Genomic DNA, 115,109 nt, shown 5'->3' with positions numbered 1-115,109 from the left:
GCGACCTAGGTGTGAGAAGGAGCTGCCGGTGGGTGTGGCACGGTCTTCGGCGAACGAAGGCTGGCCGGCGGGGGACGTCGGTGCAGGGGTCCCACATGTCGGCAGAGCTTGTGTGGTGGTGGAGCATCGGTGTGTCAGCCGTGGATTTGCAGGTGGTGATCGGCGGGTGAAAACTCAGTCCGGCCTTGGCCGGACCGACAACGACGGTTCATTCCTCCTCCTGAGGGCATTGTCGTGCTGTCTCACCCCTCAAGAGTGATTGTCGGGCGAAAGCCCGGTCTTGGCTCCTTTGAGTCCCGATGGACGGTGGCGGTTTTTCCGTTGCTTTTCTTCTTGAAGACGTCGTTTTGGCATCCCCTAGGGGAGCGATCTCAGCTGTGTCCCTTTGTTGGTCTAGTGGCGGCCGGTCACGCTTAGCGGCGGCCAGTCCGGTGCTAGCCTTCTCCTGGGCTTGTGTGTTAGCTATGTCGGTGTGTGGGTGGTGGTTTTTTTCCCTTTTTCCTGGTTACGACCCTCCAGGGTTGTAATTTTGTAATTTTTTCTTGCTCTATCAATAGAACTTCACACCGTTTTGTGCGAGTTGTTCAAACTTTTTTTTTCTAATGCTAATGAACTATATATATAGTTCAACCGATCAAAGCCTATAGTTTTCTAGAAATTGGTACTCAGGTCAATACTCTCAATGACTTGAATTTTTGATAGGAAGGGGTATTTCTGTGAAATCAAGGTGTTGATTTAATCTATATAGTGCACATATTGATAAATACACACTTATCACTAATACAGTAAATCAATTATATGATATATGACCAATATACCCTTCAAGGAAGGAAGATGGCTGAAGCAAAGAGGAACGAATGAGAAGGGCGAGGAAGGAAAGTGGATGAGATGAACCAAGATCCTAGTCACTTTACAGCAGAATGCGGATATTAGGGTGCGTGAAATTGTCAACTTGGTCATCCATGATTATTGTCCTTAGACATTCCATTTTCGCAGTCTTCTTTCTTTTCCTTCTCTTTATCAATTATTGACTGTAGAATAATATCCTTAATTTTGTAACTTTATTTGCTCTCGATAAGCTTAGCAGCCCCACATGCTATGGAGTTGACCATTGAATGGTCTCCAAATTATTGATAAGCCAATCCCCAGAGATGGTATTAGGAAAACCGTTTCTCTATTCTATAGGAATCTTTGACTACGAAACAACTGTTCTTTTTTCGACTAATTGCACATGTCCAATATACCTGGTAATCACTAAAAAGAAAAGAAACACTACTGTGACTGAATCACCTTATGAAGTGTCGAAACTATTTGGGAGTAAAATGTTTTAACATATTATATACTTGCCTGAAAAGACTTGTTCCTTCTGTGAATTAAGGATTAGTTTGGAGAAATATGATTGGATGGATGTCATTATAATTCTGAATAGACTGAACCATCGATAGATAGTCTCTTGTTTGTTCCATTCATTTTTCTCTAGAATGCTAATTTGTTATATTTGTGATGACCAGTCAGAGTTGAGCAACTCATGCTAATTCATAGCTCAAGCTCAACTCGAACTAGAAAATTACTCCGATGCAAAAATAACTTAATTTTAATCCAATGGCGTGTTCCCAGGTTGAGTTAGATTATGAGAAGGCATAAACGTGTATGATTAGCCATGGTCACTGATTTTGAAAGGACTGAACTAATGTACTTGCATGACCATATTCTTCAGCGTTGATCGAGTAATTAACAGTCATAAACAGCTCAGGTACGGTTCAGAACTGGAATAAAATAGTGCAACTTCTACTGTATATATATTCTGCCTTAATTATAGAATGCAACTGCAGGCAACAAACCACCTGCACCATGGCTTGAAGCAAACTAGCTTCATCCGTTTTCTAGAGCAATGGGTGGCATCAAAATCATAACCAAAACATTCCTTCTCTTCCTTGCTCTCAGCCATAAGTTCTTCGCTGCTGCTGGAGAAGAGGAGCGATTCCTCTACTCTGGCTTCTCCGGCACCGACATCCTCGTCAACGGTATGGCCATGGTCACCCCAAATAGCCTCCTCCAGCTCACCAATGGCACGGCACAGTCCAAAGGTCATGCGTTCCACCCAACACCGCTGCGCTTCCACGAGCGTGGTTCCAATGGTACGAGGGTGCGATCCTTCTCTGCCTCCTCCGTGTTTGCCATCCGTTCTATCGCCCCCGGAGTGAGCGCGCAGGGCCTCACCTTCTTCGTCTCCCCGACCAAGAACTTCTCAAGAGCCTTCTCCAACCGGTTTCTTGGCCTCCTCAACAAGAAGAACAACGGCAACACAAGCAACCATATCTTTGCCGTTGAGCTTGACACCGTTCTAAACAACGATATGCAAGACATCAACGACAACCATGTTGGCATCGACATCAATGATCTTAGGTCCGTGGATTCCTACAACGCTGGCTATTATGATGACAAGAATGGTACCTTCTGCAACCTAACTCTTGCTTTTTTCGATGCAATGCAAGTATGGGTGGACTACAATGGTGAGAGGAAGTTAATCAGTGTGACCTTGGCCCCTCTTAATATGGCCAAACCAGCAAGGGCATTGCTTACAACCACTTATGACCTATCACAGGTTCTCAAGAATCAATCATATGTTGGTTTTTCATCCTCAACGGGTATTCTTGATACACATCACTACGTGCTTGGTTGTAGTTTTGGTATGAACCAACCAGCTCCGGTCATCGATGTCAAGAAACTACCAAAGCTGCCTCGTTTAGGCCCAAAGCCACAATCCAAGTTATTGATAATCATCCTTCCTGTAGCTACTGCAACATTAGTACTTGCTATTGTTAGTGGCATAGTTGTACTTAGACGACGGCAAATGAGGTATGCTGAGCTGCGGGAAGATTGGGAAGTTGAATTTGGTCCTCACCGGTTCTCTTACAAGGACTTGTTCCATGCTACGGAAGGGTTCAAAGACAAACACTTGCTTGGCATCGGAGGATTTGGGAGAGTGTACAAGGGAGTGCTTACAAAATCAAAGTCGGAAGTTGCAATGAAAAGAGTGTCACATGAATCAAGGCAAGGAATGAGGGAGTTCATTGCTGAGGTTGTTAGTATTGGCCGCCTTCGTTACAAGAATATTGTGCAACTACATGGCTACTGTCGACGTAAAGGAGAGCTTCTATTGGTGTACGATCATATGCCAAATGGAAGCCTTGATAAATACTTGCACAACCATGATAACCAACAAAACCTAGATTGGTCTCAAAGGTTCCACATCATCAAAGGAGTTGCATATGGCCTACTCTATCTCCATGAGGATTGGGAGAAAGTTGTTGTCCACCGAGATATCAAGGCAAGCAACGTGCTTGTTGATGCAGAGATGAATGGTCGGCTAGGCGACTTTGGCCTTGCAAGATTATATGACCATGGCAGTGACCCACAAACTACACATGTGGTTGGCACCATGGGATACATAGCTCCAGAGCTAACACGCATGGGCAGGGCCTCTGTTCTCACCGATGTGTTTGCATTCGGCATGTTCCTTCTTGAGGTGACATGTGGACGAAGACCCATTATTCAAAGTGAAGAGCAAGATTGCCCTATCATGTTGGTTGATTGGGTGCTTCTGCATTGGCGCAATGAATCACTTATTGATGTCGTCGACAAGAGGCTTCAAAATGAATACAATACTGATGAGGCATGCCTAGCACTAAAGCTAGGGCTGCTATGCTCACATTCCTTGCCTAGTGCAAGGCCCAACATGAGGCAAGTCATGCAATTCTTGGATGGCGATATATCATTCCCAGATGAGGTATTGGCACTACTCCTAAGCCATGAAGGGCAGGAGCATATCATCGTGTCTTCTCCGCCACCGTCGACAAGCTTTGGTACAATATCAACTGACCTCTCCGGAGGAAGATAAGCTCTCAATGCAAGTTTGGACAAACTTAACATGGACTTTAGTCAAAATCAACTGAAGCCTCCGTTGGGACAATACGAAGTAGGCTTAGCATAGCCCTCCACTTGATTTTTTTTAGATAATTGGACTTCATATCTTAACATTTTTATAATTTTATAATATAGAATTTACACACATGGGAAATAGGCCTCTCAACATGTGTTTTTCTTTGTTAGTTCTACTCCAGTTGTTATGTGCATAGTTGATAGTTGCTAGAAAAATTGAGCAGCGTTGAGGGAAAATCTAATGTATGCAATATTATATATGTACTTGTGGTTATCTCACTCATATTTTTTTTCTTTTTGTTCACACTAAATGCCTAGTCCGATTAGAGAAATTTTAGCAAGAATTAATTTTGGAGGAACTGAACATTTCCTTTAAAAATCCTGTAAAATTCCTGTGTTCTGATAAAGCCATGAATTCTTCCATCTTCGAGCCGTCGTTCGTCCCCATCTGCCACTATTCATGGGGGTGAACCGATTCTAACGTGAAGGCGATGGCCTCTGGTCAGTCTATCCATATGTCCTCAGTCTCACGGAGGTGAACAGGCAGTCTGTTTTGACTGTGGGAGACCTGTACTCAGAAGATTGATCAGGCAATTGTATCTGAAAGTTCAGGCTGATGTGCATGTTAATTTGGCTTAAAAAAAGCTACCCCAATTTTCAATAACTGAACCATAACTATTACTCCCTCCGTTTCACAATATAAGTCATTCTAGCATTTCCCACATTCATATTGATACTAATGAATCTAGACATATATATCTATCTAGATTCATTAGCATAAATATGAATGTGGAAAATGCTAGAATGACTTACATTGTAAAACGGAGGAAGTACTATTTTAACTTTGATCGATAATTACTCTTAAATGGTTATACTACAACGAATGAGAGCATCTTGGTTATATTTAAGATGAAATACAGTTTGTATCTTTTGTAATATTTGTAATTATTTTTTAAAAAAAGGACGAGGGATCAAAGTCTTTTTTTTTTTTTAGATAATGGATTAGAAAACCCGGCCTCGATGTACACAGCCAAGACTGATCAAAGTTTGAAAATGAATAGTGCCCACTATCTATTATATGAAAACAAAGGTAGTATCTGGGATCTTCTGTCTTTTCCATCTTTTCCCTTTTCTTTTCTTTTTAGCTAAATGGGCTTTGTGTTGTTTAATTGAACATCTGTGGGCTTGTCCCATGTTTTTAGTTCTCACTTCTCATGGAACGGAAGGCCCTAAATTCTGAAATTTCGATGGGCCTTCTATCTAGATTGCGCATATTCGGCTATAAGAATTACATGCTACCACCCAAATATATAGCTGAACCAAACAGGAGGACAGTTTACTCCATTCAATTAAAGAAAAATGTTGTTTCATACTTTTGGGAGTCAATAGAGCATAACTTTGATCATGTAATTCTCTTGTATAAAAAAAGAAATAGTTACATAAATATAATGCTACCAAGCTTTTTCTATTAAAAAAGATTTTGATATACTAAAAATGGAAAATTTTGTAATATTTCAAAAATAAGAATGATAACTAAAGCTAACTTATATTGACTATATATATGGATTTTTGGAACAATGACCAAAACAGCCATCCCTCCAAAGTAACCATGCCATCTACCCCTTCTCATCACCACCCAACACCAAAAGGCTAATCCCTCAATCTCTTTCCGTAGTTTAGACTTTGGATATCGTCGCCACCAAAAAAGGATGCATCTATCGATGGCTCATCGTGAGAAAGTCCGCTATGCTTCTCCCTCTTCCCTCTAGATAATTTAAAGATGATTCCCTGTCCAGCTGAAATTTCTTAAGAGAGTTTCGAGTTCATGTTCAAAACTTGCTCTAAAAACCGTAACTTTGTATTATATTGAATATCTCTTGTAAAAAAAAAATCTTCCGCTCGTATAAAACTGTAACCTACGGCACAAGCACCTGGGAGCTACGGAGAAGAACAGCGTCCACCCCTTGAATAGGCCGGTCCACTGCAAACATTGATGAGGGCGTCACGCTGACACCGACCACCACCGGCAACCCCTTTGTTTTGTTTGTCATTTTCCATTCACTCCTTATTGTGTACATCTCTTGTGGATGTAGAGACTAGGTTTTAATCCATTTTCTAAAAATATATAAATTCTTTTGACTCTTATTTGGTCGGTAGGTGTACCCTACAGTGTGAATTGCATGACAATAATAGTTTTTTATGGTCTGTAAGTTGTGACTGTGACCCGTACTTTTGAGACCTTCAATTCCAACTTGCAATAGTATCCAATTATTTATAGTTACTAATCTTTCAAAATTGAAATGTTCATTTGCATGGATTTTTAAACACCGCTATAAGAGTAGGAGTAGAGAGCATATAGGGGGTTCACGAAGTACCTCATCCGTTCAATTTTTTTGTTGTTTGAAACTTAAAATATCATTAACGATTACCTAAGTAAAATACTGCAAAATAATTTTTTCAGCAAATATCATTTTTGATGTGCCCAAAATGGTCAAACTTATTTTTTAATATAAAAGAAGCTATTACTGAACTCACAATTGCATCAATGTGACAAAACCATACTGAAATTAACTAAGGCTGCGTTCGTCAGATAGGGTTGGGAACCCAACTTCCCCGCACGGAAAACAGAGCGGTCCATCAGTGCATGATTAATTAATTATTTGTTATTTTTTTAAAAAAATGGATCAATATGATTTTTTTAAGCAACTTTCGTATACAAACTTTTTGCAAAAAAACACACCGTTTAGCAGTTTGAAAAGCGTGCGCGTGGAAAATGAGGAGGGAGAGTTGGGAACCATAACATTTGAACAGAGCCTAAGATGCAACCAAAACATTTAACAAAGAGGATTGCTACGGTCCAGCAGATTGTACCGGGCGGTACCGGCACCCCGTAGTACCAAAACACATCTAATCGTTGAATCCGGGATGGGTAGGATCGGGAGAGAAAAGATGAGCAAGGGTGGATACGGCATTCGAGTCGTCGTTCCCGGCGGCGCGAGAGAGAAAAAAGAGAACGACGGTAGTGCGGGAGAGGAACAAGAGAAGGGCCGCGGCATGGGAGAGGAACAAGTCCGGCGGCGGAAGAGGAACAAGTTCGGCGGTGGCGGAAGAGGAATAAGTCCGGCGGCGGCAGAGGAACACGGCGGCAGCGGTGAGGAAGAGGAACATAGCGGCGGCGGCAAAAATCATCTAGCATAGCTAGGGTTCGAGCCGCTTGATCTAGACCCATCTATTGCACACGAAGTTACTCTTTTACCCTTCCAACTCTCTTCTCCATGCGGTACCACCTAAGAGACATTTTTGGTACCGTGCGGTACCATGCAAAACCAGCCATTGGATCAGGCCAGATCCAACGGCCAGCATTTGTTACCACTCTGGTACCGCGCGGTACGTTGGACAGTAAAAAAAACTCTTTAACAAAAGTTCATTACAAAAGGAGAAATCAGGAAAATCTAGGAAGTCCAATTAATCCTCACATTAGATCACTGCCCATATAATTTTGCTGCATGAATTTTGTGTGTGTGTCTGTGTGATTGAAGGGAGCTTACTATTAAACCCTGCATAGGAGATTTTCTATGTTCTCATTTGCGCTACTAATTTGCAGGTGCAGTGTGGAAAAACTGCTAACTGGGACACCCGGTCAATTCAAACTTAGACAAAACAAAGCACAGCTTTAGACTCTGACATGAACTTCTTTTCTTTCTTCGAGAAAGAGAGTGCCCACCTCTCCCATTTCTAGGGTGTGTTTAGTTCCTGAAAAAAGTTGGAAGTTTGAAGAAAGTTGAGAGTTTGGAAAAAAAAGTTGGAAGTTTATGTGTGTAGGAAAATTTTTGATGTGATATGATGTGATGGAAAGTTAGGAATAAGGGGGAAACTAAACACGGCCCTAGTAGCAGACAAGATATTTACCCGTACACACTTGACATGAAGCTATATTGACTGAAGAGCAAGTGCAACCACATAGCAGCACACTGAAACAAATGCAGCTTCCCCCTGTTGGTAAACCTCTTCCCTGAATGATATCTCTCTCAGGTTTTCATAGAGCCATGTCCGGCATGAACCGTTCGAGCTTTCTTCCACTATTTTCCATCATCATCATCATCAAGCTCGGTATCGGTCTTCTTCCATCCTTCACTACAGCTGTCGACGATGGCCAGTTTGTGTTCAACGGCTTCCTCAACAGTAGTCTCACCGTCGATGGAGCAGCCATGGTGCTGCCAGGGGGATTGCTCCAGCTGACCAATGGCACCGGCATGGTGAAAGGCCATGCCTTCCATCCAACTCCTTTCCGCTTTCGCGAATCGCCCGGTACGACGCTGCACTCCTTCTCCGTGTCCATCGTGTTTGGTATCATGTCTGCCTACCGTGAGGTTGGCACGGACGGCATGGCCTTCTTGGTCACCCCGAGCTCTAACTTCTCCGAAGCAAATGCGGCGCAACACCTGGGCCTGTTCGATTACAAAAACAATGGAAATATGAGCAACCATGTTTTTGCTGTCGAGATCGACACCGTACGAAACAACGAGTTTATGGACATCGACAGCAACCACATCGGCATCGACATCAGTGATCTTCGCTCAGTGAATTCTTCTTCGGCAGGATACTATGATGATAACACCGGTGGATTCCAGAACTTGAGTTTGATTAGTGGCGAGGCGATTCAAATTGGATTGATTATGACGCAAGGGCAATGCGGATTGATGTAGCATTGGCTCCATTCAAAATGGCCAAACCTACCAAGCCACTACTGTCAATGTCCTATAACCTCTCAACGGTGCTGGCAGATGTTGCATATGTTGGATTGTCAGCTGCAACTGGGCCACTAGAAACAAGTCACTACATCTTAGGCTGGAGCTTCAGCATGAATGGATCAGCTCCATCTTTCCTCAACGCTCAGCTACCAGACTTGCCTCGTAGAGGTACAACTCAAAAAGTTTCTCGTCGGTCCAAGGTATTGCTGACAATTGTGCCTATAGCAACTGCCACATCTGCCGTTGCGGTGAGCTTGGCCATCTTCCTCTTTGTGCGAAGGCGGTTTAAGTATGCCGAGCTACGTGAAGATTGGGAAATTGATTTTGGACTACATAGGTTCTCATTTAAGGACCTATATTTTACTACCAAAGGGTTTAAGAATAGGCACCTGTTGGGTACAGGAGGGTTTGGAAGGGTGTACAAGGGTCTCTTTTCTGAATCAAAGCTACATATTACTGTGAAGAGGGTGTCACATGAGTCGAGGCAAGGCATAAGAGAATTTGTTGCAGAGATTGTGAGCATCGGCCACCTTCGGCATCAGAACATCGCGCAATTACTTGGTTATTGCCGGCGTAAAGGTGAACTTCTCTTGGTCTACGACTATATGCCAAATGGTAGCCTTGATAAATATTTGCACTGTAATAGTACCCGTCCTAGTTTAGATTGGAATCAACGGTTTCAAATAATCAAGGGTGTTGCATCTGGTTTATGGTACCTTCATGGAGAGTGGGAGCAAGTTGTCATCCACAGAGACATTAAAGCTAGCAATGTGCTTCTTGATGAAGAGATGAATGCACGCTTAGGTGATTTTGGTCTTGCAAGGTTATACGATCATGACACCGACATGCAAACCACACACCTGGTTGGCACCATAGGGTATCTTACCCCTAAGCTAGCAAACACAGGTAAGGCTTCACCCGCCACCGATGTTTTCTCCTTCGGCATATTTGTTCTTGAGGTTACTTGTGGACGAAGGCTCATTGAGCACGGGATGAATAGTGAGTACAAGTTCACGTTGGTAGATTGGGTGATTGATCGTTGGCACGAGGGATCACTTCTTGAGGCAATGGATCCAAAGCTCCAAAATAACTATGATGATGATGAAGCATGCCTTGCTCTAAAACTAGGATTGCTTTGCTCACACCCATCATCTATTGCAAGGCCAACCATGTGGCATGTAATGCAGTATCTTAACCATGACTTGCCATTTCCAGAGTTGATGGCGACGGACATGGTGCGAAACCGATGCGTGGACTCACCTATTTCATATTGCCAATCAGTTGTGAGCGATGGCACCATGTCTGGCCTGTCTGAAGTGAGGTAGCATCTATCTATTGCCATATGTACACTTCTATCAGTTTATTTTTGAGGTGTATTTTCTCCAAGTAAAATGTTATACATGTACTCTCTTCGTCCCAAAATATAAGGGATTTTAGACAGATGAGACATTTCCTAGTACTACAAATCTAGATAAGGGGCATGTTCAGATTTGTAGTATTAGGAAATATTTAATTCGTTCAAAATCCCTTATATTTTAGAACGGAGGGAGTATAATGTAGTACTCTTGTCAGGCCTCTAAAATAAAGAAAAGTTACTACTAAATGCTTGTTTAAGCATTGGTATGTGTAATAAAATATTTATTGTTACATACTTAAATCCAGCTAAAAATGTGTTTCCAGTCTGTACTCTGTACATGTGTTGGGGGGTATATAGCCAGTGCTGTTCTGAAACAACCATGGCCGGATCAGTCAAAAATTTAGATAGTCAGTCAGTGATGTTAAGCATAGTATGCCGGATCAGTAGATCTTGATCTTCTCATGGTAAAAGTTTTCAGAGAAAAATCGGTTTACTAATCATCCATATAGTTTCGATCAGTGATCTGCACAGCTGATTTAATTGTTCCGAGCTTGTCGGCGTTAATGGCTCTGCCTTCCTCCTCGCCGTCGCCGGAGTCGAGGACGACGAACCTCCTCCAGAACCAGTGGCGCGCCCACAGCTTCCCGACCTGCTCGATGGGCAATCCCTTCGTCTCCGGCAAGAGGAGGTAGACGAAGGCGGTCATGGCGATCAGCCACGCCGCGAAGAAGAAGAGATGTCGGCCTTCCGTTGGCAACTTTTTTATGACAAGTTGATAAGTACGATCGCAGCACTTAAAACTTTGCGGTGATTCTAGAGTTGCCAACCACCCTAATCTAGCAATTGCTAAATCAATATGGGTTTTGCTAAACTAAACCAGCTAGCGGAGCCGATCTAGATGAAACTATGGATAACTACCCATCCCGTGAGTAAAATGAAAGGTTTTCAGGACAAACCTACGAAGAGGTGTCACACTCTCGCAGCGGTGGCGGACGATTTAGAGTGCAAATCGAGAAAGATGGACAAACTAAACTAGAACTAAAAGCAATATGAAAAAACGATTCTATTGATTGATTGTATGATTGTGTTTACAATTGAACCAGTCTTGTCCCTTATATAGGATTGGTCTTGCCCTCTACAGGCCCTCCTCCATGTTCAACTCGGGATAGAAACCAACGGAAACCTGAAACATGCCTTCCCAAACAAGGAAAACTCGAGACCCGACAAAATAGTCTTGGGCTCGGACTCTGCCGGTCAGATCGGCTACACACCGCTGGTCTGACCGGCCCACTAGCGGCGGTCTGACCGGCCCACACACGGGCACACGGCGATCAGACTGGCCTTCTCAGAGGAAAACCGGTAGAAACTCCAAACTTTTGGCAATTTCTCTATTTCAATTCTAAGTGCCAAATTTAGGTGTAAACACCTTCATGTGGAAAAAGCATGGCCAAGAACGACTGCGCCACAGCCGTCGTCAGCAGGAAGTTCCACCAGGAAAATATTTGTCAAAAAAAGCCAGGAAAAAATACAAACGTACGAGAGACTACTGTTCACCATGAAAAACATACATACGTACGTACATACGTGCGCACAATCCAAAATGGCATGTGGAACCACATTATATCCTTTTTAATTATACCATTCTCATCTAAATAGAGTTAACAATTAGCACAAATAATTTTGGCAATAAAAATTATTCTTTCATATATTACCCATGAACATGCGTGAATGAATTAGATGTATAATAAAAGAAAAAAAATCAAAACCGACCCATATTAATTTGTATGTTTGTGAAGAATAGTGATAATAAAGTGATTTTTGTTTGAATATAATAGGTATTATCATATACAGTATATAAAGTCTACGGTCTGGTATAAATATTTTTTGTTATAAGGTAATATTTTTATAGTGAATATTGTGAGATATAGCTTTTTTTTAAGTTATGAACAATAAATTGCCTATGCATCTGCGTCGGTTTTCTTTCTGGTAATATAATAATTAAGGTAAAATCTAAACCTCTCGGTTTAGCGTTAACCAGCGACGAACCAATTTATGAGAAGAACTGCTACACGTGCTGATGTGCATGCTTGTTTTTCCTCTTAGACATGCATGTATTTTTCTTTCTTCTTATAAAGTTTTCTCTGAAATTACTTATCTGATCTACAATCCGATTACACCATTGTGTTCGTTACGATTGAATCTTCACAACGAGATCTTACATGATTATATTACGATGAAAAAATATTTATATTCGTAAATTACTTTTATTATATACATAAGTTACTTTTATTATATATATAAGTTACTTTTAGATTTGACTAAGTTACTTCTTATAAATATAAAAGTAAATTCAATAAAGTTTAAAAGTAATTTACATATATTATAAAAGTATCTTAAAACAAAACGGAAATATACTATTGCATTTTTCAAGTTGAAAGAAAACACTAGATGGAGTACAAACCAGCTACCACTAGTTGTATAGTCACATCCAATGAAAAAAAGGCATGCATTAAAGTTACTTTCTTTTTATTATAAGTTACTTCTATAATATATGTAAATTACTTTTAAGCTTTATTGAATTTACTTTTATATGTCGAAGAAGTAATTTAGTGAAAATCTAAAAGTAATTTAGATATATTATAAAAGTAATTTATATTTTTCATCAAAATATAATCTTGTGAGATCTTGTTATAAAGATTTAATTGTTACGTACACAACGGTGTAATCGGATCGTAGATTGGATGAGTAGTTTAAGAGAAAATTTTATTTGAAGTATAGGTGGATAAGGTCTCTCATAGATGGAGTGGTAGCTAATTTAAACAAACCAGCTACCACTAGCTGTGTAGGCACGTTCAATAATTAACACACAAAGAGATGATCATGTGGCTGTCGTCTGGGTTGGTAAGTTCACTGTTTAGGGAGGAGGAAAGCCCAAACAGACTGTCTGGTCGTTATTACAGAGTCCGGTCAATTATGCCAGTACAAAATAGGGCCTTAGGTGTCCCAAAGAGACCGAGACGAATCTAAGTTGATATTCTTCTGTGATTGCAACGAGCGGAAGAAGTATGTAGAGCCTAGTGTAAACCCTGGCCAGTCGATTTTGTATGTTCAACTAAGGACTTGCTTAGTTGGAGAAAATTATTTAACTAAGGCCTTACTTAATTGGGGAAAATTTTTAAATTTGGTTGTCATATCGGATATACGGATATACATTTGAAGTATTAAACATAGTCTAATAACAAAATAAATTATAGATTCCGCTAGAAAACTGCGAGACAAATTTATTAAGCCTAACTGATCCGTCATTAGTAAATGTTTACTGTACCACCACATTGTCAAATCATGGCGCAATTAGGCTTAAAAAATTCATCTCGTAATTTACACGCAAACTGTGTAATTTGTTTCTTTTTCACATTTAATACTCCATGCATGTGTCCAAACATTCGGTATGATAGGTGAAAAGTTTTTGTTTTGGGAACTACACAAGGCCTAATTGACCGGGCATGGCTAATGGGCGATCGATCCCCATGTCCCCATATACACTCCTCTCCCCCCTTCCTCCTCCCCTTCTTCTCTTCCTCCTACACCATAATTTTTTAAAAAAATAAAAAAACAAAATTGGAAAAATTAATGTATAGAAATACTATATATAAAAATATTTGAATTCAAATTCAAATTTGAAATGGTTATGTAAACTTTTGACTTATAAACTTTAGGTCTATAAACTAATATTTGAATTCAAATTCAAATTTGAATCGGGTATGTAAACTTTTGACTTATAAACTTTGCGTCTATAAACTTTAGGTGTATAAACTTTAGATGTATAGAAATAGTATATAAAAAATATTTGAATTCAAATTCAAATTTGAATCAGATATAATTCAAATTCAAATTTGAATCGGCTATGTAAACTTTTGACTTATAAACTTTGGGTCTATAAACTTTAGGTGTATAAAAATACTATATATAAAAAATATTTTGAATTCAAATTCAAATTTGAATCGGATATAATTGAAATTCAAATTTGAATCGGGTATCTAAACTTTTGACTTATAAACTTTGGGTCTTATAAACTTTAGATGTATAGAAATACTATATAGAAAAAATATTTGAATTCAAAATCAAATTTGAATTGGATATATAAAACTTTTGATTTATAAACTTTGGGTCTCTAAACTTTAGATGTGTAAATTTGATGTGTACAAACTTACATAAATTTATTAAAATAGAAAAGTAATACGTTGCAAAAAAAAGAAAATCATGTGGAGGAGGGGGGGTTGGGGGGGGTGGGAGGCGACCCGATTGCCCCTAGCGAGCGATCGCCCTTTAGGAGTTTCGTAATTGACCGGACCAGACGACTGGATCTCATTTCCGCTAGAGATTTACTGAAAGGTGCAGTGTGGAAAATCTGCACACCAAGACTTATCCCGTCGACAATTGACTGAATGGCATATCAATTTTAGACTAGATCAACACGAAGCTTATAAGGACTGAAAAGATAAAGTGCAAGCACATTAGCAGCACACTGCAATAATGCAGCTACCTGCCTATTGTTAAACATTTCATTTCCCTTAGGGGTCCGAAAGAGACGATAAACAACTAAAGTTAACTTATATGACTAGACAAATCCTAAATCAATACCTATAATCTTAACTAATTAAAGATTCATAATTTTTCTTTTGTCGCATCCAATTTTCGTCACTACGCAATCCGATTTGGTTAGCAATAGCGATAAAAAAATTGCAAAAAAAAAAACCCACCCGTGGCCGCTGGCGCCTTCACCGCCGCCGGAGGGAGAAGAGTGGCGGCAAAGGGAGCCGCGGCTGCCGGATCAGTCCGCGGTCACCGCCACCGCCGACGGATCCACCCGCGACGCCGCTGACACCACATCACCGTCGACGCCGCCGTTGGGAGGGCGCCGTCGCCACTGTCTCTACCACACACCGCCATCGCTGTGCCGTGCCGGCGAGAAGGGAGGGGAAGCGGCGCCGGTGGGGGGAGAGACGGCACCGGTGGGGAGAGAAACAGCGTTGGGGGCGGATGTCACATCCTAAAAATCTCAAATATATAAATTGTTGTTTAATTGGAATTATTAGAATTTATTTTAAAAGCCTAGAAGAGAAGGTCTAATTTTAAATAATAAATTCCAATATAAAATGAGGCTAGATAAAATTTCGTTAAATACTTTGCTTAATTCTATAATTCCTAGATTTTTCTAGAATTTATTTGAGCTAAGGAAGTATTTTTAATAAATGGAATTGCATTTCATGAATAATTTAAATTGAAAAAGGTTTTTAAAAGTCTCTTTTGGCTTTGGGCCGAAAGTCGGCCCAAAACCCTCTCTCTCTCCGGCCCAAGCCGGCCCAGTCCGCAGCCGAGCCGCCGCTCGCGCGCGTGTCCGCCGGCTGACAGGTGGGGCCCACCTGTCAGTCTTCGTCTTCCTCGCGCCGCCGCCGCCGCCCGAACCCTAGCGCCGCGCCGCCGCCGTCTCCTTCCAAATCCGGCCGCGCCTTTCCTTCTCCGGTGAAATCAATAGAGGGGAAATGATCTTCGGGACCTCCTCTACCTTTTCCCTTTTGGAAACTTCATCTAAATCGCTTTGGAAATTCGTGGATTCGATCTCGAATCGGATTCATCTCTCTCCTCCAAACCTTAGACTTTCCTTCTCGTCGCCGGTCGCCGTGGGCCTTCGCCGCCGCCTCCTTGCCCCTGTAAAAGGATCCCCGGTGTCTCCGCCACCCGCCGCCACCCTCGCCTTCGCCTCTCGTCGCCGGTAGAGCTCTAGCACCGTGTAGCTTAGCGCCGCCGTCGCCGCCGTCGCTCCAGCCGTGCGCCGCCGTCGCTCCGGTCGTTGCCGTCGCTCGGGAAGACCGCCGTCGTGATCGCCAAGCCGTCGCCGACCTCGTCCGCTCCTCCGTCGTCGCCGTAGACCGCCGGAGCACCGTCGCCGTCGTCAAGCCGAAGGTCGCCGTCGCTTCTTCTTCGCCGCCGTCGCCGTCCGTTGTTCTTCCGCCGCTTCTTTGGTCACCGGTGAGTTCGCCGTGCCGTCCGCTACCCGTAGGTGCCCTCCGTTCGCGTCGTCGTGCCGTCGTTCGCCGGCGAGCTTGCACGCCCGAGCCGCCGCCGGTGGTGACGTCACCGCTGACGTCATCGTCGTCGTTCCCCGTGGCCCAGTCATGGACCGATGGATCTCGACCGTTCGTTTTGGTTGGATAGATCTCGGCCGTCCGTTCCCGTGAACCGTCGCCGTGCACCCGGTCCACCGCAAACCCTAGCCGCTGACGCAATAAATCCTCTTTTCCTTTTCAAAAATAATTCATTATTGCGTCATAATTCAATTAAAATCCATATAAGTGTTTTAATCCGATTTAATCTTTAAAAATTCATAACTAATTCATCTTAGCTCGGATTTAGTTGGTTCAAGTCTCTAAATTTTTCTAAAATTGAGATCTACATTTAAAAATATCCACATGTACTGTTCATGCTTGTTTATGTGCTGTTTGGGTGATTTGCTCTTTTCTCTTTAGATTCCGACGTTTCCGGAGAGTCCGTTTTCGCAGGAGAAGAATTTGAAGAGTTCCAAGGCCAGCAAGGCAAGTCACACAGATCCCAAACAACCCTTTGAGCATGTTGATCCTGTTTAATGCTATTGTTTCTATTCAATTATTGCACTTATTTTCGAATGTCATTGGGTGGAATTAACCTATTGTTTGTTATAGCCCTTTTGTTCTTGATTACTTTATTCCTTGATACCTTGGGTTATTATAAATTGACTAGTTGAGCTTTATATATTGGTTCAGCTAGATATTAGATGCGATTGCTTAGCCATGCTTAGAAACATTAGCACACTATTGGGATAACTTATGACTCACTATTATTTAATGATGGCTTAATGATAACTCATGATGGTTAATCATGATTGGTTAATTAATTAATTTGCCAACTAAAACCTGATAATGGTGGGTTGTGAGCACATGGTTTTGATGGTCGTGCTCATGACAATTAAGGACCGGTTCATGAGTTTCGGTTGTGAAACATTAACCGTGCCAACCACAAGCCAGCGTGGGCAACGGCTTTACCTTTTGTATAGCATGGTTCATTGCGGGGCACTAGACTGAGAAGTGGCGGAGATAAGCCCACGGGGGTCGCTGGGGAGTCCATGCCTTGTTTATAAGGGGGTGATTATGATCCAGGAACGGTGCGCTGTGGTGGATTGTGTTGTGCGAGGGGTACTGTCACAGCTCCTTTCCGAGGTACCGTGGTGGTATCAAGGCGCATGGTGATATGTCGTGGGGCTGTGTCTTGTGGGTACAGTGGTACACCTCTGGCCAGAGTAAAACTATTCGAATAGCCGTGCCCGCGGTTATGGGCGGGTCTAACAATGTCTTTCGTGATTAGTTTCACACTCTCATCATAATGAAAGATGCTATGACTGGTAATAATTTGATTAGCTCCTGGTTTGGAATGGTATATTCCTGGTTTGGAGATAGAACCGTGCAGCCGGGATGGTTGTTCAGAATGGTTGGGCCTATGCAACAGGGTATGTTGTATAGCGTTGGATTAATATTGTTTAATTATTACTTAACTGTTTTATCAAATTCTGAAATGTTTATTAAATGCTGTTTATGCAAATGAAACCCTACTATGCCATCCTTTGTTATCCTGTGCACTTGCATAATTGCTGCGTGGCTTGCTGAGTATGTCATATACTCACCTTGCAATCATTCATCAGAGGAGGAGTTCTACAGTGATGCAGATGGTGTGGAGGATTAGGTGTAGCCCTGGTCAAGATGCCTGTGGAGTGGAGTCGTCTGCGCCGTTTATCTTATTTTCCGCTGCTTAGATCTTTATTGATTGAGAGGAACTATCTACCTCTGTAATGACATTTTATTCGCTTATTAATTAAGAGTAATAATTGTACTCTATTATCAATTTGTTATTATGTGCCTCGGCTGATTCCTGGACGAGGGTTCACACACATGTAAACGTTTCGAATTTTGGATAGAAATTCCGGGCGTGACAGCGGAGGAGGCAGCCGGCTTGGGGGAGGAGGAGAGGCGGCGTCGGTGGCATGGGAGGCGGCCAACTGGGGGGAAGGGGAAGGGTTAGGGTTAGGGTTTTTAACTACTTAGAACTGATCTGAGCAGTCGATCAAAACAAACGGCTCAGATCGATTGAGAGTTTCGGCCGCCAACCGCACGCGGGCCAGCAGTCCAGCAAATGAGAGGAGTATGTGGATATTAAGAAGACTTTTGTGTGCTTGCGGGCTGAAGAAGAAGATGGGTTGATGGCCCATAGACAAAAAGATGATCTTTATTTAGATTTTTATTTAAATAAATGCTGAAATAATATTTGCATTATCAAAATTACCAATTAAGCTCTATAAATTCCAATAAAATTTCAAAGAGTGTAATTAATATAAAAAATTTAATAAAAATTAAATCCAACCATAACATTTTATTTCTCACACTTACTTTACTTGAAAATTAATTTAATTATATACCTACCTACTTAAAAAAATACCCAAATATTCCAGAAAATGTGTATTTCATTTAATTAGAATTTAATATGTTTTAATTCCATTTTCTCTTTTTTTTCTTTCCGTTGCAACGCATAGACACTTTTGCTAAAATTTCAAAGTGTAATTAATATTGCAGAAAATTTGTATTTCATTAAATTAGAATTTAATATGTTTTAATTCAATTTTCTCATTTTTCCGTTGCAACGCACTATTGAATAATAATATATTACGAGCTACTATATTTCTCTCTATCATTTAAGACTTCGGTTAAAAAGAAATATTTTTGGTTTTAATACACCGTAGCGAAGCACGGGTGTTTAGCTAGTTAAAAAAAATAAGTAAAGCTTCCGTATAGTATTTTTGGTCCGTCTTTTTTTTTTCCATTCACGCAGTTTTGTTTTGTCTTTTTTTCGATTCTTTTTTGCCCGGTTTTTCCGTAGCTTTTTTTATCTCGTCTGATCGTTCCGCGCGTGGGCAGCACGCCTCCTGCCGCCGCTGCCTGGTCCCCCAATATGTTTTCTTCCCCAATTGATCGGAAAAATTGTTTCCCCACTCCTCCCTTGTCATCTTTCTCACAATTTCCCCTTTTAATTCAGCTTTAATTCGCTGGATTTAATCTCAGTCCCAGATGATCGCCGGCCCGACCATTCTTACCTAGAGTTTTGCGGATTCATTCCAAAGGTTAAAGACGGCTATGTGAGCTGAACATGTGGCTCCACTTGTGGACTATGTCGAATAGAAGTAGGCCGAGTAAAGAGAGGTAGTGGAATAAGCTGGGCTGAAAAGGAAAGAAAGAATGGGCTTTCGGCTCAAAACCAATGAAAAATTTCATTGATTTTTTTCAATTATAATGTATATAGCAATCCTAATGTTTCAATTTATTTCTCAGCTCCTAATAGCTATTGTATCACGGAAAAAACGTGTTTAACCATTGCAATGCACATACATTTTTTCTAGTTGATATTAAAAAAAAGGATATTTGGAGAGAGAGACGTCCTCCAAATATTTTTTAAAAAGAAATTATGAAGGTGTTGGGATTGAACATGGAACCTCAGGATTAAAACCACACACCCCTTAACAGGGTTTAAAATTTTGTTTCGAAATTTCCGAAATTTCAGTAATTTTGGTGCCCCCTAGCAGGAATAGCAATTTCGAAATTTAAAACCCTGCCCCTTAACACTACACTATCAAATGCATCTCCCTAAATTGATATTCTTCTGTGATTGCAACGAGCGGAAGAAGTCTGTAGAGCACGGCAAAGCCAGTATTTAGGGATAGGGGGTGCTGGCATGAGATATAAGAACTCACCAGCGCCTCCGTAGACAGTGGTGTGGATCTTGGTGGCTCAGATCCTGCAGAGTGGTAGATTGGCCTCACCCAGTTGCCTTTTGTTCGCTCTAATATGCGTAGTCTCCGCTCGTATAATTATATTTTAAATTTTGTGGTTATTTGTCGTTTGCACTAATATATACATAAAATGATTGTTGATATGATTTTAGATATATTTCAACACATTCTTCTATATTCATATATAAAATTGAACTTATTTAGGATGGAGGGTGTATGTCCGAGTCCGGATGTGCTTTAATATAGTATGAGAAGAACCATTTTTAAACTATATCACTAAATAGCACCAACTTTAGTCAATACTTGAATGACACGACATTATTTCTATTCATCCTTCCTAGTTTTGGAGACTTGCAACCAGACCGCTTAGTTACGCTAATTAACTCAGGTAATCACGTAAAGCTAAAACGTATTGGACACAGCTAGATATAGGCTCAACTTGCAACTAATTAATGAGCTAATTGTATAGATTAATCACCCAGGGGTTTGCATGCACTGGCCGCATGGGGATTGGGGGGGGGGGGGGGGGGGTGCCAGGCCCACCCCGGCACCCCCGGTGGCTTCGATTTTGTATAAACCCTGGCCAGTCGATTTTGCATGATCAATTAATTGACAGCCACAGGACCAGACGAATGGATCTCATTTCCGCTAGAAATTTACTGAAAGGTACAATGTGGAAAATCTGCACACCAAAACTTATCCCGTCGACAATTGACTGAATGGCATGACAATTTTGGACTAGATCGACATGAAGCTTATAAGGACTGAAGAGAGAAATAGCAAGCACATTAGCAGCACACTGCAAATCTGCAATAGTGCAGCTTCCTGCCTATTGTTTAACATTTCCCTGCTCTCTCTCTCTCCCCCAGGCTTTCGTTAGAGCCATGCCTGTCGTGAATCGCTGGTGCTTCCTTCCAATACTCCTTTTCATCTCCATACTGCTAGTTATCATTCTGCCATCCTTAGCTACAACCCTAGGAGACGGCCAATTTGTGTACTGCGGCTTCGCTAACAGTAATCTCATCGTCGATGGAGCTGCCACGGTGTTACCAGAGGGCTTGCTCGAGCTGACCAATGGTACGGTCAATCAGAAAGGCCATGCCTTCCACCCGACTCCTTTCCGGCTCCATAAGTCGCCCAACTCCGCGGTGCAGTCCTTCTCCGCCTCCTTGGTGTTTGGCATCGTCTCTCCCTTGTTGCATGCCAGCACAGAGGGCATGGCCTTCTTTCTTGCCCCAAGCTCTAATTTTTCTGATGCGTTACCGGCACAGTACCTAGGACTGTTCAATTACAGTAACAACGGCAATTTGAGCAACCATGTTTTTGCTGTTGAGATCGACACTGCACAAAACAACGAGTTTATGGACATAGATGGCAACCATGTCGGCATCGACATCTGCGATCTTCACTCGGCAACATCTTCTTCTGCAGGCTACTACGATGACATCACTGGTTCCTTCCGAAACTTGAGTCTGATTAGTGGCGAGGCCATGCAAATTTGGATCAACTACGATGGAGAGGCAACATGGATTGATGTGGCTTTAGCTCCATTCAAAATGGCCAGACCCACCAAGACACTCCTGTCAATGTCCTATAACCTCTCAGCCGTGCTCACAGACGTTGCATACGTTGGTTTATCAGCTGCAACAGGTCAAATAGAATCGAGGCACTATATCCTAGGCTGGAGCTTTAGTATGAATGGACCAGCCCCGCCTTTCTTCACAGCTCATCTACCAAATCTACCTAAAGCTCGTGTAGATAGAAAAGCTACTCAGCTCATCTTGCTGCCACTAATTTTTCCTCTAGCAACTCCCACATTTGTCTTTTTGGTGATCTTGGCCATCTTCTTCTTTGTGCGAAGAAGGCTGAGGTATGCTGAGTTGCGAGAAGATTGGGAAATTGAGTTTGGACCACATAGGTTCTCATTTAAGGACCTATATTTAGCCACTGAAGGGTTTAAAAATAGTCATCTCTTAGGCACTGGAGGATTTGGAAGGGTGTACAAGGGTCTTCTTTCCAAGTCTAAGTTACAAATTGCAGTGAAGAGGGTGTCCCATGAGTCGAGACAAGGCATAAGGGAATTTGTTGCTGAGGTTGTTAGCATCGGCCGCCTTCGACACCGGAATATTGTGCAGCTACTTGGCTATTGCCGGCGTAAAGGTGAACTTCTTTTGGTTTACGACTATATGCCAAATGGTAGCCTTGATAATTATTTGTATGGTCATAGTAACCGTTCTATTCTAGACTGGATTCAACGGTTTCGAATAATCAAGGGTGTTGCATCTGGTTTATGGTACCTTCATGGAGAGTGGGAGCAAGTTGTCATCCACAGAGACATCAAAGCCAGTAATGTGCTTCTTGATGAAGAGATAAATGCACGCTTAGGTGATTTTGGCCTTGCAAGATTATATGACCATGGCACTGACATGCAAACAACACGCCTGGTTGGAACTATAGGATATCTTGCCCCTGAGTTGTTACAAAAAGGTAAGGCTTCACCCCTAACTGACGTGTTCGCCTTTGGCATATTTGTTCTTGAGGTTACTTGTGGACGACGACCCATTGAACACAAGATGAATAGTGATCAGCTCAAATTAGTAGACTGGGTGATTGATTGTTGGAACGAGAGATCACTTCTTGAGGCAATGGATCCAAAGCTCCAAAATGAGTATGATGCTGATGAAGCATGCCTAGCTTTGAAACTAGGATTGCTTTGCTCACACCAATCACCTGCTGCAAGGCCAAGCATGTGGCATGTCATGCAGTATCTTAACCATGACTTGCCATTTCCCGAGTTGGCGCCAATGGACATGGTGCAGAACCGTCAGGTGGACTCACCCGTTGCATATTGCCAATCAGTGGTGAGCGATGGCACCATCTCTGGCCTCTCCGAAGGGAGGTAGCATCCACCTACTGCCATATATGTATACTTAAGTTTCAATTTCTTTAATTTTGAGGCATATTTCCTCCTAGTAAAATGTTATACATGTATAATCTAGTATGCTTGTCAGGGCTGTAAAATAAAAAAATGTTACTACTAAATGCTTATTTAAGCCTTGGTATGTGTAATCCAATATGTACTGTTACATACTTAAATCCAGCTAAAAAATGTGTTGCTAGTCTGTACATGTTGCTGGGTATAGTCAGTTCTGTTTTGAAACAACCGTGGCCGGATCAGTCAGACAATCAGATAGTCAGTCAGTGATCTGCACAGCTGATTAATTGTTCAGAGCTTGTCGGCGTCAATGGCTCCGCCTTCCTCCTCGCCGTCTCCGGAGTCGGGGACGACGAACCTCCTCCAGAACCAGTGGCGCGCCCACAGCTTCCCGACCTGCTCGATGGGCAACCCCTTGGTCTCCGGCAAGAGGAGGTAGACGAAGGCGGTCATGGCGACCAGCCACGCCGCGAAGAAGAAGAAGATGCCGGCCTTCATGTGGCAAAGCATGGCCAAGAACGACTGCGCCACCGCCGTCGTCAGCAGGAAGTTCACCGCCACGGCGATGCTCTGCCCCGCCGACCTCACCTCCAGCGGGAAGATCTCGCTCGGCACCAGCCATCCCAGTGGCCCCCACGACCACGCGAAGCCGGCGACGTAGACGGCGACGAGGGTGATCAGCAGCAGCGCGCTCGCCTGGCTCAGCTCGCCGTCGTCGCCGAGCTGCGCCGCCATGATGGCGCCGATGAGTAGCTGGGAGACCACCATCTGGGCGCCGCCGGCGAGGAACAGCGTGCGGCGGCCGAACCGGTCGACGGCGAGCATGGATGCCAGCGTGGCGCCGACGCCGACCACCTGCTTGATGACCACCGCCAGCAGCGCCGCGCTCTCGCCCATCCCGACGGTGCGGAGGAGCACCGGCGCGTAGAACGCGATGGCGTTGATCCCGGTCATCTGCTGGAAGAAGGGGATCATCACCGCCATGACCAGCTGCGGCCGGTAGCGGCGCTGGGTGAGCAACAGCGTCAGCCCGCGCCTCGCCGTCACCTTGCACCTGTCGGCGGCGACGATGTCGTCAAGCTCGTCGTCGACTCCGGCGCCGTCGCTGCCTCGTATCTTGCTCAGGAGAGCTCTCACCTTGCCATGTTCCTCACCTTGCTGGACGAGGCTGTTGGGCGTCTCGGGGAGGAAGACCGCGCCGACGGCGAGGAACGTGGCCGGGACGGCGGCGACGGCGAGCGACACCCGCCACCCCCACCCGCCGGCGATCTTCTCCGCGCCGAAGTTGATCAGCTGCGCCACGAACGCCCCGACGCTGACGCAGAGCTGGAACCCGTTGCTGAACGCGCCGCGCCGCGACGGCGGCGCCATCTCCGACAGGTAGAGCGGCACGGCCTGGTTGCCGAACCCGACGCCGACGCCGAGCAGGACGCGCCCGAGGATCACCGTGGCGAGGCCCGCCGCGGAGGCGCCCACCGTGGCGCCGGCGGCGATGGCCGCCCCCGCCACGAGCATGGACGCGCGCCGCCCGCGCCTGGCGGTGACGTGCGAGGCGAGGAACGTGGTGGCGAGGCCGGCGACGTAGAGCGACGACGTGAAGGCGGTGAGCAGCTGGCTGTCGAAGCGGCAGTAGTTGCTGACGCGCTCGCCGCCGCCGTGCATCCGGCGGTACACCTCCGGGAAGAAGCGCTCCAAGAAGGCGTCCATGGACGTGACGCCGCCTGCACCACCAATTGTAGCGCGTCGTTCATGGCGAGCTCGTCGATGATGAGTGGGAGGGAGGGAGAAGGGTGGGTGGTCTTACCGGAGACGCCGATGTCGTAGCCGAAGATGATGCCGCCGAGGCAGGCGGTGACGCAGGAGAGGACGACGAAGGAGGTGACGCGGCCGTCGTAGGGGTGGTGGATGAGCTCCTGGATCTCGGGAGCGGCGGAGGGCGCCATGGCTGAGGTCGAGCACGCCGGCCGGCGGCCGGCAGCATGGAAGGGTAGTGTAGTCTGCTCACCTTGTTCGGTGCTTGTTTATCCTTTTTTTTTCTTCTTTTTTTTTTGCAGAGTTTGTTCTTGTTTTGGTTGTATTGTGGCACATCTGAATGATTGTGTGTGGGTGAGCAATCAACATCACCATCACCGATAGGTGTCAATTAATGGACTTAGCCCTCTTTGTTTAGGCTTATAAGCCAACTTATAAGCCAAAAAGTCTAAGCCTAAACAAACAATCAGCTTTTCCGTTTGACTTTTTTGAAGCCATAAGCTACTCTTACACTATTAAGCCAAAAACTAGGTTGGAGAAACTTTTTTGGCTTATATGAGATAGATGTATGACTCCACCACTAAATTTAGGACATTAAATTTACTGGCTTATAAATTATATAAGCCAATAAGCTGACTTAAAAGTCTAAGCCAATAAGCCTAAAACTAAACAAAGAGGGCCTTAAACCCAGCCCAAATCGATCTTACTCTTTTCGGACTTGTAGTACCTATCATTTTGGAAAAAATATACAGTTTTCAAAACAATAAAAAAACTTTGATCGTTATTTTTTATATGATACATATAGAAATATCAATAAATATATAATTTTATTGAAACACTTTTAAACACCAATCTATACATATGGTCACCATATTTTTAAGATAAATATTTTAGATGTTATATATAATTAAATTTTTTAAAGTTTAACGACAGATTTATAAAATGAGAAGTATTATTAATTTGAAGGGAGTATTAAACATCACATATTTATGACTAGAAGAGAGCAGTTTCAAAGGTTAATTTGACAAACTTTGATGGTAAATTTTCAAAGGACGATAAACATCACATATATAATTTGACATACCGATAGAATGTTTAATTATGTTTAGTATGCAACATACTTTGATAATTTGACAGCTCTTTCAGTATAAAAAGACAATTAGTGGCCAGTGTTTCAGATATGAAAAGGTACTCTGCAGGTAAATATGTGGAAATATATCCGAAAATACTTAGCCTCGGTCGCCCGGCGCGGGGGGAGCCGGATCGGGCGCTCCCCCCCCCCCACGCCCTCCCTCCACGTGGACCCATCCACTTCTCTCCCCCTTTTTTAATAAAAGATGTTTCACCTAGTGTATTTACAATGTTTCACTATTTATAAATCTAATATTGCAGCGAATTAAAATACTCTTTTACAAAAAAAAAACCCACATATTTTGGAAACCCTCTATTAAGGGAATTTGGTTTATTTTTTGTTCCACCAAAAATGTTTCACTAGTGTACTCACAATGTTTCACTATGTATAGATCTAATGTTGCAGTGAACTGAAATACTCTATTGCAACAAAAAACCCACATATTTTGGAAACCCCTATTAAGACAATTTGGTTTATTTTTTGTTCCACCGAACAATGTTTCACCTAGTGTACTCACAATGTTTCACTATTTATAGATCTAATGTTGTAGTGAACTGAAACATTCTTTCGCTATTTGCTGAAACATTATTTTTATATAAGGTGAAACAACACCTGATTTAAACAAGTGAAACATTTTCGATCTACTTAGTGAAACAATTCCGATATATCTGGTGGAACATCGTGCAACATTTAAAAATAATTCAATAATAAGCTAATTTTTTTTCGTTGAAATATATTCATGTGTGGTCTTTTTGAAGATTTAATTGCAACGAATTTAATGGTGCAATCGGAACATGATTTAGATAAGTAATTTAACAGAAAAATCAGTTTAAAATAGTTTTGCACGTAAATCGGGCGCTAACATCATGCTGACGTCAGCGCCCGATTTTAATCTTCTTCTAATCAGGCGCCTGAGCTGAAGGCGTCTCCAAATATACAGAGGTAATACGAATATTTTCCAGGTCAAATAACTCTGGTCGTGTTTCTTTCCAATCGTGAAGGGTACGGCGGTCCAGCTTACAAGCTATAAAATCACCTTGCCTGCTGCTTAATTACCTTATTGATAGTGCACCTGCACAACGACTGTACTATAGATCCACAAAATACAAGCCAACCAAGCGATGACTAGCACAAAGCTCATCTTGTTCTTCCTACTTCTGTTCCTAATAACCCTTAATCTTTCAGCTTCCAGCACCGGTGGCGACCATGAAAGATTCATGTACGCCGGCTTCACTGGTGCCAATCTCACCATGGACGGCTCAGCAAAAATCATACCAACCGGCCTCCTCGCACTGACGAAAGACATCTACCAAACGAAGAGCCACGCGATTCACCCGGATCCAATCCGCATCTCCCAGTCCAATGGAACGGTGAGATCCTTCTCCGTTTCATTTGTGTTTGGTATTCTCTCTAGATCTTCTGGTAGTAGGAGTAGCCATGGCTTCGCTTTCTTCATTGCTCTGACCAAAAATTTCTCCCCTGCCTTGGCAAGCCAGTACATGGGCCTTCTAAATATCGCAAACAATGGAAATTTGAGCAATCATCTCTTTGCCATCGAATTCGATACCGTCCGAAATTTAGAGTTGAGTGACATCAACGACAACCATGTTGGCATTGACATAAATAGTCTCAACTCTGAGCAATCCTATTATGCTGGATTCTACGATGACAAGAGTGGAACATTCACAAACTTGAGCCTCACCAATGGTGGGCCAATTCAAGTTTGGGTAGAGTACGATAGAAACACCACACAAACTAATGTGACAATAGCTCCTCTTGGTATAGCTAAACCTATGAGGTCACTAGTCTCAGTAACCCATGACCTTTCTACAGTGTTTACAAACCAATCATATCTCGGCTTCTCATCTGCAACAGGAGCTACCACATCACATCATTATATTCTTGGTTGGAGCTTTGGCATGAACAGTCCCGCTCCATTCATTGACTCTACCAAGCTACCCAAGCTACCCGGACCACTAGACAGTGGTCCAAGAACTCGATCCATTCTCTTAATCCTTCCACCAATAGGATCAATTCTATTAGTATCAATTGCTGTCATGGTAGTTGTTCTACTTGCAAGGAGACATCTCAGGTGCAAGGAGGTACGTGAAGATTGGGAGGTTGAGTATGGTCCACGGCGGTTTGCTTACCAAGATCTATATCGTGCAACCAGAGGATTTAAGAACAAGAACTTGGTAGGAATAGGTGGGTTTGGAAAGGTGTACAAAGGGGTTCTTCCAATATCGAAGTTACAAGTTGCTGTTAAGAGGGTATCATATGACTCAAAGCAGGGCATTAAAGAATTTATAGCTGAAGTAGTCAGTATAGGGAACCTCCAACACCGCAATATTGTACAGTTATTTGGATATTGCCGATGCAAGGGTGAACTCCTTTTGGTGTATGACTATATGGAAAATGGAAGTCTTGATAAGCACTTGTACAATTTTGAGGGCCAACCAACTCTGGATTGGGCACAAAGGTTTAAAATTATCAAAGACATTGCCTCGGGCTTGCTCTACCTACATGAGGACTGGGATAAAGTTGTAATCCATCGAGACGTCAAAGCAAGCAATGTGCTTATTGATAAGGAGATGAATGCAAGACTAGGAGATTTTGGTCTCTCACGACTATGTGACCATGGCAGTAACCTACATACTACAAATGTTGTTGGCACAATAGGATACTTAGCTCCAGAGCTAATTCACACAGGCAAAGCAACTACACTTAGCGATGTCTTTGGTTTTGGCATCTTCCTTCTTGAGGTTGCTTGTGGGCAAAAGCCCATCAAGATAAACTCAGAGGGTAGTCATCTCGTCTTGGCCGATTGGGTGGTTGAGAATTGGCATAAGGGATCATTTCTTGATACGATGGATACAAGGCTCCAAGGTAACTACAATATTGATGAGGCATGCATTGTACTAAAACTAGGATTATTATGCTCACACCCATTTCCAAATGCAAGGCCAAACATGCGGCAAGTTCTGCAATACCTCGATGGCAATGTGAAGCTGCCAGAGCTACATCGAGCACACTTCAGCTATGAAATTAATTAATATCCTTGATGCAGAAAGAAGAAACTCTCAATGTTCAGCTGCTTTCTCACATACGGAAGATGACTTGAATGGCTGTATTAACTAAATGTGTTTACTGATGATATTGAATGTGTGCTGATAATCTGGTCCAGATAATTTGGAAGGCCTAAAGGATATAAATTAAAATGTTACATATTTGATATTGATATTTTATTGAGGACTATATATATGTATTGTATTCAAATAAATAAGAGGTGCCTTCTATGTCCAAGTTCCATGTGCTGCAAAAAATCTATTTTATTAAGAAAGAATGAAAAGAAACAACACATTCCAAGAACCTAGAAAATACTATATTAATAGGATAAAAGGATAAAGTAAAGCTCCACACAAAATTGGGAGGATCAGAAATTCTGCTAGTTACAGTTCAATCAACACAAATATTGAGTAAAATTAATCAACATGATAGGTAAACTTTTGTAGATAATATTAAGCTTCCATATATTGCATTTCACTTGTACATTTGAATCAAAATAAGATAAAACTCACGAGTATGTAAAAGATAGGTTGAATTCTAGTTCATCCCCACTATTACAGTTAATGCTATTTCTGTATTCTCTTATTAAGCCACATCACCTTAATTGTTTTTAGCACTTAGATGATTGATCTATGGTTCAAATTATCTCCTTCATTTTATTCTCCTATGAAGTCATATCACCTTAACTTTATTTTGGATAACTAATCTATATTATCTTCCTTCTTTTCCTTTGGTCATTGAGGAACACCGCCTTATTTTTATTTTCAATGACCAATCTATGTATGATTAAATTGTTCTAAACCACATTATCTTAATTTTTTATTGCTTTTTTCCATGGTCGATCAAAGAAAAAAAATACAAACTATATAAAGTTATGTCTTTTAACTATCTTACATATTATTTATACTATTATCATATAGAACTCCTGTAACAATGATGGGGTTTTATATAGTACTCCCTCCATTTCTAAATATTTGACGCCATTAACTTTTTTAAATATGTTTGACCGTTCGTCTTATTAAAAAAATTTAACTATTAATTCTTTTCCTATCATTTGATTCATTGTTAAATATACTTATATGTATACATATATTTTTTATATTTCATAAAAGTTTTTGAATAAGACGAACAGTCAAACATGTGCTAAAAAGTTAACGGTGTCAAATATTTAAAAACGGAGAGAGTATATACTTAAGGGTAACACCATGATTTTTCTCATGGCTCTATCAGCCACGTCCCAAAAAAAGAACTTTCTGTGTCTAGTAAAGCGGTGACGGTAGTGCTAATAAAATCTGGCCGTCGTTCAGTCGCCTGCCCGACATTTCTATTTATTTAATTGGTTGTGATAGTACGTGTTGATAGGCGAGGCCTTTTGTCTTTCGGGAGGAGCCGGTCCAGAGCGTGCCCGTGCGTGCGGCATCACCGGCATGCACCGCAGTGGAGATGAAGAGAAGGGGAGAGGCCTGACTCATCATGGATCTCACGTTGTTTTTCTCTACGCTGGCACGCCACATTGGTAAAGTGGCAAATAGTAAAGAACGTGCCACTTAAGGGCAGGCACTAGCAGCGCGTCATTTGTATTTGCCGTTTCTCGTGTGCTAAGTAGACCAGGAACCACCGGTACCATCTTTTTTACTACTTTTCAACTCTCCCTCTCTCCTCTCTTTTTTTATTCCCACCGGAGGAAAGCCTCCTCTCTCTCCTCCATTTTCTTCCCCCACCGGAGGAACCAAGGCTGCCAGGCGACAGAGCCGGCGGGCGGCACGAGGCGCCAGCGGCGATGGCAGATCGAGGGCGGAACACGGCGCGAGCGGCGCCGGACGGCCCGAGCAGCGATGCCGATGATGGGCAGCCCTAGCGACGATGGCGCCGGCGGTAGATCGAGAGCGGCAGGCCGCGCGAGCGGCGTCGGGTGGCCCGATTGGCGACGATGACGCCGGGCGGCCCTCCTCCCCCTGGCCGACTAGCTCGGCAGTGTGGAGCTTGGGATGCCCTGGTCTCTCTCCTCCCTCTCTCTTCCTTCAACGTGGAGCACGAGCGTGGGTCCCACCTGTGACGCCCGAGGAACCTGTGGCCAAAGTTTGCTCCGCATACCTCGGGAGACCGTGCGGAAAGATGACATGGCAGCAAATATTTCACTTTTGGTGTGGAGGCCGAACGCCAGCTAGGAGGACTGTGAATGGCCTAAGAGGGCAAATTTGTAAACACAAAAAGTAAGAGGGGCACTCTACTATAAAATTCCTAATAGTAGATGCTTTCATATGTGCCGTCAGCAAAAACTGCCATACATGAGGTATTTTTCGCCCTCACAGACCTAGATGAGAATCAAATATTAAAAACCAGCACTTATAATCTCTCGTAAGTGTTGATTTATTAAACAAACCGGTAATAATTATGCTGATTTTTTTAATAAATCGGCACTTACGAGGGACTATAGGTGCTGGTTAAGTCCCACCCTTTTTTTTTAAAAAAAGAAGGGACATTTGAAGCCGACCTGAACAAACCAAGCCGAGCTTATCTACTCGAAGTTCTCTTGAAGTCTCGATCTTATCTCCCCCATCGCTCTTTCCTAGCCTCCTCTGCCGAGTGTGGCTAATGGGCCCCTCCGCCTATACGTTCTCTTCCCCTTCCTCCTCTTCTTCTCTTTCTACTACAGTACACCATAAAATTTAAAAAAATAAAAAACAAAGTTGGAAAAATTTATGTATAGAAATACTATATATAAAGAATATTTGAATTCAAATTCAAATTTGAAACGGGTATGTAAACTTTTGACTTATAAACTTTGGGTCTATAAACTAATATTTGAATTCAAATTCAAATTTGAACGGGTACATAAACTTTTGACTTATAAACTTTCTGTCTATAAACTAATATTTAAATTCAAATTCAAATTTGAACGGGTATGTAAACTTTTGACTTATAAACTTTGGGTCTATAAACTAATATTTGAATTCAAATTCAAATTTGAACGGGTACATAAACTTTTGACTTATAAATTTTGAGTCTATAAACTAATATTTGAATTCAAATTCAAATTTGAAACGGGTATGTAAAACTTTTGACTTATAAACTTTAGGTCTATAAACTAATATTTAAATTCAAATTCAAATTTAAAACGGGTATGTAAACTTTTGACTTATAAACTTTGGGTCTATAAACTTTTAGGTGTATAAACTTTAGATGTATAGAAATACTATATATAAAAAATATTTCAATTCAAATTCAAATTTGAATCGGATATATAAACTTTTGACTTATAAACTTTGGGTCTCTAAACTTTAGATATGTAAACTTGAGATGTACAAACTTTATATGCATAAGTTTACTAAAATAGGAAAGTAATGAGGTGCCAAAAAAGGAAACCACGTAGAGGGAGGGGGGACCTGATCGCTAGGGGCGATCGATCGCCCCTTAGCAATCTCGTCCTCTGCCTCCCAATCTCCTCCTAGCCTTATCCCATTCTTCTTCTCCTCCACTTCCTCTCTCCTCAATGCCTCTCTTCCCTAGCCAACGAGTGGCGTGGCCGGCACGGCCGCCTCCTCCTCTCTCCGCAATGCGAGCAGAACTGCCGCCTCCTCTCTCCACAGCCTATGAGTTGTCGCCTCCTCTCTCTACTGCCCATGAGCAGTGTGGCGGATCTGGTGGCGACGGTGGTTTGCGCGGTGCGGATCCTGCGACGACGAGGTCTCTCACATGGGTGGATCAGGTGTCAACGGGCTCTCTCCTCGGCGATCAACAACGACGCAAGATTCTATGTTTCTTGTTCTTGAATCTTGTGCCTTAGTTCTAGGATGTTGATTGTGCCTTGATTTTGAGATGTGGAGTATGAATGTTTGATTCTAGGATATTTTTTAATCTATTTTTGGTGGTTTTGAAGCATTGGCTTAAATTGAGCCAAGCCTGCTGGCTTTTCTACAAATCGTATTACTCCTCATGAGACCCCTCATCAATGCTGTTTGATGGGTGCTGGTTGCGAATCCGGCACCTAAAGACAATTCGCAACCGGCAACAAAGTCAATTTCTGTAGTAGCGGTATTTGGATAATTGCCAAAATTCAGTAGTGGCAAATAGTTAAATTCCCTAGTTTTGCTTCTAGATTTGTGCACACAGGTGAGTGGACTCGGTGCCGTGACCTCCGCCTCGCAGAAATAGTATGTTATTGCGGGATCTTTAAGAGTTACATATGACTTGTATTTTAGTTACATGCAATATAATGTAATTACATTAATTATAATTGTACTATATTTACATTTAATTTTTTTTGTCGATATAGTTCCAAATGGTCAGCTTTACGAGCGAGTAATTTTCTTTTTATTTTAGATAAACGGACCAGGGCCAGCTTTGAAAAGCAAACATGGCATGATAGTATGGGAATGCCCATTTTACAAAAATCCGGACACAGAAGAGCACCAAAATACCGCCAGTTTTAGGAGTTTCTAGGACAACTCTTCACATAAAGAACTAAGAAACTCAAACACTAACAAACTACCACAAAAAAAAACCCAGTAGCAATTCAAATTCATCTCATCCATCTATCTCATCCAATCACAGCTCTCTGAGTACCCAACGTTGATGTCGCCTTGGCGTTTTCTTCAGTCATCTTATCAATGTTATCAGTATCCTTGGTGCTCAGGACCTTCCACATCTGCAAGTGAGAGATAATTTGAAAAGGAAGGATGAGTAGAGAGTAAACCAACTTTGATCTAAAGATCATATTGTTTCTCGTAGTCCATAACATCCAACAGATAGCAGCTAAAAGAGCAGCAAAAACTCTACAATCAGCATGTTTATGAGAACTAATTATCAAAAAAAAATCGCCAAAATCTCTTGGGTCTATATTCCAGCAGAAAGCATCTCTGCAAATGCACAAAATTAGGGAGGCCATAGGACATTGAAAGAGTATTTGGTTGGTTGATTCAACCTCTCCACAAAGGAGGCAAATTTCTATCCCTCCAGCCTTTCTTCTTTAACTGTTCAATAGATTGGATTCTATCTCTCATTGCCAACCAAACAAAATGTTTATTTTCATTGGGCGGGGGCATTTCCAAATCTCCTGCATTTTTACCTCACTTATCCCCCTAAACAGGATAGCTCTTTAAAGTGATCGTGTAGTGAATGATTTGTTAGCTGTGAGACCCCACTTTAGAACATCTGGTGTAGTGCTTACTACCAAACCCTCAACTAAATCTCTTATTGAGTACCATTCCTCCAATTCAACCTCACCAAAAGATCTTCTAAAAGTTAGATTATGAATACCTCCCATTTCCAACTCTGAAACTAAAATGTTTTGTTGGTTACATATCTCAAATATCCTTGAGTATGCTTTTTTTTTTTACATGACTTGAGTATGTGATTTTCAGGGGACAACATCCACACCACACATCATGTCAAAACCAGATATGATTCCCCTTCCCTAGGAGCCATTCTGATCCCAGCTTGAGCCATTTTGTTTTGACATTCAGAATGCCCTTCCAGAACTCAGAACCTATTTCAGAGTCATATTGGAACACAACACAAAGACTCCTTTCAGGTGATTCAATTTTCATCAGCCACATAGCAAACAGAGCAGTATTTAGCACCCTGGTTTCTGTCAGACCAATACCTCCAAAATATTTTGGGAATACCATATCAACCCATTTCACCATTTGGTATTTCCTACCTTCTTTGTTCCCTTCCTAGTAATATCTCCCTCTAATAGTATCAAACCTCTGGTGTATCCCCTCAGGGAGTTGGTAAAAGCCCATTGCATTAAAAGGGATTGAAGACAGGCACGCCATAGCCATTACAGTTACTAAGTCTCTTTTCCATTTTCAGAGAAAGGAAGGACATATCATGATTCAAAATCTTCTCGGGACCAATGGGCAAACCTAAATATTTCATAGGAAATCTCCCAATTGGGCAATTCAAAATTTGTGCCACCTTTTCTGTTTCTTCCAACTCTAAGCCCACTGCAAAAACCTCACTCTTGTGGTAGTTAATTTTCATCCCTGCCATCTCTTCAAAGCAGTATAGCAAAAAATTGGTAATAACCACCTATTTGTCATCAAAAGGTATAAAAATCATGGTATCATCTGTATATTGAAGGTGAGTGATCCCCTCAGGGAAGATATCTAGCACCAGACCAGTTAGAATACATGCTTTCTTGGCATTATCAAAAATAGCAGCTAGGACATCACTTACCAAATTAAAAAGCAGAGGGAACAGAGGATCCCCTTGGCTAAAACCTCTATAAGTCCTAAAGAACTCACTCCTCTCACCATTTATATTGACACATACTTTGCCTCCTATCACACAGGATTTGATCCAACCTATCCACTTACTAGGAAAACCTTTCCTTTCCAGGACCTCAATTAAGAAATTCCAACTCACTCTATCATAGGCTTTCTCAAAGTCTATTTTCATTATCACTCCTTTGTGATCTCCAACTCTTAGCTAATGTAACACCTCATGCAGGATCAAACATCCTTCTAGGATAAACCTCCATGGGATAAAAGTTGTCTGGGTGGGAGAAATCACTGATTAAGCTATCTCTGTCAGCCTGTGTTAACAACGGAATTTCGCATCAGATTCGGAGAAGAAGGAAGAAGATCGAAACAGATTTGATGTGGAATCGAGTTGAATTTGGAGTCGGACTGCGCATCGGCTGGACACTGTATCGGTTGGAAATAAGGTATGAGTTGATCAAAGTTGATGGAATGATACAATATAACTTGGGCTCGGCATGGGCCTAAATTGAGATAACCGTCATTGCCAATTAGAGATAGAGTTCGAATAAGACAATTGTATATATTAATTAGGATGTTTGAGTCGGTTTGTTAGAGATTTGGCAAGAGACCGCTGCATATGGTCTTATTTGCATTTTATCTTTAGAAAGGATTGAGGCCCTGTTTCTTTCAGCTTGGGATTATTATAATCCAGATTATTGGGAGTAAGCTGAAAGAAACAGACAACTTATTGAAGTAGCTTATTATAATCTGGAGCCCAGCTTATTATAATATGATAAGCTCATTTAGGTGAGCTTTTTTCAGATTATTGGGTGAAAAATTACCCACCATGCCACCCCACTCCCTCTTTAGACTTGCAAACCCAATAATCTACGCTCTAATAATCTAGGAAAGAAACAACTAACCGCTTATTCTACTACAGATTATAACAATCTAGCTTATAGTAATCTGACTCAATAATCTAGATTATAATAATCTTAAGCTGAAAGAAACAGGGCCTGAGTCGTGTCCATAATGGACTAATGTGTACTCAGGGTATAAATATGAACCCCCTAGAATTGTAATACGGGAGACAACCCAATACAACTTCGGCGCATCGCCACCCTTTTCGTTTTTACTTTTCGACGAGTTCGCTTCACAAGAGGTAACTTGTCTCGATGGCCTGTGCTATCATGGCTATTATGTCTTTTTAGATATCTTAATCCTTATATCATGACCATTGCTATCATACTCCCTCTGTCCCAAAAAAATGAATCTAGGACTAGATATGACACATTCTAGTTCAACGAATCTAGACAGAGGTATGTCCCGATTCGTAGTATTAGGATGTGTCACATCCAGTACTAGGTTGGTTTCTATGGGACGGAGGGAGTATGTCTCTATTAATCTAGTCTTAGCAATTCAATTTAGCTCTATCGGTTGCTTCTCGCTTTAGGGTTTCTACCGGTATCAGCTAAATCATCTTGCTAGATTAGATTAGCTTAGACATCTGTCACCCTGAAAAACAACCAACGGCTTGATTGCCTAGATACCATGTTTCTTTTCATACTTAGTGCTACATCAGTACATTCGACCTACTAAGTCGTGTTTAGAACCATGATTTCTAGCCTGCTTCTTGATTGCTAATAGGGGCAGCATCGAGGTTTCAACCTATCTTACCTAATATACATGCTTCTTTATCTGTTTCATGTATATTTGCCATCTATATAGACGGAACACCTAATAGTAATACATCAAGTCTAGGTCATATCGGCTAGGCTATCAATATAGACTATTGACCTCTATTTGGTATATTACTATACATTGATTTGCCTATATAGATCTGTACTAGAGTATTAGCTAGTACAATATCTTTCTTGCTCTAAATATTGTTACATCGGCTATTTTAATAATATTGTCTTAAGCTTCTTTATCGATCTTGATAGACAGTGTTACAGCCGATGATGTATATTTAGGGTTTAATATTCTTTGATATATCCAGTCCATAGCTGATTTTGGTCTAACTCCATCGGCTGAGACCACAAACAATACACTATCGGCCTATCGGCTAATCGGCTATCACCTGACTAACTCTGCTTTTGTCTTTCTTGCTGATTGCAGGATCAAATCAGCTGGCACGCCCTTGATACACTCGAGGCTAGCCTTGGACTAACCTGCATTGGAATTAAGCAGATCTCCCAGGCCACCGTGTTTTCACATCAACAACCTGTTAGTTACCACCTTACTAAGGAATTTAAACAGTCATTTAGAAAACAAATGGGTCTGAATTATTTTATGTTGGTGGGATCATAGCTCTTTGAAATGAGGGATATTAGTCCATAGTTTAAACGTTTTAGGTCTAGAGAATCATTTAACATCATTAGCAGCATATGAAATAAATCATTCCTTACCTCAGGCCAAAAATCTCTATAAAAGTGGACATTAAAGCCATCAGGGCCTAATGTTGTGTTTAATTTGGCTTCTTTCACCACCTTGTCTAACTCCTCTATAGTGAAAGTTCTGATAATATGGGATTTGTGTTCTTCATTCAGACATAGCTCAGAGTGCCATATGTCTTGGGCTAAGTGGATAGAAGAATGTGAATCAGCTCCGAGGAGGGATTTATAGAATTCTACTATGTGATTTTTCAACTCTTCCCTAGAAGATACTCCCTCCATTCCAAAATGATCATCATATTACATAGGTGCACCAAGACCAAGAAAAACTAATAACTCTCTCATACTATATTTACTCCGACAACAAACCCGATGAATGCACCAACCCCACTATTTTCTAGCCAATAGCAAATCAAGATATTGCATGTTGGTTATAAATTCTTATGTGCATGGATGCATGCATCAATGCCCATTTACTCCAATGCACAAATAACGAATAGACTTAATGAATGAACACACATATGATGATCATTTAGGAATAACCTAAAAAAGTTATATGATGATCATTTTGGAATGAAGGGAGTATCTGTCTGCCTTCATCTTCCAATGAGGTTATAGTTCACTTTCTCCTTCTCACATTGGCCATTCTATGAAAGAATTTTGTGTTCCTATCACCTTCATCAACCATTGATCCTGCCATCTTTTGTGCCAAAACAACTCTTCCATTTCATATATGTTTTGTAGGTTAGCTTCCAACTCATATCTTTTGGACCATTCCTCAGTATTCAACTCCCTTGATTCAGCTTGTATATTAACTCTTGGATATCATTATGCAACTCTCTCTTAGCAGGATTCCTATTCCTGTTAAGATTTATGCCCCATCCTTTCAAAAAAAGTCTCAATTCAGCTTGTTTCTTTTTCCAGTAATCCAAAATAGCTCTCATCCCTAGGTATTATTTTTTTGGGACACCATCTCTTTGAATCCTTCATTCACCAACCAAGCAGACTCAAACCTGAAATAGCTGGGGTGGTTCAATCTCTCCTCTCCAATATCCAAAATCAAGGGGGCATGGTCAGAACCTATCAAGAATAGAAGTAGGCTATTTATCCTTCTAGTTAGAACTCACTAGAACTCTATCTAGTACCTCCTGAGTGGGGCAATCTTGCTTATTTATCCAAGTAAACCTAGGGCCACTTCTATAGAAATCTCTCAACTCTAGATCAGCTATGAATGTATTAAATATCTCCATGTCTCTATGATCAAGACTATCATTGGACTTTTACTAGCAAACCTATACAAATTAAAATCACCGCTAACAATGAAGGGATGTTGGATGTCCTGTAAATGCCATCTCAATTCAGCCAGGAAAGCTGGTTTCAAAATATCTATAACTGGACCATATACTACAATTACTTCACAGGACTCACCACTTATCTTATGTTTAATTACACAACTCAAAATAAGCTCCCATATGATTCCTAATCACTTCAACTTTCTCAGTGTTAGCTCCTAGTAGAATACCCCTAGAAGCCCCTCTGGAGGATTTCCAAGCCCAAGTATATGTCTTGGAGTCTTGGAAGGAATTTAACTCTCTGTATGTAAAACTCTCCTTCTTGGTTTCTTGTAAGCAAACAATGTCAATATCTCTCTCTTTAATCACCTCTTTTAATTGTCCTCTTCTAGCTTTGTTACCCAACCCTCCCACATTCCAAAATAAAACTTTCATTTTTTTTCCTAGTTTTCCTGACTCCACCTCTCCTATCAAGCACAGGGCTCTTAACATAGCCATCATTAGCATTATCCACCACCACTTCCTGTCTTTGGGACTGTACTCCCTCTACAGAGCATCTTGTTGATATCTTATCTACATTACTCCCCCTAGGGCAATTTGTCAACCTCTTCATCAGTGTTAGGCTTTTCTTTGTTTCTTGGCCCCCCTCCCCCCGGGACCTTTTTGCTTGATTGGGTTCCTCCTCCTTATCTTTGCCTTTCTCTTTTTCCTGTTTTCATCTCAGCTCTACTGACTTTGCTTGGACCATCTCTTTGGCTTTTATTGTCTCAATGTTATTAGTTACATCTACAACATTACTACCTAGAGATATGTTAGCAGCCATGGCAATATTATCTAACTCCTCAGGATCAATCAATTGGAAAACTGCAAAAGGATTATTATGAGAAGAAGAAGTACCTGATTCCATATTCTTCCTTTCCATCAGTATTTCAGCTCTCTTGGGAATTGGTACAACTGCCATCTCTCCGTTCCTCAAACTCATCCTGGAAGAACAATTGGCTCCACTTTTTTTGCTTTTGCTTTCTTTTTGTATGATACCTCTTTGAAATTATCTTCTTCTTCCAACTCCTCCTCCTCCCTAGTTGCCAGCTTTGGGACCCCATAGATCTTCACCCACACCACAACCACACTTGCCTTGATTGGACAGGTATCAAAATCGAAGCTCTTACATGTTGAGATTTTACTTCTCACCTCTTTAGAAGGGAAATTAATCAGCAACTATTTATCATTCAGTTGCTTAACTTTCCAGTCCCAATTCAGCCCTATAAACAGGTTTAAGCTCATTGATTACTTTCCCCACTGTGGCCTCCCCATGAATCATAGTGAGGATCTGTTAATGCCAAAATTTGGTAAGCCCGAAGTCATCATCGGCCTAGAGTCAGTATCAGCTTCAGAGTCTTGGAATCGGCCGATGGGAGTCGTCAAATCGCCAACAATTGTGTTCTTGGTGGAGTCGGATCAATTAAAGGAGATTTATCCAGAAGTGACCGAGTTCAAGGGGGATGCGGCATGGCAAGTTATCTATTAATTAGGAATAGTTTGTTAGTTTCCTTTTATCTTTAGGAAAGTGTTTTAGTGTCCTATGAGGACTTTATATTTTCCTTTTATCTTTAGGAAAGTTTCTTTCTTATCCTATAAGAACTAGTATCTCCCCATGGGTATAAATATGTACACTCGGGTCATTGTAAATTATCCCACGATCAATACTACTCTTGGCGCATCACCACCCTTTTTCCTGAGGTTTTCACTTATCATCCGGTGAAATTTGGCACCTTACGCGGGGCTGCATCGGTTCAGTTCGATCTTCGGCGAAGGGGTAAGTCCTACGTTCTGCCGGCCCTGGTGAATCTATCAGCTACGTTGGTGTTGTTCAAGGCTGCATCACTTTGATCTCTTGGATCACTCTAGTTTGGTTGATATATTTGCCTACCTGATATCTCAATTCTATCTTTAATTGCATTGTGTTTAGAGACGCATCGGTTTAGTTGGAACTGTCTCGGTTAGGTCTGATCTTCTGTCTTAGCCGATATATCTCTACAATCATAATGCTGTTATAAATAGACTTGTTATATCCATCACATTAGACAAATCTATCGGCTCATCGAGTATTAGATTATCATATATAATCTCGTGCTGCATCGGTTAGATTTGACCTACTAGATTGTTGTTGATAATATAAGTCTTGTTAAGCCGATAGGTTCATGCTAGTGTTTTATCGGGGTGCTAGCCAATAAGTTATCTGGACGTTGCATCGGCTTATAAGGATTGCATATACATATAAGTTGGATTTAGCCGATCGCAACAAAGGTTTCATTGATTTATCTAATCTTTGTGGATTTAATGACATCAGATCTCTAGCCGATGTATGCTTTAACCTTCGGATCAGTACTTATTCTATTATATCATACTGCTAGCCAATTGGTTTATACTGGATTATATTATTGTTATACTATATTATCATCAGCCGATTGCCTTTATATTATTATTTACTCAAGTATCATTATCTACATTGGACATATAGCCGATAGCTCAAAACCCTATCACTATCGGCTGGTATCGGCATCGGCTGGAATCACTCCATCGGCTTGTCAGCCGATTGGCTCATTGATCTTCTATTTGTATATCTTGTCAGTTGCAGGGTCAAACTGACTGGCACGCCTGCATCTCACCAACCTTTGGTCCTGCACTGGAGCTAAGCAGATCTCCCAGGCCAGTGTGTGTTTTTCACGTCAACAGGATCCCTCTCACAGGAATCATGACCGCTTCATTATCGGGGATATCCACATGCAAATTGTAGAAGCCCTGCCCGAGGATCCCAAATCTGCACAGCTTAACACCTCTATTCAACAAACTCATGGTGCAGTGAGCCGAGATATGGCCCATGTTGTGGCAGGAGTAGCACAGCGGGGGGGGGGGGGGGGAGGGGGGGAGGATTGGGGCAAGTCGCCAGGTGATGGCCTTCCTTACCGCATTTGAAGCATTTGATCGCCCGCTTTGAGCCCCTAGCTCCTCGATCTGCATCTCCGCGCTCCTGGAATGGATGATTGAGGTATCGCCCATCCCTCGTCACCATGCCTCGGGTCTGCAACAGCTACTTCCGCAATTCCTCTTCCTCACGCTCCCCCCAATAACCTTCGTCCTGATTTCCCCAATCTCCATTGCCTTGTCTCCCCCAATCTCCACCACCTTGGTCCATCGCCTTGCGCTTGTAGGCTTGCCACTCAGGATTTGGTGGACGCCAATCCATCACCACTTCCGTGAACGAGCGGTGATCACACTTCCGCTCTGGCACTTTCCAGATCCGGCGAGCGGCGCTGCCAAATCACTGGATCTCCTCACCTCTCTCAAGGAACCCTATGTGTGGCGAGTGAGCATCCTCTTCCTCACCTAGATCCACTCGTGGATGCTTATGGTGACACGAGGAAAAGATTCTTGAGCTAATCTCCATATTGACGAGTCCTAGCACCTGGGCTGTGCGATTGCCATGAATTGGCCTTGGGCTTCACTGTAGCAACCGGCTAGTCACCGTGTCACAAGTGTTCAACCCGTCGCACCCTGTTGCGGGCAGCGCACTGTTGTAATGTTCTTGTTGCGGAAATTAAGTCCATGAACCTCGTGAGACTTTGTTTTTTTTTCTCGAAAATGCAGGAGAGCTGCATTTCATTTCATTAAGGGGAAGAAAAACAACACAAAAGCACAAAAAACAAAAGTATGTACAAAAAGGGAGGACCCGAGCCCTCCTACCGAGACCCACACACATGCTTAGTTGCCTAGGCTTGCCGTCCCACAAAGGAGCTTTTGAAGGCCAGAAGCTCCTGCAACACACCAAAGATAACCCTTATTTTCTACCACTTGCAAGACCGTTGCAACTCTAGGATTGGCGCCATTGAAAAAACAGTCGTTGCGGTGCTTCCAAATCTCCTAAGCCACTAGGGTCACCAAAGAGTTAATCCCCCTTCGCAGCTCCTTCGGCTGATTCTTGGTCGCTTGGCTCCACCACCTTAGAAAGTGGTCGGTAGAGGGCTGAGGTGCAACCTCGTCTAACCCCAGCCTCAAGAAGATTGCCGTCCATACTTGGCGAGAAAAGACACCTCGTGAGACTTTGACTTGGAATATATATCATGCTTTAATTTGCTGAAAGGGACATTAACCTAACTAATATAACTAGTCAGATTTCTCATACAGTTTTGTATGCAGCTAAACTGAAGTTTATTTCTTATAAAAGAATAGAGTTTATTCAAAATAGAATTACATATATTTTGTATTGCGCTACGTATTTGATAGTAAATTCTATTTTCAGTGCCTATATATAGTAACATCAAATTTCCTTTTCACATTTGCTGACGGACCTGGACGGTTACTCGTGTCATTGCACCCACGCACACGTTATGGAAAAGACTATATGGAAGACTGACTGACACCACAGAAGTCATCCCTACATAACTAATGATATATCCTTGTCGTCACAAATAAATTGGGTCGACTTGTACCACCAGTTGCACACCACCTCTCATGGTCCATTATATTGCAGTTGCAAGTGTCTTGCCATGGAGCATTTAGCTTGCTTCTTCCTCTTCCTGACCCTAAAGCTCACATCCTTCACCACGGCCAATAGTGGACAGGACCAGTTCATCTACAATAATGGCTTCTCCGGCAGCAACCTTATCCTTAGTGGTACAGCCATGGTTACACCGAATGGAATCCTTGAGCTAACCAATGGCACAAATACTTACAACGCAAGCTACGCATTGTATCCGACGCCATGGCAATTCCGGAAGGTACCTTTTGGGGCAGTGCAGCCCTTCTCAGTAAACTTTGTGCTCAACATGGTTCCTGGTAATATGTGTGCCAACACCATGGCTTTCATGATATTTCCGAGCAAGGATCTCGAGTATGGTCAGAGCAGCAGCAAGCTTGCAATCAATCTTGTAAGTTGCCAAGACAAAAGGTTTCTGGAGAACAACGAGAACGACATCAGCATTTCTATCAACAATAGTTTCAGCAGACCGCCAGAGACCCATCCCGCTGGCTTCTACGATGACAAGAACGGCATTTTCAATGACTTGCCCCTTGTTGGTGGCAAGTCAGTGCAAATATGGGTGGACTATGATGGAGATGCCACAAAGATCAAAGTGACCATAGCCCCCCTCAAGCTAACCAAACCATTGAGACCAATGCTGTCAACAATCATCAACCTCTCAACAATTTTAGATGAAGGTGTATCATACATTGGCTTCTCATCGGGTGCTAATCGTGTCGGTACATTGAATTATATTCTTGGCTGGAGCTTTGGAATGAACAGTCCTGCTCTGACCATAGATATCACCAAGTTACCAAAGTTACCTCGATTTGGCCCAAAAGTCCATTCTAAAACTTTGAAGATAATCCTACCGATAGTCATCACCACAGTCATCCTACTTATGGGAGCAGCAGTCACAGCATTGGTGTGGAGGCGAATGAGGTATGCTGAATTATATGAAGATTGGGAGGTTGAATTTGGGCCATACCACTTCTCATACAAATATTTATTTGACGCAACTGAAGGATTTAGGAATGAGAATATTCTGGGTGTTGGAGGATTTGGGAAGGTGTATAGAGGTGTGCTTCCAAACTCTAAATTGGAGGTTGCTATCAAGAAGGTGTCTCATGAATCGAAGCAAGGGATAAAGGAGTTTATCGCTGAAATTGTCAGTATCGGCCGCATCCGACACCGCAATGTTGTTCAGTTGCTTGGTTATTGTAGAAGGAAAGGTGAACTCTTATTGGTCTATGACCATATGCCAAATGGAAGTCTGGACAAGTATTTACACTATAAAGATGACAAGTCTACACTAGATTGGGGTCAGAGGTTTCATATCATTAGAGGTGTTGCATCTGGACTATTATATCTCCATGAGAAGTGGGAGAAAGTTGTCATCCACCGAGATATCAAAGCAAGCAATGTGCTTCTTGATGCTGAAATGAACGGTCATCTAGGAGACTTTGGCCTTGCAAGACTATATGAGCATGGCAATGACCCACAAACAACACATGTGGCTGGTACCTTTGGATATATAGCACCAGAGATGGCGCGGGCCGGTAAGGCATCCCCTCTAACAGACGTATATGCATTTGGCATTTTTGTTCTTGAGGTAACATGTGGGCGAAGACCTATTAACAATTACACACATGATAGCCCGACAATATTAGTTGATTGGGTTGTTGAGCATTGGCAAAAAGGATCACTGACAAGCACACTGGACGTCAGATTACAAGGAGACCACAGTGCAGATGAGGTAAATCTTGTTTTAAAGCTAGGGCTGTTGTGTGCAAATCCAATTTGTAGCATAAGGCCCAGTATGCATCAAGTCATGCAATACCTCGACAATGAGATGCCACTTCCTGAGTTGATGCCCACAAACTTGAGTTATAGCATGTTGGGATATTTGCAAAACGACGGTTTCGACCAGTACAAATCTGTGCCATCTACAGTTTGCAGTAACAACCTGACATCGAGCCTCACGAATGGAAGATGATACAAATGGACGGGATTCCCGGTAGTGATTGTCTACTTGTATGAACATATTGTAGCTTTATTGTAAGCTGGCGTTCCCAGCCTTGTACTAATGTTGCTTTCTTAACAAAATCAGGACCCAGAAGGTTTTTTTTTTCAAATTTGTGGATGCTCACTGTAAATTATTTATTCTTCTAAGAAACAGGGAAGGAAAAGTAAATATTAGCTAACCAAAAAACGAAATCAACATCCTTGTTCATGCCATATTTCTGTTCTTGTGCTGTTTTAGTTGTCTTGAAGTTTCCTTTCATGCATATTACTTGGCCAGTTCAACCAAAATTATGTTAAATCTGTAACTGTGGCTGAACTGATTTTAGTCGAACGTGGGATGGCCACGTTTGCATGTAATTTTGAATAGAAGGAGAAGAGAATCCCTGAAAGGCTGCAGCGAGATCGCCGAACAGACTGTCTGATTCTCTGTTTTTACTTCGTCAGAGTTATCCATTGTCGGTCCGACAATGTGCAGAGAGCGTGTGAGCTTTAGAATTCAAGCATTTTCAGATTCTATTCCTTATTTATTTCTGACAACTATCAGAGTTGATACTTGATTGTGGTAACTGCAGGCAACCACTCAATAAAGCACAACCTTTGTTAAAAATTAAAAGATATACTTTTTCGAAGAAAAAATATAGGATATTGGCTAGATTACTACAAGCAATATCATAAGAAGCCACATATTTTAGAGTACCCGTCGAGGCAAATACAAGGCAGGTATTGATTGCATTGGCAACTGCCAACCTCTGTCAAGCACACATAAGAAATCTGGCACATAATTTGATAAATAGGATTCTCCAAATGCAGAGTAAAACAACCACAATTAACTTTGATTTCTTAAATTTCTATAACAATTTTTACCTTAGTTTCTTGTCTCACAGTCATGTTTCTTGCATGCTAGGTAGTATTATTTTACATATAAACAGTTGGAGGTAACTCATGGTACTTTTGATAAAATAGTACCTCCAATTTATCAAAATGGAGGGATTTAATTTGGTTTATAATGGAAAATAATCTGTATATGATTTGTTAGTATGATTAATAAAAACCCAATTCAACAAATTCAGTTATTTAGTGTGTCTTAGTTCTTGTTCCAAAGATCTCAATTAGATCCCTCCCTATGACCATCCCAATCTCGATCCAAAATTTTCCATCGAAATGAAAATCACTGGTTTCGAATTATAAAATCGCTGTATCCCTCCTAAGTTGCTCACAGAATTCCTTTGAAATTCTAATTCAAAATCTAGTTCAAATCCCAAAATTTTTCCCTAAACTCGGTTTTCAAATTTGCAAATCAAATTCAAAATTGCCTTTGAAATTTCTTTCCTACCAAAATTGTCTTTCTCCAAAAATCAAAATTCCTGAATTTTCTAAAATCTGAATATCGTCAAAAACTTTAAGACATTCTTTCTGGAATTTACCCTTAGTTCATGGAATTCAAAGTTAAAATTTGAATTCCTAATTCAAATCCTAGCCTGATAGTATCAATATTATTAAGGAGGGTGAGCATATGTCTTGGAGAGTCGAACATGCATGCACTGCAAGCGAGAACGCTGACCACACAGGAGAACACGATGAACTGACGAAGGACGTGATCAATCTGTTAAGAAAATAGATACACAACGGAGACACGAATTTTACGTGAAAAACCCTTACGGGAAAAAACCACGGACGCCGATCGGCAATGATCACTATAGAGGAGATGATTATAAACGTAGGGGAATCACAATGGGAACGTCACCCCTTCCCGTACGGCTTACAAGAGTATATATAGGGGATAATAGAAAGACACCTAATAGGGACTCCTACTAGAAAACTAATCCGAGTATATTGTGGGCCCAAAATTCGGATCGCATATTTAACAATCTCCACCTTGAGACAAATTTCCTCTTGTAGCATAAAAAACATCAAACACCAAAAAATACCTCATGTAGGTAAAATCACCGTGCGTCAAATAGTTTCTAGGATTATACTCTAACACCAATGAAGCTTGAGCAAAGCTCAAACTTAGTAGTAGGAACTGGCTTTGTCATCATATCAGCTGGGTTATAATGAGTACTTATCTTGCATACCTTGACATCACTTTCAGCAATCACACCTCGAATAAAGTGATATCTCACATCAATGTGCTTTGTTCTCTCATGGAATATCTGATCCTTTGTAAGGCATATTGCACTTTGACTATCACAAAATATATTAATGCAAGACGTAACTCCACAAAGCTCAGTGTACAAACCTCTAAGCCAAATAGCTTCCTTACAAGCTTCAGAAATAGCCATATACTCTGCTTCAGTAGTAGACAAGGCAACAGTTGCTTGCAAACTGGCCTTCCAACTAACAGCACATCCTCCAATAGTGAAAACATAACCTGTGAGCGATCTTCTCCTATCCAAATCTCCAGCAAAATCTGAATCCACATAACCAACAAGTTCATCTCTAGATCTCCCAAACTGCAAACAAGCACTAGATGTACCACGTAGATATCTTAAGATCCATTGAACAGCTTTCCAATACTCTTTGCCAGGATTAGCCATGTATCTACTGACAACACTCAATGCATGTGATAAGTCAGGACGAGAACATACCATGGCATACATAAGTGAACCAACTGCACTTGAATAAGGAACTCTAGACATGTACTCAATATCATAATCTGACTGTGGACATAAATCTAAAGATAATCTGAAATGTGCAGCTAAAGGAGTACTCACTGGTTTTGCATCATGCATATTGAAACGACGAAGAACTTTTTCAATATAACCTTTCTGACTAAGATATAACTTGGCAGAATGTCTTTCTCTAGTAATTTCCATACCGAGAATTTTCTTCGCTGCACCCAAATCCTTCATCTCAAATTCACTACTCAATTATACCTTCAACTTTGCTATCTCTGATTTGTCTTTTGTAGCAATCAACATATCAGACATAAAGAAGCAAATATATAGCTAAACCATCAACAACTTTGAGATAAACACAGCTATCATAATTGGATCTTCTAAACTTCTGAGAAAGCATGAAAGAGTCAAATCTCTTATACCACTGTCTAGGTGATTGCTTCAACCCATGAAGAGATTTCTTCAACCTACAAACTAGGTTCTCTTTTCCAGGAACAACAAAACCTTCAGGTTGCTCCATATAAATGTCCTCTTCTAACTCCCCATGTAAAAATGCAGTCTTAACATCCATTTGCTCTAGTTCATAATCATGCATTGCAACAATTCTGAGTAAAGTGCGAATTGAACTATGCTTCACAACAGGGGAAAAGACATCATTGAAATCAATACCTGGAATCTGGCTATAACCTTTAGCAACTAACCTTGCTTTGTATCTTGCCTCGTCACTTGGAGATATACCTTCCTTTCTTTTGAAGATCCACTTGCAACGGATAGGTTTCTTCTCCTTTGGCAACTTCACCAGTTCCCAAGTATGATTCTTTTCAAGTGACTCCATCTCATCATGCATAGCAGTTATCCATCTATTGCAATCATCAGAAACAGTAGCCCCAGAATATGTAGAAGGTTCTGCATTACCTTCAATTTCTTCTGCCACACTCAAAGCATAAGCAACTATGTTCGCTTCTTCGATATATCTTTGAGGAGGTCTAGTATTTCTTTTGGGCTTATCTTTTGCAATAGAACGTTTTGGAGACTGCTGAACGATAGAAGAATCTGAATCTTCAATAACAGGTGCATCTTGGTTAATAGCAATATTTTCTTTTTCTGGTGCATGCCCTGAACTGATCAAGTGCTCCACCTGCACATTTGCTTTTTCCTGACTCTCAACAGGAACATTAGTAGAAGGTTTGTCATGTAACATAACTGATTCATGGAAGACAACATTTCTACTAATCACAACCTTTTTGGTTTCAGGATACCATAACTTATAGCCTTTCACACCAGACGGATAACCAAGAAAAATGCACTTAATAGCTCTAGGCTCCAATTTACCATTATCAACATGAGCATAAGCAGTACAACCAAATACTTTTAAGTCTGAGTAATTTACTGGGGAAGCAGACCATACCTCAATTGGAGTATTCTTATCAATGGCATAACTGGGTGATCGGTTGATAAGATAACAAGCAGTGGAAACGGCTTCCGCCCAAAACTGTTTAGGCAAACCTGCATTAGACAACATACAACGGGCCTTTGATATAATTGTCCTGTTCATACGCTCTGCTACGCCGTTTTGTTGAGGTGTGTGAGGAATGGTGTAGTGACGCACAATGCCTTCAGACTTGCAATATGATTTAAATATCTTAGAACAGAACTCCATCCCATTGTCAGTACGAAAGATTTTCACCTTCCTTTCAGTTTGTCTTTCAACCATAGTTTTCCACTCTTTAAACACATCAAAAGCTTGATATTTGTGCTTCAAGAAATAAGGCCAAACTTTTCGCGAATAATCATCAACGATAGTCATCATGTAACGAGCACCTCCAAAGGATGTCTTATGAGCAGGCCCCCATAAATCAGAATGCACATAATCAAGAATACCTTTAGTAGTATGTGTAGATGTGTTGAACTTTACCCTCTTATGTTTGCCAAAGATGCAATGCTCACAAAATTTGAGCTTCCCGATGCTTTGTCCATCTAGCAATCCTCGCTTGCTCAATTCTGCCAAACCAATTTCACTCATACGCCCAAGACGCATATGCCAAAGATTAGTAGCATCAGAATTAGATAATGAATCTGAAACTGTAGCAACATTACCTAATATAGTTGTACCTCGCAGATGGTACAGGTTGGCAGATTTAATATCAGCTTTCATCACAACAAGAGATCCTTTAGTTACCTTCAAAATTCCGTCTCCACCGGAATATTTGTACCCTTTGCGATCAAGAGTACATAAAGAGATGAGACTTCTCTTCAAATTTGGAATATGCCGCACATTTGACAATGTTCTGATACAACCATCAAACATCTTGATCTGAACTGTTCCAATACCTGCAACCTCGCATGGTTTATCATCACCCATCAAAACAGTACCACCTTGAACGGCTTCATAGGTGGCAAACCAATCCCTATTCGGGCACAAGTGATAGGTGCATGCATTATCAAGAATCCACTGATCACTAGTTTGTGCACAACCAGCATAAGCAACAAGCAATTCTGCATCAGACTTCTCATCAGTAACAACTGCGGCTTTACCTTCCTCTTCTTTCTTACCTTTTGGTATATATTTTCTGGTTCTCTTGTCTTTGTCCTGTAGCTTCCAACACTCAGAGATATCATGTCCATCTCTCTTGCAGTATTTGCATGACTTATACCTGTCTCTGGACTTTGATCTCCCACGGTAGCTACTTGAACTTTTATCTCTTGATTGGTTCTTTGTGTTCTTCTCCTGTTGCCTGCCCCGAACAACCAAGCCTTCTTCTTGTGAATTTGAACCTTCAGAGGGTACCATCTTCTTCATCTTTTCTTTGGCATGCAAAGCATCATAAACTTCTTTCAAAGTTAGAGTATCACGGCTATAAAGAATAGTATCCCTGAAGTTTGCATATGAGCTAGGCAATGAACACAATAGAATAAGGCCTAAATTCTCTTCATCATACTTTACCTCCATAGACTCAAGGTCAGCAACAATTTCCTTGAAAGTGGAGAGATGGTCCATCACGGACTCATCATCTTGCAACTTGTGCAAAAATAACTTTTGCTTCAGGTGCATCTTACTGGTCAGATCCTTGGTCATGCATATCTGTTCCAGCTTCAACCACAGCACAGCGCTGTCTCCTCCTTAAGCACCTCCTGCAAAATATTGTTAGATAGATGAAGATGAATATATGACATAGCCTTACGATCCCTTTTCTTCTCATCGTTGGACCAATCTTGTGTCCTCTTGTCAAATCCAGAAAGCGCATCATCGAGGTCTTGCTGTGCAAGAACGGCTCGCATCTTCACTTGCCAAAGTGAAAATCTTGTGTCTCGGTCCAGGAGCGGTAGATCATACTTCAAACTCGCCATGGGAATTAATCCTGAATTTGCTAGTAAGAAATTAGGGTAAACCTAGCAAAAACGCGAAACCTGGTACACTTCTCGTGTGCAAGTAGCGAAGTATGTAGATCTCCTGGGTACACAAGCTTGGTGCGTATAGCAAATTCGCCTCTGGGAAAATTCAGCCTGTACTGGACAGACCTCTCGGCTGATACTCCTATACTTTTTCTCGGTGCGTGTGCGCTGCAGTAGTACTCCTCTGCTTCCGCTTTTCTCCTGCTTCGCTGGCCAGCTGCTGCTGCTTCGATAGCTTGCGCGGCTTTTCTCCTCTGCGCGAGGACAGGAAACACCGAGTCGGACTGGGAATCAACGAGACGACGGGAGCCGCCGCCGCCACCGATAAGATCGATTTCTTCGATCGGGAAACAATCACCGGTGGCCGGGAATAGTAGATCGATCTCCAATGCTCTGATACCACTTGTTATAAAAATAGATACACAACGGAGACACGAATTTTACGTGGAAAAACCTTGCGGGAAAAAACCACGGGCGCCAACCGGCAATGATCACTATAGAGGAGATGATTACAATCGTAGGGGAATCACAATGGGAATGTCACCCCTTCCCGTACGGCTTACAAGAGTATATATAGGGGATAATAGAAAGACACCTAATAGGGACTCCTACTAGGGAACTAATCCGAATATATTGTGGGCCCAAAATTCGGATCACATATTTAACACAATCCAGGCATGGTATTGTAGGGGTTGGTCCATATATATCGTGCTCATGAGCTTTTGGATTTCATGCCAGGTGCTATAGTACTTGAGCAGTCCGGCCGGCCGTCAGCATGGAAGGATATACTGTACTCTGTTTTGCCTTGTTCGGTGCTTGTTTATCCTTTTTCTTTTCTTTTCTTTTCTTTTCTTTTCCTTTTTTGCAGAGTTGTGCTTGCTTTGGTTGTTTTGTTGTTATTTGAATGATTGTGTAGGTGAGGCATCACCATCAGGCATCAGCGACACGCTCATCACCGTCTCAGCCTCTTGGTGTGTTGCTCTCCTTGCACCTCCACCCAGCTCTGGTCTCCTCTCCTTCGCACTGTTTAGAGTTTTTTTTTTCTCTTTATAATAAATTTGTATCTCGTCACAAATAGAGCTTTCATGAATGCAATATCTAGGCCTTCATGCAAATAGTTAGCATATTCAGAAGGCTGCATATATTCATTTAGTTAGTTCTATGACAACTCAAAGTCAAATTAATATATCACTACTGCAGAATACCCAATGGTTGCCGGTTAGGAACCACACATATGTGTCGGATTTTTCTAACCGGCACTTCTCAGGCTGCACCGATGTGGAGAATCAAAAGTGACGCGGCTCGCATGGGCTCAAATCGAATTGATGCTTCGAGCCAAGAACATGTACCAATCAAACTGGATAAGAAAATTCTCACATATCCAGCAACAAGAATCATCCCAGAAAATTACAACATAATATTCATCACAAAAAGCCGCCACTGCTGCCGCTGTTCATCAGAGGCCGAGGTGTTGCCGCTCACCACCACTGTCACATCCTAGAAGAGTGAAGGGATATTTTGAAGGGGTGGATGGGGAAGGGGAGAAGGGGAGAAGGGGTACCTACCTGTTAGTCCGCTGCCATCATTGCTCAAGGGTAGGCAGGGCCGCCACTCGTTATGGGTGAAAACGGATCGGATAATATCCGATCCGATCCGCTCCGAATCCGTCCGAAATGAGGATATGGTATGGGTTTTTAGAAATCTGGTGAATATGGATGCGGATGCGGATAGTATGACGTGGATGTGGCATATGGTATCTCTAAAATCCGGCAGATGCGGATTATCCGACATTTCTGTCAGATTATACGATAGACCGTTTGTCGGATAATCCGAAATTATCAACACATGTAACCACTCTATTTATTACATATAACATAAGTTGGTCCATCCAATGGCCTAATTCATCAATTAACCTAGATTTCTTAGTTCTGGCTTTCACCGTCTCAAGTTACACTTGCGTAGACATCATGTATTCATGTTGTTTAGCACTTAAGCGTATAATTATTACGATGGGTCATTTATTGATTATTGTATTATCGTTCATTGCATTGCTAACTCAATGTTATAATGATTGCTTATACATGTAACATACAATAAATTTAATCCGTTTCCGAACCGATTTCACACCATTTCCGACATCCGAAACAATCCGCTCCACATCCGCATCCGTACACCATTAGCACCCGCTCCGAATCCGCTTAAAAAATATGGTTTAGGATATGTTATGACCACTATCCGTCCGAATACGCTCCATTTTCACCACTACCACTCGTCGTGGTCTACGCTGGGAAGGGGGGGTGGTGCAGATCGGTAGTCCCCGAGTCGGACCGCTGCTGCCATTGGGCCGGCCAATGGGAGGAGGCAGCTGTCGCTGTTGGAGGGGAGTCAGAGGTGGCGCCATCGATGCACCGCCCTCACCGTTGGAGGAGGGGAGCACAGATCCCGCAGCCCCCGAATCATAGGTAGCTCTATCATTGTTGGATGGAAGGGGGGTGCTTGGCTCTTCGGGGGAAAGAGCGAAGAACAGAGAGAGAGGGAGGGGGAGGAGGATGAGGACATACTCCCTCCATCCCAAAAAAACCAACCTAGGTAAGGATGTGACTCCACCTAGGACAACGAATCTGGACAAGGGTTCACACTCCACCTAGTTTTTTTTTGGGACAGAGGGAGTAAGGCTGAGGCCGAGGAGGAAAAACCCGCAGGCTGGGTGTTCGGCTCGGTTAGCTCCATCCTGAAGTGCTGGTTTTTAATAAAACTGGCATTTTTATCCCATATAAAGGTGCACGTTTATTTAAAAAATCAGCACCTACGAGATGTTATAGGTGCTAGTAGTTTTGGATTTTAGAGCCACGCGAGGGAGGGGAAAGCCTTATATGTGCTAGTTTTAGATGAACTGGCACCTATAGTGCCGTCCTTTTTTTGTGTTTCTGTAGTAGCACATCCTCCATATAATATCATGTAAATCCTATTATAATCATAGGAATTCCTAATAATAAGGATGTTTCATTTCTTACAAAGATTATACAAAACTAACATTATGAGAGTGAAAGAAAAGGACCTTTTGACTTGTAACTACGGTCTATTTCTTCTTCACCTGCAATAATATAGTCTATGCTGGTACCATAGTCTGAAAGTGACATCTTCAATTTTCAAGATGGGAGTGACGCAACTTTTCCAGGAAAATGGCGAACACCTGATGTTGATGTTGTTGGACTTCATGGCAGCCAAGACATGTAAATTACCAACTGCTTCTACCATGTCTTGGCCTGAATCCTAGAATTTTCCATGGTGAGCTGGACATGCTCCAACTGACTAGGTCATAACCTAGCTTTGCAGGATGTGAGTGTGCCCTATATATAAATGGTTGCAATGCAAGCCATCTTTTAATCAACCAATTTGCCACTGCTATGACTAGTAGCATGAAGCACACTTCGCCAGTCATCCTCTTCCTTACCGTAAGCATTAGCCTTTTAGCCATCAGTGCTAGTGGAGATCATGACCAATTCATCTACACCGGCTTCACCGGTAGCAATCTAACTCTAGATGGTGCAGCAAAAATCACGGCCACCGGCCTTCTTGGGCTGACAAACGATTCATTCCGGATCAAAGGCCATGCATCTCACCCAGCTCCGCTACGCTTCCGCAAGTCCCCCAATGGCACGGTGCAATCTTTCTCTGTCTCCTTTGTATTTGGTATCCTCTCTTCATTTGGTGATATAAGAGGCCATGGATTTGCTTTTTTCATTGCCCCAAGCAATGATTTCTCCACTGCCTTTCCAATCCAATTTTTGGGTCTTCTTAATGATATAAACAATGGCAGTTCGACCAATCAGCTCTTTGCAATTGAGCTTGATACCATTAGGAATGATGAGTTTGGGGACATCGACAATAATCATGTCGGGATCGATATCAACAGTCTCAACTCAGTAAGATCCTCTTATGCCGGCTTCTATAATGACAACAATGGCGCGCTCACAAATGTGAGCCTCATTGGAGATAAGCCAATGCAAGTTTGGGTAGAGTATGATGGGAATGCCACACAAATTGACGTGACATTAGCTCCTCTTGGTATTGGAAGACCTAAGAGACCACTACTCTCTGTAGTCCATAACCTCTCAACAGTGCTAACAGATCAAGCATACCTTGGCTTCTCATCCTCAACAGGCTTAAGCACAGGACATCACTATGTTCTTGGTTGGAGTTTTGGGCTGAATATTCCTGCTCCAATCATTGACCCCACAAAGCTACCTAAACTGCCTAATCTTAGTCCAAGACCTCAATCCAAACTGTTAGAGATTGTTCTACCAATAGCATCAGCAATATTCGTACTAGCTATTGGTGTTGCTATTGTTTTACTCGTGAGGAGACATTTAAGGTATAAGGAGGTACGTGAAGATTGGGAGGTTGAGTATGGCCCGCACCGTTTCGCTTACAAAGATTTATTTGATGCCACTAAAGGATTTAAGAACAAAAACTTGGTAGGCACAGGTGGGTTTGGAAGGGTGTACAAAGGGGTGCTTCCTAACTCTAGACTAGAGGTTGCTATAAAGCGGGTTTCGTATGAATCGAAGCAAGGTATAAAAGAATTTGTCGCTGAAGTTGTAAGTATAGGCCATCTTCAACACCGCAATGTTGTGAAATTGCTTGGATATTGTAGGAGAAAAGGTGAACTTCTTCTTGTGTATGACTACATGGCAAATGGAAGTCTAGACAAATACTTGTATCGACAAGAGGGCAAACCAACTTTAAATTGGGGTCAAAGGTTTCAAATTATCAAAGACATTGCATCTGGTTTGCTCTACCTCCATGAAGAATGGGATAAAGTTGTCATTCATCGTGATGTCAAGGCAAGCAATGTGCTTCTCGACAAACAACTGAATGGACGACTGGGAGATTTCGGTCTTGCAAGATTATATGACCACGGCACTGACCCACAAACCACACATGTTGTTGGCACGATAGGATACCTAGCTCCAGAGCTAGTACACAGAGGAAAGGCAACCACTCTTACTGATGTCTTCTCATTTGGCATATTTATTCTTGAGGTTACTTGTGGGCAAAAGCCTATCAAGGAAGACTCACAAGGCAGACAACTTATCTTGGTTGATTGGGTGCTTCAGAACTGTCACAAAGGATCACTTCTTGATACAGTGGATATCAAGATCCAAGGTAACTATGATATAGGAGAAGCATGTCTTGTACTAAAGCTGGGATTGATGTGTTCGCACCCATTTCCTAATGTTAGGCCCAATGTGCGACAAGTTATGCAATATCTCGATGGGGATGTGCCACTACCAGAGCTTAAACCGGAGCACTTCAGCTTTGACATGTTAGCATTGATACAAAAGCAAAATGAAGGTTACGACCCATCTGCTATGTCTTTGTATCCATCTCCAATGATGACAAGCTTTGGCTCAACATCTAGCTTCTCACTAGAAGGAAGATGATGCCCATGGCTTCATTCAATGTTCTTGCTTAATAGCTTTCACTAGCTGTGCACTTGTAGCCTGTATTCTGATGTAAATGTAATGGGTTGCTCTTATCAGTAAAGTGGATAAAATTGTGATACATTTTAAGGGTTCCCTTTACCGTATAGTTTCATCATATCCCTTGTTTCTTGAAATTTTTTCTAATGTTGGTTTTGCGAGTCCTTGGATGCAAGCATGTACATTATACACTTCACAACACACTGCCACTAAAGTAATCCTCTGTGTAGCCTACCCATGTGCCCTCGATAGCAGCTGCTACTGTGATTTGGTTGCAAATAGTGGCTACTACCACTGGTATTTAAGTTCCAGAGTTGTAACTTGTAAGCCAGTGATAAATGCTATAAATATACATAGTGCCCATTGAGCTTATCTCAGGAATCACAAGGGGGATGAAGGAAGGATGTGATCAAATATTGGGAGCATGAGAGAGAGGACGGTGTAACGGAAATAGGCTGAGGACATTAGATCTAGACCATTGGTACTCAATCTAGTTGTTCGGTGCTATTAGATTGAACTCTTATTATCATTTGTAAAGTGAATTCAGGGAGTAATATAAGAGCATTTTCCTCTTATATTTTACAGCATATATCATAATCTATTCCCACCAAAATAAGTAGCATATCCTTCTCCATTTCCCTTAATTAATGAAAATTTATAAGTTTTCATCATTACTATGTGGATTTTGCTATAAATCTTGGCAAACACTGCCAGTCCCGCAACCGCCAGGTGGTTTACTGGTTTTATCAGACGGATATTCAAATTTATTTTCTTAGAGAATACCGACAGGCAACGCCCAGCAGTTTAAATTTTATAAAAATACATCAAAAGGTAAAACAAAACTATTTGAATTTAATTTTTTTTAAAAATGGTTATGGGTGGTAAGTAGTTACAACCCAACACCAGTATGACTTGGATGTTGATCGAGCAAGCTTGGCCTGCCATGGTGACTGTTCAATAATTATGGTTACCAAGCATCAGTTGTCACCAGTTGCATCATGAGAAGAGAATTTCCTTCAATTTCCATAAATTGTCCATGCCTGTCCTATTCAGGTGAATTTTTATTGATGCTTCATCTCCAGGACTGCAAGTTTCTACAACCATTAGATGAGAATAAGAGTTTGATTTTGACTTTGAGCATTAAAAATTTACAGAGTAGTTGAATGGCAATTCTACAGGGTTTTTTTTTTGAAGTGGAAGCGGCAAGAGAATTGCCGAATATATTAGAAGGATAGTAATTCTGCAGATTTTGATTTTGACTGTTAGAATTCTACAACACCAGTAAATATTGCGCATATCCCTGACCACAAGCTATCTGTAACAATTTAAAAAAAATCTATACCTCCCCCCCCCCCCCCCCCCCCCCCAAAAAAAAAAAAACAAAACAAAAAAAGATCCCATCCATACAATATATTCCACATCCACTGTTCTCTTTCCATGTGGACAGGAATTATTGTCCTTCAATTGACAAATGTACCATAGTGAAAACTAAATTGAACGCCAGGTGTACACAAAATTGACCAAATATAACAAACTGAATTTGGCCGGCAGTGACGAAGGAATCTTCTGTACCATAGTGAAAACTAAATTGAACGCCAGGTGTACACAAAATTGACCAAATATAACAAACTGAATTTGGCCGGCAGTGATGAAGTAATCTTCTGAATAGAGCTGAGCTTAATTAAACCACATAATTCTACTGAAGTTTTTCCTACCTTGACTAGAGCTAGGAATAGCTCCATTCAACAAAGGGAATGCCAAAACATAGGAGCAAAACTGACTTGATCAGTTCAAAATGAAAGTGGAGCGATTGAAAAAAAAAATGTATTGTTGACATGTAGAATGTTGTCCGATTCTTAAGTGAACAGTGTTGTATGCATCTTATTTCTTTCTAGAATGCTCTGCTACATAGTAGATTCGAATAGCTAGTTATGATCTTTTCCTTCACTTCTACTAGTAAATGTTCTTTTGGTATTTGATATATCAGTTAGAAATAAGATATGCCAAAGCCAGTCATGTTCTACAAAAAGGAGGGATAATTATTTTCATCTCGAATTTTGTAGCTATAAACTGAGAGATTTGATTTCTAAAGAGTTAACACTTTAAGTTGTTCAGACATACAACATGGGAAATTCAGAAACTTGATAATACTCTGTAAAAGTATTTCTTAAATTAATTTCACATAGATGATTAAACAAATAATTTCTCAGTGCAGACAAATGACTTGGCTTTCATGAAAGGCTCGCAGCCTAGATCATTTGAAGACAATGACAAACTTGAAAAACTACATAGACAATTGACTTGTGCGTCGGAGGCATGACTGGTCAAGAATTGATCATAATACAAATAAATCATGTACTTGAAAGTAGAGTAACAACACAAAGCACCTCTCAAGCCTCAAGGTCTAGGAGAACACCCCATTTCCAATTCTGCTCTTGTTGAGGTTTTACAAGTAGCAAACATACCTCATATGGAGCATCTATCCTTCCTTTTACCCCTCATCGCCCTAGCCCTAAACCTTGCCATCGTCATGAGCGAGGACCAGTTCGTCTATTCGGGCTTCTCTGGCAGAAACCTCACCCTTGATGGTGCAGCAACAGTTACAGATGATGGGGTTCTTGAGCTGACCAATCGCACCGTTCACATCAAAGGCCATGCGTTCTACCCAACTCCATGGCAATTCAGGAAGACGCCCAACGGGACGGTGCAATCCTTCTCAATTAACTTTGTGTTTGGCATGATTCCTGTCTACTCTAATGAAAAATGTACCGATGGCATGACTTTCGTGATCTCTCCAACCAGTGATATGTCAAGCGCTCAGGACTCCCAATACTTGGGTCTACTCAACAAAACATCAGATGGAAAAGCAAGCAACCACATATTTGCAGTTGAGCTTGATAGTAGCCAAAATACCGAGTTCCACGACATTGATGACAACCACATCGGCATCGACATCAACAATCTCACCTCAGTTCAATCTCAGCCAGCTGGTTTCTATAGTGATAACAAGACTATCTTCAACAATTTGTCCCTCTGTAGCTACAAGCTAATGCAAGTATGGGTTGACTACGACGAAGAGACCACACAGATCAAGGTGACAATGGCTCCCATTGAGGTAGGCAAACCATTGAGGCCACTGTTGTCAGAAATTCATAACCTCTCACTTGTGCTAGAAGAACCATCCTATATCGGCTTCTCAGCTTCAACTGGTCCAATCAACACATTATATTGTGTGCTCGGATTGAGCTTGGGTATAAACCGTCCTGCCCCAGCCATTGACATATCCAAATTACCAAAACTACCTCGTGTTAGCCCAAAACCACGGTCTAAACTACTAGAGATCATTCTACCAATAGCCACAGCAGCATTCATTCTCATAATGGGAACCACCATTGTTCTTTTGGTACGGAGGCGAATGAGGTACGCTGAGCTACATGAAGATTGGGAGGCTGAGTTTGGGCCACAACGCTTCTCATATAAGGATCTATTTCATGCTACAGACGGATTTAAGAATAGGAATCTACTTGGTCTAGGAGGATTTGGGAAGGTGTATAAAGGTGTGCTTCCAACTTCTAAGTTGCATGTTGCTGTGAAAAGAGTGTCCCATGATTCAAAGCAAGGAATGAAAGAGTTTATCGCTGAGATTGTTAGTATCGGCCGCCTTCGACATCGCAACCTTGTGCAGTTACTTGGTTATTGCAGGAGAAAAGGTGAACTATTATTGGTATATGAATATATGCCAAATGGTAGTCTTGATAAGTACTTGTACTAAGAAGATAGCAAACCTACGCTTGATTGGGCTCAGAGGTTTCAAATCATCAAAGGTGTTGCATCTGGCTTGTTTTACCTTCATGATAGGTGGGAAAAAATTGTCATCCACCGTGATGTTAAAGCAAGTAATGTGCTCCTTGATGGTGAAATGAACGGTCGTCTAGGTGATTTTGGCCTTGCAAAGTTATATGACCATGGAGCAGACCCACAAACAACGCATGTAGTCGGTACTATGGGATACCTAGCTCCAGAGCTCGCACGTACCGGTAAGGCAACACCTCTAACAGATGTGTATGCTTTTGGCATTTTTATCCTTGAGGTAACATGTGGGAAAAGACCTATTGACAATTATGCAGATGACAATTCACAAATGTTAATTGATTGTGTTGTTGAGCATTGGCACAAAGGATCACTCACAAACATGCTAGACAAGCGGTTACTTGGTGACTATGATGCAGATGAGGTATGTCTTGTGTTAAAGCTGGGTTTATTGTGTGCACATCCATTTTGCAAATCAAGGCCCAGTATGCGGCAAGTCATGCAATACCTTGATGGTGACAAACCACTCCCAGAGTTGATGCCAACAAACTTGAGTTATAGCATGTTGGCTGTAATGCAGAACGAAGGTTTCGAGCAATATACATCATTGCCTTCCATAGCAAGCAGCAGTGACATAACATCTAGCATCTCAAGTGGAAGATAGCATAGTTGGATTCTCCAAGGGCCACGCAAACAACACATATTAATTACATTCACCAATTATTTGTTTTTTTTCTCAGTTCTCTTGTTTCAACACATTTACCTCTTATGCAAGGGTTCTGCTGTTAGATCTTGTAAGTAGTTATAGAGTTCCTACTTGTATATATTTCAAGTTCAAGTACTACTAGGTAAACTGCAAATCTTATATCCTTATGTGCACTGCAGATGCAGATATATGAGATATTGATCAGATATATAATGCTGTGATTCATATTTTCAACTAAATATATACTACTGTAACGTCCCTACTCTCTCTCTCTCTCTCTCTCTCTAGATTATGATAATATTGTTGCTCTCTCTGCCTGCTCCACTGGGGTAAAAAATCAAAGTGTATATTTTCAGCACTCTGAACTCTGAAAATCATCAATCTGGAGAGCTAATGGGTTTCAGTGGGCATGTATGCAGCACAATACTGCATCCCTGATGCCTGCTGATTCAGATATCACTTTGGCATATCAAAGAACTCCCAGCTTGTAGGTGAATTCAGCTCTTTACTTCCTGGATATAACATCTAAAACCATGTCTGTGTAATTCAGAATATTGACATCCTGAAGATATTTCTACATAACTGAATATAGATATATTGGTAAAAAAAAACTGAATATAGACATAGTTTTAGCCTAGCTTAAACTTGTCAAATTTAAACATACAAAATTTACAAAGTGCTTCTCTAAAGATTCATAACTAGACATGCAAGTTTTTTTTTTAAAAAAAAAAGACTATACATGCGGTTACATGTAATTAATAGAAAAAAAACCAAAGATTTAATTGAAAGTCATCAGTCTTTGGGACCAAATGAAAACCCATTGCAGACGCAATGGGCAAACAGACTCAATTAACTTCGATCCTTGGATCCTTCTGCCTTAGGTAATTAAACTTGGGTCAATTCAGTCAAGACTATATGAGCATGATGATGTTACTACAGATTGTTTAAGAGGTCAATATCCCTGTCAAAGATGTTGTCACAATTTAATTTGGTAGCACAGACAACACTTGTTATAACTAGCTTACACATCAGGTTCCTTGAATCCTAGGTAAGCTTCACCAGTCATAATTAAGAAATATTTGTTCATACACTCAACATAGCATTCATTAATCATGTTCTTATTTGGTAGGCCTGAGGTCGCAGAAGCCGTCCACAGCAGCATTAATAATAAATCTTGTATTATTGTTCATTATTTTCCCTTTTTTAAAGAAATGAATGGGAAAATTCTCCTATTTTGAGTTCAGCCCTTTGCTTATTATATCAGCCTTTCTCAATCAAATGGCTCAAAATTAAGAACAGTTTCAAGGAGCTCCCCTGATGCAAGTGCCTAGACTGGTCTGAAAAAGATGCAGAGATGAAAAGGAGAGAGGCAGCTAATTTTAAGTAGTAGAAAGTGTTCCCTTTGCAACAGGTTCTTTAATTCTTTCTTTTATAAGGCACATAACTACTGAAGGAACAATACATCACTGAATGAACACGAACTTGAAAAATAAGAGCAATCATGCAGTACAATTTATTCAGAAAACCCAGTTCGAGAATGGTTAAAAAAAATGTGAGTGACAGGAAACATTTAAGGCGATAACCTGAATTTCCCCTGAAATTATTAGTACTCTATTAATTTTGGACGCCCTGCAACCTGTAGAAAATTATTCTTGATCAGACTTCAGAGTATCCTTTAGGAGAACCTGTCCAAACAAATTTCGTTTTCAGTATACCTAATTACTTGACCCATTCATACTCCCAGATCATAACACCTGCGGGAAAAAGCAGACAACAGATGACTCCCATAAAACCAAACCATACCTACGGCCTAGGCAAATGCAAAATATAAAGTGCCAAATGGAGAGCAAGATTCAGTACTAGTGAAGCTTTTCTTGCATTTTCATTGGGTCACTGAAGTACATGCTGCCATGAATCATGTATCCTATCTTCTACAGTTCTTCTTCTTCCTCTTCATCTCTAATCTTTCAGCTCTCGCCACCGGTGAAGACCAATTCGCATACTCTGGCTTCAATGGTGCTAACCTCACCCTCAACGGCGTGGCTTCGGTAACACCAGATGGCCTGCTTAAGTTGACCAACGGAACCTTACGGCTCCAAGGCCATGCCTTTCACCCAACTCCATTCAGTTTCAAGAAGAAACCCAATGGAACAGTGAATTCCTTTGCTGTCTCCTACATATTTGCCATCTACTGTCTCCGGCCTGTCATCTGTGGCCATGGCATAGCCTTCATTGTTTCCGCGAGCAAAAACTTCTCAACCGCAATGGCAAGCCAGTACCTTGGCCTTATAAATGACCACAACAACGGCGATCCAACAAACCATTTCTTTGCTATCGAGCTCGACACGAACCAAAATGATGAGTTCAAGGATATCAATAACAACCATGTTGGAATCGACATCAACAGTCTTACATCAGTGAACTCCAGCAGCGTGGGATACTACACAGACAGTAAAGGTAACTTCAACAACATTACACTCACTAGTTACAAGATGATGCAAGTGTGGCTAGAATACAATGGGGACAACAGACAGATCAATGTGACCTTAGCTCCAATAAAAATGGCCAAGCCTGTTAAGCCATTACTCTCTACTTACTATGACCTCTCAACAGTGCTCACAGACATGGCATATGTTGGATTCTCATCATCAACAGGCTCATTCGTTGCGCGGCATTATGTGCTTGGCTGGAGTTTTGGCATCAATAAACCTGCACCAGCCATTGATATCAGTAAGTTGCCAAAGCTACCATATGAAGGTGAGAAGACCCATTCCAAGGTCTTGGAAATCACTCTGCCAATAGCCACAGCAACATTTGTTCTTGCAATGATAACTCTCATCATTCTACTCATCCGAAGGAGATTAAGGTATGCTGAGATACGAGAAGATTGGGAAGTTGAATTTGGGCCGCATAGATTCTCATATAAGGATTTGTTTTGTGCTACGGAAGGATTTAAGAACAAGAATCTACTAGGAATAGGAGGGTTTGGAAGGGTATACAAGGGACTACTTCCAACGTCTAAATTGGAGATTGCTGTGAAGAGGATCTCTCATGACTCCAACCAGGGTATGAAGGAATTTATTGCTGAGATAGTCAGTATAGGTCACCTCCAACACCGCAATCTTGTGCAGTTACATGGCTACTGCCGGCGAAAAAGTGAACTTATTTTAGTGTATGATTATATGTCCAATGGAAGTCTTGACAAGCATTTGTATGGTCAAGAGAACAATTCTACTTTGACATGGGCCCAAAGATTCCAAATAATCAAAGGTATTGCATCTGGATTGCTTTATCTCCATGAGGAATGGGAGAAAGTAATACTCCATCGAGACATCAAGCCAAGCAATATACTTCTCGATGACAACATGAATGGACGACTAGGCGATTTTGGCCTAGCAAGGTTATATGACCATGGAACCGACCCTCAAACCACACATGTTGTTGGTACCATAGGATACCTAGCTCCTGAGCTAGCACGAACTAGCAAAGCAACTCCCCTTACCGATGTATTTGCCTTTGGCATGTTTGTTCTTGAAGTCACCTGTGGGCGAAAGCCGATTGACCACACTGCACAAGACAATCAACTGATGTTGGTAGATTGGGTGCTTCATTGTTGGCACCAAGGATTTCTAAATGATGCAGTGGATATCAAACTCCAAGGTGTCTACAATATTGATGAGGCGTGCCTAGCTCTGAAGTTAGGACTGCTGTGTGCACACCCTTTCATCAATAAAAGACCCAGCATGAGGCATGTTACGCAGATTCTCAATAGAGAGATGGAACTACCAGAGCTAACACCAACACACATGAGCTTCAACATGCTCTCCTTGATGCAGAACCAAGGTTTTGATCCAGAGACCATGACAAACCAGTTTCTAATATCAAACAGCACACTATCTGACCTCTCAGAAGTTAGATCTCATACATGGTCTCCCTATGATATTTAATTCATCTCTGTATTTTCGAGTCTTCGTTTTACATTAGCATATGATTTCCTGTCATACATAAATAAAATGGGGTTGTAATTAGATGTGGGATGCCTAGTTACCTCAATGCAATTGCAAGAGCTAACAAGGTCAATGCTGCGGGATTAGATTAACGTGGCCTTGAACCCCCTGGGGCAGCAAGGCTTGCAGCTGGCAGAGTGGTGGCAGTATGTCTTTTTCGGACGAGCTACAGGAAAGTGTTCTTCTCCGAATCTGTGTTTATGCTGGTGTGTTAGCTAGTTTGGAAGGAACACAATCCAAGAGTCTTCGATCAAAAGTTCAAGGTGGTGGAGCACCTTACTACAGATATCAAAGAGGAAATTTCAATTTGGAGATCAGCTGGCATATTTCAATCATGCGAGGAGTAGCCCTTTTAAATATTTTTTTTCTTTTTTCGTCCCTCTATTTCTTTGGGGATCCTCTCCCCAACTTGACAGTCTAATTTCATGATCAACTTTATAACACTCTCCTTAATGAAATTTGGTCAGCTTTTTCTTAGCCGACCCAGCAAAAGAAAAAAAAAAGCTAAACAATAAACCAACCTGTTTCGATTGCATAAGTTGATCTCCATAGTAGTTGTTTTACCAAGGCTTTGCATACTTTCATATTTAATTAGTAGATATGTGCATTATGTTTTTCTTTTTCGTAAGGAACGTCAGTCCAACTTAGAGAAACAAATGTGTTGAAGTTTCGATCAAAGATCTATAATATATGGTAAACAAACTAGCTAATAGCTATGTATTGTATATTATTTTGAATTTTGAACAGTAAGACTGTAAATATTCAGAGAAAGATCTTTTAGATGGTTTCGTCTGAATTTTCTCCATTTGCAGAAGAACATTGTGGATATTGTTTGCCATGTCTTTCGTGGTTGATCAGCGTATTTGTTTGTATCTGATTGCCTTACAAAGAAGGATGTAATCCATCTGTGCATTCACCTTCATAAATGGCAGAGTAAGCAAGATACAAAATCAAAATCAACCCATTTTGCAGCCTATTAATTTGAGCCATATATTATGCATTCAAAATCTCGCTTTAATTTATTTTAAAGAGATTGACTATTTTTTTCCAAATTTGTCAGATATTTCTCATGAGATATATATGATCTATGCAGGCTCAGAATATCAGCTCCAACCATTTTATTATATGTGAATAATCTAGAAAACGGGGCTTGATGAAATTCAAAAAACTTAAAAGAAGTTTCAGAATTCAAAATGAACTCTAGAGCATAGAAACTATTCAGCTCTATTCAAATAGTATCAAGCCTGTTTGATGTGGAGAAATTTGAGGTATTTGGAAAAAGGAGTCAATTTTGAAACAGAGTGGTTATCAGCTAATAACCATTAGATTTTCTGAAACTTGCCCCTGTATGTTTGAATCCTAGAGACGTTTTGGTGTTTTTAGTGAGGTGTTTATATCATTATATATATTTTTAAATGATGTTTAATTCCAAGGTATTTATCTGAATAACAAATACTTCTACGAATGTTTTGATATGAATTTCTTGATTGTCACAGGGGCAAACATCAATGTCATCAAGAAACTGATTGAGTGTAACTTGATTACGGTGACTACAGGTAATCTCCATAAAACACAACATTTTGGTAAAAGTTAAAAGATAGTTGTTAGATTACTACAAACAATATTATAGGAAGGCACATATATACCAGAGTCTTCGTCAAGACAAATAAGAGGTAAGTATTGATTGCACAGGCAACTGGGAACCTATGTCAAGCACATATAAGAAATCTGGCACATGATTTGATACAAACGATTCTCCTAATGCATAGTACAATAAATACTATAAATTTTTCACCTTCTCGTGTCATAATCAAGTTTCTTGCATGGCAGGTAATATTTACATAGAAAAAATTGGAGGTATCTGATGGTAGATATTAATGAAGCCAATCATACACATTTTTTTTCATCATTAAAAATGAATACTTTATTTTTTATATTCCAATATTTGCAACTTAGAACCTCACTTTCTTTACAAAAGAGTAAAGTCCTTTAAATTATATATAAAGGTTGAAAAAACTTACTGACAACCATTCCGTACATAAGATGGTTGTTTTCACATTTATCACACATCTATTTTTTAGGGAAAGCACATATTTTAATCAATACACATAAAAATCACTTTCACAATATAAAGTATCAACTCTTTCAGACAAAGACACTTGTGGAAATAAGAGCAAGGCAACAGGACTTGTCCTAGCTGTAAATTAATATAAATTTCCCAACAGTGTGTTATCTAAAACCACAAAAGGAACATGGCTTATGAAGTGCTCCACCCATGCATCTTCCTTGATCTTTTTCTTCAGGTTAGGCAAACATCTCGCACAAAGTTTTGCTTTCTTTTCTTACTCGTTTCCTTTGGCATCAACTGTGCATCCTTCACCAATACAAGTGGTGATCAACTCTTATACCTTGGGTTCACTGGTGCCAACCTCATCACTGATGATACTACCGTAGTCACGTCAAACGGACTACTTGAGCTTACTAATGGGACAGTTAATCGCAAAGGCCATGCATTCTACCCTTCTCCATTGCACTTCCGCAAGTCACACAACAATAAAGTATGTTCTTTCTCAGTTTCGTTCGTGTTTGCCATCCGCTCTAGCTATCCCAGAATGAGCCTACATGGATTGGCCTTTGTTGTTTCCCCAAGCATAAACTTCTCCAATGCATTGGCTAGCCAATACTTGGGCTTCTTAAATTCTCAAAACAAAGGCAAAGCAAGCAACTATATCTTAGCTATCGAGTTTGACACTGTCTTAAACATCGAGTTTGAAGACATCGACAACAACCATGTAGGCATTGACATCAACGACCTCCATTCGGTAAAATCCCACTCTGCAGGCTACTATGATGATAGAAATAGTATCTTTCATAACATGAGTCTTATTAGTGGTGACCCAATGCAAGCATGGGTGGACTACAATGGAGAAGACAAGAAAATCAATGTGACTATGGCTCCTATTAAAATGGCAAAACCTACAAAGCCACTCATCTCAATATCCTATGACCTATCAACAGTTCTTAAAGAGCCGTCGTATATTGGATTCTCAGCGTCAACCGGTGCATCTGACTCACGACACTACATCCTTGGCTGGAGCTTTGGCATGAATAAATCAGCTCCTATGATTAATATCAACAAACTGCCAAAGCTACCTTATCAAGGCTCAAACCCTCAATCAAAGCTCCTGGCAATCACTCTGCCAATAGCCAGTGCAACATTTGTGATTCTTTTATGCAGTGTATTTATTATAACTGTGCAGAGGCGATTGACGTATGCAGAGCTAAAAGAAGATTGGGAGGCTGAGTTTGGACCACATCGGTTTTCATATAAGGATCTGTTCCACGCTACACATGGATTCGACAATAAGAACTTGCTTGGTGCAGGAGGATTTGGTAAGGTCTACAAAGGAGTACTTCCATCATCTAAACTAGAGGTCGCAGTGAAGAGAGTGTCTCATGAGTCTAGACAAGGGATGAAGGAGTTTGTTGCTGAGGTTGTCAGTATTGGCCGCATTCGTCATCGCAATATTGTTCAATTATTGGGCTATTGTAGGAGAAAAGGTGAACTACTTTTAGTTTATGACTATATGACAAATGGTAGCCTTGATACATATTTATACAATAATGAGCTCAAACCTACATTGAGTTGGGATCAACGCTTTCGGATCATCAAGGGTATTGCATCTGGATTGTTCTATCTCCACGACAAGTGGGAGAAAGTTGTCATCCACCGGGATATCAAGGCAAGCAATGTGTTGCTCGATACTGAAATGAATGGAAGGCTAGGTGACTTTGGCCTTGCAAGACTATATGACCATGGCACTGACCTACAAACAACGCACGTGGTCGGTACAATGGGGTACCTCGCCCCAGAATTGGTATGCACAGGTAAGGCATCCCCTCTCACAGATGTGTTTGCCTTTGGTGCATTCCTTCTTGAGGTCACCTGCGGGCAAAGGCCAGTTAACCACAGTTCACAAGACAGTCCTGGTGTATTAGTTGATTGGGTACTCGAGCATTGGCAAAAAGGATTGCTAACAAATACAGTAGATGCAAGGCTGCAAGGAGACTACAATATTGATGAAGCATGCTTCGTGCTAAAGTTAGGTCTATTATGCTCACATCCATTTACCAACATGAGGCCCAATATGCAGCAAGTCATGCAATTCCTTGATGGTGATGTGCCACTCCCTGAGCTGACACACATGGATATGAGCTTCAGCATCATCTCCATGATGCAAGATGAAGGGTTCAACCCATATACACTATCATCATATCCTCCTCCAGGGACTAGCGTCGGCACAATATCTAACATCTCTGGAGGAAGATGATAAACTTGGTGCTTTCATGTGTACTTGTGTGGCATCAGTGATATTATGTATCGAGTTATGTAATGTTGGGGCAGAACTTAGATTATTACAGGGTCATTTCTTTAATCTTGTTAAATAACAGTGTAGGAGTACTATTTACTTACTGCATGCCAGTTTTACCATTTACTCCTAGCAGCAGCTTTATTTGTATCATGGTAAACATTTACATACTATTATGTACTATTAATTGTTTAGTTGAGCAGTTAAGGTATGAAGCCAATATTGTCTGTTCTACATAAATCAAACAGTATCTGCGTATTATTGTACTGCATATTGCTATATTGACCACCAGAAAATTAAACATGAATGTCCCTAGTGGAGGCAAAAATATAATTGGTTTACCCTAAATAGTTCGCTTTGAAAAAACTAAATGCAAATATTATATATTGCGGTCATGTGTTGTTTAATGAAAAGATAATTGGTGTACCATAAAGTATTCATTTTCTACTGGAGTTAAATGTGAATATTTGTAGAATAAAATGGAAACTAAATTGAAGCAGGCCCAATAACATTGCATCAATCCTTAGGCCCAGTTCTATTCTTCAACCCCAAACTTCAATTTCCTCGTTTTCCGTTAACACGCTTTTTAAATTGTTAAATGGTGTATTTTTTAAAAAAAAAGTTTCTATATAGAAGTTGTTTAAAAAAAGCAAATAAATCCATTTTTTAAATTTATAATAGTTAATACTTAATTAATCATGTGCTAATGAGGTTTCTCGTTTTAGATGCAACAAAAATCCATCTCCATAACAGGAGATCGAACGAGACCTAAGGTGGTGTTTGGGAAGGAGGGACTAAACAAAAATTTTAGTCCCGGGACTAAAATTTTTGTGGACTAAAATTTTTGTGAGAGGGACTAAAGTTTAGTCCCTCATTCCCAAACACCACCTAAGTCTCTGAATTCTAATATGAGGGTGCTATGTTTCCAAGATCTAATCTTTATTCTTTACTAAACTAAATGTAAATAAAGAGATCATGTATTCTCAAAGGCCCAATACAAAAACAGGAGAACTGATCAGTAGAAATAAGGATGCCCAAGCCCAGTTGGCCATACTCCATATTTGTGTAGTTATTCGTGGCATCTTTTTACAAAAGAAAATGGTATTAAAATGGTCCACTATCAGCATTACCCTTTAGCAAAACATGGAGACAGTCACTGTCGGTGGAGACAAGAAACCAACTGTAGAAACGATGACGAACATTGGGTCAAAGCACAGCATTTCACACCAAATCGACTATTATTAGCTAACCATTGTACTCCCTCCGTTTTTTAATAGATGACGTCGTTGATTTTTGGACACACGTTTGATCATTGTCTTATTCAAAAATTTTGTGCAAATGCATAAGATATAAGTTATGCTTAAAGTACTTTTAGTAATAAAACAACTCATAATAAAATAAATGGTAATTAGGTAAATATTTTGAACAAGACAAATGGTCAAACCTGTGTTCAAAAGTTATTGGCATCATCTATTAAAAATTGGGGTTGTATAATCTACTGCCAAATGAACTATTGATCGGTTACATCTTTGAACTTTAGATCATAGACCTTCAACCATATCAAATTGCAGTGTTTGTACCTTTGTATCAGTGCTTCAAATTGCTAATAATATAGTAATATTGCTTATACTATTTTTCTTGCAAGGAAACATTGTAAATATGTACGGTCACAACTTGACATGCTGTATTCTGTCAGATCATGACCCCTCCATATATAAGTCCAAGCATGCTTAGTTACGCATTATTAACTTCTAACGTGAAATAGTGTATAAGCACGTGTTACAAGACTTAGTTATGGATTAAGTCAAGAAAAAGAATAGTTGAACTTGCTAAGGATGGTTAGTTGTATGCAGAAAGTCTCAAGGGGCATTTTCTTCGAACTCATACCAAATCTCTAGATATTGGCTTATTGGCCTCTACCATGATATTATATAATTTCCTTGTCAATTCATATCCCCAGTAGTGATCAACATGTACACCTCATACCATGTGCTTTTTCAACAAGGAATTAGGGTTATGCATGCAGTCCAAATCAAACTATCAATTATATCTGCAATGGACAGGTAAATTTAACAAAATTTGAGCATTTCTTTTAAATGATTTTGGATAGGAGCTAGCTTTAAGGCAACTTTTGGTCTCTGTCTGATCTTTTTTTTTTCCCGCGAATGAGCATAAGGCTTGTGTATGGAAGGAGAAAATCGGTCTGATCATTTTGTTCCCTAGCTAATTGTAAGTCAGCCGGTCCTTATTTTACTGACCACAATTACCTGGTGTCTGCATTTTATCATAAGTTAGAGAAAATTTTGTAAGGAACAAACTTGAGGTCAATTTCAAAGAAAAGTAAAACTTGGGTTAAAATGAGGATAAGCTCTGAGATAGTGATATGTTTGACCGAGCAAACAAAAGAATAACTTGGTAGTTTGCATGTTAGCCTGGCCGTATCACTTTCAGACAAGGACAGGAAAGGAATTGAAGACTATGCAGAAGATTCCTGCAGTTTAGCTTCATATATGATAGAGTGAAACCTGGAATGCTCCCGGTACAGCCAAGTCCTAAACACCTTTGTACCTTTTTGCACCTTAATTCTTTGGTTCTTCCCAAGCTACACATGGAGAATCAGCCTGTGCTCTTCAGTGCTGTTTTTATCCTCTATGTTAGCTTTCTTGGGCCCTTCTGCGCCAGCGCCGGCGAAGAGAGCTTTGTCTACTCCGGCTTTGCCAGCACCGGCGCAGCCAACCTCACCCTCGACGGCTCAGCCATGGTCACCACCACAGGGCTCCTTCAGCTGACAGACAGCATGCCCAATATCCAAGGCCATGCATTCTACCCAACTCCGCTCCGGTTCAAGAAGCAATCGAATGGCATAGTCCAATCCTTCTCCGTGGCCTTCGTGTTCGGCATCATCTCCCCGTACTCCGACGCGAGCACCGACGGCATGGCCTTCGTCGTCGCCCCAAACAAGGGCTTCCCCAATGCCACGGCGGCGCAGTTCTTGGGCCTCCTCAACATCAGCAGCGACAACAGCACAAGCAACCACATGTTCGCCGTGGAAATCGACACCGCCCAGAACACCGAGTTGGACGATATCGATGGCTACCACGTCGGCATCGACATCAACAGCCTCCACTCCAAGAAATCCCAACACATCGGCTTCTACAATGACCAGCATGGTGGGCTCTTGAAGAACCTGACCCTCACGGGCAGCAACTGCAAGCCGGTCCAAGTGTGGGTGGACTACGATGGAGAGACCACACAGATCAATGTCACTTTGGCTCCCATCAAAGTGACCAAACCTACACGGCCACTGCTCTCAGTCCCCTTCAACCTATCCACAGTGCTCACTGACCAAGCATACATTGGCTTCTCGGCAGCAACAGGTCCGCTCACCTCACATTACTACGTGCTTGGATGGAGCTTCGCTATGAATGCTCCTGCTCCACCTATTGAAATCTCCAGGTTGCCGAGGCTCCCTTGCCCTGGAGATAATAGGTTGCAGAAGATCTTGCAGATCCTATTGCCAATTGTCGCTGTAGCATTGATCTTCGTTGTAGTCATGATACTTGTGAGGAGGCAGCAGAGATATGCGGAATTAAGGGAAGATTGGGAGGTCGAGTTCGGGCCACACCGGTTCTCATACAAGGATCTGTTCAATGCCACAGAAGGTTTCAAGAGTAAGCACATACTCGGCGTGGGAGGGTTCGGAAAGGTGTACAAAGGAGTGCTTCAGACATCCAAACTTGAGGTTGCTGTGAAAAAGGTATCGCATGGTTCAAACCAAGGGATGAAAGAGTTTATCTCTGAGGTTGTTAGCATTGGTCACCTTCGGCACCGCAACCTTGTGCAGCTACTTGGTTATTGTCGACGAAAGGGTGAACTCCTACTAGTGTATGACTATATGCCAAATGGTAGCCTTGACAAGTATCTATATGGTGAAGACAACAAACCTGTCTTAGATTGGGCTCAGAGGATGCAAATCATCAAAGATGTGGCCTCTGGCTTATTCTACCTCCATGAGAAGTGGGACAAGGTTGTCATCCACCGTGACATCAAAGCAAGCAACGTGCTCCTGGACAGTGAAATGAATGCCCGGTTAGGCGACTTTGGTCTTGCAAGATTATATGACCATGGCACCAACCCACAGACCACGCACCTGGTTGGAACCATGGGATTCATAGCCCCAGAGCTGGCACGCACAGGAAAGGCATCCCCTCTCACCGATGTGTTCGCCTTCGGCACGTTCCTTCTTGAGGTCACCTGTGGCCGGTGGCCGATCAGCAACAGTGCGCACCACGGCCGAAAGATGCTGGTTGACTGGGTTCTCCAGCACTGGCACCGGGGATCGCTGCCAGACACAGTGGACCCGAAGCTGAACGGCATCTACAACGTCGATGAGGCATGCCTGGTGTTGACACTTGGGCTGATGTGCTCACACCCAATACCCGGAGCAAGGCCTATCATGCGGCAGGTCATGCAATACCTTGATGGAGATGCACCGCTGCCGGAGTTTACACCGGCAACCCTGAACTCCAGCTTGCTGGCAATAATGCACAATGAAGGGTTCGACCCATACGTCGCACAGTACCCGTGGTCAGGGAATAGCTTGGGCACAATGACACCAGACATCTTGTCTGGAAGATGAGACCTGCACATAATGCCCTCTCTCATGTTGTTAGAACTTTCAAGTGCTTGCCTGCTTAGGCAAATGACAGGCAATTATAAAATGTCCTTTGTTGTAGTATCACTAGATTTACCTTACTTGTAGAAGTGCAGTGTATTTTGATTAACTGTAAATCTGTGTAAGTTACTGTGATTGGATTGATTCTATGGTGAATATAGATGGAGGTTTGTGAACTGCAAAGCTATGTGGATCAGTCATCAGTGGGTAGCATGTAAAGTCGTGACTTCCATTGTCAGCAAAAACTGAAATATTTACTTGAGTTGTTACCTGTCACTGCAATTGATGTCTGTCTGGAAAAAAGAAGCCAATTAAAACATTGAAGCAGGCTCAGCCCAGATCGACCGACACTGCTTCTCTCTACACATCCATCATGGACCCAGGTAGTTGCAGATCAGCGATTCCTCAAGACAGATTCAAAGACCAAGGGCCCAGAAGTTTGCCGAATCGACAATGCAGTCTTACACAGCTTCAAGTCTTCAAAGACAGATTCAAGATTCCTCAAGGAATACAGCTACACCAATCCCTGAAAGTTGGAAGGAAAAAAGAACAGGCTGAAAATTTAACACCAACTTCTGTCAATCTAATATCAGAAGTTCAGAACAAAGGTGGAATTCAGAGACTTCATTTTATTTCAGAATGTCCATATGTCATCCTGACACCAGCATGAAACACCAAGCTTGCAGACTTCCACCAGAACAAATGGCATTCTCAACAAGAGGGGAAAACACAGCCCAAGAAGGATAGCTTCGACAGATCACCAGTTGGTCTGTGTGCAAAGAAAATGATGTCACTTTCTGTTTGTCCAGAGAAGACAAGGCAGACCATGCAAAGTCATCAATGCACTGGGAATTTGTCAGACAACATACCTTTACTACTTACATCACTGGGTTGAAACTTGATTCCCAGTCAAGGATGCCGCCTCCAAGTTCAGAAAAATATAGCTTCTGTATTAATATTCAGACTATTGAGATATCCCATTGGCCAATGTTTTGTTCATACCACTTGTTGGCTGCTATACTATGACCAAAGGAGTGGGTTGACTATTAGTAGGCACCAATGAAAAATTACGTGACTGAAAGAAATGTTTAATAAACAAATGATGTGATGTCTGCTAGAATTTTATAGGAGCTTCAATATGGTCAGCGTCAAATTTATTGTCAGATGTAAACAAAGCCAAAATTATGTAGCAAGCTAGCAGTCTAGAACTAACCCTCTGGTCATTCATACATCAAACAAGTACAGATGTATAATCTCATGCACCTTAATTTGTTTCTTAGTGGCCCAGACAAATAAATATATTTTCCATTATTAATTCACATAAGCATGTCATTTTCAGCATTTATTGCTTGATGCATACTTTGGTGTAGGCATGTAGGAAACAAACAGGAAGGAGGCTAGGAAAAGTATGCAGAGGATTTGGACAAGCAAGCCATAACTAATTATAAATAGCCTAGATCCAGATTAAATTGAGAATGCATGTTAGTGTGGCACTGCAAACCACACTGCATGATCCACAATATGCAAGTAGAAGAAAAGCCTAGCATGAAGATTATGCTGTTCGGCCTGCTAGCAGTTCTTGCAGGGTGCAGTGATGCTGTTGACCAATTTGTCTACTCCGGTTTCACCGGCAGCAACCTCACCCTTGATGGTGGAGCCAGAGTCACGCCGAGCGGCCTCCTGGAGCTGACCAACGGCATGGTTCGGCTGAAAGGCCATGCCTTCCATCCGACTCCACTGCATCTCCACGAGTCGCCTAATGGAATGGTGCAGTCCTTCTCCATATCGTTTGTGTTTGCTATCCTCTGTGACTACCCTGATTCATGTGGGCATGGCCTCGCCTTCTTCATTGCTCCAAGCAAGAATTTCTCAAGTGCGTTCTGGACCCAGTATTTGGGCCTTTTCAACAACAAGAACAATGGAGACCCAAACAACCACATCTTTGCTATCGAGCTCGATACTGTCCAAAATGATGACTTACAAGACATCAGTAATAACCACATTGGCATCAATATCAACAGTCTTTACTCCATGAAATCTCGTGATGCTGGCTTTTACGATAATAAGAGTGGTGACTTTAAGAATTTGACACTCATTAGCCAGAAGGCGATGCAAGTTTGGGTAAACTATGATAGAGAAATCACACAGATCAATATGACCATGGCCCCCCTCAATGTGGAAAAACCTGTGAAGCCATTGCTTTCTACTACCTACAATCTATCAACAGTGCTCACTGACTCGGCATATATTGGCTTCTCATCTTCAACAGGAACAGTCAGTGGAAAACACTACGTGCTAGGTTGGAGCTTCAGCATGAACAACCTGGCTCCATCAATTGACATTGCCAAGCTTCCTCGTGTGGGTCAAAAGGCTCGGTCCAAGTTATTGCAGACAATTTTGCCAATAGTAGCTGTGGTGTTCCTCCTTTCTGCAGGCACTACCATTTTTCTGTGCATGCGGAGGAATCTAAGATATGCTGAGCTACGTGAAGATTGGGAAGTCGAGTATGGGCCACGGAGGTTCTGTTACAAGGATTTGTTTGATGCCACAGAAGGATTCAAAGATAAGCACCTACTAGGTACAGGAGGGTTTGGAAGTGTGTATAAGGGGGTGCTCCCTATATCTAGATTGGATATAGCTGTGAAAAGGGTGTCACATGACTCAACCCAAGGCATGAAAGAATTTATTGCAGAGATTGTTAGTATTGGTTGCCTTCAACACCGCAATCTTGTGCAGTTACTGGGATATTGCCGGCGAAAAGGTGAACTTCTCTTAGTGTATGATTATATGCCAAATGGAAGCCTTGACAAATACCTATATGATAAAGAGGGCAAGCCTACATTAGATTGGACTCAAAGATTCCAAATCATCAAAGGTGTAGCATCTGGATTACTCTACCTTCATGAAGAGAGCGAGAAAGTTATCATTCATCGGGACATTAAGGCAAGCAATGTACTCCTCGATAACGACACAAATGCACGGATAGGTGACTTTGGTCTTGCAAGGTTGTATGATCATGGTACTGATCCAGAAACCACACGAGTGGTTGGCACCATAGGATACCTAGCTCCAGAGCTAGCACGCGGTGGCAAGGCGACCCCTCTTACAGATGTATTTGCCTTTGGCATGTTCATTCTTGAGGTCACCTGTGGGCAAAAGCCTGTCATGCAAAACACAGAAGACGACCAATTGGTTCTTATTGATTGGGTGCTTGAACATTGGCATAAAGGCTCACTCGCTGATACAGTAGACATCAAACTTCAAGGAGAATACAACATAGATGAGGCCTGCCTAGCACTAAATATAGGGTTGCTGTGCTCCCACCCTTTAACAAGCGTAAGGCCAAATATGAGGCAAGTCGTGCAATACCTCAACAAGGACATACCACTACCTGAGTCAATGCCAACACATTTAAGCTTCTGCATGATGGCCTTGATACAGAACAAAGGATTCAGTCCATGCATCATAACAGATCCTTCATCAGCAACAAGTTTTGGCACAATATCTAGCACCTCACTCTCAGGAGGAAGATGAATAGATGAGGCATGTGATCTTCAATAGTTTTAGGTGTGCTTGCTTATATGTTTGGAATAATTTTTACCTATCTACAGAATTTTATTCTCATAAAATTTATTTCCATATTTTCATGTGCCGGTTATGTTTAGTTTAATATATTTAACTGGGATTATAAATTTATTTGATGATAAAATCAAGACCTTCTAAATAGAAGATGCAGTGGGTACACAAAGTCACGAACTTGAGCAAAATGAGGCACATGAACAGAAAAGAAGAAAACAGAAAGGGAGAAGACAGACTACTAAAACTAGAATTGGACAATGTCGTCATCTTCTCTAGCAAGGGATGCAGACATATTTCCCTTGCATAAAAAACTGAACAAGAAATGACATAAATTATTGTTCTTCTAAATATTTTTCTTCTAAGTGCCCCATGTACGAGCCAAGGAATTACTATTAGTATTTAACTATAGAAAACACAGCAAGGAATAAAAGAAAATCTGGGGTGTATCAGGTCAGAACAAACATTAGATCCTACAAAACGAAGAACGGATAAGTTACCTTAAGATCTGCTTGCACTTGACGAGATATGAAGAGCTCCAGTCCTCTGCAACAGGACCAATAATAAAATGAGCTCCCCAAAAAATGAAGATTGGTTTCCAATGAGCAAAATTCAATGAAGGTTCTCCACTTGGTACTTGTGAACACAAGATTTATTAAATAACCGTTCGCTGTACTCAAGAAAATAAAATAGTATGGTTAAAAAAAAAAAGTTGTTAGCAACACAAGTTATTTATGTTTATCTAAACGTTTATGTACCCATTAGATATATCATTTGTTTTGATTGAGTCCTTAAAAAAATCTGTATTTCAGAATTAAATTCAAGTTTAACTTCCTCTTGTTTTGGAGATTAAGTTTAGACCATATAACTGGACAAAATTTTATTCAGCTAAACACAAAGTGCACACATCACAGTTGCAAACATGACAACAAGACTAGGGAAACTGACTGCGGTGATGGCAACAGGAACCAACCTGTAGGCGTGTAACACAGGATGCATTTCTTGACATATTCAACAAATGCAAAATTCAGCTATTGGAAATCAGAAAGAAACATTTCATTGGCCAGAATTTGTCATCGGAGATATATCAATAGTTATGGACAGGTCGACAGTATTGTTGGATCTCAATAAGCACTTGGCTGGCAAAATTGAGGTATGAGATTCAGCATCGCTAGCAAATGTTGGATTGTTTTTCTTTATTAAATTTGACTAGTCAATTTTTCCAAGGAAATTTCAAACTGTCTTTAGTTAAAATAAAAGAAGGTGATAAATGTCCCTTTTGTCAAAGTAGTCTCTATCAAAGTAGCAAGGAATCAAAAGAGAAGCTATTCACTTGAGACTAGCACAGAATAAATACATAAAGCAATATACGGAAATCATAATTCATAGCTGGCTGAGTCAATACTGAGAAAAGTAAAAATAGTTTGACTACTACTAGAGGGTTAGACAACCGCAAGCCATTGTTCACAGTTATCTTATAGAGTACTTTGTTCTTGCATCTTTCTATAATCTAGAGTTGTAACAGGTTGCATTCATGCCTGGCAAGAAGTACAAGTGTTTAATTCTATGCCAACTCCTATTCCTTGGCCTCGACCTTGCATCCTTCACCATTGCTGAGGAGCAGTTCATCTACTCTGGCTTCAGTCAAGCCAACCTAAGCCTTGATGGCACAGCTACAATAACACCAGAAGGGCTCCTTCAGCTGAGCAATGGAACCTTTAACCTCAAAGGTCATGCACTCTACCCATCTCCTCTGCAATTTCGTAGGCATCCCACTAGCGACGTGCAATCTTTTTTGCTCACCTTCATCTTCAGCATCCTCTCTGCTATTCCTGACAAAGGTGCAGATGGCATGACCTTCTTTATCTCCACAAACAAGAGTTTCTCCAACGCGCTGCCAGCCCAGTATTTAGGGATCCTCAATGACCAAAACAACGGCAATACAAGCAACCATATCTTCGCAGTTGAGCTTGACACCATCCAAAACAGTGAATTCCAGGACATCAGTGACAACCATGTTGGCATCAACATTAATAGTCTCCACTCTGTGCAATCCCGGGATGCTGGCTTCTATGATGACAAAAATGGCGTGTTCAAGAACTTGACGCTCGTTAGCCGTGACGTGATGCAAGTGTGGGTTGAGTATGATGCAGGATCCACACAGGTTGATGTAACCTTGGCTCCCATCAAAGTGGCTAAACCTACAAGGCCACTAGTCTCAGCCATCTACAATCTCTCAACAGTGCTCCCAGGTACAGCATACATTGGCTTCTCATCAGCCACTGGGGTGATCAACTCAAGATATTACGTGCTTGGCTGGAGCTTCAGCATGGGTGGAACTGCTTCAGGGATTGACATCAGGAAGCTACCAAAGTTACCTCATGTTGGACCAAGGCCTCGCTCAAAGGTTTTGAAGATCATTATGCCAGTCACTATTGCAGCATCCATCTTTGTTGCAGGGGCTCTCTTAGTTCTTCTTGTGCGGAGGAAATTGGCATATACCGAGCTACAGGAAGATTGGGAGACAGAGTTTGGGCCAAATAGGTTCTCATACAAGGATTTGTTCCTTGCTACAGAAGGATTTAAGAACAAGAACCTACTTGGTACAGGAGGATTTGGAAAGGTGTATAAAGGCATACTTCCAATGTCCAAATTGGAGGTTGCAGTTAAAAGGTTGTCACATGAATCAAGGCAAGGAACAAAGGAGTTCATAACTGAGATTGTTAGCATTGGCCGCCTTCGACACCGAAACCTTGTTCAGCTACTTGGCTACTGCAGGCGAAAAGGTGAACTTCTTTTGGTCTATGACTACATGCCAAATGGCAGTCTTGACAAGTACCTATATTCTGAAGGCAAACTGTCGCTAGATTGGAATAAGAGGTTCCATATCATCAAAGGAGTTGCATCTTGCTTGCTCTACCTCCATGAGGAGTGTGAAAGTGTTGTCATCCACCGAGATATCAAGGCAAGCAATGTGCTTCTTGATAGTGAATTGAATGGACGGTTAGGAGATTTTGGTCTTGCAAAGTCATACGATCATGGTTCTGACCCACAGACCACACGTGTGGTAGGTACCATGGGTTACCTAGCCCCGGAATTGGTACGAACAGGTAAGCCGTCCCCTCTTACGGATGTGTTCGCGTTTGGCACATTTCTTCTTGAGATCACCTGTGGGCAAAGGCCTGTCAAGCAGAATGCACAAGGTGACCGATTTATGTTGGTTGATTGGGTACTTGAGCATTGGCAGAAAGGATCAATGGTGGAGACAATAGACAAGAGGCTACAAGGAAACTGCAACATAGATGAGGCATGCCTTGTGCTGAAACTTGGGCTCTTGTGCTCACAACCATTCTCTAGGTCAAGGCCCAGTATGAACCATGTCATGCTATACCTCAACGGAGACATGCCGCTTCCAGAGTTCACGCCAACTGATACGAGCCTGAACATGCTAGCATTGATGGAAAACAGGGGATTCGACCTTTCCGGTGTGTCATATCCACAGCTGATGACAAGCATTGGCGAAATGTCAAGCCTCTCAGGAGGATGATAGAAAAAAAAAAATGAAGGTTCCATAGTCTATTGCATTATACTGGGCGTTTTCTTGTATACTTGCTCTGAATGAACATAGGCCGATTCTGCCCATTGGACATTGGATTGTCAATAAAAAATTCAGCATATGGCACATAGATAGTAAAAGTGTAAGAAATATGGTATCTGAGTCCTTTTATGTATTCAGTTTTTCAGTGGAGGCACCAGACAAGAATGGCCATGTATGTAGGAGCAAGTAACAATTAGCCCAAAACCTATAATAGCATTGTAGTTGTTTTTGGATTGAATCATGGAAGCATACCATTTGATTTTTGTTTTCAATTTAGCCATACCAATTTAGAGTTTTAGATGGTGAATCACACACACAAGCATCCCTACATGCCATGGCAACTAGAAAATGGTAGAACCGCTCCCAAATCGAGAAATGAGAAATTGAAGGCGAGCAGGATTACGGGAGAATACCAAGTGCCACCTGAGCCGAAGAAACCCCATGCAGCCACCGCTCCTCCGCCGGCGGCCGCCGCCGACGAGGGCGTCGCCGTCGGGCATAGCACCGGCGGCAGCCGGCAGGCTCTGCTGGTTGGCTGCGAGCGATGAGGCCAGCCTCGGCCTTTCCTCGCGACGCCCTGGCCGAGCCGGCGCCATCGAGGAAGGCAGCCGGCGAGCAGCCGCCGGCCGGCGAAACAGATAAGGCGGCGGCGCGGCGGAATCGGCTTGCTCGCCGGCGGTGTGGGAATGATGACTCCCAGCCCAATATGGCCCACGCTATTTTCCTTGTATATGATTTTGGGCTCCAGCCCAGCCCATATTAGGCCCATGACTTCATGATAAATACTAATAAATAGCCCATTATATTACTACGGAAATGCTCTTCGCCGGTCGCCCGGCGCTGGGTAGCCGGATCGGACGCTCCCCCGCGCCCCCTCCCCCCACGTGTCTACTTGGGCCCACCCACTTCTGCTCCTCTTTTTTCTACAAAAGATGTTTCACCCAGTGTATTTACAATGTTTCACTATTTATAGATCTAATGCACTATTTATAGATCTAATGCTGCAGTAAATTAAAATACTCTTTTGCAACAAAAACCCACATATTTTGAAAACTCTCTATTAAGAGAATTTGGTTTATTTTTTGTTCCACCCAAAATGTTTCACCCATTGTACTCACAATGTTTCACTATGTATAGATCTAATGTTGCACTGAACGAAACATTCCATTGCAACAAAAAAACCCACATATTTTGGAAACCCCTATTAAGGGAATTTGGTATATTTTTTGTTCCACCGAAAAATGTTTCACCTATTGTACTCACAATGTTTCAGTATGTATAGATCTAATGTTGCAGTGAACTGAAACATTCTTTCGCTATTTGCTGAAACATTGTTTTTATATAAGGTGAAACAACACCCGATTTAAACGAGTGAAACATTTTTTATCTACTTAGTGAAACAATTCCGATATATCTGGGGGAACATCGTGCAACATTTAAAAATAATTCAATAATAAGCTAAATTTTTTTTCGTCGGAATATATCCATGTGTGGTCTTGTTTTGAGATTTAATTGCAACGAATTTAATGGTGCAATCGGATCATGATTTGGATAAGTAATTTAAGAGATAAATCAGTTTAAAGTAATTTTGCACGTAAATCGGACGCTGACGTCATGCTGACGCCAGCACCCGATTTTACCCCCTCCCGGTCGGGCGCCCGACCGGGAGTCATCCCCATATTACTATGTAAGGTCCTAGAGATTATTTGAAATGTATATCTAGACTCATCTACCTCATTTTCTAGAAGTTCATTCATCTACTTTACTCTTTTTAAATACTCCAATTGATAGCCTGCAATATTCACTTTCAGAATTTGACCGTTCATCCTTTTTCTAAAAATATTTACATACGCTAAAATGGATATCAGGATATGAAGCTCAAAGTTATAGGTTATTAAATTTCTAAAAACATTACTTCGTATTAAAATTTATTTGGGAACGCTAGGGGACGGGATACCGTCCCCCAACGGGATAACTCCTCTCCACAACACGATTCTTATGTATACACGCACCAGGCCTGCTCACTTGCCGCCGTCGCCGTCCCACGCCGCTGCCGCGCCCATCCCCCGTCGCCTCCGCCGCCACCGCCGCCGCACACATCCCCCACCGCCGCCGTCGCTGTCCCCCGCTGCCGCCGCACCCATCCCCCACCGCCGCCGTCGCTGTCCCCCGCTGCCGCCACACCCATCCCCCACCGCCGCCGTCGCTATCCCCCGCCCCCGCCGCCGCGCCCATCCCCCGCTACCGCCGCCCTCACCGCGCCCGTCACCTGCCGCCGTCATCACTGTCCTCGTCTACAAGGGACAACTACAGGGGGCCGAACATGCGTGTCGGGGTGCTCCTCCCCCAACGGGATGCCCAGCTATATCTAGTAGAAATCACCTGATACCTGGTAGGTATCATCCGATATCTCGCAAGTATCACGTGGTACATGGTAGAAATCGTCTGGTACCTCACGAGTATCACACGATACGTGGTAGAAATCATCTGATACATGACAGGTATCGCATGATACCTCGTGAGAATCACACGATACGTGGTTGAAATCATCTGATAACTGACAGGTTTCACATGATACCTCGCGAGTATCACGCGATACGTGGTGGAAATCGCATGATAGTATCACATGATACTTGCAGGTATCACCTAAAACGTGTGTAAAATCGTCTTATACCTGATAGGTATCACACCTGATACATACTCGGGATCATCTTGTTTGTGTAGAATCGTCTGATACCTGATAGGTATCACACCTGATACCTACTCGGGATCATCCCATTCGAAAACGGGATTCCGTTATATAGCAGTCCCCAATTTATTATGTCCTGAATATGACAATTTAAAAATAATTAATAGTTAAAGTTTTAATAATAAAGCTCAAAGTTATCTCAGTTACTTTTATTTGAATACGAAGATAGTTACAATTTGTCCAAAAAAAAACTAAAGAGAGATAAAACTAGAACAGAGGTGTATTGACACAAGAAGTGTCCTCTCAAATTTAGCACAACATTCAAGTCAATTCACCTCAAATTTCACCAGACGGCGAAATAACGCCGGGCAAATTTATTAAGATTTAGAGAAATTTAGTAAATTAAACCACAATCATGGTCGTTACAAACACGAATAGCCCCTACACTTATTAAATCATTCTAACTAGCATGTTGGCCCGTGCAAATTGCGCGGCTAGCATCATTATATTTTCTCTCATATAATAGCATATATATTTTCTCAATGTATTATTCAAATATATTAAAATGACAATATAATTTTAAATTTTTACTAACTACATGTTAGTTATTAATTATTTTTAATATTAAATTTTTGTTATTTGTAAATTATAGTCCTATATTGACTCTAGACACGCTTTCAATTTTTCTTTTTTTAATTCCAAATTTTCGCTATCTGTAAATTGTATTTCTATGTAGACTCTAGCCTCTTCTTCCAATATTATTTATTTTTAATTCTGAATTTTTATTATTTCTGATTGTATTTCTATGTAGACTCTAAACTGATCTTTTAATATTCTTTAATTTTTAATTTCGAATTTCAGTTACTTCTAAATTGTATTCCTATATTGATTTAGACTCTTCTTCCCATGTTTTTTTAATTTTGAATTTTAGTTATTTATAAATTGTATTTTTATATGAACTCTAAACTCTACTTTTAATTTTATTATGTTTATTCCGAATTTTAGTTAGTTTTAAATTCCTATATGGACTATATACTCTACTTCTAATATTCCTTATTTTTAATTCTGAATTTCTATTATTTCTTAATTGTATTTATATATGGACTCTATAGTCTACTTCTAATATTCCTTATTTTTAATTCCGAATTTCTATTTTTTTTCTTAATTGTATTTCTATATGGACTCCATACTCTACTTCTAATATTCCTTATTTTTAATTCCAAATTTCTATTATTTCCTAATTGTATTTCTATATCGTAACTGAACTCTACTTCTAATATTCCTTATTTTTAATTCTGAATTTCAGTTATTTCCTAATTGTATTTCTATACGAACTCTATACTCTACTTCTAATATTCCTTATTTTTAATTCCGAATTTCAGTTAGTTCCTAATTGTATTTCTTTATGGACTCTAGTCTCCTCTTCTAATATTCCTTATTTTTTAATTCCGAATTTTAATTATTTCTAAATTATATTTCTATATGGACTCTAGTCTCCTCTTCTAATATTCCTTATTTTTTAATTCCGAATTTCAGCTATTTCTAAATTGTATTTCTATATGGACTCTGCCTTTTCTTTTTCTCCGATTAATGTGAGAATTTCTAGGCCATGAGAGCGAACGTGGAGGTTACTTTTTCTATTCCTTTAATTAATAATATAATAGATAGATAGATTTCACTTTTACCTCACACAATATTACTAGCGTTGAAGGCTTGAAGCTGATTCTTTCGTGAAACATGAAGCCATCATGCTCCTTCACGTGAAGCTCATCTGCCTCCTCCTCCTCGCCGGAGCTAGCCTCGCCGCGTGCACCGCCGGCGACGGCAACGACGACGACGACCAGTTCGTTTACTCAGGCTTCACCGGCAGCAACCTCACCCTCGACGGAGCCGCCGTGATCACGCGCACCGGCCTTCTCGAGCTCACCAATGGCACGCTCCGCCAGAAAGCCCACGCCATCCATCCGGCCCCGTTCCGCCTCCGCGGCGGCTCGTCGTCGTCGTCGACGGCGACGGCGACACGGTCCTTCTCGGCGTCCTTCGTGTTCGCCATCCTATGCCCCGACGCCGACGCATGCGGCCACGGCATCGTCTTCTTCGTCGCGCCGGCCAACCACAGCTTCTCCGGCGCGTTCCCCAGCCAGTACATCGGCCTCTTCAACGGCAGCAGCGACGGCGACGCCGGGAACCACCTCGTCGGCGTCGAGCTCGACACCGACCAGAACAACGAGTTCCGCGACATCGACGGCAACCACATCGGCGTCGACATCAACAGCCTCACCTCCATTAACTCAACCAGCGCCGGTCGACATCAACAGCCTCACCTCCATTAACTCAACCAGCGCCGGCTACTACGACGACAACGACGGCGGCAACTCCGGCGACCATGGCTTCCACAACCTGACGCTGGCGAGCCACGGCGAGGCCATGCAAGTGTGGGTCGATTACAACGGCACGGCCAAGCAGATCACCGTCGCCATGGCTCCCCTCAAGATGGCCAAGCCTTCCAAGCCATTGCTGTCTTCTACCTACGACCTCTCCATGGTGTTCGTCGCCGACGAGCCCTACATGGTAGGCTTCTCGTCGGCGACGGGTTCTTTCAACTCCAGACACTACGTTCTCGGTTGGAGCTTCGCCATGGATGGACCTGCTCCGGCCATCGACATCGACAAGCTGCCGAAGCTGCCTCGCTTCGCCCCCAAGCACAAGCCCAAGATGGTAGAGATAATTCCACCATTGGCGACGGCCACGTTCATCGTCGCGTTGGGGATCGTCTCCGTTCTTCTGATACGGAGATGGATGAGGTACACCGAGTTGCGGGAAGATTGGGAGGTTGAGTTTGGACCGCATCGGTTCTCCTACAAGGACTTGTTCCGCGCCACGGATGGATTCAAGAGCATGAATCTGGTTGGTGTCGGAGGATTTGGGAGAGTATACAAGGGAGTTCTTCAATCATCTAAATTGGAGATCGCTGTCAAGAGGGTATCACATGATTCGAAGCAAGGCATGAAAGAGTTCATTGCGGAGGTTGTTAGCATAGGTCGACTACAGCATCGTAATCTTGTTCAGTTACTTGGTTATTGCAGTCGAAAAGGTGAACTCCTTTTGGTGTATGAGTATATGGCGAATGGAAGTCTTGATAAACACTTGTACAGTGAAGGTGTTAAGCGGGTTTTAGATTGGGATCAAAGATTTCGAATCATCAAAGGAATTGCATCTGGTTTGCTCTACCTTCACGAGGAGTGGGAGAAAGTGATCGTCCACCGGGATATTAAGACAAGCAATGTCCTCCTCGACAGCGAGATGAATAGTCGATTAGGTGACTTTGGCTTGGCAAGGCTTTATGACCGTGGTGCAGACCCACTGACAACTCATGTGGTTGGTACCATAGGATACCTAGCGCCAGAACTAGGCCGTAGCAGCAAGGCCACTCCTTTGACTGATATATTTGCTTTTGGCATATTTATTCTCGAGGTTACTTGTGGGCGAAGACCCATCATGCAAGTTCCAGAGGGCGAACAGCATGTGTTGGTTGACTGGGTGCTCGAGCATTGGCACAAAGGATCAATAACTGAGACAGTGGATACAAAGCTCCATGGAAACTATAATGTAGATGAGGTATGTCTAGTACTAAAGCTTGGATTATTATGCTCACATCCTCTCTCCAATGCAAGGCCCAATATAAGGCAAGTGATGAAGTACCTAACTGGAGACATGGCAATGCCAGAGCTAGTACCAACACACCACAGTTTTCATACACTTGCACTGATGCAGAACCAAGGATTCGACTCATACGTCATGTCATACCCATCATCAATGGCAAGCATGAGCGCCATGTCCAACAACCTTTCAGCACAAAGATGAATTACAGTGTTAACATATTGTACTTATGTAAATCTTGCATGCTTAGTCGCTTAGATACTCAAAGTGTGGCCTCCATTTTCAACCTTACTGTTTTATTTTTTTTAAAAAAAAATAAGTTACTGAAAAAGAGTTCTACTGTTTAATGAAATTCAGGCCAAAAAGAACCAAGTGAAATTACTGAATTTCAATTATTGCAGTGGATAATGCAAAAATAAAGAAACTGAAATCCAAAAAAGCCTAAGTGCAAGACATGAGAGATTCGTGATTGTCTAAAAGATCAGACCAAAGTGTTGAAGTACCATACCTCCCTACATATCTTGTTCATCATCTAGTTTTTTAGGTGACTTGTAAGGTATCAGAGTCAAGTCAAGAGAGGTACTGATTTAAAATATCTAAACACTATGATGGAATATAGTGGTGATGTTGAGCGGTTAAAATCCTTTCCTGAACAACAGAGATATTTTTCACCCATCTCACACATACCATTACAAAGACAAAAAAAACCAATGCCATGAATTTCAGTTTAACAAATAACAATGCATTTGTCATCTACTTTCACAAACTCCAATGCAATGATTGCATAAGAGATGAAGTTATTTTGAGATAAATAAGATGGTGAAAAATAAAGTTATTTTGGGACGGGGGAGTAATAATCACATCACAGTTCAAGTTCACTTCTTAACCAGACTTAGCTGGACAACAACCTAGACAAACCAAAGACCAAACACTATCAAGTCATCGTCGAAGTGGACATGTCAGAAATTAAGTGAAAACTACAGCATTGACAACTGCAAATCTACTATGGCTAGAGGAGCACGGCATTCCATTCTTCAACACGATTATGATTGATCAGTCAAAATCATGTGGTCCAACACGACTGTGATAATTGATTCCGGAAAAGAAAATTTCTGACCAGAAGGAAGCACGAATTTTCGCTCAACTTCCGCTACACACTTGCTGATCTCTCTTAGAAGATTCGTTGACGTGTCCTGTGACGTTGTTGCTAAACAACCCTGGCATCTGTTTCCAGGAAACAGTCAAGCAAGCACAACAAATAAATGTTTTGATAAGTTCTTTAGTAAAGAAGTTCTGATAAGCTCAAATGGATCGTAAAAAAGAAATTCCATCACATGCTTTGACTACAAGAGGGCAGTAATAGTACCAGAAAACGATGGTCGATTTATCGATTTCCAAATGAAATCCAGAGCACTTGAGACCATATGTAACAAGAAGCCACCGCACCACCAGTAAGTAAACTTCAGCTGCAAATGTTTTGGAGTTGTTAGTCCATATCAGTTTTCAGAGGAACAATTGGCAAAAACAAGTGCACCGTACCGCGCCTTTCATGAAGATTGCACTCTCCTTTCTTCTCCATATCCTGCTGTTCCATGGCTTTAATCTTGTGCTGGCCGTCAGTGCCAGCGATGACCAGTTCGTCTTCTCTGGCTTCTCCGGTGCCAACCTCACCCTCGATGGCACGGCCACGATCACAGCAGGAGGCGTCCTTGAGCTGACCAATGGCACGGCCAGCTCAAAGGCCATGCCTTCTTCCCAGCTCCCTTGAGCTTCCGCGGGTCACTCAACGGCACGGTGCAATCCTTCTCGGCCTCCTTTGTGTTTGCCATCCTCACAACTTACCCCAACCTGAGCTGCCATGGCATCGCCTTTGTTGTTGTGCCGAGCAACAATCTGTCCACAGCACTGGCAGTGCAGTACATGGGACTCACCAACATCGACAACAATGGCAACGCAAGCAACCACATTTTTGCTGCAGAGATTGACACCATGCAGAATGTTGAGTTCCAGGACATCAACAACAACCATGTCGGTGTTGACATCAATGGCCTCCACTCGGTGGAATCACACTATGCAGGCTACTACGACAAGAATGGAAGCTTCCATAACATGAATCTTATCAGCGGCGATGTTATGCAGGCATGGGTGGATTATGATGGAGATATCGCTCAAATTAACATCACCATTGGTCCAATTGATATGCCTAAACCAGGAAGGCCACTCATCTCTACCACATACAACCTCTCAGATGTTCTCATGGAGCCATCATTCATCGGATTTTCCTCTGCGACAGGCCCAATCAACTCTCGGCACTACATTCTTGGTTGGAGCTTCGGCATGAACAAGCCTGCTCCAAACATTGATATTGCCAAGTTGCCAAAGCTACCTCACCTTGCCCCAAAGCCTCAATCCAAGGTCTTGGTAATCCTACTTCCAATAGCTATCGCAGCATTCATCCTTTCTGTGGGCATCGCCATGGTTTTTCTAGTACGGAGAAGACAGAGATATGCTGAACTGCGTGAAGATTGGGAGGATGAGTTTGGACCGCATCGGTTCGCATACAAGGATTTACTCCATGCTACTGATGGATTCAGTGACAAGCATATTCTTGGAGCGGGAGGGTTTGGCAGAGTATACAAAGGAATTCTTCCAAAATCAAAATTGGAGGTTGCTGTGAAGAGGGTGTCCCATGAATCAAGGCAAGGAATGAAAGAGTTTGTTGCTGAAGTAGCTAGTATTGGCAGGATTCGACACCGCAACCTCGTGCAACTACTTGGTTATTGCCGGAGAAAGGGTGAGCTCCTTTTGGTATATGACTACATGTCAAATGGCAGTCTTGACAGATATTTGCATTATGAAGGGAACAAGCCAGTCTTGGATTGGGTTCAGAAGTTCCAAATTATCAAAGATGTTGCATCTGGTTTACTCTACCTTCATGAGAAGTGGGATAAAGTTGTCATTCACCGGGATATCAAAGCAAGCAATGTACTACTCGATAAAGAAATGAATGCACGACTTGGCGATTTTGGCCTAGCAAGGTTGTATGACCATGGCACTGATGCACACACAACGCATATGGTTGGCACCATGGGTTACCTCGCGCCAGAGCTAATTCACACAGGGAAGGCATCAACTCTTACAGATGTTTTTGCATTTGGCACGTTCCTTCTCGAGGTCATATGTGGGCAAAGGCCTATTAAGGAAGATGCACATGGAAATCAAATTTTGTTAGTCGATTGGGTACTTGAGCATTGGCACAATGAATCCCTACTTGACACAGTTGATCCAAGGTTACAAGATGATTACAATGTGGAAGAGGCATGCCTTGTGCTAAAGCTTGGGCTGCTCTGCTCACACCCTTCTACTAATGCCAGGCCATGCATGCAACAAGTTGTGGACTACCTTCAAGGGGATACACCAGTTCCAGAATTGGCATCAACACACCAGAACTTCAACGAGCTAGCCTCAATGAGAAAAAAAGGTTTTGACCCATACATCATGTCATATAATCCATCATCAACGGTGAGTTTTGGCACTGTATCTGACCTATCAGGAGGAAGATGACATACATGGTACTGCTTAACGGTATCCTACATACTTAGTTGACAAATCCGTGTGCCACATGATCTATTTTGTTAAGATGTAAGTGAAAACTAGCAGGCTAGGATAAACCACATTTATCCTTGATGGAATGCCCAAAGTAGATAACAAATTTATTTACAGGACTTCAGTGAAGTAATTCTGAACGAGAAAGCATCAGTGAACAAACAGACAGTGTTTTTTTCCCCATATTTAGCTATATGATGGTATCTTATTTTTCGTTTCGAATCTGATTCAGTGAATTCAGAAATCACAATGTCTGAACCCCTTGTTGTCCAACTGTTCTAATCTTGTGTAGGAATTCCTATATACCTGCAAAATCTGCACAAACAGAAATGTGCTTTCCTCCAATACACTGCTCACCCCAGCTGCACCCATATCTCCATTTCTGCATCTGGTTTATTCAGTTATATCGAATTTTTACGATGATGCAGCAGGCAGGGACATCTGCCACAGGGTTCTGACCTGAAATTCAGGCTTTCAGAGATGGAATTGCAGCTCATTGTCATTGGTGGCAGTATTGTTGATGGCCAAATTTATCACCCATTGCAATTGTGATTTAGCTCGTTGTTCTTTTTTTTTAAATTTATTAAACCAATTGAGACCGTATAAACTACACGAAGCATTCACATGCCATGGCAACCTAGCCCTGCAATTCCACCCCGTACAGCCTCAACCTAACTAGGAAATTGGTAGAACTGATCCCCAAACCAAAAGGATGACGACTTGAAGGAAAAGAGGATTACGGGAGCATACCAGCTACACCTGAGCCGAAGAAATCCATGGAGGGCGGCCGCTAATCATCCACGCGGTGGTTCCCCCTGCCGCGGAGGCCGTCGCCGTCGTGCGCCGCAGGCGGCACCAGCAGGGCTGTCGATCGAATGAGCAGGCAAGCCTCGGCCGCGCGTGAGGACTCCATGGCGGAGCCAGTGCGTCGAGGGAGGTAGTGGGCGGCCGCTGGCCGGCGAAGCGGATAGGCGGCGGCGCGGCGGAATGGTTTGCTCGCCGGCGTCGCCGCCGGAGTGGGGGGGTGTCCACCAAGCCGAACGAGATGAAAGCCCAATGAGGCCCATTTACTAGTACGCAAGGTTTTGGGCCACGGACCACTAACTTATCAGCCTAGTGATTTTCCTTCCAGAAAGTATACTGACCTCCTCTTAAACTCTTACCTTTCATTTTATTTTCTTATAAAAGTAAAAAAAAAATCAACTCTGTTCCTTCCATTTTCATCGGAAAAAATGCATTAATTCGTCAAACATAAATATAGAAAAAAATCATTTATGCAATAATTTCAAAGTGCTCCTTTGAGATAATTTACCCCTTCTTTTAACAAGAATTAGTTCAATTCATGTGAAAATCCTCAAAAATTAAACCATAGAGGAGGCCTAAAGGATTGTGACAATAAGGTCTTCTGTTTCACTTAATGAAAATAATATTCCATAGACTATATGTTCTCCATTCCTTGTGTGCACAAGGCCTATGTTAGCTTCCCAATCAATTCCATGGAGATATATCATCATTTTTCCACTGAAATTACACTTGGGGGTACGAAACATCAATCCTCCTTTGATCTCTCTCTCTCACACACACATACACAAAAAAAAAAAAGTCAAATTCTGGGGCTGGTGACATATGAACATTGACACAAGTTCAGATATTCAGATATATCTCTCTCAGCTAAAGTCAATCTTAAAGTCTCAATTCTCATCTACTCTCTTCTCTCCCTGTACGACCCGTATCATTGCCATGACGTAGTAGTAACGGATAGTATTCATTTCCCGAGAGGGTGTCTCGTTTTTGCATGTGGCCTAAAAATTTGTAAAAGAAATAATAATAAAAGGAAAGATCATACTCCCTCCATCCCGCCATCCCGCCGTTGACTTTTTTAAACATGTTTAACCATTCGTCTTATTCAAAAAATTTAAGTAATTATTAATTCTTTTCTTTCATTTGGTTCATTGTAAAATATATTTGAGCAAATTACACTTTGAGCCACCTTTGTTTACCATTATGTCAATTTGGACCGGAGATAGAACAATCTTTTCACTTTGGACCAATTATGTCAATTTGGACCGGAGATAGAACAATCTTTTCACTTTGGACCACCTAAATTTATGCGTTTGTTTCACTTTGGGCCTCTTCTTTCACATCCAACTCTCTCTCTGTCACGCCCCGAACTAGCCCCGAGCGGAACTAGCCCGTGACGCTCCAAATTAACCTGTTAATCGATACCAGTCCCAGGAAACAGTGCTGGTATCACAGGAAAACGGAATATCACAGCAACAGAGGTCTCTTTATTATAGGGTAGGAGTACAGTCATGTTGGGCTGCGGACAGATCCCGAGCTCACAACTACATTACAAAAGAGAAGCGGAAGCTAAGACTTGGACCACACATCACAGGCGCGACTTGGGAACTAGGCCGAAATCCTAAAACTCATCGTAGCCGGCTTGCTCCTGGAAGAACTCCTCGTCAGCGGGATCCGCTTCATCATCTTCGGCAACTGGGGGGATTATTTATATAGAGCAAGGGTGAGTACGGGAGTACTCAGCAAGCCATGGGAAATAAGTGTTTAATGCAGGCTTCAAGGAAAGGCTGTTGTTTTTGCAATTCATTTTATTTGAACTCCTTTCTGAAACAACTAAGTGAGTGCTTCTCAAACGACACGGATGAGACAGTGCGTCTTGTCCGGTCGGAGTATGTGCAATGTATCAGTCTTTTGAATTGATCAAGATTGGCACCCGGCCAACAGCTTTCAAACGGCCACCCGGGCCTGGCTGATCCCATCAGCCACAGATTTTCCAAACATCAATCCCGAACCACATCAGCAAATTTCACAAAGCAGTAGTCAAATAAAACTACGCTAGGAATCACCTCACATCCGCCCATGACCGTGGGCACGGCTGTTCGAACAGTTTAATAACCTCTACAGAGGGGGTACACTTTACCCACACGACATTACTAACCCGGATCATCCAGCCCGTGCAGAACGGCCACGACTAGAGACCTTAAAGGCTTTCATGACAAGGCATTTCGTAAGCCGACACAGGTTCACCATATGCCAACAAGAGGGGTCCTAGACCAACACCAGATTAGGTCCCAGACCATACTGTGCCAGGAAGCCTAGGGGTCCTCCCCGACACCACCCCGGCGAATCCACATGTCTCTTGGCATCATGGCTCCCCCGATTAGCTAGTTACTCAGCCAGGGGTGTCCCATTCCACCCATGTGGTCGTACTTGTCTTATGTTCGAATGAAATTCCAAGGAAACGGTCCTTAAGTGCAAGAGCAGGAAACCGTACACCCGGTACGTTCCCCGGTCCACGATTTTGGAAATTCATTTAGGTTCGCAAGCACCGACCCAAGTGTCGGGTTTTCCAAGTCCTTTGTAAAACCCAAGTTTTACCCAAGATGTTTCTCAGATTTTAAGTTTGAAGGCGACCGTCGATACTCGTGCAGAGTGCACGATTACCGAGGCGCACTAGGTGGTTACAAGGGAACATGGTATAACAATTACAATGGAAGGGTCAAATGCAACAAGTTAGGTAGGTCCACCAATCTGCCTTGCAGACAGGGCAAGCAGATTAAGTGCAATCCTATCAATACATAATATTTTTCAAGCAACATAATTAAGTTCAAATATAGGCTCAAGATGTTCAAAGGTGGCTTGCCTTGCTCGAGATCTTGAGCTTGATCCTTGAACTCTTCGCACTGCGGGTCTTCGGGCTCTGAAACTACATGCGAAACAGGACAACTCAGCAAACGGCGAAAATAAAGCCCTATTATTGACCTCTAAGCGTGCCATTAGATAGATCTCGAGATTTGAGGAATTTTGGAAGTTGAATAGAGTCAAACGGACTTACGGTTAGGAAGATATTGAATTTCTAAGATTATTGGATTTTTGGTCTAAAGGGAAAAATATTTATTTAAATCCTTTTTTGAAATGGAAAAGAAAAGAAAAGAAGGAGGGAGGGAAATTAGACTTCCCTCGGGCGGCTAGGGCGCGGCCCGAGAGAAAGGGGCGGCTCGGCCGAGCTTAATGGGCCGGCCGGCCCAAGAAGGCGGCCCAAGGCGCGCGCGCGGGCGGGGAGGGGAGAGAGAGAGCCGGTGGGCCGGGTCCATCCCGCGTGGTCCCGGGTGGGACCCGCTTGTCGGCGACTCGGCTCACCGTGAGCGAGGTGCACGCGGGGCGTGCTAGGGTTTGGGGAGGGAGGCGCGGCGCATGCGCGCGGTTCGCGGAGGACGCGGTGCGGCGGGCCCACGCACAGCCTCACGGCTCGCGGTGGACCGCGCGCGCGAGAATGGGCGGAGGGAAGCAGCGGACCGGGGTCTGCTTGACCCGGTCGCGGCCGAGGTGGCGCCGACGTGGCGCCTACGTGGCAGCCACACGGGCCGTCGAGAGGAAGACGAAGGCGTCGGCCGGAAATGGACGGCGGGCGGCGGCGGTTTCTCCGGGACTCCGTTCAACGACGAGGGGCGACGGGGCGTACACCGGGATGACGAGGGAGAACAAGGGGGAGCGAGCCAACGGCTTGGATTCGTCGGAGGGAGCTCGACGGCGGCGGATTGCGGCGGCGGCAACCGGCGGCGAGGGAAGGGGGAAACGGCGATGAGGTCACGAGGGGCCGATTCCCGGTGGTGAGAGCATCTACGCGGCTACGGGAATCCGTTGCTAGCGTCGGATTGGGCGGAGCTACGCCGAGTGAGGCCGGCGACAAGCGGGCGCTACGGAGCACGAGCGGCGACGGCGGCGAGCACACAGCGAGCGGCGACTACGGTCGGGGCGGCGCTAGCTAGCTACGGGGAGGCTACTCGTGCTACTACCCGAGTCTAAGGGGAGGAGATGGAACGAGGAGGGAGAACGGAGGGAGGCACTACCGAGACGGGGCGGGGCGCTGTGACGAGAGGCCGACGGCACGGGAGTGATCTCTCTGGCCTCGGGCCGGGGAAGAGGAAGAAGACGAGCGCCCGGAGTCCCCTTCCGCGTCCACGAACGCGCCGGCTCCTCCGGCACGCGTGGCAACGAGAGGCGGCGACGAACAGACACGGGCAAGGCGGCAATGGCGAGAGACGAAAACGAGGGAGATTGGTTTGGGGAGGGGGCTTGGGTTTATAGGGTGGCAATGTCGGTTCGGAAACCGACCTTGGGTGGTCAAAGAGCGAGCTGGCGCTCCGGCGCTCGCGGCCAAAATGGCGGCAGAGGGCATGACGCCGGCGAGGGAGAAAAAGGAGGAAAGAAGGAGAGAAAGGAGGCTTGCCTCTTGCCACCTTGGGAAAAGAAAGAGGGAGAGAGAGCGGCGTGGCAGAGGGAGGAGGAGCTCTGCCTCCATCTCTTGGAGGCATGCGCGCGGCAGTGGCGGGGCCGGGTCGTGACGACGGCGATGACGGCGGGGGTGGTTTGGAATGGAGCGGCGACACGGGCGGCAGGCGCGGGCTTAGGCGCGGCAGGTGCTGACGGCGGCGGCGACCGGCCGGTCGGCCACCACGGCGCGCGCGCGCGCGGGAAGCAACAGGCGGCGCGGCGAGAACGGCAGCGAGGGCGAGGGGGGGCGCTTGGCGTGGCGCGGCTCACGCGCTCGCGTGTGCAGCGCACGGGCAGAGCAGGGGAGAGAGAGAGAGATGGGGAGGGAGGGGGAGATGGGCCGAGAGGAATTCGGCCCATCGAACCTGAGGGAGGCAAAATAGACTTTTGCGGAGGGATTTGATTTGGGAAGGATTTGAATTCGGGATTGAACTTGACGATAGATCGGGGATTTGAGATCTAAGATGGCACGGACACTAGACAACAAGCAAAGAAACAGGTTTCGCAATTAGGATTTTTAAGAGTTAGTTTTCCCGCTAGGCGCCACGACGGAACGGGCGCTACACTCTCTCTTATCTCTATTTCTTTTCTCTATCTTTACGGCAAAGGGCTAGATGAATCACCATGAGCAGGCCAACAAGTGATTACCAGCGTTGTGCTCGTGCTGAATCTCCATCGGCGTCACCTCCGTGCACGTGGAAAGGAGTATGGCAAACAACGGGACTCGAGATAGTGTGGCATCAGCAGGGCTTGAGGGTAAGTGCAACGTGCAATTCAGGGAGGGCGGAGAGAAGATCGATGGAGTTGAAGGTAAAAGAAAAGCCCCAAAATGAAACAACATGTAAATATAGGTGGTCCAAAATGAAAAGGTTACTTTACCCTAGTCCAAATTGAAACAATGGTAAAGAAAGGTGGCCCAATATGTAATTTACTCAATATATGTTTATATATACATATAGTTTTACATATTTCATAAAAGTTTTTGAATAAGACGAACGGTCAAACATGTTTAAAAAAGTCAACAGCGTCAAACATTTAGGGAAGGAGGGAGTATATTATTGCATTACCATGTAAGCTTAAATTCAACTTAAAGCAGTAAAGATAACAATTTTAAAAGACGTAATTTACAGTCAAATATGATATTTATTTTTCATTACATAGATCAAATAATATTTGTGAAATAGCATGTCACATATATTTTTGTGAAAAATATGGGACCATTAATATAGCTACTCCCTTCTTTTTTTTATAACTTTTTAGACGACGTATAAGAAAAAGAAAAGAAATCCATATCCAGCATGGACACATCTTCAGGCGACATCCACAAGGGGAGAAGGAGAAATGACCGAGCTACACTCTCTTCTTGCCAAGGCTATCATATCATCCATGGCGAAGCAAGCAACCATGCTTCTTCACATGAAGCTCATCAGCATCTACCTCCTAGTGCTCTGCGTGGTCGGAGCCAACGAGCTTCTCGTCGTCGCAGCCAGCGACGACGGGGGCGGCGGCCGGTTCGTCTACTCCGGCTTCGCCGGCGCCAACCTCACCCTCGACGGCACGGCCACGGTCACGCCAGCCGGACTCCTCGAGCTGACCAACGGCACGCTCCAGCTCAAAGGCCACGCGTTCCACCCGACGCCGCTCCGCTTCGGCTTCGGCTCCAGCGGCGGCGATGGGATGGTGGTGAGGTCCTTCTCCGCCTCGTTCGTGTTCGGCATCCTCTCCGCCTACCCGGACATGAGCGCCCACGGCATCGTCTTCCTCGTGTCACCCACCACCGACTTCTCCGCCGCGCTGGCCAGCCAGTACCTCGGCCTCGTCAACCTCACCAGCAACGGCGACGCCCGCAACCGCATCTTCGCCGTCGAGCTCGACACCCTGCAGCAGGACGAGTTCCGTGACATCAACGACAACCATGTCGGCGTCGACATCAACGGCCTCGTCTCCCTCCAGTCCACCAACGCCGGCTACTACGCCGCCGACATCAACGGCGGCGGCTTCAGGAACCTGACGCTGATAAGCCACGAGGCGATGCAGGTGTGGGTCGACTACGACGCCGGCGACGTCCGGATCGACGTCACCCTGGCTCCGCTCGCCGTCGCCAAGCCCGTCAAGCCGCTGATCTCCGCCGCCTACAACCTGTCGTCGGTGATCACCGACACGGCGTACGTCGGATTCTCGTCGGCGACGGGCTCGTTCAACTCGCGACACTACGTTCTTGGCTGGAGCTTCGCCGTGGACGGCGGCCCCGCTCCGGCGATCGACGTCGCCAAGCTTCCCAAGCTGCCTCGTGAGGGCCCCAAGGCTCGGTCCAAGTTCCTTGAGATCTTCCTCCCAATAGCATCTGCGGCCGTCGTCCTCGCCATGGGCATTTTGGTCATTCTACTTGTGCGTAGGCGGAAGCGGTATACTGAGCTACGCGAAGATTGGGAGGTTGAGTTTGGGCCGCATCGGTTCCCCTACAAGGATCTGCACCACGCAACACAAGGATTCAAGAGTAAGTGCCTGCTCGGCGTAGGAGGGTTCGGAAGAGTGTACAAGGGCGTGCTTCCGAATTCTAACGTGGAGATTGCTGTCAAGAGGGTGTCACATGACTCGAGCCAGGGCGTGAAGGAATTCGTCGCGGAGGTTGTCAGCCTAGGCCGTCTCCAGCACTGCAATCTCGTGAGGTTACTTGGCTACTGCAGACGGAAGGGTGAGCTTATGTTAGTATACGAGTATATGTCGCATGGGAGTCTAGATAAATATCTGCATGGTCAAGACAACAAGCCAACTCTAAGTTGGGCTCAGAGGTTTCAGATCATCAAAGACATCGCATCGGGTTTGTTCTACCTTCACGAGGAGTGTGACAAAGTAGTCATCCATCGAGACATCAAGGCAAGTAACGTGCTCCTCGACAACGAGATGAACGCACGGCTAGGTGATTTCGGTCTCGCCAGATTATACGACCACGGCGAAGACCCACAGAGCACGCATATCGTCGGCACAATAGGATACCTGGCTCCAGAGCTGGGACGCACCAGCAAGGCGACCCCACTTACCGACGTATTCGCCTTCGGGACCTTCATCCTCGAGGTCACATGTGGACGAAGACCGATCTACCATGACTTCCATGGCACCCAGGTTATGCTGGTTGACTGGGTGTTGGATCATTGGCACAAACAATCGCTTGTTGACACGGTTGATCTGAAGCTCCATGGTGAGTTCGACGTTGGCGAGGCATGCCTGGTGCTCAAGTTGGGGCTCTTGTGCTCACACCCGTTCATCAACGCGAGACCAGATATGCGACGAGTGATGCAGTATCTGAAGAAAGAGGTGGCTCTGCCTGAGCTGATGCCAACCAGCATGAGCTTTCACATGCTTGCACTGATGCAGAACGACGGGTTCGACTCGTATGTTCAGTCATATCCTTCTTCAAATTCAAAGGGAAACATCAGCACAGCTACCTCTAGCCTCTTGGAAGAAGGATAAGTGAACCATGCCTGTTTCCATTTGGTTAATTAAATCTTTATTATGTTAAAAAAATGCAATTGGGATTACAAGTTCTAACGACTAGTTAATAATTAGGCTAATTGTGTATATGTAATTTTGTGATAGAAAAGTATTTTGGATCCTCTCAGTTAGATTTGTATTTCAACGTGCTTTTAATTCTGTGGGGATGATTTTTCTAGTTATAGTACCAACATATTACAAAAGAAATTCCGTACTAGTTTTAATCCTAGTGGGCGATGCGAAATCTTCGAGTTTAGACAGCTACAAGAGAGAAATTCATTAAGAGAGATCATGCATGTATACATCTATGTGAAAAAGATAGATCCAGAAAAAAAATATATAGGTGATCAGACTGAATAAACTACACAAAACTTCAGTGCCATTTCTCATGAATGTATATATGACAAAATAATTTCAAAGATGGCTCAATAATTATAGTCTTAATATCACTGATGAAAACTCGAGCTCTATCCACCACCATGATAGATCCGCTTTTGTGTAAGACTTATGCAAAAATGGAACACGCAAGCTAGCTAGCCTGATATCTCCAACATGAACATGACATCTCACATCCCTGACGCCAGCAAAATTGTAGTAATTAAGCGCATGTGATGATATGGACAGCACTGCATATACCTTAATTAGCCCTAGTCAAGCAAAAGTGTGAACTCTGAACTGAATGGACCAGCCGGAGTAGTTGACCCAACTAACTGATCAGCTCAATCTTCACGTCGTACCTCACCATTTGATCTTTGTCTCGGTTCAGATTTCAGGACACCCAAAAGATATTTTGGATCTCAAAACATTGTTACTAGTCACTAATCGCATCTGTCTACAGAAATATGGGTCAGTCTGATATGGTCCAAACTGATGGCGCACGAGCAATTAATTGATCAGTTAACGATCACTCACGGCAGTATGAACCAGTACTATGTATTATCTTGAATCTTCCAGTGAATATATCGTGTCGCTCTAGTAGAAAACTGTCAAAAGTTCCGTGGAAATCCCGCATGATTTTTCCACAGTTCCAAACTTACCGGCCAAGAGACAATTCTAAATGAGTTTCCAGAAGATGATTTACTCGATTTCAAAATATGGCATTTGAGAAGACTGAAACGTTGTAATTCTTGAAGGATGCAAACAACGACAGAGCAGGTAAAACACTGCTAAAGACTAAGCTCCATCGTTTACTATAGCTTATCGTCAAATTTTAAATTTTGTGACAAAGCCGATCTACCAGAGTAGTAGTGAAGGGGCTCGAGTTTTCACTACTGGCATTATGATTTGTTTTCTTCCTTCACTTTCTGTTCTTTTTTCTTCTCTTCTTCTCTTCCCTCTTCTTTCCTCCTTTCACCGCTTCTGTGAAGTTGTAACAAATTTCTCTCTTGCTTCATATAACACTAGCTTAGCCAGGCTTTGGTTTCAAAAAGGAAAATTTTAAGGTAGATTTTAGATATGATTTTGATGTTGTATCATTGTAGTTTATTTTCCAGCAAGCTTTTAAGTAGATGATTATGAATAGATGTATAAAAGTTTTATAATTTCTTATCAGTAATAAGTATAACGGCTTATAATCAATTGTAGGCAAAACGATGGACCAATAAGTGAGAAAATACAGTTCATGCTATACTACTACGATGGAATTTTGGATGCATGACTTTACCCACTAGAGTTTAAATTATATTTGTCATACATATGACTGTAGATTTTTCATTGATACAGGGACTAGAAATTATCCTTCTTTTGTAAAATAAAAGAACAAACTTATTTTCCAGCTCAACACAAGTCAACTATCAAGTATGAACAACATATACATAACCTATCAGGGTGGAAGCAACAGATCAAAATCACATCCATCATCCATAGCAAATATATACTACCTCCATTAAAAATATTTTAATGTATGGCGCCGTTGATTTTTGACGTTTGACCATTCGTTTTATTTAAAAAATTTATATAATTATCATTTATTTTATTGTGACTTGATTTATCATCAAATACTTTTTAAGCATGACACAATTATTTTTATATTTATAAAAAAATTGAATAGGATGAATGGTCAAACGTTGTTCGAAAAGTCAACGGCGTCATGTACTCCCTCCATTTCAAAATGTTTGACACCGTTGACTTTTTAATACGTGTTTGACCATTCGTCTTATTCAAAAAATTTAAGTAATTATTTATTCTTTTAATATCATTTGATTCATTGTTAAATATACTTTCATGTACACATATAGTTTTACATATTTCACAAATTTTTTGAATAAGACGAACGGTTAAACATGTGCTAAAAAGTTAACAGTGTCAAACATTTTGAAATGGAAGGAGTATTAAAATACGGAGGGAGTTTTTTTTAAGATAATGATCCATGGCACATATATACTCACATGACACAAATTAAGCAATATACTCACTTTGAGACCACTTGAGAACATCTCCTGAGCCAAAATGTCTTTCTTGTTTCTTCTCCTCCTGCTCTTCCTCATCCTCAACCTTGCATCCCTGACCACCGCCGCTTCCGGCGACGGCGACCAGTTCATCTACTCCGGCTTCCACGGCTCCAATCTCACCGTCGACGGCGCTGCCTCCATCACACCGGACGGCCTCCTCCAGCTAACCGATGGCGCAGCCTACCTCAAAGGCCACGCGTTCCACCCATCTCCGGTGCGCCTCCGCCGCGACGTCTCCACGTCCACGACGACGACCACCGTCCGCTCCTTCTCCGTCACCTTCGTCTTCGGCATCGTCTCCGTCTACCCCGACTTCAGCGCCCATGGCATGGCCTTCGTCGTCTCCCCGACAACCAACCTCTCCTCCTCTTTGCCGGCCAAGTACCTCGGCCTCACCAACGTCGAGAACGACGGCAACGCCAGCAACCACATGCTCGCCGTCGAGCTCGACACCATCCAGAGCGTCGAGTTCAGGGACATCAACGCCAACCACGTCGGCGTCGACATCAACGGCCTCCAGTCCGTCCGCGCCTACAACGCCGGCTACTACGACGACGTCTCCGGCGAGTTCAGGAGCCTGAAGCTGATCAGCCGCCAGGCGATGCAGGTCTGGGTGGACTACCATGGCGGCGAGAAGAAGCAGCTCGACGTCACCATGGCTCCTCTCAGAATGGCCAGGCCTGTCAAGCCGCTGCTCTCGGTCACCCACGACCTCTCCACGGTGCTCGCCGACGTCGTCTACCTCGGCTTCTCGGCGGCGACCGGCCGCGTGAATTCGCGCCACTGCGTTCTTGGCTGGAGCTTGGGGATCAACGGACCAGCTCCCGCCATTGACATCGACAAGCTGCCCAAGCTTCCTCGTGCTGGACCCAAGCCAAGATCCAGGGTCCTTGAAATTGTTCTACCAATTGTCACTGCAACGATTGTGCTGGTTGTGGGTGGCGCCATTGTTATGGTGGTGAGGAGGAGATCGAGGTACGCCGAGCTACGGGAAGATTGGGAGGTTGAGTTTGGGCCGCATCGATTCTCATACAAGGAATTGTTCCGCGCAACCGATGGATTTGCGGATAAGCATCTACTCGGTTCAGGAGGATTCGGGAAGGTGTACCGAGGAATGCTTCCTAAATCTAAATTGGAGGTTGCTGTGAAGAAAGTGTCCCACGAATCGAGACAAGGGATGAAGGAGTTTGTTGCTGAGATAGTTAGTATTGGACGTATTCGGCACCGTAATCTTGTGCATTTGCTTGGTTACTGTCGACGGAAGGGTGAGCTTCTTTTGGTGTATGCGTATATACCAAATGGTAGCCTCGATAAATATCTGCATAGCAATCAAGAGGAGGATAAGCCTATCTGAGTTGGGCTCAAAGGTTCCGAATCATTAAAGGCATCGCATCTGGTTTGCTCTACTTGCACGAGAGGTGGGAAAAAGTGGTAGTGCACCGAGACATCAAGGCAAGCAACATACTCCTCGACAAGGACATGAACGGACAGCTAGGTGACTTTGGTTTGGCAAGACTATACGACCATGGCACGGACTCACAAACCACACATGTGGTCGGCACCATGGGATACCTAGCACCAGAGCTCATTCGCACGGGCAAAGCGTCCCCTCTCACCGACGTGTTCGCCTTCGGCGTGTTCCTCCTCGAGGTCACCTGCGGGCAGAAACCCATCAAGGAGAAGAGCCCTCAAGGTAGCCACATAGCGCTGGTCGACTGGGTGCTCGAGCACTGGCGCGACGGTTCACTCATGGACACGGTGGACGGGAGGCTCCACGGCGAGTACGACGCCGGTGAGGCGGTGCTGGTGCTGAAGCTGGGCCTCCTGTGCTCGCACCCGTTCGCCGCAGTGAGGCCCGGGATGGGGCAGGTCACCCGCTGCCTCGCCGGCGAGGCGCCGCTGCCCGAGCTGACGCCGGCGGACATGAGCTTCGACGTGCTGGCCATGATGCAGGATAAGGGATTCGACACGTCTGTCGTGTCGTATCCCGATCTTATGACGAGCTTTGGCACCATCTCCAGCCTCTCGGGAGGAAGATAACTCGGCTTTTTATTTATATAAGTTTCATAGAAGTTCATTGGTCACGACCTGCAGTTGTGGATTAAAATTTTTTGAACGGCTTTAGATAAGCTAGAATAATTTTTGAACTAATTTAGGCCAACTCTAGACTTGCAGTATAGTAGACAGAGCAATGAAAGCAGAGGACTCTGTTTTCCATTGCTATCATCTATGAAAGTTGCAGAGTCGTCAGAAGACTCATTAGACTGAAGAAAATAATTGGAGTAGTCACCCTCTTTGCTGAAATTATAGAGTGAAACATTCATCTGTTCAATCCAAATGTTATAAAAGAAACTGATGCCCAAATTTTTGCAAGTTTAATCTGATGGATATCTAAAAAACAACACGTCTTGATCATACAAGACAGCTACCAGTATCCATCGTACGAAAGATCAAAGGTAACAAAACACATTATATCGGCCACAAACGACATTACACTCGTTTTAATTTTTAGGCTGTGGGATCAAATGCGCGAATTCGCTAAAATATCTCCGTCTCTTGAATCTGACCTTGATCTTGTCTCCACGAAGCTTGCCATGGATCTTCTCGCGTATGATCTCCTCGCTTTCTGGCAGACAGCAGCTTGGTACGTTGAACACCACCCTTTCGAGCAGCGGCACATCGCATCTCAGCAATTGGTTCACAAATTCCACTTGCTCATCTCTTCCTCTGAACTCATCGATTTCAATCTCTTCAAGATGACAAAGCATGATGATGTTGTTGTCAGTAAAGAGATCATCTGTCAACGTTCTGCAAGGGCAATAAGATACTAGCTCGGGTGGACATGGAGGCTTCTGAAAAAGATAAATATGTTCTTGTTATTACACACGAAATACATATATGAAGTAAAAAAAATATGTTTCAAGCTGAAAGAAATACACCAATGCTAGCTTTCTTGCAAGCTCGAATTAATTTGCTAATGCAGGTGCAACAATTGTTTTACCCCCATCAGTTTCCCTTTATTTGTCACCATTGATCAGGTTATCTCAACGAATTTGACCATTTTAAATATCATATTTTGTTCAATAGAAATGTGCTTAACATGCAACATACTTCGATAATATGTTGTATTTTCTAATATTTATAAATACACTACTGAAACAAGAGCGGTTGAATTTTCAATGTGAATAGTATCTGTTGACAATCATTTGAAATCAGAGGGAGTAGTCTATTTGAAAAGAAATAAACATTTTTTTTGACAAGAAGAAAATAAGAACTTACCACCCACCACAAATTGACCGAAAGTTTTCTGATACCAGCAAATCTCCCAAGAAGATGCATCGCAATTGGTAGAAATCCATGAGAATGATTGAATGCTGGGCATATCTCCAATGCCTCACAATCAGGAAGCTTGCTCATTTCCTCGACTAACTTCTCGAATTGCCGCGACCACTGTCAAACACACGACCACCATTAGAATCCATGACTTTCGATGTAGAGGCTGGATTGATTTCCATTATAAAAAAAACCAATAGTAGGAGCCCCGTATCGGGAAAAAAAAACATTAGGAGGCAACAATAATTAGTTTATTCTACATAATTTTCACACATGAAACATTTTAATTCTTATGAGATTAAAAAAATCTTGCGTTTCAAATGAAGCTTTCTCCCTCAGTCCAAAATAAATAAACTTACGTTGGAATGGGATATAACCTTTATAACGTTATACAGTGAATCTAAACAGATGTATCTCTAGATTTTATTGTAATTCCTCTGTCTCCAAATATAAGGGATTTTGGGTGGATGTGACGCATTCTAATACTACGAATCTAGAGATTTTATTGTAATTCCTCCGTCTCCAAATATGAAGGATTTTGGGTGGATGTGACGTATTTTAATACTACGAATCTGGATACCTCTCATCCACCCAAAATCCCTTATATTTTAGGGCGGAGGGAGTACTAGATTATACCCCAACTCAACTTAGGTTAGTTTATTTTGAGACGAAAATAGTAGAATTAATTAATTAATTATTAAACTTGCTGGGTAAATTATGTCAGCGACGCACTTCACTTATCTCCGATTGAAATGCAAGATGAAGGCTCAGCTCGCCGACGGTGTCGAGCCGCCCAAGAAACGCCGCCATTGGAGAGGTCAAGTCGATCTCCAGCCGCCGGAGATGGCGTCCCAGCTGGGTGTACTCGTACCGGTCCATGTCGCCGGTGTGCGCCACCTCCTCCACCTTCCCGGCGGTGACGCGCGCCTCGCCGGCGTTCGACACGCTTAGGAACCGGAGCTCCGGCGCCGCGACGTCGAGGCGGCGGGTGTCGCGGACGCCAAACCGCAGCCGCCGGAGCGAGGCGGAGGAGATTGCGACGTCGGAGGAGGCGGCGGCGACGAGCGCGACGTTGATGAGGTAGAGCTCCTCCAGGCGAGGGCACTGCGGCGACGACACGAGGCGGCCCAGCTCGCCGCCGTCCACGCGGCAGCTCTGTATCGTCGCGGTGGCGAGCGCGGCGAACGCGCCGCCGGGCGGTGGCCGGAGACGGAGGTGAGAGACGAGGCGGAGGCGGATCGCCGTCGCCGCGCCGCAGACGGGCAGGTCGAGCACCTCCTCCTCCCCGGCCCCGTCACCGTACCTCCCGCTCCGCAGACGGATGGAGAGCTCCCCGGCGACGCGTTCCGCGGCGAAGCGCAGCCACGGCGCGACGTGGGTGGCGGCGGCGATGCGGGCGTCGCAGACGTCGATGTCGAGGAGGCGGAGCGTCGGGGCGGAGTAGCCCGCGAGGGCGCCGTCGACGAGGGCGACGGCCGAGGTCGGGGAGCTCGTCCACGCGGAGCGGCGGAGGCGGAGCTCGGGCATGGTCGCCCAGACGCGGCGCCAGCGGCGGGAGAGGGCGGCGGTGCGCGCGGCGTCGCGGGCGCAGCCGAGGGAGAGGAGGATTCCGTGGAGGAGTTCGTCGGGGAGAGCGCTGATGCGGTCGGTCGGCGTCGCGCCCTCGCGTTGGCTGCGGCGGCGGCGGCGGCGGCGGCGGCCATCGCCGGAATCCATGCACGCGTGCGCGATCGAAGCAAGGCAATTTGGCGATTTGGGGATCTGATACTGATAGTGAACTCAGGTGTTGGATTTTATTTGGACTTTGAATTTCGGCATTTGGGCGGACTTTAAAACGAACGAAATCGAACGAAAAGAGATTTTTTTTATTTCCAAAATCGAACTAACTTTAAAACGGACTCACAGATCTGTATTTTTAAAAGCAAACAAAATTAAAAATTGACTCAAACACGAATGAAGTATCGGTAAAAATATTTTCAATTTTTATAATAATAGAGAAAGGTGGAATTGTTTATATTTTAGAAGAGAGGGAGAGTAGAATCACTAGAAATAGGAAAAACGTAGGATTTTAATATGAATGTAAGTATAAAGCAGAGGATTGCAAAACACAGGAAAACCATATGAATTGGATGAGAGATATAAACTCAAAGAAAAGTTACCAAGAAGTTAAAGCTCTTGCTAAATTTCCTTCAGAATCTCAATAGGATTGTCCATTACATAGGAATCTCAAAGGATCGGATAGAATTTAATCCTTTGTTTCAAGTAGTATTGGCAAAACATGAACATCCAGTAATATACGCATAAAACTACTTATGTTATGTATATTTTTTTTGGTAGTTGATAGAAATTCTGATGTACTAGGTATAATTGATGGACGAATATTATACACCACTAAACCCATCAATAACTGCACTATAGTGAATTAGTTAGTGTAATTTTTTTAAGATAATGGAAGCTTTTATTGAAGTTAGTCAATTACATCAAGGTGGTATAATTATCCTGATAACACTTTTGGCCTCTGCATAACTAAGATGCACATAGTCGAACATACAAAACCATATTCCAAAGGAAAAAAAAGAATGACATGGAGTATTGAGGACCATTAATCCAAAGACTAAATACCACCCATGAACAACTCCTTAGCCATCTCCTCCAAAAGCATAGAGTATTAAGAGCCACCAATCCTAAGAATAGATCGCCACCCATATACCTGGGAAAAAAACTTGTTGACCACCTTCTCCAAATGTTGACATGCCGCAACCACCATATCCCACGAATCAGGCTTCTGTAGGATATCCCATGTATGAAGCCAATGGATAAGAAAATATATAATATGCAAATGTGAAGATATTACTTTTTTAATCAAAAACCACATTATTCCTACATAGCCAAAGCGACCAACAAGTAGCAACTGCACCTAACAGAACATGTGCTTTCAAATTATTATGATTTTCATCAAGCTAGCTCACAAACATAAGCGCTACACAATGTGGTGGAGAAAGTCCAGATGCCACTTGGATAATGGACCAAACAGAATGGGAAAAATGACGTTCTAAAAAAGAGATGTCTATTTGTCTCGTCATTGCAACAAAAAACAAGTTCTTATTGCATTGCCATTTTCTTTTTGTCAAATTGTCATTCGTTAACACCACTCCACGGTGTAAGTACCAAAGAAAAATCTTACCTTTTAGGGGTATCTTTAGTGAAAATAAGTTTGTGAAAATAACTGCATTCTTATAATTAGTAAATGTGTCTCGTATAGTTATAAACAACATATGGTGGAAACAAATCTGGCGCTAAAATATAAATCTTTATCAAAATGTAAATAATGACATGGTGATTTGCAAATTTTTATGGTGATACGTCTCTTTATCTATAGTTTTTTTTTGAAAGTAGTGTTGAATGATTAACCCAGCCACTCATTTGAAAAACATAATAATGTATGTATTCTATTGAAATTTGAGAAATACTTATTACTAACTTCATATACAAATATCGTATATCTCTACAAAAATTGACCAGGAAAAAGGGATTTTTATTTAAATCTGAGGAACATTCTGATCACATTAGTACGTACTCCCTCCGGGTTGATAATACTTGACGCTTTGGACAAGGGCACGGTTTCCAAAAAATAACTTTGACCATTATTTTTTATTATAATTCGTATAAAAGTGTAACAAATATATGATTTTATTAAAGTACTTTTAAGACTAATTTATACATGTAATTACCATATTTGAAAAACAAATATTTTAAATGATTCATAATCAAAGATTCTAAAGTTTAACCTCACCCTTGTCTAAAATGACAAGTATTATCAGCCCAGAGGAAATAGTATATTAAAAATCTACCGTCTATTACAGTAAACATATTTAGTTTTTTTTTTCATTATAGTAGAATAATCTACATTCCTTTACCTTGTATATATAGTGATGTATGATTTTTTTAGCATTTCTTTTACTTAATAACAAATAAGGTGCCGTGCACCCGTGCGGGCTTCTTTTCCGATTTATATTTCGGAAATATTCTGTAGATTATATTATGTCATTATAGCATTTCAAACACAGCCTACGATACATGCATGCGCAAATGCGCGGGCTGCCTTCATAGTTATACAGAAGTAGCTAGCTATACAACATTCGACACAAGAGAAGTACTAGTTGTCAACATATATTTATATATACAGTATTTAACAGCATACTTAAACAGCCGAAGCATTCTCGTTGTCGGCGGTGGCGGCGGTGGCGGTGGCGGTGCTGGGCCTGGTGATGATGCCGGCGTGGGTGAGGAGCACCCAGAGCTGCGTGATCAGCTCGCCGCCACAGGCGACGGCCGCCGCATGGCCGTCCAGGTTGTCAGACGGCGTCACGTAGAGGATGATCTCCGACCAAAACCCGGCAAGAACCTCCCACGCCTTCTCCTCCCCCAACTCCGGATGCACCAGTTGCGCTGCCAGTGTGGTGCCATTCTTGACCACCTCGTGCTTGCAGTTTTTACCCGGTAATTCAACCAGCTTCGTGTACTCCTCTTTCGGCAACAACGGCAACTCTGGAGCATCAGACGATCACACAAGTCTTGCGGCCAGGCGCATTCAAAATCGCAGACGGCGACGGTCGCGAATTAGCAAATTCTTGGAACATTGACCAACTACGTAAATTCTATGTATGAGTCAATACCATCTATACCTGTAAGACGCCTTACAGTATCAATAAAGCCTATTTTTAGGCCCACATCACAATCAAAGTGTTTTCGCTCGATGATCCCTCACTCTGATGACACCTAGCGTTGAAACCTGTCCTAATGTCCCTTTACGCCGTCTCGACAAGGCCTCCGAGGAACCTAAGGGATCTTCGGCTGGGGACGCCCAAAGCCGATAAGGCCTTGTCAGATCCTGTAGAGACGAAAGACCATGTAAGATCTGGTCGTGTAAGAGTTCTCACCGTGCGTATTAACCAAGCCGTGAAATCGGAAATCAACTTTCCAACTTCATGGCTGGGGGCTAGGATCAGAGCTTATTCAACCAAGGCAGGTCAAAGGTCCAAGAGCCTTATCCTCCGAGAAAATTCCTTCGACGACAAGGCTAGGGGCTAGGGAGAGTGTACGACTCAAACAGCTGACTAAAGTCGTTAACTGAGAACGCACTCTTACACATGACATCTATAAGATACATTTGTTAAAGATAGATCTCTTTATTCACAAAATACTTCTTATAGTTTTTACATAAATCTCTCGCTACACTACATCTTTCCCTAAGATATTTGTCACAGGGTACGAGTACTACCAAGAAGGCCAACGCCAGTCCATAGACTGGAAGATCTTCTCGGCCAACGGCGACATTGACCTCGCCAGATGGTCTATCTCCGCCGGAGTTCTCCGAGAACGAGCAAAACCCTCGCGGAGAAATTCGAGGTCCAGGCGCGGGCGGTGATCTCGTAGGCAAGCCAACACGTGTCCCTCGGCGTATCGGCTCGCTCGACGACACTCCTGTTTCAAGGCCTCGTCGATATGCTTGCCGATGCCATCGAGTTGGGCACAGGCCCCGTTCAGCCACGAAATGTACCCGGCTGCCGACTCCTCGGGATCTCCACGGACTACTCGAAGCTCCCTGCATACTCTGGCCATTGAGGTGCAGCAACTCTTCAAGTACGAGTTAAACCACACCTCACGACCTCGGAGCGTTTCCACAGCTTGCTCTTTCTTCACGGCCAGCATGGTTCTCTCGTGTTCCGCCACTTTAAACTTCGTCTTCCAATATTGGATACGACGATCTTGGCTTGCAAGGGCACCCTCGAGATCTGCTAAACGTGACAACCACTAAGACAAGCTAGATACCTCTTTTGGGAACATGGCTGACCTAATCAGGAGAGCACTAAGGGGTGAGGGGGCTACTCACTTGAGGAAGTCGTCGCCATCCCTGCCTCCACATCAAGGGTTTGATCCACATGGTCAGGCGAGACGTGTGGTTCAAACTCGAGTACCGGAATTATCGCCAGTGACTCGGGCTGCCCACGCTGCTGGACATCCTCGTCATCAGCATCTCTACAATGGACAAAAGTTTCCGAGGTCAACATGCAAAAGTAAACAAGGATGGTAATTGCACGCACAAAGGCGGTCAGAGTTCAATTTTTACACACTAGCTTGGAAATACAAGAAGTTCTACTCTTCAAAAAGGGGGAGAACAGACTCCCCCAGATCACCGACTTCTTCCATCACCTCCCTACGCGTGTCGCTGGCCGCCCCCTGATCCAAGATCTTGCGCAGATCAAGTTCGGGACGCGACAGCCTTACACACGCGAGGACATGGCATGCCCCGGTATAGATCCTGTTCGACATCTCCTCCGTGATCCTGGCTGCATGTTTGGAGGGGATTTCCCCCATTGCCGTCGCCAGTTCCGCGAGGGAAGAGGTTAGTGAGAATTCGTCGGGATTCACCGGGATCGTGGACTTGATGCCACACTCCCCGGCGAGAGCCCAGTGTAGGTAACCCGCAACGAGCCCCGGATCTTGGACAGGTTGTTCCCGAGCTCCGACACGCAGTCCTCGAGCCCCTTCCGTTGTCGCTCGTTGCCGGCCACCAACTCCCTTATCTTCGTGAGGTCTTCACGGGCTTCAGCCAACTCGCGCACTAGTCTCTCAGCACGCGCGTTCGCCGTCGCCGCTTCCGACCTCGCCTCCGCGATCTCGCGGCCGATGCCGCGAGCACCAGCTTCGAGGAGGCGCCCCATCTCGACTTGGAGCTCCTCCCAGGTGAGGACGGCAGCCGGCAAACCACGGCCTGCTGCAGGATCGCTGACGGGGCCGCTAGGCGTCGCCTCCTGGCTCCCGGTTGCAGGCACGACATCTGTCGAGGCCGTGGCAGGTGATGCGCTGGAAGCTCCTCCAGACTTAGCTCGTGCAGCCTTCGCCTGCGCCTCCCTACGGGACAACCACGAGTCAAACAATGCTCGAATGAGAAGCGCGGGAATTCAAGGATCTATCTACTTACTTCTCGCCGATCGTCACAATGCGTTGTCGTCGTGGAGGCGGGGGAGAAGCGTCCGAGGCCTGAAAGAAAATCAATGCAAAGTAAGGAAAAACCCTTCTTGCTGCCTGATCCAACGACAAGATAAATTACCGAGGGGGTCGATGCCTTGCGACGATGTCCGCTCACAGACGAGAATTTCCTCGGCTTTGTCGGGACATTGCCACCGCTAGTGGTGGCCGCATCAGACGCCTCCTTGATGACTTTCTCCTTCAGAGATGTCGCCACCTGATGGTCCGCGAGCGGCCCGATGATGTCAGTCAATGGAAGGGCCTACGCTTAATCAAGTCATAAGGTGATTTCGAAAGGAAAGTGCAGAATGCTTATCAAATACACTTACATTGATGGCTTCATCACGTTCCGCCGCCCCCTTTTCACAAAGGGGCACGGGGATGCCGCTCGCCATGGTCGGTCCACTGATCATCACTTGGCCGACGCGGCGCTCCACGGCTTCACTGCTTAGACCTGTTAATTGAGAACCAACCTTCGATAAATCAAGAGGAACGCAAACACAAGCATGTCAAGATAAATGTGAGAAAGATACCCCGAGGAGAAACCCAGGTCGCGTCCTCTGGCCCGGAATAGTTATAGGCTGGATGGGCCCAAGCCTAGAGTGGCTGGATTCGCCTACCGACGAAGTCTGCAACGACTTCATATCCTAACAAGCCCCGTTCTCAGAGATCATCGATGATGTCGATAAACGACTGAAGAGAGGGCGTCAATGGGGGCTTGGCGGTCCAAGACGGAATCTTGTCCGGCTGATCTTCGGGAACAACGAAGACAGGGTTCGAGTCCTTGATCTCAAGATAGAACCACCTATTCCGCCACTTACTGCGAGAAGAAGGGCACTGGAAGGGGATATAACGCGACTTCAGGCCATCCCGAAGTCGGAACCCGACGCAACCAGATACCCTGTTGGATTCCATCCAACGCAGTTCATAGTAAAAGCGAAAGAGATCAAGAAAAGGCTCTACCCCAATGTAGGCCTCGCAAAGATGGACAAAGACGCTGAGGAAAGCGATGGAATTGGGGTTCAAATGAAGAAGAGAAAGATCATAGAAATTCAAAACCAGGAGAAGAAACTCGGAAGGTGGAGGGAGAAAACCGCAGAGAACATAATCTTCGATCGCAACCATGCGACCTAAGATGGGCTGAGGATTAGTACCTCCTGCTTCCCTCTCCGCGTTTTCACGGCCAGGAAGGGCACCATCCTCCTGGAGCTTCTTCAACGTCGCGCTGGTGGAAGCCGATTTGCCAAGATCCACTGTTGTTTGAAGATCGCCGGATAACGAACCTAAGTTGGTGAGCTAGGGTTTCTTGCAGCGGTGGAGAAGGCAAAGAGCGCTGGCAGGCGGTGTGTGTTTAACAGGGCTGGCGGACTTCAAAATGGGCTCCCAAAATTCCTTTAAATAGACGCACTACCGACGGTGCGAATTCCAAGGAACAAAGAGAGATGCCCGCTGGAAATTTCTGGGTCCGTTACGCGCGGCGGTTTTCTGGACTTCAGTTCAAAATTCGCTTGTGACCGTTGGGCTTCAAATGGCGTGCTCGACTACGTATATCTCCGCGGTCCTCACACCGGGAATGACGACAATCTCGACATCCGAAGTCGCAAATGGTTGCACGAGTTCATTTTAAGCAGAAGTCGGGGGCTACTGTCAGGGTCACGGGTTCGGCATACCCTTTACCCTTCGATCTACGTTACATATCGATATGGCATACCCACGCGCATGCGGATATTTCCTGTATATTCTAAGGAAACCTTTCACGGAATCTACAGACGGGAAGAATCCTACTTGGACAGAACTGGGTCGTTGACGTATCACATAGGGTCTGATACCTCCGAGTTCTACTTGGAGACCTCCAGATCTGCGATATAAAAGGGACCCCCCAGGGAGGGCTTAGGACATCGAATCTCAGAGCCAACACGACCCACACAGCCTACGAAGCCGGAGCCTGCGAGGAGCCAAGTATAGCGCCCGTTCCGTCGTGGCGCCTAGCGGGAAAACTATCTCTTAAAAATCCTAATTGCGAAATCTGTTTCTTTGCTTGTTGTCTAGAGTCCATGCCATCTCAGATCTCA

General features: G+C 43.1%; 10 protein-coding genes, 1 long non-coding RNA gene and 5 pseudogenes across 12 annotated transcripts; 12 read left to right on the top strand and 4 right to left on the bottom strand.

The window, feature by feature from the left end:
* Window positions 1–1,979: 1,979 nt before the first annotated feature.
* LOC127779261 (L-type lectin-domain containing receptor kinase SIT2-like) lies at window positions 1,980–10,018 on the top strand (annotated as a pseudogene).
* A 10,706-nt stretch (window positions 10,019–20,724) lies between these two features.
* Window positions 20,725–22,854, top strand: LOC127780382 (L-type lectin-domain containing receptor kinase SIT2-like). Its single transcript, XM_052307284.1, has 2 exons — window positions 20,725–22,078; window positions 22,163–22,854. Exons 1-2 carry the CDS (start codon window positions 20,803–20,805, stop codon window positions 22,819–22,821), a joined length of 1,935 nt encoding a protein of 644 aa, XP_052163244.1. The 5' UTR covers window positions 20,725–20,802; the 3' UTR covers window positions 22,822–22,854.
* LOC127780384 (hexose carrier protein HEX6-like) lies at window positions 22,844–24,899 on the bottom strand. The gene is made up of 2 exons (XM_052307287.1): window positions 24,658–24,899; window positions 22,844–24,574 (listed from the first exon to the last, which is right to left on the bottom strand). The coding sequence occupies exons 1-2, from the start codon at window positions 24,794–24,796 to the stop codon at window positions 23,145–23,147; spliced, it is 1,569 nt and encodes a 522-aa protein (XP_052163247.1). The 5' UTR covers window positions 24,797–24,899; the 3' UTR covers window positions 22,844–23,144.
* Window positions 24,900–26,816: 1,917 nt separating this feature from the next.
* Window positions 26,817–29,021, top strand: LOC127780383 (L-type lectin-domain containing receptor kinase SIT2-like). 2 transcript variants are annotated; one of them, XM_052307286.1, is made up of 2 exons: window positions 26,817–27,107; window positions 27,234–29,021. In XM_052307286.1, the coding sequence occupies exons 1-2, from the start codon at window positions 26,859–26,861 to the stop codon at window positions 28,788–28,790; spliced, it is 1,806 nt and encodes a 601-aa protein (XP_052163246.1). In that variant the 5' UTR covers window positions 26,817–26,858; the 3' UTR covers window positions 28,791–29,021. The 2 variants fall into 2 exon arrangements, with proteins under 2 accessions (XP_052163246.1, XP_052163245.1); XM_052307285.1 differs by having other exon boundaries at window positions 26,817–28,623; window positions 28,700–29,021.
* Window positions 29,022–43,244: 14,223 nt separating this feature from the next.
* LOC127778764 (L-type lectin-domain containing receptor kinase SIT2-like) lies at window positions 43,245–45,373 on the top strand. Its single transcript, XM_052305383.1, has one exon. It carries the CDS (start codon window positions 43,245–43,247, stop codon window positions 45,210–45,212), a length of 1,968 nt encoding a protein of 655 aa, XP_052161343.1. The 3' UTR covers window positions 45,213–45,373.
* A 9,286-nt stretch (window positions 45,374–54,659) lies between these two features.
* Window positions 54,660–56,699, top strand: LOC127778763 (L-type lectin-domain containing receptor kinase SIT2-like). The gene has a single exon (XM_052305382.1). It carries the CDS (start codon window positions 54,660–54,662, stop codon window positions 56,697–56,699), a length of 2,040 nt encoding a protein of 679 aa, XP_052161342.1.
* A 2,510-nt stretch (window positions 56,700–59,209) lies between these two features.
* On the top strand, window positions 59,210–61,212 carry LOC127779260 (L-type lectin-domain containing receptor kinase SIT2-like; annotated as a pseudogene).
* A 1,876-nt stretch (window positions 61,213–63,088) lies between these two features.
* LOC127779721 (L-type lectin-domain containing receptor kinase SIT2-like) lies at window positions 63,089–64,510 on the top strand (annotated as a pseudogene).
* A 2,975-nt stretch (window positions 64,511–67,485) lies between these two features.
* Window positions 67,486–70,298, top strand: LOC127779722 (L-type lectin-domain containing receptor kinase SIT2-like). Its single transcript, XM_052306608.1, has 2 exons — window positions 67,486–67,564; window positions 68,522–70,298. The coding sequence occupies exons 1-2, from the start codon at window positions 67,514–67,516 to the stop codon at window positions 69,590–69,592; spliced, it is 1,122 nt and encodes a 373-aa protein (XP_052162568.1). The 5' UTR covers window positions 67,486–67,513; the 3' UTR covers window positions 69,593–70,298.
* Window positions 70,299–72,239: 1,941 nt separating this feature from the next.
* On the top strand, window positions 72,240–74,374 carry LOC127779259 (L-type lectin-domain containing receptor kinase SIT2-like). Its single transcript, XM_052305991.1, has one exon. It carries the CDS (start codon window positions 72,240–72,242, stop codon window positions 74,268–74,270), a length of 2,031 nt encoding a protein of 676 aa, XP_052161951.1. The 3' UTR covers window positions 74,271–74,374.
* A 1,358-nt stretch (window positions 74,375–75,732) lies between these two features.
* LOC127779723 (uncharacterized) lies at window positions 75,733–81,904 on the top strand. Its single transcript, XM_052306609.1, has 2 exons — window positions 75,733–77,789; window positions 79,432–81,904. The coding sequence occupies exons 1-2, from the start codon at window positions 75,786–75,788 to the stop codon at window positions 81,427–81,429; spliced, it is 4,002 nt and encodes a 1,333-aa protein (XP_052162569.1). The 5' UTR covers window positions 75,733–75,785; the 3' UTR covers window positions 81,430–81,904.
* LOC127779724 (uncharacterized) lies at window positions 76,996–82,029 on the bottom strand. The gene is made up of 4 exons (XR_008018723.1): window positions 81,894–82,029; window positions 78,383–78,428; window positions 77,205–77,466; window positions 76,996–77,120 (listed from the first exon to the last, which is right to left on the bottom strand). It is a non-coding gene; the product is annotated as an uncharacterized LOC127779724 (long non-coding RNA).
* A 3,886-nt stretch (window positions 82,030–85,915) lies between these two features.
* LOC127779614 (L-type lectin-domain containing receptor kinase SIT2-like) lies at window positions 85,916–91,608 on the top strand (annotated as a pseudogene).
* Window positions 88,276–92,492, bottom strand: LOC127779613 (uncharacterized). Its single transcript, XM_052306437.1, has 4 exons — window positions 92,186–92,492; window positions 89,369–89,801; window positions 89,196–89,295; window positions 88,276–89,053 (listed from the first exon to the last, which is right to left on the bottom strand). Exons 2-4 carry the CDS (start codon window positions 89,573–89,575, stop codon window positions 89,037–89,039), a joined length of 324 nt encoding a protein of 107 aa, XP_052162397.1. The 5' UTR covers window positions 89,576–89,801; window positions 92,186–92,492; the 3' UTR covers window positions 88,276–89,036.
* A 5,547-nt stretch (window positions 92,493–98,039) lies between these two features.
* LOC127779585 (L-type lectin-domain containing receptor kinase SIT2-like) lies at window positions 98,040–105,018 on the top strand (annotated as a pseudogene).
* LOC127779584 (F-box/LRR-repeat protein At5g35995-like) lies at window positions 104,992–107,804 on the bottom strand. Its single transcript, XM_052306397.1, has 3 exons — window positions 106,738–107,804; window positions 105,952–106,122; window positions 104,992–105,524 (listed from the first exon to the last, which is right to left on the bottom strand). The coding sequence occupies exons 1-3, from the start codon at window positions 107,719–107,721 to the stop codon at window positions 105,174–105,176; spliced, it is 1,506 nt and encodes a 501-aa protein (XP_052162357.1). The 5' UTR covers window positions 107,722–107,804; the 3' UTR covers window positions 104,992–105,173.
* Between the last annotated feature and the right edge of the window lie 7,305 nt (window positions 107,805–115,109).

The sequence above is a fragment of the Oryza glaberrima genome, chromosome 7 (assembly GCF_000147395.1).
Source record: "Oryza glaberrima chromosome 7, OglaRS2, whole genome shotgun sequence".
In the NCBI taxonomy this organism is placed as follows: domain Eukaryota; kingdom Viridiplantae; phylum Streptophyta; class Magnoliopsida; order Poales; family Poaceae; genus Oryza; species Oryza glaberrima.
This window is presented reverse-complemented; position numbering and strand designations above follow the sequence as displayed.

What these genes read in the sequence shown, in the direction of transcription:
- LOC127780384 (XM_052307287.1), bottom strand. Translation starts at nt 24,796, where the DNA reads ATGGCGCCCTCCGCCGCTCCCGAGATCCAGGAGCTCATCCACCACCCC. An exon ending in CTACGACATCGGCGTCTCCG is followed by an intron (nt 24,575 to 24,657) that starts GTAAGACCACCC and finishes TTGGTGGTGCAG; the next exon opens with GCGGCGTCACGTCCATGGAC.
- LOC127779259 (XM_052305991.1), top strand. Translation starts at nt 72,240, where the DNA reads ATGGAGAATCAGCCTGTGCTCTTCAGTGCTGTTTTTATCCTCTATGTT.
- LOC127779613 (XM_052306437.1), bottom strand. Translation starts at nt 89,575, where the DNA reads ATGGCCTTTGAGCTGGCCGTGCCATTGGTCAGCTCAAGGACGCCTCCT. An exon ending in CAATCTTCATGAAAGGCGCG is followed by an intron (nt 89,296 to 89,368) that starts GTACGGTGCACT and finishes AAACATTTGCAG; the next exon opens with CTGAAGTTTACTTACTGGTG.
- LOC127779584 (XM_052306397.1), bottom strand. Translation starts at nt 107,721, where the DNA reads ATGGATTCCGGCGATGGCCGCCGCCGCCGCCGCCGCCGCCGCAGCCAA. An exon ending in TTCAATCGGAGATAAGTGAA is followed by an intron (nt 106,123 to 106,737) that starts GTGCGTCGCTGA and finishes TGTGTTTGACAG; the next exon opens with TGGTCGCGGCAATTCGAGAA. An exon ending in CGGTCAATTTGTGGTGGGTG is followed by an intron (nt 105,525 to 105,951) that starts GTAAGTTCTTAT and finishes TATCTTTTTCAG; the next exon opens with AAGCCTCCATGTCCACCCGA.
- LOC127780383 (XM_052307285.1), top strand. Translation starts at nt 26,859, where the DNA reads ATGACTAGCACAAAGCTCATCTTGTTCTTCCTACTTCTGTTCCTAATA. An exon ending in GATGGATACAAGGCTCCAAG is followed by an intron (nt 28,624 to 28,699) that starts GTAACTACAATA and finishes TCCAAATGCAAG; the next exon opens with GCCAAACATGCGGCAAGTTC.
- LOC127779723 (XM_052306609.1), top strand. Translation starts at nt 75,786, where the DNA reads ATGTTAGTGTGGCACTGCAAACCACACTGCATGATCCACAATATGCAA. An exon ending in TCATAACAGATCCTTCATCA is followed by an intron (nt 77,790 to 79,431) that starts GCAACAAGTTTT and finishes CCTGGCAAGAAG; the next exon opens with TACAAGTGTTTAATTCTATG.
- LOC127778763 (XM_052305382.1), top strand. Translation starts at nt 54,660, where the DNA reads ATGACTAGTAGCATGAAGCACACTTCGCCAGTCATCCTCTTCCTTACC.
- LOC127780382 (XM_052307284.1), top strand. Translation starts at nt 20,803, where the DNA reads ATGCCTGTCGTGAATCGCTGGTGCTTCCTTCCAATACTCCTTTTCATC. An exon ending in TGGCTATTGCCGGCGTAAAG is followed by an intron (nt 22,079 to 22,162) that starts GTGAACTTCTTT and finishes GTTCTATTCTAG; the next exon opens with ACTGGATTCAACGGTTTCGA.
- LOC127779722 (XM_052306608.1), top strand. Translation starts at nt 67,514, where the DNA reads ATGGCTTATGAAGTGCTCCACCCATGCATCTTCCTTGATCTTTTTCTT. An exon ending in TCCTTGATCTTTTTCTTCAG is followed by an intron (nt 67,565 to 68,521) that starts GTTAGGCAAACA and finishes ATAACTGTGCAG; the next exon opens with AGGCGATTGACGTATGCAGA.
- LOC127778764 (XM_052305383.1), top strand. Translation starts at nt 43,245, where the DNA reads ATGGAGCATTTAGCTTGCTTCTTCCTCTTCCTGACCCTAAAGCTCACA.